Source organism: Amia ocellicauda, chromosome 6 (genome assembly GCF_036373705.1).
Source record: "Amia ocellicauda isolate fAmiCal2 chromosome 6, fAmiCal2.hap1, whole genome shotgun sequence".
Lineage (NCBI taxonomy): Eukaryota > Metazoa > Chordata > Actinopteri > Amiiformes > Amiidae > Amia > Amia ocellicauda.
This window is the reverse complement of record NC_089855.1, coordinates 17,035,980-17,154,881: the sequence shown is the minus strand read 5'-3', so window position 1 is coordinate 17,154,881 and position 118,902 is coordinate 17,035,980. Positions and strand designations below refer to the sequence as shown.

The following is a 118,902-nucleotide window of genomic DNA, read 5'->3' as shown; positions in this document are numbered from 1 at the left end:
GTAGTTTCTGGAAGCAGTTCATATTGGCAATATGGTCTGACTTAACCCATATGTGTAAGCAGCTTCTAGTATCTTCAGTTTATAAAGTTAATTGTTAGCTTTACATGTAGTAACCTTTGGGCGAGAATTTAGTCAACGTCACCAGTTATGTTAGGAATCTGCTGCAGTTGTTAGGCAACAGAAGACAATTGTGCAATTGGGAATACAATCCCATAGAATAGCAAGTTGATTTATAGTTACACACCTCTAGATGGCAACATTGAACCAGCTCTGGCTACACAAAGGCAGTATTTACACACAAAACACTACCTTGCATGTAAATTATTCTCTCTGCAGCAGTGTAGACAGGCTTATTGAAAAACATGTCAGAAAATATTCCGGGATATCTTATTCAATGTATAAAATAGCGGAACTAAAATATTTTGGAATAGTTGTTTGTGTAAAACTATCTGTGTTTTGTGTAGAAGCTGCTTAGTGTTAAATATGAAAAATAATCCAACTTTACACATTTACAGAGTGAGAGGAGAAACTGGAGTAACTAGGTTTTCTACCTGTGTTCTGTGCAATCACTCTTCACAGGGAACATTTCTATTTGTTGTCCTTGGTGATGACAAGAACAATGAACTCAATGACATGAAGAATCAGATCAGTTAATAGCGTGTAATGAGAAAAATGCAATGAGTGAGGATTTATATCCTATACACACACACACACACACACATATATATATATATATATATATATATATATATATATATATATATATATATATTATATGAGAGAGAGTCTACATTTAGACTCTATACCCACTTTTATGGGTTTAGAGTCTATACCCATAAAAAGTCAAACACCTTTTCACACAGTATTTCACCATGAGAAAATGTAGTCACCCGTAGTCATTTGCCTCATTTACTCTGCTGGGATACTGGGATTGTGGGATTGTACTATGGTTGCTTTAAAAATAATGTGGTATTTCTAGAGTGGAAGGACACATTTTGATCTTCCAATTTTCACAAACACAATCCTTATTTGTATAATTTATTGTTAACATGACTGTGAATAAAAGTCATATTTTACAGTTGCTTAAAAAAACTGATATACACATTTGATCATATTTATGGTGCTCATTTAAGTATATTTGGCTTCTTTACTTCTGCATCTTGCAATAACATTATTGCAGATAATCAAAAGCATTGCAGTTACTTCAGTAATACAAATCTTTCTTTATCAGTAACCATTTCTAATAGGCGCTTAGGTGAAATTTGAAATAGGTGACATAATAACTGATCGATTAGAAAACAAATATGGGCTTTCAGTGGTAACAAACTGTGACAGCAGAAGCCATTATCACTTGTATATGCAGATTATACTATACTGGAACTACCGTTACCAGCTGGCAGTGGACACGAAGCATTTAATACCCGATTAAGGGTTTGATGCATTTTATTCACTGTGTCTTATAGAACACTGGCAGCATTTTCATGAGTGTCTACTATAACCTTTTTTATGCATTTAGTTAGTGATTATGATTTCTACAGTTTTGTTGCTTTATTATTATATTTGTATATTACACTATTACCTCACAAAACTAGAAGCCTGGGTGATCTATCCCATTTAGTTCCAAACAAAGTGTAGTTGTGGTCATATACATTACTAAAGACTCTCTCATAGAATACCTCACTGCTTTCATATCATTAAGAAGATTTCAAATATACATATGCATGTCTGTATCGAATATTATGAATTCATATGAAATTTTAAAATTAAAACCTTGCTGTCATGCGTGTAAAATTGGCAAAAAAGGTTGCAAACTCTTATAACATCTATATTTGTATTTTTGTTTAGCTAATTACAAGAGATCATATTAGTCTAACTATATGATAATACAAAATGAACACAAACTTTATTGATGTAGTTCTAAATACATTATCACTCTGCAACAGAGCAATTTAGTTTTAAATGAGTTCCTTATCACATTTAAATGATTGTAAATATTAACTGGTATAGAAAGAGATCAAAGTTGTCATGAGATATGTAACAAATGTGACACAATATGGTCAGAACTGTAGTTCGTGTATACATAAATTCAGTTCACACCAAATCAGCTATTGTAGATATTAGTTGCTTATTAGAGTAAACAGAGCCACAGTCCTGGATTGGCCACCCCCCCTAGGTAAATGGATCTTGCACTTTCACCTCCTTTCAGTGATTGTCTGGTTTGGTCTTTGTGTTCTTACTTTCCCCTATTCCATCGCATTTCAGCTGAGCTGAAACTAAAAGCAGGTTTCAACAAAAGGGTACAGTAAAGAAGTTCATCCAACTACTCACAACTCACTAAATCAGAGCTTTCAAATGAACACCTAACTTCTCTGTTTCTGTTATTGTGCTTTGTTTGGAATGACCCCAATAAAATAAAATAAAAAGTGCCGGGGTCTCTTCACCATCAATGGAAATTATTCTGGGTAACAGAAAATGTCCATTATATTCAAAATAATCCTGAAGGTACCCTATAGCCTAATTCCTTGTCTGAAATAATAGTCATGACAAGATACTATCAGAATGTCTGGAAGTGTTTATAGACAAATGGAAGTCTGCAATAGATTATCTCTCAAGGGTGTTCACATCACATGGGAAACAAGGACAAGTATACACAAAGCAGTTTTTTAGCCCAATTCAGTCTTTAAATATGTACTGTTATATTTAATATAAATTAATTAAATATGGTTTGAAAAATGTTACATCCTGAGTTTGGTCTCTGTCCCATTTTCTTGATTACACACCACCATAGAAAACTAAAACCGATACTGTGTCTAAGTTAACAAACAGTCTGTGTGAATAAGTATACATATAGAAAATGTATTAAAGTCTGGAAAATGTTTTAATAATAATAATAGTAGTAGTAATAATAATAATAAGGGAGAAATTGTGCATTTTCTCATTGTTTATCTCTAAAATGTACAATCAGAACAAAAAAGAACACCTTTGTAATAAGGTCTCAAACCCCAATCAATTAAATTGTGAAATGCTTCCTTTCAATATATTTACATAATCCATAACTGATTGCTGTGGGTTGGACATGTTTGTTAATCCATATCATTCCCCTTTAATCTTAAGAAGAAAATAACTATGTGACTGTTTTAAGGGTTAAGAAGTACATATTGTTTGACTAGGAATTAAAACGTCAATCTGTCAGTCTTGTTGATATAATTAGGATAAGATGAGTATCTGTATCTTAGTTGCATGAAACACAAGGTCATTCCTATCTGCAGCAGTGATAAGAGGAGAATGTATCATTAACATGAACTTTGAGTTGTAAAATGTCATTTTTTGATTTGCCATTTAGTAGATGCTAACAATAGCATTCTGATATGAGGTCTGAGATATTTGCAAATACCATGCTTCCTCCTTCAGATGACTAAAATATTTTCAGAGAACCAGATGTGAGTGAGTGCATGTCCTCTCAAGCCCTATGGAATGCCTGGTTTTCTTTCTTGCACTGCACACTGAGCACTGCACGTATCTGGAACACAGGAAGCAAATCATATCTATTTCTTTTTATGCTATCCAGCTTAAAGCCTCCCACCACAACTAGTTTTTGTTAGCACGTATTCTACATCTGACAGTTTAATTGAATGGTAAACTGCAGGAAGCTGGAATACTCTAACTATGCAACTCAGTGTGCTGATGGGCAGTTTTTGTAGGTGAAAATCAGACTCAGGATGTTAATAGGGAACCTAGATAGTTCAAGGTCTTCGTTCAATATATCTTGTAACATTGCTGGTTTGTTATTGTTTTACAGAAGATTGTGCACTTTGTTCCACTAAGTCAAACGTTTAGTTGCATAGTGTGAGAGGACTTTTTACAGCAGGGTTGTCTGCAAATGTTTACCATGCCCTCCCCCCCCCAATTACTTTAACTGGACACAAACTGAATACAAACTTTGTGGATTGCATACAAATAGACAGTCGAATGCCTGATCGCAATTCCATGGATCTGGGTGAATCTATGAAAAGGTGGACACCCATGCTAACATTTCATTACATTATGTTTCTGAGCACTGCAGAAATGCTCTTTTCAGTCCACAGACTCTCTGATTGGAAGCTGTAATGAAACAAAGTTGTCCTGTGACCGAAACTTGCGACATACCCACTTTTATTTTGCATGAACAAGCAGTTAACATCCTACCACTTGTCTAACGTTATGTGTTAGACAATCTGTAAAGTGGATGGTACTGCAATTCTATTAGTTGAAAACCCTTCTAGTCCCAAACGATGCAATCACACATTTCCCACTACGTCTCAGGGACCCCCCTAATGCTAACCCATCACTGGGTCTTTCACACTATTCAGATCCGTTTGGGAAAGTGAATAATTCGTGTATGAATTCAGTGTGGTAAGAACTGCATCAATAAGAAACCCATTTCTAGTCTTGCGTTTCCATAGATTGAGGAGACACCGCGGCGTGACCAGGCTGTGAAACAGAGGTGTGAAAAACAGCCCCGACCGCACGGCTCACCACACACAGCTGGTTTCCGGACGAGCCCCCGTCGCTGCCCTCTGTGGTGACGTGGAGCCGCAGCTCATTGGCGCGGAGGCCGCGTCTGCCGGCCGACACCCCCTCTGTGTCAAGCGGCGGGAGGCTCCTCCCCCCCGGGCTGCCTTGCGTGTGGGAGCCGGCGCGGACGGAGAGGTAGGCGGCAGGCGTATAAAAGCCACCGGCTGCCCAGCCTTGACCAAGGAGAGAAAGACTTCCATGCGCACCAGGATGGCGGCATCGGATAGGATTATTCTGGGTCCTTTGGTGGCAGCCATAGACCAGGGAACGAGCTCCACACGGTTCTTGGTGAGTGACGAGTTATAGATCTCGGCGGTTTCTGTTTGATTAGGACAGAGGTGATGGTCTTGACGGTTGTCCTTTAAATAACCTAGGAGCACACATTGCTATTTATTCTGGACACGAACGACGTGTTGTGACCTGTAAGTCACCGCTAGTGTGTCCTGTATAGAAGGCTTTAAAACCATTGAAATGTTTTTCCCCCACACCGCGCACAGTCCGCCCTAATGCCGGGATTGTACCCGGTGTAGGGATGACGCAACGGGTGTACGTCAGGAGTGCAGAAGCAGTCTTTGCAAACCACTTTATCAAATGCTGCTTTCTTAATAAGCACGTCCTTGCATTGTGTTTCTAAGAAGGCAAGCCCTTCAATGGCGTTATAAACGTACATGTACTGGATGAATGAACTTCCTTAATTGAGCCTGATCTATATTTGCTGAGTGCACTGTAGCAAATCCTACAGCACTGCACTGCAATGATGCCCATGTGTTTTTTTTTAAGCATGTTTTGTATCTTTCACCTTTCATTTGTGTTGGCATTAAGGATCATATAGGTTTTTGTAACGATAAACTAAAACATTACGGTCTGAAATGCAGCAGTAAACCATTTAAAATCCACACAAATGTAAATCAAGATGACCCTCTAATAAGTTAGTTCAATACATCTATTTTCAATTGGTATTACTAGATTTAACAAAGCCAAAGCATGTAGACCTGCAGTCCTATAGGACGCTCTCTTGGTCCATTCTTGCTTGATTTTAAAAATTGAATTGGATTTTTGTTGTTCTTGGGGAATCCCCCAACTCCCAAGGTGAATTTATAAACCCTACACATGCGCCAAACAACTTCAGTATTGGCTCTCTACTATTTAATATTGATCAGTTTCTACATAATTGCCTTAGCCGAGTGAAAGAGCTCACCCAGTCCATATCCCAGCCATTCATGTGGAATATTGGGATTGCAAATCTGAGCTGTGCAGCTGTACACCATCCATGTTGACACGGAAGGTGTTTGCAGGGATAATTCCTAGAGAGATTGAGATAATGTGATTTAGGAAGGGCAACGAAGAGCCATTTTATTCCAGCCTTCAGCCCAGTTGTTAATCCCAGCCCAAGGATACGACGAGCTGTGACTCAAATGTTTTTTGGGGGGGCGCCACCCAGAAAGCTTGGGAACTGCTGTTTTAGTCGACACATGTTTCATAGGACAGATCCCCATTCCAGTATTGGATGTGTCAGTCAACATGTCTGCGGTAAGTAGTATATGGATATTTTCTTGTATACATTTTAAATTTAACCTCTCATTGTGCCTGTAGTGGAAAACCTTACATTTTTGCATGGACACCCCACCCATACTGGCACAAAAATTTGAAATTGGCTGTAATGGGGGAAAAATAGAAAAACCTAAAGGAGCTGCTGAATATCTTTTGCTAAAATATTACTTGTACTGTAATGGGGCCCATTTAAATGATTTCAGGTAAATGTAGGGTATATTTATTAGATCCGTTGTCATATGGAAATAATGCAAATTTGTAGTTGATGGTTTATTTTTGTTTTCCTCAGGTATTTCTTCTGAAGATAATGCTGGGCATTTGATGCATTTCAACCTTATTTGATTAACCAATGGCTTTTCAACATTAACACTTTACTGCCCTTGGCAAATATTTTGATTTAATCATGTTAAAATGTCTAATGTTATGCTTAAATAAACAAAGGATAAATCTTGTTTTTTCATTTATGCTCTATACCAAAAGTTATACATTTGAAAGAACCTGAAATGTTAGAGACCTTGTAGTAGTATTAGAGGCCTTTCCTATTAGCCTATATTTTTAAAAGGTGTAAGATAAGAAATCCATAATTTACCAGAATCTTTATATACCAAGGCAAATCATTGTTTTCTGGGCAGATTTTAGATGCATTCCTCCTTCACTGATTCTTTGAGAATACTAAATCCATTTGGAAATGATCAAATCCTCATCCATCTTAATTCAGTTCCGGATTAGACCAAGTGCAATGGATACTGACTTTTTTTCTACAGTTATCACCATTACCCTTAAATTCATCCAGAAATGCAAATGTTGATGTTTTGTCTCTCTGACCTTGTCTGCTACATAGCATGCCCTGCATGTTTTTGTAATTGGCTGGCAGCAGTATCTCTTGTTTTGGTCTATAATATAACTTGTGAATAGCATAGCAAGTTATATGGTTTCCTTCAGTGCAACTTTTACAGTACATTTTATAGTGATGGATAAAATGGAATCTTGAGTTTTATCTAAATTTAATCTCTCTCCAGACATAGTTGGGTATATGTTTCTGAACGGTAGTTTTTTGCATTTACAGGTCACATTTCCAAAACATTTAATTGATTCCCTATGTTGAGCAATATTATGCATGTACATTGTAAAGTTTTTTTTTTTTTTTTTTTGTGGGCGTCCACAACAAAGTGGACTTTATTATAGGAATGTTTTGCTACGGAATATATTAATGGATAACTTGAGTCTGGTGAATTTGCCAAGTTTGCACATTTAAAAGATTAAATAACTGAATGCTAATATAGTAAGATTTTATTTGAAAGCGCTACATTTAATGCCAGCACCCTTTCAATTAGCATTTTCCACAAGTAAAAATATATAAAAGCATTAATGTAACTGATTTTTACATTCATTTGTTTGTATTTTACGTTATGGTAAGAGTGTCAATTGTCCCAACTGGAACTTATTACAGAGATTGCTAGACAGACTATATGGTACAATTGATAGGCATTTGTTTTTCCTTTTTGCAAAACTGGGACTAATGATTTTTAAATGTAATTTAGCAAAAGCTAACTCAAAGCAGTGCTTTTGGAAACTTACAAGATACTCAATTTATTTAGGAGCTTAGTCTCTGTCTGTATTTTTCCACCTTTTAATAAAACTAACAAAATCACAACTCCTAATTGTCTCTGGTATTTTGTTTAGTAGGAGTGAAATGGAAGTGAAAGTCCAAGGACTGAGAGCTTCCTTAGTTTTTTTTAGTTTTTATGAAGACAAAAAAAAAAAAAAAACTACAAAAATTGCCAGGTTATGGTGTCATCAATCTAATGTGGATTTTGATTTTTAGCAGGGCCATAAGAGGGGACTTTATTCATACCCATTTTTTTCATGTCTGTCTATATTAACTTTGTGAAAGTGGTATTAGTGGTCTAGGGGAAGTGACCCAATTAAGCCCACTTGCTCTTTTATTTTGAAATACAAAAAAAAGACGGGACATTTTAGAAGGATTATCTGTTTCCGAGCAAATGCACAAAGTTGTTACCGTCATGTTACTTTTTATTTGGAGCCAAACACATTTCTTGTTCTTGAGTTATGTATGACTTTGTGCTGCCACTGTGCAGCAGCATTTTTAGAAGTCACCCAAAAGCTTTGCTTTATGAGGGGCCCTCCCAAGAAGCAATTTTCTGGAATTTGGTGACCAAACTTGGTGAATATTGATAAGAATTATAAAAAAGCACTAGTTTGTATTTGAAAATCTAGATTTCATGAGTTTCTGGAGCGCGGGACAGCATGATGGTTACACAGATAGATGCAGTAGAACAACAAAAAATTAGAAACTGTTGATGAAACATTTTAGAAGCTTCTTCAGATAAAATGGTATTTAATGTTCTATCAATTTATAATCTTAAAATGTAATTGTTTTTGTCATATGAGCTTAAAAGTAGCAGTGCCCTTGACAAGCCTATGGCAAATGGCTTTAAAGCAGAATAATTATTCAGTTTGTTCTACCAACAATAATAAACATGGTCTAAAAAATGTATTTTATTATAAAGATATTACATGTTTACATTAACTATCAAATTATTGATGTTAATTTCCCATGGACCATTGTTGTTAATAAGCCCAGAACCCATTGTACCTCATATTAAAAATTTAAATTAATTTAATTTTACTCCGAATACATCCTTTTCATTATGGGGACAAAATGGGTATTCAGAAAAAATTATAGGGACTGCAATAACATGATGGAAACTTGCTGTGAATTTTGAGAAGCTGTTTTTGCCAAAGATCTCTGACATGGGACTGCCAAGAGTTTTAATTTGATGGTCATGCCTCAGATATTTCCCTGGCACTTCTGACCAAGGCCAGAGAAAATGGGGTTGTGTTTCGCTGGGTCCCATCTCACCGCACCCACATCCTCCAGCCACTGGACAAGACAGTGTTGGATGAAGTAAAAAGTAAGGATGCACCAATATGACAATTCTGGGCTGATACCGATATCTGATATTTTCCTATTTATTGACCTATAGAACGAGAGCAGGTCGAGGGGGAACTGCATTGCAATTTGTGTGCGTCATTCATATTTTGTTAAAAGTACATGAGTAGAATAGAACAAATCAGATGCTTAGTTAGATCCAGTAAAAGCTGTACCATCAGACAGAAATATCGGCCGTTTTAAAGCAATCGGCCAATAGCAGATTTTTTTTTTTTTTTTTTTGCCATAACATCCCTAGTCAAAAGGTAACGGAGGAAAGAACTGCACTGCCATTTCGGTGTTAGCAGGGACAACATTTGAAAGGAGCAATTCCCTGTGAATGTTGGATGTGCTTTCCACTGCTCTCAAGCCAGAAAACAACATTGGTGGCTTTGAAAGCACTGGAATATTCTCTGTGAGCCAGAGCCGGTGGACAGACAAGTGTCCACAAATCGTGCTCTTTTTTTATGAATCACCTGTGCAGACTTCCACAGCCCCAACAGCCCCGGCCCCATCAACCTGCACACCAGCAGAGCAATCTGCCTCTACCAGTGCAACAATTCCATGTGATGGAAATTAGTCTCAGATAATATAAAAAATACAATTTTAATTGGTTAGGTTGGTTATTTAAGATTCTATAATCTATAAAATATTAATTGCTTAATCAATACAATTTTAAATATTTACTGTTAAAACTCTTGTGGGTGTATTTGTGAAATGTGGGTTTAAAGAGTACATATGTACCTTATAAGCCCACTCTGGACTTTTGCAATTAAATAAGTTAATATAATTTAGTCAGTTTATGACAAAATCTACCACAGGTGTTTAGGAGAGGTTAATCTTTGATTTAATACCCACTTTATTGGGAATAAATTCATATAAGAACATGTAAAACTTTCAGTGGGCTTAATTGGTCACTTCCCCTAAATGTTTAAACTGTCCTAATCGCATCCTCCGGGCCAGTTTGATGAAATCCCATGACCACAAAGGGAAACTCACAAGACTTTGCAGGGTGCATCATTCTAGCTCATGGCTGTCACAGGGTTCAGATGGAGATTACATTACTTAAACTCTTTCCGTAGATTTCTGTATTACGTCTCCTGTATGCCAGTGTCACAAGTTGCCATCTGGCTGCTGTGACTGAATATGACACTACTGTGACGCACTCTCTGTAGCAGTGGGTGAATTGGAACAGTGCTGTAAAAAGACTCTGTGCTTATGGCTATTAAAAGGATGAGCTTGGATGTTCTCTCTCGCTTGGCAGGATGAGCAGTATGTCCCCTTTTTAGGCAATCTTCAGAAACGCACTCTTTCGCTAGAATGTGATGCTCATGTTTTTTTGTTGTTGCTTCCGTTACCAAGTTGGTGACTGATAAACCCCGGGGAAGCAAGGGTCTAGGTATTGTAGTAAGACCAGACAAAAAATGTCCTTGAAATTGCGTGCTGAAATTTTGCATAGCTCTGCCACTTGTAGAAAGACACGTGCCCGCACACAAACGTCCTTATGGGCTGCTGCTCTAGAAGCATACATTGAGGTAGAAAGGAAATGCAGTAAACAATATACGAATAATATACAGTTTAAACTATGTATAATCATCTAATATCCAATTAATTACTGTGAAAGCAGCCATTCTGGAACTTATGAGCAGGTGAATATCAAATGTTGTCAATTACTTTTTTGCTTTAAAGTTTGAGATTTTCTGTTAAGATTGTGGTTTGTTGCAGCTTAACTCTTAAATTGCAGATCAGAAGGTGAGGTTTTGGACAAGTATAGGTTAATGAATAGGATGCTTTCTTTCGAACTCAGCCAGTTTTCAAAACCCTGTAAAACCTGTATTTGTTCTCTCCATGGATTGTGAACTCGGTTGTGTAGAGCATGTCAAGCACGAGAATATATTCATCTTCATATAATTTTAAAATGTAAGTACAGTGTCAGATATATTCTAATAGAGAGAATTATTTAAGATTGCTAATGTCTGCTTTGGAAAGTTGACTTTACATGTGTCTTTCTGTCATGTTCAGGTTTTCAATGCAAAAACTGCTGAATTACTGAGCCACCACCAAGTTGAGATCAAACAGCAGTTCCCCAAAGAAGGGTAAGTATTGTGTACATTCAAGGCTACCACTGGTTTGAATTTTATGATATTTAGTGGATTGATGGAACCCCATCATTAGCATTCTCCGTCTCTGTTGTCTTTAAATAACTTTGTTTGCTATATATTTATAGATTCCAAAAATGCCTATATTCCTTAATACAGTTTTGCTCTTTAGAAAAATAATAATCAGTTTTCTGGAGAACGGTTTGATTGTGTTTTTTGTACCCTTTCAGATGGATGGAGGAGGACCCCAAGGAGATTTTGCAGTCTGTATATGAATGTATGGAAAGGACATGTGAGAAACTCTCCCAGCTAAATATCGACATCTCCAACATCAAAGGTATTCCCTCATCAGCAGACTTGTTCTGAATATCTAGGGCTGTTATAAGGGAGGAAATAGTTTGCCATGGAATTTGCTGGTACAAAATTCACAATTATCAAATGAAGACCAAGTTAACAGTAATTGCACTATTAAAATGGCTTTGTGAGTGTATAAAATATCAGTATTAATTTAAGAACAAACCAACAGTTCCTAATAATAATACAGGATTTCCTATGTTCAAGCCATTGGAGTCACCAATCAGAGAGAAACCACACTCATCTGGGACAAGGATACAGGAGAACCACTCTACAATGCTATAGGTATGTGAAGCAATTTTAATGTTTTTAAGGGAAAACATCCATCCAGCATGGATTTGCTTGTTGTGAGTCTACCATATACTTCTGGACAAGCATCAGATTCACGATCATAATCAGAGTCCGGGTTAAACCTGGGAAACTGGTGCAAGAGGTCTTCAGAATGTTTTTACAATTTGTGGAGCTTTTCAGAATGATCTCCCTGTCGTTTCTCTGAATATTCTCGACCTCACACTCCATGAAAGGCTTTCATGTTTTGGACCGGACTCCAACAGTACTTGAGTGACCGGACAATGTTTTCATTGTGAAGGATTTCGAGGCTATGCAGTGTAGGGAAAATATTAAGACTCTTCAGACACTTCAGCTTTGGGAACGGAGATGTCTCCATGCCCCTCCATGCTGCTGTTTCTGCAGAGTTGTAAAGTCTTTACGTGCTGTGCTCAGTCTGACCTCTGGCAGTTGCAAAGCAGGCCGTTGAGTTCATATAACAGCTGCTATCTCTAGCACATATGTTTCCATAGGAGAGAACCATTAACCTTCTTAAAAAAATAACGTGATGTGCCTCACATTGTGAAAGCTAAGGATAATGATTAAGCTATTAGGAACTTCACTTTAAAACTTTGCATATTGTGTAATTTGTGTGAATGTTTGTTATGGGAAATTGGTTATTACTTCACTTATTTATTTATGGTTTACCATAGACGACCAAGCAGTGACTCATAATACAGGGAAATTGTGATACTGAATTTGGACACCTATTGGAATAGCTGCAGCCTGTTCAGATAGCAATGCAATACATGAATAATTGCACAGTTCTCAGGTTGTAACAAGCTCCCATTCATACACTGGATATGGTGCTGGAGAATATATGTTAAATTTGGTGGAGCTCTCTGTTCTGTCAGATCATGCATGCAATATTTAATCTTTGTCAGGAAAGTTATTTTGCTGTGTTCAAAACCTGACCATAAAATCTGCTGCTTGCTGACTTGCAGTTTGGCTGGACCTGCGCACACAGTCCACCGTTGAGAGACTGATCAGCAAAACCCCAGGGAGGAACAAGAATCACCTCAAGGTGGGTTCCAGTGCACAGCAGGGCTGTGCTTTTTTTAGTATGAGTCACTTATTTTAGTCTAACCTGTAATAAAGTGTAGCTTGTGAAACTTCTTTCAACATTTGCAGAGATTTACTCCCAAAAAACTAAACCTTTTCTTTGTGTCTCCCTGTCTCCAGCACAAGACAGGCCTTCCTATCAGCACCTACTTCAGTGCGGTGAAGCTGCGCTGGCTGCTGGACAATGTGGAGGAGGTTCGCCAGGCTGTACTGTCCGGACGGGCCATGTTTGGCACCATCGACTCCTGGCTGATCTGGGTACGAATGGGTTGGATCAGATATCTCTAGGGCTATGCAGTTCTGGTTCTTATGTAATCTGTCGGTTGCATTTCTGTGGATCAAATATGTAGTCTTGTTTTTTCCTGAGAGGCTGAAGTGGGTCAACACTGATGTGTTGCTTATATCCTGAATAGGAGTCGGGATCATTTGCATGCTTTAAGAACTCTACTATCCCCAGAGGCGCTCCTGCCTTATTGTGTAGAAACAACTGTCTGGTCTGTGTTATATCTACATTTTCTAACTGTATGCTTTTTTTTTTTTTGTCCTTCCTGTATTCTGGATAACTAGAGCTTGACAGGTGGCAAGGATGGAGGTGTTCACTGCACAGACGTGACTAATGCCAGCAGGACAATGCTGTTTAACATTCACACATTGGATTGGGACCCTGAACTGTGCCAGTAAGCCCTGTGTCTCTGTTTCAAAGATGAGGCATTCTTTTATCATTTGATCTATGTGTGCAGTGTTCATAAGAGGGACGTCCAGAATAGTGTTGATTGGTGATCCCATCAGCGATTGTTGTTAATTATGGAAAATGTTTATTAAGTTTAAAAATATGTTGCTTTAATCATAGCAGTACAATTAGCTAGTCCAATGTTATAAATCTTCCCTGTACTATAATCACATTTTAATATTTTCTGTCCCACACAATTTCCATTCATGCACAATCCTTACTCTATGGAGAAGGAAGTTGTTAATTTGTCCTGCTCTTTCTTCAGAGTGTATTGACAAATAACAGTTTGGAAATCAGGATCTGCACAAATAAAAAGCAATTGCATATATATGGGAAAAGATGTTAAGATTCAGAGTTTGGGCTCAAAAACATTATTTGGAAATGATCTGTAGAACAAAGTATAACATTTCAATGGATCATGACAGAGTAAAGAACAATAATGAATCTTCTTAAATTAACATCTGAGTTAATAGTTTTACTTATTTTATAATTGCCATATATTATATTTTAAAATCTTCACATTTCAAGGGATGTTTACTCTTACTTTATCTAATTTCTCAATCAGGCATTCATATTTCCATATTTCTTTCTATCTAATTCAGTTATTTTGATATTCCAATGGAGATTCTGCCCAAAGTGAGAAGTTCCTCAGAAATCTATGGCTTAATGGTGAGTTTTAACAAATTAAATTAACTCCCCTAAAAGTATGTCATGCCTAAATGAAATGGTTACCCATTTAAAACATATTGCTTATTTACATAGGACCATTGATTTCTGTCTTGTTGCTTGGTGTGAAAAGCTCCCAAAATTCTCTGAATCCAGTTCAACACCCATAGTGCTGTTTGTCATGCCAATAGAGTTCCAAGTTAAAGGCGCGGCAGAGTTTCTAAAAGCTCTGTCAGCAGTGATCGCTTTGCAGACTGAATTCCTTCCTAGTTGCAATAACTGCACTTTGCTTAATAAATTATACAATTTGTAGTATTTTTCAGCTGAATAAAAAAAAATTCTGTAAAAATAACCCATATATGAAATAATAAAAGCAGGCAATGTTGCAAAAAAGAGGTAAACGATTAGTCTGTTTTGAGACTTATCAAGGTAAAAGTACTTTGACCTTAACACTTATGTTTAGTTTTATAGTCCCAGTTAAACTGCACTCTATCTCACACACACACACACACACACACATACACATGCAGACAATTATAAGTTAATGTGTGTCTTAAAATGCAAATATATACTCTACTTTATGATATCATTTTGTCCTGATGTTGAGGTTATGAAAGCTTGGAGAGACAATGAATTTAGCTCTGTGATTATTAAATGTGCACTGTGAACCAGCTGCTCTTCACTAGGTGTCTGCAAATAACACTGGACACTGGAATGACAAGTCAAGAGTTGATGTGACAGGCTTTCGTGTTTGGCATAAGTTTGCATCACAATAATAACTGTTTGCATCCTAGTTTTAAGTTGTAGTCGGGTGGGGGGTGTTGGTTGGAACTGCTTCATGAAGTATTTGCAAACAAGTAAAATTTGCATTATATGTTTTAAAGGGAAAGACTTGGAAGAATATGGTATAGTCAGTTGAATACCATATGGGCTTTCTTGTAATTCCAGTGACTAAACTCCTGATTCCAATGAAGTGTCATGTTGCGTCTGTAGGGTGCCCCTTGTACTTCAAATCCTTTTCTTACCTTCTTTGTGTCTTTGCTCACATACAGTACAGGAATTAATGAATGAATACAATTTGCTGATTTGTTACAAAGTCAATTGCATATAGGAAGCTGTATATTCACTAAGAATCTTGTCGTCATCTTACTGGTTTTTACTCCGTAAATCTATCTGTACAAGAAGGTCCAGGATTTTACATTCAGCTCTTGCTCCAAAGGAAATATCTCAAACATTAAAAGGTTAATTAAGCAATAAACTTGCTATGTACAGCCTTCATCTGCACTTTATCTTGAAGTTCATGTAATTTGTCATTATTTAAAAAACAAAAGCATCATGCTCTTGATGTTCACTCATTACTTGTTTGGAAGGCATTGTTTCTGTGGAGCAAAGCCCTTTTGTAATATACATGGGAAATAAATAAATAAATTAGATTTTCTTATGTGGACCTTCACTCTTTCTTCCTGTCGCCTTATAGAAAATATGCTCTAATCTGGTGAGTAAGAGTTTCTATGAAATGTGCTGCTTGTGGTTTGGTATACGTTCACCTATAGCAAAACAATCAACAGTGCATTTCCAATTGTTAGAAGGCAAGAAATGTAGATGAGGAAGATTTTTCTTTCAATGTCAATACATTTAAACATTTTCCAACTTAAACAAGTTTTATCTAGGATGAACTGACATTTTAATTTGAAAGTGGTTGGCCATGCAGCATTACTACTTTTCATATTTATTCAGTTTATTTGATTTTAGTTTTTTTTTTTTTTAATGAAATGGGAAGGAAAAATATATTTATTTTTTTCAAACACCAGCTACAACTGTGATTTATAGAGGTTTGTCATGTGCTTTTTAAATGCATTCCAGGTGTGTGTTTAAAGTGTAATTTGAGGCAGGGCAGTTGTGTGTTAATTTCTGATGATCACACATCAGTTACAGGCCGAATATCTTCTTGCAGTTGCAGGATGCATAGTGTAATCAGGAAATCTCTTAATATCTCAAGCATATCTAGATTGAATCTCCCTGTGGTTTCCTTTTGCCTCAGTTTGGGGGTTTCGTCACCTGAGAGTAATTGGAAATGTGCTGTATCTGTTTTCTCTTCGTTTGCATGTGTCACTCCAAGCACCAGTGTTGATAAATGTCATGCACTTTTCTCTGGTGTGTGACGGTCTTCACTGTCCCTCCTTGTGATGTGCTGAGAACTGTGAACTTCACATACTGGTTCCTCAAAGCTCTTCACTCCATAGAGTAAACTACGTGCAGGTTAAAGGAGGAGACTTGCCAAAAACACAGCAGAAAAATAGGAAACTGAATCAAACTAAATGCCAGTACATACTGGCATAGGAGTGGTTGAGGTGGATTGTTGGTTGAGGATCTGGACCCATTGTCAGAATCTCATGCATTCAAGTTCTCCATGCAGGTACTACTGGTACTTTACCTTGGTTTCTGCAGAATACCAGCTATATAATTGGGGATGGGTTATGGGAATGAAAATGATCAGCCCAAATACTGAACTCAACACCTGAAATTAAACGTGGCTAGTTATCTTAATGCAAAAGTCAAAGGACATGTCAAGCATTTTTTCCGAATGGGGGTGGGTGGGGGATAATTGTAGCGTTAAATTACATGTTGTAAAAGGTAGGTGTGGACAGCCAAAACATTTGGACCACCAACCTCAATGAATGAAAATCTAAAGAATGTAGTAGAATATTACATATAACGAAATGGAGTGAACAGTTTTGGTAAATATCGGCCTGAGACTCTTCCTATATGCTTCAGCCACACTGGTCATGCTCTATAATTTTGCATTGATCAACAGAATTTTATTTTTTTGTGGGGCGGTGGGGTGGGTGGGTTAGCTTGTTAATATAATAGTCCAAAATACTAGGTTATTTTATACTGCTTCTGTTGGGTTGAATGCACCGGCTAATGTGTGGATATAAACAACCTTGTATAAATATCCTACATAAAGGCAAATGACACTATGTGTAATTGAATGGTTAAGGTCACAGTGCTGCATAGTTTTGTATTGAAGGAAAAACTGTCTGCTTACCAATGTTCTTCAATGGAGTCATATCCTAAAGGAGCCAAATAATATTCTGAATTATGTCTTGCCACAAATCCTTACATTCTCATTGCGTATCATTTGCCAGGATATCAGTCTTCTCTCTATGAATAGATTCCTGCAAGTTTTAAAATGGTGATTACTCACTACTTTTTGGATGGGACCTTCTTAACCATCGTTTGGCGTGCTATTGACCTACATCTTCACTAGAAGTCCTTCCACCATTTTGTTACTGTAGCTGGGAGATTCTCTGCTTGGGAAGAAGGTTTTAAGTGGTCTTTAGCTGGGGCATCAGTGTTGTACATGCTTTGATACAGCAGCTGGGGCCTAGTGTGTGTGTGATGACTAAGCAAACCACAGCACCAGAGAACAAAATGCTTGCAGGACTATCTAGTCAGTAGTCTGTAATGACTTTATAATTAGATTTTGAAACGATACAGGGGAGGTTGATGTTCATGAATCTGAGTGATAAGATATTTTTTGCTGAGAAATGTCCCAAATTCATCTTTGTAAAAAGAGACACACATAGTTTGTCTCAAACTGCTTTGCTGTAGGTAATTTCAGTGTAATTGTTCAGGTAATTGAAACAGTGTTCATAGTGTGCCTCTTTCCGAGTCATCACATTCAGCAAGACTTTCCATGCAGTATAAAATGGCTCTGTTGCTGGCTACTTAATGAAAATATGTATATATTACTGTTTTTGATTGTCTTTCATACACTAATCTTTTTTCCTCTTTCTGAACAGAAATCTGGTTCTCTGACTGGGATCCCCATTTCAGGGGTAAGTTCTGGCATCTGGCTTCATACTGGAAAAAGCACAAATATTAAATCATTTTTTTCAATCTCTTATTTAGTTATCAACAATCCAGTTAGTTACTTCATACAAGCATTAAGCACTATTCAAGCTCAGAACAGAGCTAGTTTCACTGTCGAGCACTTTTGCTAGTTTCCTGTGATTAGATATGTGACATCAGTGTTTTTACACATTACATAATTCATCTCTGAACTGCACTTGCGTTCATATTTGCTGGAAATTGACTGGTGCATGTGGTCCTGTTATCGGAGGGAATGAGATTGCCATGCTTCTGTTTTGCAGTGTTTGGGAGACCAGTCTGCAGCTCTTGTTGGGCAAATGTGCTTCCAAGATGGGCAAGCCAAAAACACGTAAATACATGGCAGCTTATCGTTTTCTAAGTCTATAGAAATGCCCCTTATTTACCCACAGGGAGCTCCAGTTATGCATAAATCTTCCCACCACCATTTATTGTTATTTGGCATTGTAAGTACATCTTATTGTCACCATCCTGCTGTAACCATAAGGGTCTCCGATTATGGCGTGCAGGGAATCAGTAGAAACTCTTTATCAGTATTGTTGTAGTCAGCAGACACAGTTTGAAACAAGGGTCCCTGGTTCAGGAACAGGACATTCACTGTTGCCATCCCTTATCACAGCTGGCCATACCCTAGGAACAGCTAAGTTGCAGTGAAGTGTAGATCAGGATGGCCTTTATTTTGAAAGAAGACTGAATCCTCCTGTTTGACATGCTTCTTATACATCTTTTCAGGTATGGCACTGGTTGCTTTTTGCTGCATAATACGGGTCGAAAGGTAATTGCACATCACATCCTAAAGCACTAGTTAATGGTGTATTCAGATTGATTTAAAAATATATATAATTTCTGAGATCCTCGTTACATTCAGCATGACCCTAGAGGGGATCCTCACACTTTCTTAGCAGCCAGACGGAAACCTCTGGTAGTTTGACTCTTTGTATAGTTGTGAAGTACATTTGTTTAATCCTGAATCTGTGTCTGTATTTGAACATGTAAATATGAATTCCATACTGAAACTGAACTGGGTAGATGCGTGATCTCCTTTTTGTTAATTATATTGATTAATACATGGTGAATACTGACTTATAAGCTACGGTCTCTGTGTACAATTCCTCTAGCCTGTGATGTCGGATCACGGTCTTCTAACAACCATAGCCTACAAGCTTGGCCGTGACAAGCCTGCCTGCTATGCACTAGAGGTAGGAATTCCTGCTTCTGTTACTGTGTTTCTTGAGAAGGAGGCGAGATTAATTTTGAATGAGAATTTGTCACCCTCCCTGAAATGTATCCTAAACCCCACACCATCCTTCTCTTTTGCCAGCTTTATTTGTGCTGCATTCTATGAGAAAATATATATAACTTAATTTTAATTTTAATTTACCCACTTCTGTAGTGACAACAGATCTCAATAGTCACCTTCTACTCAGGCATCGGTCATTAAGAACTTCTTAATGCTGCTGGGTCTTGGGCGATAAATAAATAATGTAGATTGAGAAGTGGCGATTGTGTAGGCTGGCTGCAGAAGGTCAGTTCTGATGGTGGGCTGAGGACTGTTCTGGTTTTATCCTAGGGCTCTGTGGCTATAGCTGGGGCTGTGGTACAGTGGCTGAAGGACAATCTAGGGATCATTGAGTCTGCGGAAGAAATAGGTGAGCCATGACATGGTTGAAAATATATATTTAATATATAGTAATATTTACGGTCTGTTTATCAGAAAGAATTAACTTTGTTGCGCTCAAACCTATTTTTTAGCATTTCTTCTCGAATAGAGTGAGTGTCTGTGTACATACTGTCTTATCACGAATGTGTATTGCCAAAGCTTACATGGTGTGGTGATGTTTAAGTTCTTGGTTGTAATCTGGTTGCTCTGTTTTTCTTCTCTGTGACAGAGAAATTAGCAGCAGTAGTTGGTACATCCTATGGCTGCTACTTTGTCCCAGCTTTCTCTGGGCTGTATGCACCATACTGGGAGCCTAGTGCTAGAGGGTAAGTAGCTGTATTCAGGTTGTCCCGTTTGAGCTGTAGTACAGTACAATCTACCCTGGTAAATATTCGAAAAACATTGCTTCTTTGGGTATGTTGAACATTGTGTATGTTTTTGTTTTTTTTGGTTCTGAACTTAATGAAATACATTTTCAGGCAGCTAAAATGCAGTTTTCAGTCTAGTTCATAATTGAAAAAGTAAATATTATACATTTATATTTGCCATGTTGTCCTGATTTCTGCTTTTCATTGCATTTGAATGGACTTGGCTTCACTTGTGCTCCACAGCATCATCTGTGGTCTTACCCAGTTCACCAACAGGAGTCACCTGGCCTTTGCTGCCCTGGAGGCCGTCTGCTTTCAGACACGAGAGGTGAGCAGACCGCTTTCTGCACTTTCACACTTTTAGTTCTGGTTACACAGTGTGTAGTTTCTCATTATGCACAGTTTTGGGTTCCATATAACAGTGTGTGTTTGGTGTGCATTTTAAAAGAGTAAGTGATTAGTAAATCGACATCGTCTCAATGCAGAGGGTCATCCTGTCAAGGTATCACGACCACAGCCTTTCTAGTGCTCTGATCCTTGCTGAGTCAGCACTTTGTTTTATATGATGAAGGACATATAAGCATAGGAGCATGAGGGTTTGAATGTATTTTCCCACCATTTTAAATAGGTATCATCAGCCTTTATCAATCCACTGCTGGTGTAAGCCTTTGTCTTGTTTCCATGTACACCATTTATTTTCCAGATCACAGCAGCAAAGCTTTTTTGATCTTACCATTTTTAATGTATTGTATTTCTAGATCTTAATCTCTTATTCATGTGTGTGTGTTTTATAATGGATATACAGTTAGGTCCATAAATATGTGGACAGTGACACAATTGTCATAATTTTGGCTCTGTATGCCACCCAATGGATTGGATTTGAAAGAAAACAATCAAGATATCCTTTAAGTGTAGACTTTCATCTTTAATTTGAGGGTAGTTACATCCAAATTGGGTGAACGGTGTAGGAATTACATCAATTTTTATATGTGGTACCCCCAATTTTAGGGGCTCAAATGTATTTAGGCAAACTAACATAATCATGAATTAAATTGTGAGTTTCAGTACTTGGTTGCAAATCCTTTGCAGTCAATGACTGCCTGAAGTCTGGAACCCATAGACATCACCAGATGCTGGGTTTCTTCTCTGGTGATGCTCTGCCAGGCCTGTACTGTTTTGTCCAAATACTTCTGAGCCCCTAAAATTTGGGGGACCACATATGAAAATCAGTGTATTTCCTACACTGTTCACCCAGTGTGGATGTAACTACCCTCAAATTAAAGATTAAAGTCTACACTTAAAACACATCTTGATTGTTTCCTTTCAAATCCATTGTGATATTTATGGACCTAACTGTATAACAGCAATTGTATAATATGTATATATGGATCAGTTAATACATTTTTAGCTTTTCTTCACTTGTTTGGAAATATAAAGATGACTTAATCATTTCCAGTTAATGTTTCTAATGAATGACCTGGTTGCATAATATGGGGAGTTAACCAATGAGTAAGATGACTGTTGCACAATAACCAGAGTGCAAACAAACTCTGGACTCATAACCTGCTCATAGTTTGGACCTAATTCTTAACTTGTTTTAAGTTAACAAACACAAACCTGCATTGATGAAAATAAATGTTTGTATAATATGTTGTGACAGTAGTGACAGTATAAATTAATTGGGTGTTTTGATGTCAGTGTTTGATTCAATGAAGGATAAATTGTCCCTGAGGTTGTTGACAAAATAAGCTACCCGATTAGTGCCATGGCTAGTGTTCAAAATCTTTGTGTCGCTCTGTATCATGACCAGTCAATTTTGTTGCCAAATACGGAATAAAGCAGAAAGCAAAGGTCAGATCATTAAACGTCTTTGTGGGGGGAGTAACAGAAAGCCTTTTAAGTTGGAGGATGGGTGAAAGAAAACCGTGTGGTTTGGGCCGTCTCCAGCTTACACTCGGTCTTGTTGTAGATTCTGGATGCGATGAACCAAGACAGTGGGATTCCTCTCACCCAGCTACAAGTGGATGGAGGCATGACATCCAATAGACTACTGATGCAGCTGCAAGCAGATATTCTATGCATACCTGTGGGTAAGGAGCCCGCTGGATTAATTTGAACTTGTCACGGCACTGCTAGAACAGCCCAGTGCTGCTTGAAGGAGATCCAGCTGCTTATTGCTGTTGTCTCTGTTGTTGCAGTGAAGCCCTCAATGCCCGAGACCACTGCGCTGGGGGCGGCCATGGCAGCAGGGGCGGCAGAGGGGGTCAGCGTGTGGAGTCTGAACCCAGAGGATTTAACTGCCGTCACTTCAGAAAGATTCGAACCGCAGATCAACCCTGAGGGTAAACCTGAGAAATTAAATCCTCTCCGTTTGCGCCCCAGGCTGATTGGGGATTGGAAACATCATGAAAAGGGCAATAATTCAGAGGGACACAAAGTAAACATTTTGAAAATGATTGTAGTTATGAGGAAATGTATTTTAATTGGCTAAAATGAGAGAAAATGACATAACAGGATTAATATTCAACAGATTAACAGTGACAAGCTGCTTAGACAGAAATCCAGACCGGTCTTATTTTCTTTTTCTTTCATAACCAAGATTAAAACAGACACTTTGTGAAAAATGTAACTTCATGGTTTCTTCTGACCTCTTGTGGTGGAACATTTCCCTTAGTTGGAAAACGACATTAACTAATTCAAACTCCTTTTCTCTTCTGGTTTTGGTTGTTTATTCAGTTTGTACTGCTTATGGAACTTTGGGGAATAACATGTATAACTTTTCTTCATCCTCTTGAATTTGAATTGGATAAGAATCCCTTTTATAACTATAAGGCAGAGCTTGGAACCTGTTGACTTTTTCTGGCAATTAGACATACATTTGTTGAAATCCCAAAGTAATATTATAGATTTGTCATATTTGATATTGTTTAAAGTCAATGTCAATAATACTTAAAAACACGCTTGGTCCATCGCAGAGAGTGAGTTCCGGTACGCCCGATGGAAGAAAGCTGTGCAGAAGGCCATGAACTGGGAAAGCACTGAGCCTGTTACAAATGGAAACGGTGAGCACTGCTCGAGTGGCTTTACAGATTTATATGTGCAATATTGAATACAATCAGTATACTTCTGGCAGGGTGTATTCCACAGCAGTATTTTGAGGATGTGACAGATTTGTATTTTCCACTGAAATGTCAGTGCATCCTAGACTGATACAGTCAATTTGTACTTTAAGGGAAGTTACTTAGATAGTTTTTAATACAAGTAAATTTAGTCCCCAATAGGTGAAGCTGTAGTGTAAAATTTGAACTATCTTCTAAACCTCTATTAATCTTTTAAAATTGCTTGTTTTTAATTTTGTGATTTAAATAACACTTGAATTATAATCTCTTTCCATACATTATTTACTGTTAAAATTACATTTAGACACTTTTAGCCTCAGCTAAGCTTGTGTGAAAGTATCAGACTACGCAGGTCAAAGAGCTGTGTAAACCAAATTTACGTCCTCGGCTGTTTATTTTGAGTTGGTGTTTGTGTGAAATTTCTTACAAGTGTCACAGTGAAGAATGCTCTGTAAGATATTTTCTGCCAGTAAACAATGTGATTTGATCTTTCTTAGATCAGTATCACCATGTTTGTGAGCACTGTGCACCTCCGTTCAAAAGGTCTCTGCGTTCATCCTCTGGCTTCTCAGGCACACCTTTCGAAGGTGCTTACATTTGTGCTTTTATTAAATAAGTAAATAAATAGTGTCTGGAAAGAGAGAACTCCTAATCCTTACTGAATGTGAACAATGTTGTACGTATGGAAGTGACAGGTTGTGCAATTCCTTTAACACATTTTTATTTTATTTAAAACTAACTTCTCCGTAAAATCAATTTAATAAATCAATAAAATATTATAAAATTAGAGGACATTCAGGTCAAATTCTATTTGAATTAACTTCCTACCATTGCAATCACTTTTTAGCGGTTCTAGTTTTTCAAAATATGCAAATTCTAAATCAACTAGAGACTGAAAACAGTTTATGCACTTCCTCTTCATACCTTTTTACCCTTGTCTCTGAATGTAATCTCTCTCATTTCTATATCTGGTAGTAACTGCACACAGAACTGAATAACGGGCAGTCTAATCTTTTGAAGTGAGCAATTGTTTCCTTCTCCAGATGTCCAAGATAAGGGGTAATGACAGTCAGTCTGCTCATACCCAAATCACAGTTCAGTTAACATACATTTGAACCAATTTTCAGAGCATATGAATAATACAATTTTTCTAACTACAGAATTTTCATAGACCTCCTTTATAATTAGGGTTATAAGATCCATTTTATTTAGCTCTTTCAGTACTTTGTGGTCCTGTCCTTGCATACACTTGGGAGACTTGCATATAACTGTATTCAATCTGGCATCAATCTTGCACCAAGCACAACAAATCAGATGCTTAAAAATTAAGAACAGCATCCCTCCATCTTTGCAGCAGCTCCTTGGCACCATGTGGGGGGGTTATGATGGCCTTGCCCTCATTGTCAGGCCGTTGGTCCCTCAGCCATGTGGGTTAAGGCCAAATAAACTCCATTACTTAATCACTACTTTCTTCCATCTCTTTCTATAGGGAGTTCTGAACTGCTGATCTTGAACTTAAAACAGACGTCTATTTCTCTGTGAATGTCATTTTAGTTTCATGTTACAGAACGTGATTTTGAAGTGTAAGAAACTGGTTGCTAAGAGGACAATGGGGAAACACTTAATGTACTTTGATACACTTTGATAACTAGTTCTGTGTTTAGAACGGGAAACAAACACTGCCTACCTGACGTTCCTTTGCCTTCTGGTTAAGGTAGCACTCCTGTCACTAGTCCATATTACAATTCTGTTTTCACAAAACATCATGTCTTAATGATTTCTGCTGATAAGCTGTTGTTAATTCTTTAAGAACCCTATTTATTTATTTCCTCCAATGTTCTGTTTTCTCCTTTGTCTTGCTTGAATTGGACCCGTGTACTGGATGGCTGCAGGTGAAACTAGTATCTTCAGTAGTCTACCATTGGGGTTTTATATAATGGGTAGCATGGTAATGTTAATTGGAGCAAAGTTCATATCAGGTTAGTTAACTGTCCGTAATAGTTATTTCTAGTCCTGCACTGTACTTTCTCTCTTTCTCGTGGGCACAGTTTTGTCTGTTCTGCCTTGACATAAAGGCCAGATTTATGAATACATTCTGTGGATCACACATTTTATGGACTGAATGAGAAAATCTGGTTTATTTGGCTACATAATTTTCAATGTCTGTCTGCCTGTCTTTCAGTGTGTGTGTGATTTCGGAGTGTGTAATAAATCTGGTCATGTTTGCATTCTTTGAGTGGGTATGTATTCCCGTGGGGGTTTGTTTGTGTCTGTGTGATGGAGTGGGGGTGTGACCCTTAACAAGTACTGCAGAGATCCTCAATACTATAATTTGAGATTAACGTAAACGTATTTGAAATACAATTTCACATTATAAATAAAGTTGTAAAACTTAAATTAAAATGAATCAATCAGCATTATAATTAAGGTAAATTTACATATGAATATACATAAGAATTTGGGCATTGTACTTACAACTGACCAAAATGGAAACTTCATAACATTTATTAAAGTGGACCTTAATGACATGTTTGCGAAATATGAGATTGTCAACTTTGTCAAGGTTCTCATCTCATATCTTAAATATACTGCAGTATGTTTGTGTCTTTCTCTGTCTGTATGCCACTGTTTAAAACAAATCCACAAGCACTATTTACAAGCATGGCTAATTTGTGTTTTCTATTGGTGTACTTTGGGCATGTACAAAACCTTTGAGATCTTAACTGTCAGTCCATTATTTTACTTAATGATAAATATGATTACTCTGCAACATAATGCGAATCAAACTTTGTATTTGTATTTTATTTTCTGTAGTTAAAGGAAAAATATATGCTAAAGATGTTTAAGACATTTCAGTCTTTTACTAACCAGCCCGTTTCCTTAGTAATGCAAGATGGATAATGTTACACTATTGTTGGATTTGTTCGTAGTTTTTTTTTTGCCTTCCACAGTGGCAATATAAATGCTTTAATCTGTTATTTGTAAGTGTCCTGTTTTCCTGCATTTTGGTAATGTAATGCTGAGCTAGGCACCTCTTTCTCCTTGTCCTTTAACTGCTGGCACTGGCATTTAATTTACAAGCACGTAGTTTAAAGGGGACATTATCACTTACTTGACTTCTGAGCTGGCCTAATTCGAACTTGCTTTTATTCATATTTTAATTTTTCTCCATATATAGGTTGCCACAAGTAAGATCTTGTCCAATGATCCCACCTGTTTGCAAACTGCCTTGCAAACCTCAGAGATCCAGCTCTGCCTGTGCACGACGCCTTTGGAAAACCATTCCATGTTTACAGACCATCGCCAGCTCTCCTTAACAGCACCCGGCCAACTGTGAACATCTCTAGCTCGGTACCACAGCGTGTGACAGGGAAAGGCTGGCAGCCACTATGTGAAGACCCTATCCACATTACACTAAACCTGACACAAGGTTTCAAGATCAAACATCTCGGTTTCCCCCTCACTGATGTTCACATTTTAATTGCACTAAATCATTTTTTACTTGCTTAGCCTTATGTAAGGAGATCTAATGACTCATGCTAGACTTTATTCCACTGTAAATTTATAGTAGGAAACTCAGTAGTCAAGGCCTATGACTGAACTTGGCATTGCCTATTTATGAATTTTGAATACCTTCTGAAAAACATGTTTAATATTATGAATTAAAAAATGAAATGCCATATAGCTCAGAAGATTTCTGTAATTACGGGCCTTTATAGCGCTTTATAATTTATTTCACTAATGAGGGTTGAGTAAATGCAAATGTCGAATGGTAAGGGACCTTTTCATAGTAAGCCAGGTTAATTGTATACTGCCAAATACATTTTATGCTTTGTGGTGCACAAATTTAAAAACATTAAAAAAAAAAAAAAAGCCCTGGCTTCAGGTGACCGAGATTACGTGCTTGAAGAGATCTAGACTCATATCAAACCTGTGATTTTTATTTTTGCAAGTGCACACTGAATAATGTACAAATACAGCAAACATGGCTTTGTGGATCTTCTCCCTCTCATCTGTTGATCTGAATAATGCTGTTTTCAAATGATATGTCCATGGCCCATATTTTCACCTTGAATTGAGGGTTGTAATTATTCTGCTGTTACCATGGTGATGTTTGTACGAGACTCATCATGACATGTCAAGTGCACATCCCTGTAACGGCACCTAAAAAGCGCTCGTTCTTTCGCTCAACAGAGACGGTATTTGAGTAATTGCTGAACAGATGTTTAACAGTAGTACAGTTACTTTGATATGCACTGGAATTTTTGCTGTCACTATAGAAAATAATACAAAACATAAAAGAAACAAAACCTAAATAACACCTGTAAGTGAAATAGCATTGTAAGATGTTTTTTTTAAGTCTTGCTAGAAGCAAGAATCTATGAAATGTTGAATTTCCCTGTATTCTCTAGATCTGATAATGAATTCTGTGAAGATGGTGTACAGCTCTCATGGTACTTACTGTACTGAGGTATAAATTCTGCAACTGATATCTTGGAAAAAATCTTAAATTATATTTAAAAAAACAACTTTCAAGTTTTAAATTCCTTTTACTTGATTTTTGTGTGTTTGTTTTTTAATTATATTTTTTCCAAATATACATTTGAACAAACCTGCAATTCTGTGTCCTTTTTTTCTTACTTGTTTTAGAAGCAAGAATAAGATTCAATAGTTTTCAAATGAGTGGAACTTTAAATCTGACTGTAAAATGTTTACGGATGTGACCTTGCAGTGGACATCAGCAAAAATATCTCCTGAGGGATCACTTTTATTTGATTTACATTGCTCTGTGAATATGTATATTAATCATGTATAATTTTTAAAAACCTTATGTACACTTTGGATATTTGTCAATTTATAAAAGCAAGTATACATGTAATTTTGCAATTGCTGATATTCCAGATGTATTCAATGAAAGTTATACTTGGTCATTAGAAATAAGATACTGATCTTATTCAATAATCATAATATTTGAATATTTTTAATTAAACCTTACAGTCATCAGCTCTTAGTTATGCAACAACAATAACATCTTAGGACATCCAAGAAGCTTTGTCTTGTGTTGCTCTAGCTAAACCTCCAGTAGCTTGTGTGTGGGAGCTGGGCATTGGAGTGTCCGAAAGCTCCTGCCTGGAAGACTGAAAATCACAAAATGCCATTCTTTTTAGACATAAATACTGTTAGATTTTCTGATTTTTTGGGGGTTTGCTTTGGGAAATATTTGTGTTAGTAATATTAGTAATACATTGAATTAGTAATACATTAGTAATACATTGAAACGAGATTAATGTTAAATAGTAAAGATTTTATTGTTGCTCAGTACCTAGTCATGACTCTCTCACTATATATATATTTACAGCTGGGAATAAGATCGGTACTGTATGTGTTCGTAACCTTAGGTCTTTGGAAAGGGCATTCTTTGAATATTAACTTATAAAGCATAACCCATTGCGGTTTCATCTTTCTTCCTGTTGGTAGACCATCCATGGGAACGTTGTTTACATTAGCATTGTAAAGACAACGTCCTTAACACAAACACTGAACACTTCACTTAGCAACTCACAATACAAACCAGACCCCTGAGGCAAAGCAGCAGGGCTGTGTAAAGTGCCATTGAAGACAATAAGCGGGCAGGTCCGAGCACGCATGCTGGCCTGTCCGGTGAGGGGGACTCGGCTTTGTGTCAAGTTGCTATTGGGACAAACAAGGGTCTGAGACTGAGGGCCTTAAAACCACGTCCTCCTCCCCCGGCAATAAAGTAACCAGGTAACCTTGTGTCAACGGTAAGCTCGCCAAAAAAGAAACCTGGGACCATGTATATGCCATTTCAGACTTTAAGGTAAGTGCTGTATTTAATTTATTACAACAATCATCTTTGTTGTTTTCAGTTTAGGTTTCATAAAACATTTATTTCCTAATACTCGGATGATGCAGTGCAATACAATCATTAATGTGATATTTCTTAATGTTGTAAGAATTTGTGCCACTTGTGTTTATTTCCAGAAATAGTTTAAACGTTTATTAGCCTATATTTAGGTTGCATTTGGTATTAACGGCCGTTTATTTACCATGAATACTGAATGAAAACGTCTCCAACAATTGTGGTATGATATGTTTAAAAAAATATATGTATATGTCGACTTTAATGGAATGATTTTAATATATATTATTCTTAACTGATATTTTAATTGAATATGAGGTCAAAATCACAAGAAACTTGGAAATTTGATCTGGTGAAACAATTTCAAAAATATTGAACTGAATGTTTTCTTCAACATGGGAAAAACACAATAGTGATGTTATGGGTTAATTTGAACAGAAAGTATGTTGCCCCTGCTTGAGCACATTATGAAAGAGTTAAATGCTGTGTACTGGCTCTATCTTGTTAATCTCTGCTGTATTGTGTTTTTAATAATGTCATATATTTTTTTCAGTTTACTTGTTTATGTACCTTCAATTAATAAAACCTGCACATCCAGATTCTCACTAATCCTTTCAATCCTAATTTATAGCCTAGAGATTCACCTGCCCTAAATGTAATGGCATCCCCCACACAAAGAGGTTCTCAGAGAATGGACTCAGACACAGCAGCAGAGATGACCAGTGTGCCTTCACCCAGTACGACCTCAGAAGACACTGACCTTTTATTGAAGGGGGTAGAGCACTGCAGTGAGGCCAGCATCTGTCCACCAGATCATCTGGAAGAACCCCATGGCTTGGATACTTGGCTGTCTCGACCGTTACTTCAGAAGGCCTCCAGCCAGGACTCTGTGGTTTTTCTTGACTGGGAGGGTGGTTTGAGAGAGTCTGAACACACACCTTCCCAGGGTAACCACTTCCTGAGGAGTAGGACAGGAACGCCTAGGGGGTGTAGCAGTGTCCTGGGCCGCTCTCAGAGTCTGGGCAGTGTGGTCGCCAGTGGTAGCTCACCCGCAAAGACAGACAAGAGCTCTGGAGATGTTGTGGAGGACTTAATTGGTGATGAGCTGTTCTTCACACCAAAGGTGAATTTGTTAACAGATGCGCCTGGTTTCAAACCGTCTGTGAAAGGAGACGCTCACAACAACAGACCATTGCAGGCTGAGCACGATCTGAGGTCGTCGGGCAGCAGCAGGCCAGCTGCGCTGTTGGACGAGAGGGAAAGCAGCCCTCCTTCTGCGGAGTCCCTGCCCACAGTCAGCCCCAGCACTAACCTGAGGAAGCTGCTGAGCGCCCAGATTGAGAGCGCAGCCTTGCTCCTGTCCAGCTCTCCTGCAGGCTCCCAGACCCAGTCTCTCTCCACACACAGCTCCAGTTCAGACAGCACTGCAGGGTCTGAGGTCTGCTCTCCAGGCCACAGCCAGGTACATTTTCCCCTAGTCAGTATGCGTGTTATTTCATATTATCATCTTAAATAATTTTCAATTCAGAGATTCATTGGAATAATTCTATTCAAAATATATACAATTAGGGAATTGAACAGAAAAACACAAAAAGTAGAATAATACAGCTATACAGTATGTAAACCTATAGAAATTTTAAATATATATTTTTTTTACAAAGAAAAAGTTTATAACAAGTGAGTGTTTTACTGGATCCTGGCTCTGCTTACTCAGCTGCTTTCTGTATGTAGTAAGACTTTTTTTTCAGCTTCAAGTACTTTGTCCTCAGCCTTTGTTTGTGGAAGAATGGAGATTTTTCCTCCGTAAGCTAGGTGGGCAGCTGTGGAGCTGAGCACGGAGCTTTTTTATGAATGCATCTGATTTTGGAAGTTAGTAGAGCTTCTTGTACCATTAGCAATGAGAGGGCTCGGTAATGTGCAATGACTGGTTCATCTGCTAATTATTACTAAGTCGGGAGGAAGGTTGTTGTCAAGGAAAATGACAATGAGAATAGATTAACCTGATTGTGAGATTTACTTATTGCAGTGCTTTAAACAATGAAATGTGGCTTTCTACATATACAATAGCTATTTTATGGGTACAGTACACTTATATTAGTATATTTAAGACTTTGAGTGCCTATATGTGTATAGATTTTCCATTGTCATTTTAGACATTTAGATAGATATCACTAGATAGCTGTATCTTGCTTGTTTGAAGAATTGCAAGGCTTCTTCCTGAAAGTATTCATATAAACAAATGAATATGTTTCTGATGCTTCTATGACTGCTACTGCTTGTGGTTCGACCTCCAAATTTAAAAATAAACAATAAGGATTAAGTAAGTTTTAGTGCAGTCAAAGGGGAGTGAAGACAGGCAGTATGTCAGAGCCAGCAATGAAACAGAGTGCTGAGGGCTGGAGACCCTGTGCCGGGGATTTTAAATGAGATGTATAGGCAGGGTAATCATGCACAAAGCCTCTTTGCCTGCCTGAGAGGGACAAATGAATTGCAAGCCACAAAGCATGTGGCATAATGAAAGGACAGGGCTGCTGCTACCCTACATAGAGGATCAGGGATCAGAGCATCCTAATTCTGAGGCTCTCTTCCTGACAAAACCAGCCACAATTGCACACCAGCGGACAACACAGGCTGGAGAGCTGCCAGAGGGGAGGTAAACAGACCATTCTTCTCATTTTTGGCTTGGCTTGCATACGTCCATGTGGCTCTGGGGTTTATTGATTTATAGATCTATATTTAGCATTTGATGGTTTGTCAGTGAAAGCATAATCTGATCACGCCAGAGATTATTATTTTCTGTGAGTGTACCCGTCACACGGCATACAGGCTTTTGTGTTTCTCTCGAGACTGCCACACAAAGAGGTCTGCAGGGTGGGCTGCTTGATTCCCCTGGAACGGGAGCACACTGACAGAGACATTATCATGAAGCAACTGGTCCTCAGGAAAGCGAGAGAAGAAAGATAAATTTAATTTGCTGCTTTGTCTGTAACAGCGTGTGGCCACTGGTGATTAGGGATATTTGTAGCTTGCTTCTTATCGGCACTGTTTGCTCTACATTTTTCAGGCTTGACCATCTCTTGTACACATATTAAAGCATCTCCAAGCTAAGGCTGTAAGCTCTTCTTTTGTTAGAGTATTGATGATATTTAATGTTGTTGAATTTGTTTTGTTTGGGTGCCATAATTACCAGTGGTGGTCATCTTTGCCTCCTTGTGTTTATTATTCAACAGCATAAGGGCTTTTTGGTGTGTTAGCATTAATTTACTGAAGGACTGGCTGCTGTTTATTTTTTAAAGCCTGTAACTTGCCATACTCTATATTTTAAACACAGAATGCTATCCTTTTTTTAAACAATACAAAAATATTGTCTTGCTATGAAAATGAAATTGATCATAGTACACTGTTCTGTGTTTTATCTCATCTCACCCAATCACAGGCTTTTGTGTGAATCCCTAAATCTGTTGTACCACATTACTATAGCAACGGGCATTTTCTGAAACCAAGATTTTTTGTGTTGTAAAATGCTTGACAGAGGTTACAATATCAGAAAATCTAATTAAGTCTTGATTTGAAGATAGTAATTTTTAAAATGTATCAATAGCGGCATGTGCTGATGATGTGTAGTATAATTGTTGGGATAATAAAAAAAAATGTATTAGTTATTTTACAGAAGTTAACACTGATCTACACGGTGCAAACTCTGTTGATCTTTATAGACGGAGACCTCGTGTCGAGTAAAGTAATGACCCTTCAGCCTTGCATGAAGGAGTAAAGTAATATTAAACTGAGAGGGATTTATTTGCACATGGGATAGTGCCATTGTAGACGCAATGAAAGGGAAGGGGAGTGGTAAAGAGTAACGCTGGCCAGTAGCGGTGTCTGTGGAGGAGCCGGGCTGTGAGGACGTGAGTGAGAGAGCTGTGTGGTTCTGTTCCAGAGCGGGCAGTCGGGGGAGACGCTCAGCGCTGGCCATGACCCTCAGGACACAGAGCAGCTGCTGCAGAACATGCTGGCCCAGCGACAGCAGGACATAACCAGGGCCCAAGAGGTACGTCTCTGTAACATTGCAGCCGAGCACCCAAGCACCACGGCCGTCAAATCTCTGGAGCTAACTGACTGACCATCTTTTTTTCCATCTGAACTCCCTAGGAAAAGAAAACTCTTGAAGGACAAGGAAGGAGCTGGGAGAGGGAAGCAGACAAACTGGCCTTCAACCCTGCCGCTCCATCGGTACTGCAGCGACAGATAAGTACGGAATCCTTATACATTTTTTGAAGACTTTCAGATGGTTGGCACTAGTGACGGTGCATATCTATGCAGCTTTTAGGTTGAATTTCTGCTAAGGGATTAAACATATTGCAGACATATGATTCTGCATCACTTAAATCCTTAATTCAATAACTTACTTTTTTACTAGTTTTTATTTCTTGTCCTTAATAACTTGGTAGCTCACATGGTGCTGAATATGAGAGGTACCTTATTGGAAGAACCAAGTGTCTTCTAAAATAGTTCTGATATTAATAGGTTGCTTGACAAAACACAGGCACAGTAGCTCTTTAAAGGCATTGTTTTTATACTCAGCTTCCAACTCTGTTTTGTTTATTCACCGTATGGGACATAGCTGACCTGAAGAGCCACATTAATGACTTGCAAGAGGCCAATGAGAACTCAGTCCATGAGCTGGCCCGGGCAGATGAGGAGATCTCCCAGCTGAAGAGCGAGATGGCCAAACTGAGACTGCAGTATGAGGACAGGCTTCATGATGCCCTGCACAGGCCTGCCTCATCCCCGGACAAGATAATCAAGGTTTTTCATTCACAGATTTCATTTTTCATGCATCATTCTTGGATTAAGTCCTTTAAACAATTACACCCTTTCAGCTGTAAACTACTTTTCGGTCTCCTGAAGCAGTGTAACACTAAAGAGTTGACCACTTTTTGGCTGATATTTCAGTGGTGTTGCTTTTCATGCTGGCTGTTAGCAACAGTCATTAGAGTTGTGTCATTGGTTTGTCAGTTGGGACTAATTATGTCTGTATCCTGGGGCTAGAGTCAGAATGGTGTCCTACCCACGAGAAGGAGCGAAGGGGCGCCTTTGCATTCCGGCTGTCATGGAACCAGCGTGGATTCCAGCGGGGAGATCTCTCAGTTGCGCAGCGAAGCGCGGAAGCTCCGAGAAGCCAACCACCGGCTGCACGAGGAGAACCACTGGCTGAAGGAGGAACTGTGGGACATGAGGAGGCAGCACGAGCAGCTCCTGAGAACCATACTAGGTGGCAAGACTACACCAAGAGACAAAGGTACAGACCTCAGTGAACACAACACACAAGGAGTTTTAAATTCCCTTACCCTGGCACCTGTTTTCCTTTGCATATGTGAGATTCACGCTAAACACATCAGTGATTTTAAAATGATTTTGATGTAATTTCATCTCTCCAGCACGATGGAAACTTGGACCCAACTTGGAGCTCGGTGGGGGCCTGGGTACTCTAACAACACAGCTAGCTCATTCCACAAGACTGTCTTCTCCAAATCGCAGGTACTGTGCTGTTGATGTTACTTTCAAAAGCTCTTTGCTTAAACAGTCATTCTCAGGTTTGAGCAAAGCTAAACAGAAGTAATCCTTGCATACCACAATCTAATTGCACGTTGACTGGTTGTTTTTTTAGAACCAGGAAGGGAATGCCGAGCTCAGAGTGTGGGACAGGTGAAGGACACCCACACTCTTGGAGAGGTAAGACAGGACACGGCCGTTTATTATTCTTCAAACAATGTGTACAGATGGAATGATGTACAGCCAGGGAACACCACGTATTTTGTATTTGGCAGTGGAAATGAACCTAATTTGAATGATACATATAAAATCATTATAATAACTACAATTCAGTTCTTGACATAACCCATAGAGGGCAGCAGCACAGCAGATATTTCCATCCCACTCCCTCCAACAACAATTTTCTTGGAAAATGGAAAACATGTTGCTTAGGAGAGACTTATCAAGGAATTGGCCCTGAGGTGTAACTAACACTTTTATGTATGAAAAGAGCAATGAATCGATTTACATTGAATTGCTTGGTTATTTAAGGCCTTCATTTATTCCAGTTACAGTGATTTAAGAATCAGGTGCGCACTTGAATGAAGAACTGGCACCTGGTTTCATTTATCCCATTGAAATTGACTGTATAACAAAAGCCTATTTGTAATGCCCACAATAACAAGTCTTCACTTGGTATGTCTAGCCTTTAAAACACAGCTGTTTGTTTTTGAGATGGGGTGTGGAGTAAAGCTCTGCTCTGGGTTGGTCTAGCCTGTCTGTGTCAGTGGGCACAGGACTGACAGGAGGCCGAGCTTGTCAGAGATTGCAGAGTGGCTCCTGGCTGGGCAGGGTTTCTGATGCTCGTGCCGTTTCCTGTTGATTGCAGAGCGAGAGAGGTGGCACTCTGGAGACAGCAGCTCCCCCGAATCCCTGGACAGTGAGAGCACAGACTTCCTGCTAGCCGGCTTCAACAAGAGCCCCCCCGCCTCCAAACAGGTGGCCTTCACAGGTGACTGAACCAGCAACGACATACTGTCACACACGGACCCCGTCTCCCCCTCAATGGAACATAGTACAGCACTAGAAATATGTCTCTTCAACAATATATCACTGTGTACTTAGCTACAGAAAGGAGAAGATAAAGCGGTCTCCTTATGGAAATACTGGGATTTGGATTGGTAGCTTATCAGTAGGAAACCACTTAGTGCTGCACATTAACTGCAGTTATCATTCCCTGTTTACAATACAGCCAGTGACCGGTAGCTTCTGTGTACAATACAGAGCAGTAAGTGCTTACAAGTTGGTTATAGCTGAAAATGACTTTGTGGTTAATTATGATTTTGCTTTCTGAGCCTTGTTTGTGTCTAGATTTCTGTCCTCTGATTTTTCCAGAAGGCACTGTGGATGACTCCGATGAGCTCAGTGACAATGACGGACCCGCCCTTAGGCAGAGCAAAACACAGCTGCGCTCTACTGCAATCTCGAAAGCAGGGCCAGGCACAGCAGTCAGCGACAGAGCGACCCTCGGCAGCCAGAACAAGAGCAGGTAACCCAGAAGGGGAGGAAGTGACAACACTGTTGATCTCCATGCAAGGCCGATACCGATACTCCTCTGCCTCTGCACTGACACTAGCACCTTAGGCAGAAAACTGTTACGCATGTCCTTTAAAAACAGCCCTTTCCTGGCAGGAGGTCTTAGTACAACATAGCACTAGTGCTATTGTGGAATCTTTTGAGTGACAGTTTAGTGTCAGGATCACGCAAAACAGGAATTAGTTCCCAAGGTGACACTGTGCTATCCTTTTATCACCACACAGGGGACATGCTGCTTACATGGGTATTAAATATTGGACTGAGAGAACAATCACAGAGTGAATTGAATTCAGTTTGTAATTTAGACTAAAGTGATACATGGTCAGTTAATTTATGGTAATTTGGAATCACTGCTGTTTTACCATTATTTTACTACCATTTAAAACCTATGCATATTTGAAATTGATCACAGAAGATTAGACAATTCTGCAGTTTTGTTTTTTTAGAAAAACATTTACAGTATGAATATATTCCTGAACTGCTGTGGGATCATTTTGTGTGAATGTGGACTGCAGGAATCAAACATTATTTTCCAATAACCTTTATCTGCAGGGTTCTTATTATATGCATATCTGGCACTGTACCATTCAAGCTGATCTATAGCACCATTATACTGGTATCATTTAATAATTAAAAAATTCCAGAGATTATCCTAACACCTGACAAGAGTGCAAGAGTTGACTGATCTCGCTGTGCCACTGAATGTGAATGCTTCTTCCGCATAGATGGAAGCTCCTGGAACCCAAAACCGTGTCCTTGTAGCTTCTCAGAAAACATTACACTAACCTAATGGCCTCTGTGCTGCAGAGCCCAGCGGGGGGCGGTGGTTCTACCCAGACGTCCGTTTGCTCCGCGCAGCGTGGCAGACCTCAGGGTGGGCCACCTGGTGAAGTTCTCCCGGCCTGGGGGCAAGATCAGCCAGGGCACAGTGAAGTACATGGGCAACCTGCCCGGCCGGCAGGACATCTATCTGGGAGTGGAGCTGGAGGGCAGCGAGGTGGGCAGACACAATGGCACCTTCGAAGGGATCCGCTACTTCCTGTGGTAAGAGACTCGCACTGACTCTGCATGATATTTTGTTTTGTAATGTCTACAGTTGAATACAAAGGTATTATACAGAGAGAATATTTTCCCAAAAGTCTGCCAGTTTGTGTACAGCAGAGACTGAATTATTAAAGCCTATAGTGAAGCCAGTGTTGGCTGGTCTAGGTTGGTTCTGCACCTGTACGGGCTCTGCAGAGCTGGTGTAATACCAGTTAGGATGAATGTGCAGACCTTGGGGCTTTGGTCCATGCTTGGAAAGAAAGGGTCTAAAATGTTTGTTTCCATTACAGCAAACCCAACAAAGGCGTGTTTGTCAGCTTCAGTAAAGTGATCATGGGCTGGGAATGAAGAGAAGAAACTCCTGTGGCTGGACCCCACCCGACAAGAGATTGGGGATACCGAGCGAGAAGATTGTCTGGTTTTGCAGTTTTCTACCTTTTGCTAAAACAAAAAAAATCCAATAGTTTTCCTAACATTTATAGTTTTGTACATCACTTTCAAAAAGTGGATTTTTTTGTAGCTTTCATTCAACCAGCAACTGTGGTTTCTGAGACATGTCTGGGTGTTGCACTGTAGCAGAAGCATATGCTAAACATTCCCTGCATTCAGAAGACAATGTAGATCTCTCAAACAACACAGGGTTCCAAACCTTTAAGCTGCATTTTCACCAATAAATCACACACACTAGTACAGTGACTTTACATTGGTTTTGGATAGCTAACATCCTACCACAGAATTGTGTGTATATATATATTTATTTTTTACATGAAAGGGTCTGAACTATAACCTGTGATACTTCAAGTATGTGTAACCCAAGTGCACTTACTTTTTTCTTTGCTGTAGAAACATCCACAGCACAGACTGTAAACATTTCATGAGATAATAATATACGGTTTTAATTTAATCAAGAAACCACATACCAGTGTTAATAAATTGCATTCAGATAATTAAAACATAGGGTTGAGAAAAAGCTGGAGGCCTTCAAAATAGATTTCAAATCGATCGACCTGGCTGTTCTGTTGCATTAAGTTTTACTTTCATCAACTTAAACACATCTACAGCCCTGGGTTGGAGATCAATGAATCAATTAAAGTATGGTATTCTGGATAAATGTTAAAAAATGATTCAATGCTAAGTTTAAGATCAATAAATAAATACAATTCTATTGAGACTTAACTGTGATGGACTGAAACTGTGGGATATTTACCATTATTTATCTGAAACTCAATATCTTATTTGATTTTGATATATATACTATTTTAATTTTGCACTGGACTATTCTGAAGAAATATAAAACTGATAGTGCTCTCTGATGGTAATGGTCTTGTGTGTGTGAATCTGGGTGACAGATTCATTTAAAGTGATAAAAATGTCACTAAAGTGGAAACGTTCCTATAAAAACAGCAAACTGACAGAAGGTGGGTGAATAGAAGAGATTACACAATACAGTTGGATCTTCCTTCCTAGTTTAGGTGGTGCATCTGTAAATGCACAAACATGAGCCACATTACAACACCACACAAGCTGTAAATGTAAAGTGATGCATAAACAGTAAGGTGCAAAACATTAAAAGAATACAGCAAGCCTTTGTTTTGGGCTTCTAGAACAAATATTGGTTTAAATGCTTAGCTTCAAATGGCAAGTATAGTCTGGTAAGAAGTTGCTAGAAAACAGCTTCTCTTATAAGTCCCATAACATGCATGCATGCATACATAACACTGCACAGTGGAAGTCTGCACTGTTTGTTTTGGAACAAAAACTATACTTATGTATTGCCCACACTATCCTGTATCAGTTAGAACTGCAGAGTGCCATTATAAAGTATAAATATAACCAAGTCACTAATCCAGCACAGCCTGACTGATATAGTCTGCAGAGAAAAGGAGCTCTAAATCAGTCGTTAAAACTGAATTCATTTTTAATAAGAACAAAATAAAGTAAAATATAAAATTGTGACCAATTTAAAAAATAAAAATGTACATTAACATTCATAAACAATAAAAACATATGGACGCATTTGTTATACATTTTATTTTTTTGAATATATTACATTATTTACAATCTTAAATCAGGTTGCAAACCTGAGCTTTTCCATGGAGAGGTGGGTGTATGAACGGTAGCAACAGCAGGACTCTACCAGCCTGCATGGAGAGACCTGACCAGGACAGTCACATGCCTGATGGGTGAATGGAGTCAATTCAAGCTTCGTCTATGCAGCCAAATAAGGGAGCCAAGGTGTAGGTTCATGTCAGACATTTTTTCCAGTGCTGCATTTTACATTGGTTTACACAACGTACAGCTTCAGTCATTTTCTGCTGTCGTACAGTTCTCTCACTTTCACTTCTGAGTGGAAAGGATTATACCCACCCTGCGCGGCGGGTTCTGCCTATTGACAGTAGCACACATGCATTGGCCCTGCTGCCTTTGTACAATTCAGTGCATTATGGTGAGTGGCACAGAGGATCCAGAAAAGTAAAAGAGGGGGCAAAAAACAAAAAGACAAGTGGACATTTACAGTGAAGAGACTCCATAGGCCAGTGTGGCATAAAGCACCTCAGGAAACATGGTTCTGGAAATATATGACAAGTCCTGCTAATAAAGACCAACAATCAGCTGGGCAGCACAACTCCTTGCTTAAATCAGATTTCATATTACTCCCAACAGTGCTCTCCAAAAAGAAACTGGTTTGGTACACCTATCTAGCTGCTGGACACCACAAACACCGGTCAGCCAGGAAAGCCAAGAGGATGGAGCTCCAGATCAAATACACAGCCATCGGCTCAATCACTGTACACTATCTAGTCAGACAGCATGAAGTGTATATGCATTCGTATTACCAGTTTTACAGATCAATAGGCATCTCAATTGAATGAAACCAAACTAGATTTCAGGGTTCCTCTTTCAAACTTGCGGAAGCGCGCTGCACACGGATTGGCGGTAAACCTGCAATCACTGAACAGCAAGTGGTACTGTGCTCTGCAGGAAGTGGCTGCTTTCTAGTCAAAGGTCTTCAGCGTGAATCAATATTTTGTATCAATCCTTACAAAAATAATAAAATAAATAAAACAAAATAAAAAAATCCAACAGTGATCTCTAACATGTCAGTAGTTCATATACAATCTGTCATTGGTAAGAAATCTGTTCAGACTGTAGAGAGAGACACGGTTTTTGACAGTTGAAGTTTAAAGACTAACTACACAGGGAATACATATCCAATGAGTTATGGCTAAACCCCAATAAAACTAACAACTATATACACACTAACACAGATCCATGCTACGATGTGAACTATAGGATAGAAGTGTCATTTTGTTGGGAAGAAATGTGTCAAGGGCACATCTTACATCCCTTCTGTCCCTGAGGAAGAACCAAAAACAAGTCAGAACGCTGCACTCGGAGCTCCAAAAATAATAACCCACTACCTAGCAGCATTTCAGAGAGATTTACAGTAAAGGCTGTTGCACAGTGCCAGTGGTAACAAGGCTTATAATCGATAGTGCACACCGCAGTGATTACCAGCTATGAGACACAAGTGAATCAGCAACACAGACACGGTCAATGAAGAGCTTGGAGAAAATCACCCAAGACGACGGGAGAACCGGTCTATTTTTGTTTTCTACTAACAAAGGACTTCAAGTCTGAAGTTGCAGCAGTGTTTAGGATGAGTAAAATGCAAATCTGCAGTTTTATTTTATTGTTTTAAGACTTTGTGCAAAATATCCACAGGGAAATAGGACTTGTTTACTGTAAATCAAGTTATTTATAAGGTTTAAGATAGTAAGATGAGTAAGGGAAAACTCCATTACTCTAGGGATCGACAGATGAGCAGATTCATCCGATACAGTGAATAAGCTGTAAATAAATCAGATTGTCAGTATCTGCAATGAAGGTATCCTTAAAAATGCAATACACTACTTAATCCAGGAGCTCACCAACAGCAGAGCAAACTAAAAAGACTACCACTTCCCAAGTCTCTTCTGTACCAAACATACACGCACATGTGGAGAGCACAGGGACAGTGTCTAAGTCAACAACCAACTCAAAAAGTAATTTCTATGCTTAGTAACAGCATCATACAGCAAAAAAGGCTGTACAAAATTAAATGTACTATTAATTAAAAAAAAAAAAAAAAAAACATACCGAACACAGAAATCTGAGGTGAAAATGTAAAACGAAAAAAATCTAAATTAAAATGAGTCTGAATTCTACAAAGGCAGTAAGGAGAAGGGCATATCTTCTTAACGAGGACACAAATACACATTCGTACACAGACATTCACACGCACAGTATTCACACATTTTGTGTCGCTCAGACCCCATAATTATTGTACACAGAACGAGTGCTTTATTAATATTACAGCAACCTGAAGCATCCGCACAAGAAAACATCACCTTTAGAATACAATATAGCATAATATGCATAAAGTACCAGAAATATCATATTTATTTGCGAGTCCTTTAGTGTTCTTCATTCAACAGGTGAACACTATTTGTTTCCTTCTTAAAAAATTCACACGCAGTGTACAATCTCATACTTAATTTAGAGATCGGGTTTATCTTTTATGTGCAAATAAACCAATATGGAACCCATGTGTGTCAGCAATGGTAAGTTTGTTGGGCGCTCACTAGGGATGTCTGTGCCATAAAAGTTGCAGTCTTTCTCTCTCTCTCTCTCTCTCTCTCTCTCTCTCTCTCCACAGAATGGAAGCTCGGACAGAACTGTAACAGGAAGCAAACCTCTTTAGCACGCATGGTCTTCGTCATGGCTGCACTATTCTTCCTGAGCAGGGTTTGAGTTCATCAGTTTGGTGCGAGTTTGCTGTGCTGTTACAGAAACTGGTTTTCTTCTTTTTGGAAAGGAAACCTCATTTATTAAAAAAACAAAAACAAAAAAAAACACCCTTTATCTGAGGAAAGGCGAGAGGCTTTTAAAAGCATTTCCGTAGCAGGAGAGAGCGTGCGGCACCGTTCAGGCGTGAACAGAGTGGCCGCTGTGAAGGACGCAGGCCATGGTCTGGGAGAAGCGCTCGGGATTGGTGCGACACCTCAAGCTTGTATACCCTGTACGCATGAGGCATACACCTCTCCTCTCTACAATCCTATGAAACGATTACGATCACCCTGCATTTTTGTGACAACTGTGGTTACCTTCATAGAAGCAGCATTTATGGAGATACCTTAGTCATCAGCCCCCCCACCCCCACCCAACCCCCCTTTAATTCCATAGCAGCTTTGCCAGTGAACTAATCGGCATGGGCCACGGTCAGACTAAAAAAAGTTAAAAAAATAAAATCGAAAGTAAACTTTGTTTCCACATGTACTCCAGCAAGTTTACAACACGTGTGTTTTCGGGTCACCCTGCCCTGTCCTCAACTTCCCATCACCCAACTGCCACGGGCCATAGTGAACGAGACAGCGGTAGGTGGAAAAGCAGCCCAACGTGAAGTATGACGAGCCCAACCGCCCGAGGGGGCCGTTGGCTTTACCGTGTCATCAGCCATATGAAAGCGTGAGCCCCGGCGGCCTCGATGCCCTGCAGGAGGAGCCGAGTCTTCAGTGGTGAACACGGAGGCAGGCCGTCCCGGCCCTATCAGCACTCCTGGGTAATGGTGGGATCGTTTTTTTTTTTTTTTCTTTCGGCCGTGCCCTCTGTCGTCCTCATGCTGGGGCTGATGTTTGCAGGCTGACACTCAGGTGTAGCGGGGCATTTCACACTGCTCACAGCGGTTCAGCGCCGGGTGGTTGAGGAAGGTGCAGCTCTCGCAGTTCCACTGAGCGCCCTCGAACTCCTCCTCCCTCTGCGGCCCTCGAGAGGGGGTCTTGGTGCTGGGGCTGTCTACTGCAGAAAAGACACAAGCTTGGCAAGGGCTAGAGCACAGTCCCGTGCTGATACGGCACAGCGAACTAGCTTATGAAGCTGCATTCTGTAACAAGTCTTAATATCTGAAAAATGTGAGCTATAGGCTACAAGAGAGAATCCAGTTTCTTATGTTTTCAGTTCATTTATTTAAGGTCATTTATGTGTCTTTTAGTAAAGCTACAATATGAAGATTTGATACGAGGCTTCACCTTTTCTTGTGGGCTTGGGAGGTACCACAGGACCAGGCTGTATGTTGTCATAGAAGTTGCTCATGGCTTTTGGATCAAACTTCCCTAAAAGGAAAATAAAATCAAAATAATACCACAATTAAAATTAACAGGCACCACTATTAGTAAGTTTATAGTCACCAAATTATTCTACTACTGCTAAAACATACTGAATATATTTATCTAATATGAGTGAAATAAAAAGAAACCCCTTCAACTCTTATTTAAAAAGACCCACCTCAATGCTGCTTATTTTATATTCATATACGTCAGGCACTTAATGAGATGGACACTAAACCGATTTTTGTTTGATTTAAGTTTATTGAAGACCAAAGAGAACATGATCAGTAAGGGCTCAGAAATGAGTCCAGTGCTATGGCTGAATGATCTTTGGAAATAACTCTTTAATAACAGGTCTGAAGGGGGAAAAGTTGAATGAGAGACTTCACCTGAGGACTGCCAGCACTGGGCAATGCCCGTCATTCAACTACTGCAATTGACATGCTTTGCAGCTCTCTCTTAGGCCTGGGGAAAAGTTTTATATAGCAAGGGGTCACACTCTTCTTTGAGAAGTCATATTTTGACTCTAATCTCTTGGGCCCATCTCTCTCCTCATAATCTCCATGGGAAGAACAACATACTGGTAATACTGGTAAATAAGCCAAAGTCTGAACGAGGAATTCTGTATTATTTATCCTTCCAGTTTGAAGACAATATGAAAATAAGAAAAAATAAGAATGACTGACTATGAAAAACATAAAAATGTTTTCTCCTTTTTTACAGAGAGACGGGTATGAAATAGCATTGCGAACGGAGAGATCTTAAATTCAGAGGGTAACACTGAAGTGTCAGTAGAGTTCTCATACCTCTGGACTGAAGGAGGTCTATTTCTTTCATGGTACAGTCTATGTCGATCTGAAGCTGTCGATTTAGGCTTCTTAGTCTTGTCATTTCCTCTGGCTAAGAACGTGAAAATGGAGATAAGTTAACTTTGTACAACCCCAAGAGCAATAAGAAAAATATGTTTAGGAATTAATGTTAATCTCTTCAGAATCAAATAGTCTTTTACAATTATATACACTGAAGAGTGTTTATGTCTTCTGATCCTGGTGTTTGTGACACATGTGACATTAAAATGACCCACTGGTCCTCTTGTGTAAGCAGTACCTGTAGAGATGTCAGCAATGCCTGTTCATTAGACACAACCTGCAGAGTCCCCTCATGGGATTAAAAAAGGTATATTGTCAAAACTAAGTAGAAAATACTGAAACACTGAACCAGCAGGAGGAGCTGGGTTTGGCTGGCCGGGATGCTGCAGGACTCACCTGTGGGATGAGGGCAGAGGCGTTAACCCTGCGGAAGCGGCGCTGCAGGGCGTCATACTCCATATCGTTGACATCTGCCTTCAGTTTCTCCAGCTTTTGCCGCTCCAGGTGCAGCTCCTTCACCAGCCTCTCCATGCGGGCTCGCTGGTGCAGGAGCAGGGCTGTAACGACATGGCCGACAACACATCAGCTCCCACTGCTCCCACACTGGCATGGGGCAGGGAGGAACACTACCAGTGCTATAAGGGGGAGTGCCATTTATTAGATTTTTTGTTTAGGTTTCAGGTGTCCATATCCACTTGAGAGTTATGAAAGGATAATGGGCCTACAGCATTTCCCGGATGCAATGCTGCGCCTGTGCCTTGCAGCCACTTCCTGTAACCAGCACTTCACTGCATTGTTTCGCCGTCATCATTTACATACCCAAAATGGTCTTTGATTGTGCATGCATTCACTTCCAGCTACAATTTACTCTGCAAGGTAGAATAAGTCCTACAGCTCTAAATCAAGGATAATAATAGTGTAATACCCTAAATGACATTGTGCAGAATAAATGGAGTTGCTTCTGGTTACTGCTACAGCATATAAAGTTCAGAACAGAAGTACACATTCCAGACCCTGGTATTTGATACGAGAAACAAGTTGTTCCTGACAGAACGCCAAGTCCTGCTTAGCAGACGTTATTATGATGGTAAAAACCATCACACTTCAGCAGTTTCATAATCCAAAGAGCAAACCCTCACTGCTACGCAGCACACGGCTGTGATAACAGAGGTGTACACAGTGGGGCAGCAGTGAGCCAAATTGGGAAGGCTAGCCTCGTATGCTTACAGGAACGAGAGAAATGGAATTAAAGGTTTAACAAAATGATTCAGTGGTGCATTTTGATGTTCCCGAGGCAGGTGTAAAGATTTTATGTATTGTAGATCTCCATTAGAGAGAGGCATACAGGAGCATTCATGAATGCAGGGTGTTTCTGTCTGTGAAAGAGGAAGTGAAGGCCCAGAGGAAGGCGACTGCAGTTTGAGACAGAGCCCTGGGACTTTAACAGTGGGCTGATACAGCTTATCTAACATCAGGAGTTTCCTTTAAATCAGAGAAGTGTTTGTACACATTTCATAGGAGAGGCGGTGCACATCCTCGGAATCGAAAACACAGATTTCACTCAGGGTGAACATAACTTATAGTAAAACTACTATTATTCATTACTATTTAATAAAATGCACACAGCTGACAGGAGAATATCTTTCATCAGTCATCTTAAGCCTGCAATGAACAGACATGTAAAAATGCAGTAGTGGCTTAGATTTGCATGATTTCATTGTGAATTTTAATTAGCTTATGGAATATTATGCACCCCCCTAAAACAATACATACATAAATAAACTGCTCCTTTTGGAATAAAATCCTGTTTTTGTGCAAGGCAGTTACGTCAAATTATTCCAAATAAGAGAAACCACAAAAACACTCACCATGAACGTAACTGTTCAAAAGGTTCATCCTCTAGGTTAAAAAGAGCCCCACAGCAGACAGGGTTTCAATACTGTGAAGCAATCTGGTTTCAGGTATGATGCAAAGCTGCCGTTTCACTAGGAACGGGCTGCCATGTGACGCACGGACATCTGCACACAAACCGTGGTAATCTCAGCAAACAGCTGCCGGCTAGAATCAGGATAAACCCAAAAGCACGTCCTCTGGAAATCTCAATGTACTACTTAGCGCTGATCTTCATACGAAACATTCCATTCTTGTTTGTTTATCTAAATGGATTCTCTGCCTTCAAGGCTCCACAAAAATGCACTCCATTTTAGCCTACTGCCCCACCGTGATAAGTTTCACTTTTATTTCTTCACAGGAAGTATTGCCCACTGCAAGAACAAATTTTGCTTTTCAAGCTGAAAATAAGTACAGTTTACCAGAAGTGAATCACTCCCTGGATATTAAGATTACAAGAGTTCAATCGCTTTTCTTTTTCCTGTTGGTCAAGCATGCCGTAACACTAACAGCGGACTGCTGCTGCACAGCCGCATGGAGCCGACCTCTTCCTGACATTCTGGAATGTTGACTCAAAGGTAAAGTAAAGGTTTGAAAAATCAACAAAGGTGGAGCCAAAACTCATTTAGTGACTATTCTGAGTATACTGTGTATTTTCCAGCTAATCACACAAACACACACACATATATCATATACATTATGTACACTAATGTAGGTATTTATCAAACACTTTTTGAATGGCTGTTTTTTATATCTATACATTTATTTTTAGTTTTCTCTGAAATTTACAAACTCCACTTATATTTTCCCCTTTATATGCTCCAAATCTGGCACTCCAACACTTAATACATGACAACTATGGATCCATCTACCATGTCATCCAAAACATGCATCGGCACGCTGCTTCTCCCTCTGCTAGTCACCAATGTCAACAGCTGAGCTGAAGCAGGAGCACCAATGCAGCTCTTGGTGAGCAGGTTGGAAAGACCACCATGATCTCAATTAATTCAATTAAAAATAAAACTAAGAGTATGGCTTCAATATTGATGTTACCAAATGGAGAATAGACATATCTATATGTACAAGGTCCCTTGAGACTCACCTTGAGTGTAGGCGTAGTCATCACAGCCAGAGCTGGACTTCCTGGGGAAGCGGCTGGCAGCTCGGTCTGTGATGGTGCCGGGCAGAGCAGAGATGGGCTGGATGGGCTGGGGGGCGCCGGGGTGCTCTCCCTGCTCCACCAGGTTCAGAAGGCTCTCCGTCTCCACCGTGGGCGACTCTAGGTGCCGTGGCTGGACCTGTCTGCCAGGCGACACTTTGATCTTGAAGGTGTAAGTGGAGTTCCCGGGCTGGGTGACCCGGACCCCACCGCCTACACCAGGCTGGGGAGAGGAAGTGGGCCGGGGGCGAGGGGGGCCCTGGTGGATGTACATGCCAGGATGGTAGGATGCCACCTGGGGCTGGCCCGTCAAGCTCATTTGGCCTCCAGACATGCCCCTTGAGGGAGAACTGGGAGACGGGTTGGTGGAGATGTACAGAGTGTTCTGACCTCGCTGCTGCTGCTGCTGGCTCATAACGGGAGAGGAGCTGCGATTGTGAGGCCGCTGGGGGGCTTCCAGAGTGATCTCGATTTGATTCTTTAGAGAGCCCTTAGAGGACAGGTAGGGGATGTAGGAGACGGGTTGGCCAGGCTGCTGTTGGTAACTCTGCTGCTGCTGCTGCTGTTGCTGCTGCTGCTGCTGCTGATGGTGGTAAGGGTGGGATGTCATTGTTGGGGGGCTGATTGGCATGAAGACATGGGAGGTCTGCTGGATCTGGTGCTGGGGGGAGCTGTATGGTGAGGGGAATTGGGAGGGGGGAGGGGAGCGGTAGGCTGTCTGAGGGACCTGCTTGGAGGAATAAGGGGACTGGTAGGGAGAGGCTTGGTAGACTGGCAGGGCATGAGGAGGCTGCTGGTTGTAGGGCTGCATGTGGCACTGAGCAGTGGGGGAATGCCAGGGGGAGGTCTGGGGGCTTTGGGAGGAGGCAGGGTGGATGTAAACTGCATTGCCGGCAGTGGCATAAAGGGAGCCAGGGATCTGCAATGCACGGGGGGCAGAGGGGATGTTCTGGGACAAGGTGACCGTGATGGGGTTCATGGCATACCGGGGAACAGGGGTGTAGGTGGGTGAGATACCCGGCATGGCTGAAGGAGCAGGTGGTGGCGTGCCAGCTGAGCGGCCCTGGTCGTTCACAAAGAAGGGGTTGTAGCCAGGAGAGGGGGCCACAATGGCAGGAGCAGAGTGCGGCTCCTGGAGCAGGGACAGCATTTGGTGCTGCTTCGTCCCCACGCCTCCTCCACCGCTCCGCTGGGGGTCGATGTGCCCGTCGCTTGAGCTGTGCACCAGCGTCCGCACCCCGCCATTAACCTTGCCCCCTTCCCCGGTGTGGTGGTACCCTGTGGGAGAGTGAATGCCAAGGTTGATGTGCAGCATGTGGTTCCGGCTCATCCTGCTCTCCTCTGGGCTGTGGTATTCCCCATACAGGTACTTGCTGCTCTCCTGCGACAGCACTCGGCAACAGAGCTCCAGATTGTTGTTGTTCTGAAAGGTGCAAGGAAGGAATACATTTTTATTATTTGTTATCATCTTATTTTACAGATGGGACTAGTTGCCAAGGTTATGGTGTAGCAGTTTGTACACCAATCGGGCTTTAAGTTCATTGGTTTAATACCTTTGTCTAAGACAATGTAAAACTACTGTGGCCTCCCCCCTATGGCCTAAGCTGACCTCCTTACAGTTCTGGCAAGCTGCCATGCATATATTCAACATCCACATTTGGATCCCACATCAAGTATACATCTTCAATCATAGATAAAAAGTAAAGGAAATAAGAGATTTTCTGTACGTTGAGAGCTAAACACATAGAATAGCATTTATATATAGGTTATGCGGATTTTGAACAAACATTAAACAGATGGGTATTTAAAAATTGTATTGTATTATATTGCACAAAATTAATTTTGAAAATAATTGGGTGCCTACTGTACAGCTGTGGAAAATGTATGATTATATTATTAATCAAAATGAAAAGCAGTGTTCTTCCCTCAGGCTTAAGAGAACAATTGAGTAGCTGTCAATGTATCTCACAATTTAGGGAAACTTCTTAAATCTACATATTCACATATGTGTTTTGGGGTTTTGGTGTTAATTCTCCTTGCTTAGTTGATGTGGTTTTACTTCTCACTGCCTAGTTGACTGCTACTTAGACAATTGTATAAAATAACTGACACAGAAATCTACAGTTTGAAATGTGTTTATCTCAGTATTACCTCTCACATTGTGTATACGGGATACTGTAAGAGAAAGAGAAACGGGACCAAATGGAAATGGCTTGAAATCATTTTTTTTTTTTTTAAGACAAAAACAAGTCAAAAAATGTGAATGCAAAACTTTAAGCTAACCATCATCTAAAAGGATTTACATTCAATATTCAACACCTTACATGTGTTGGGTTCCATCAGAGAACATACAGTGAGGGGAAAAAAGTATTTGATCCCCTGCTGATTTTGTACGTTTGCCCACTGACAAAGAAATTATCAGTCTATAATTTTAATGGTAGGTGTATTTTATATATATATATATATATATATATATTATGTATAAAAGACACCTGTCCACAGAAGCAATCAATCAATCAGATTCCAAACTCTCCACCATGGCCAAGACCAAAGAGCTGTCCAAGGATGTCAGGGACAAGATTGTAGACCTACACAAGGCTGGAATGGGCTACAAGACCATCGCCAAGCAGCTTGGTGAGAAGGTGACAACAGTTGGTGCGATTATTCGTGAATGGAAGAAACACAAAATAACTGTCAGTCTCCCTGGGTGAAAGTGTTGTGGTCAGATGAGACCAAAATCGAGCTCTTTGGCATCAACTCAACTCGCCGTGTTTGGAGGAGGAGAAATGACCCCAAGAACACCCTCCCCACTGTCAAACATGGAGGTGGAAACATTATGCTTGGGGGGTGTTTTTCTGCTAAGGGGACAGGACAACTGCACCGCATCAAAGGGACGATGGACGGGGCCATGTACCGTCAAATCTTGGGTGAGAACCTCCTTCCCTCAGCCAGGGCATTGAAAATGGGTCGTGGATGGGTATTCCAGCATGACAATGACCCAAAACACACAGCCAAGGCAACAAAGGAGTGGCTCAAGAAGAAGCACATTAAGGTCCTGGAGTGGCCTAGCCAGTCTCCAGACCTTAATCCCATAGAAAATCTGTGGAGGGAGCTGAAGGTTCGAGTTGCCAAACGTCAGCATCGAAACCTTAATGACTTGGAGAGGATCTGCAAAGAGGAGTGGGACAAAATCCCTCCTGAGATGTGTGCAAACCTGGTGGCCAACTACAAGAAACATCTGACCCCTGTGATTGCCAACAAGGGTTTTGCCACCAAGTCGAAGGGTTCCCTCATTAACACGCAAATCAATTTATAACTTTTTTGAAATGTGTTTTTCTGGATTTGTTTGTTGTTATTCTGTCTCTCACTGTTAAAATACACCTACCATTAAAATTATAGACTGATCATTACTTTGTCAGTGGGCAAACGTACAAAATCAGCAGGGGATCAAATACTTTTTTCCCCTTCACTGTACAGTACTTGTAACCATTTGAACGCAGGTCTTTCAAAACATCAGACCTTATTATTATTGTATGAATTTATTATTGTACTCTTCTTTTGCTGGTCTGCATTGGCTCAAGTTTTACGCCAGTAACAAATTTATTTCAGATATTAAATATTTTTATATTTCATAAGAGTCATCATAACAGTTAGGCTCTTTAAATCCTACTGCATTAAATATGAAGTTGCCATTAATCTACGTGAGTTTCTCACTTGGGTTACAATGCTAAAGCCCTGACACTTAAGATTTCAGAAGCTATTTTCAGAAATTCTTCTAAAAAAATCTGTAGGGAAGTATAATAAACTTGCCAGCAGCAACTGACTGCCTTGACTTCTACTTCAATCTAGAACATTGTAACTTCCTTGGATTAATTAAATGAAGTATGAACTTTGTCACTTATTAGACAGTTTTAAAAATTAGTGAAATTTAGAGTCAGGTTTTGATTATGTACAATGTCAGATGCCTTTTTTTTTCTTTTCAAATAATGTACAGCACTCAAAGAACAAAAAATCTTTGTATTTCAGTACAGATAATAGCACACTTCTTCAACAATATTAGCTGTTTTATACACAGCTGCAGCTCTCCATTTGCACCGGAGGACTGCAAAGCTGGCATGACACTGAAACAAGACTTCTTCTGAGGGAGAGAAACTGTTTAATACATCAGACTAAACCCTAATAATCCTGTAATTCATACACGTTTTTCTTTTCCTCTCTTCAATGTAACAAAATGTTACTTAAACCAAGATTTTAAACAACCCACCATGAGAAACTGTGATACTACATTTGGATGTGGATCCCAATAAAACATGTAGAGCAAACTAATGTATTTTGTCACTTTTTGCCTTTGTTAATTTAGTCAAAAAGGATAAATTAGGGTAGCACAGTTTTATAGGCGACTTCTTTGGGGAATAATACAATCTGCCAGCTGCATTCTGAAGACAGGTAAGAGAAGAAGCAGGAAGATGTCACTGAAATTTAATAGGGGATGCAATTAAGCTCTGACTGACAGATACAGCCTTCAGCTCATATTCTCCTCACAATGATGCAGCAGCCTGATACAGGACTTCGGTGCTGAACAGAAACAGCCCTGTGACCATTAGATAGGGTTATTAATCTGTGACATACAGAACCCAAATGAAAATGACACTTGTGATTATAGCCTTCTTCAGTATGAGTACCTTTGTCCAGCATTAACAAACAAATATTAGAAAACGAAAGCCAGGTAGAGGACTCAAACCAGCAATAACAGTTCAGCCCTTCTTAAAGTTGAATTTAACAGCTCCTCTGCATTCTGAAGTCTGTCGTTACATTTTTTAAAGCTTTTTTTGTTTTGTTTTTTTTACACCATAGATAATTGGTGGAGGGAGGGGGAATCGCTTTCAAACTGCAGATTTTGGATTTCTGGAAGCCAGGCCGATGTCATTTAATACAGTCTAGCTGGGTAGAATTCAGTTTAGGTGCTGTGGGGGTAAACATTTTCTTCTTCTTTTGGAGGGAGTTTCTTATGCAACACATGCATGGTGGACAAAATACAACTACTTCTACTATTAGTGGTAGATCTAACCATTTGCTGAGCGTGTTGCGTGTCTCCTGGGCTGACCTAAATCACTACCACAGTTGCCCGCCTTCCCCTGACCCCCGTCGCCATGACAAAAGAGACCACACACAAACACACACTTCCCTGCTCTATCCATCCTAAAGCCAAGAGGACAACCAGATGTTGTGATCCAGCCTTTTAATCCCAGTGCAGTAAAAGGGATCAGTACTGTGACTCAGTTCAGGCTGAGGAAAGGCTCAAAACATCTGAAATTTGAGTAACCCTCCTGAACACAGCTCTGGTAAACCCACTGCACACTGTGTCATTTCTGCACACTTTTCAGCGAGCTGAAAGAGCCTGATTAATCTGATTATAGAGGGCCTTTGCCAAGTGAGTATTTGTTGTGTAAACACATTGGTTAGTTTTATGATGATAAAAAGATCCCTATGGGTGCAATTGAAAATGTCTATGTATTCCACAGAGCATTAACATCAGGGTCTGCATTTCCTCCTGCCCCTCCCTGTCTAAAGCTGCTCCCTAGGCCAATCACACACAGTGGACAGACTGTAAACTGCATACTAAGTTAGAATTAATTCAAGAAGGAATAACAAGATATATGTTCAAGTGACTTTTTTTTTCTCTTAGTGTTCCCTATACCCTGAAAATATATGATTGATACATATCTGGGCTTGGCAATGGGCTGCTCGTTCATTCAAACAGGGGACATTAAAAAGTACAGAACTGTGTTAGAATTGGGTATCAGAAATTCACAAGTCAGGGCATTCTGGGAGAGAAATTGCAAGATCATAGAAAACAATTAATCTTTGAGAAACTGGTAGGATGGGAAGAGTGGCATCACAAAAAAGCATTAATCTCAGACAAGGTAACCACCGAATTAACAGATATGAACAGATGAGACCAGGTCTGAACTGTGCATCCCTGGGAGGAAATGAACAGTGAGAAAGTACCTGCAGCATGCACTGAGACACCACTCCCTCGGGGATCTCGGGGAAGCGCTGTTTCAGGTCATGCAGGATCTGATAGTCCACCTGCTGGCTGCCCTGCGCCATCCCAGGACTGCTGGCTCTTCACTGGGAATGGGAGTCAATGGGCCCGCCAATGGCTACAGTCCTCCGACCCTTCTTTCATCTTCTGAAACAAAGAGCAGGAGGGAGGATTAGGGGCAGCATCTGCAGTAATCCCATTTTTCAGACTAGAGTCTCGGTGCAGCCAGTATTTCAACAGATCTGACTTCTATCTGGATTTAAAACAAATGCCTTATGATCTTGTTCACAGGCTGTGATTCACACACACTCAATCAACAGTGCCATTAATCTGATGCAGGCATTATATGTTGCTCAAATGAAAAGGGGGAGGGGAAAAGTGGTGCTGAAGGATGGCACTCAGTGGCATCTCCTCTTCCACTGTGAGAGGGTTGGCAGGATACCAGGAGTGCCAACTTGGCAAGTACTATAAACATGAGAAGCTGCTGCCTTGACTGGAAAATTCATCCATGTTCCCACTGCTTAAATACATACAATACTGAAGATAAACTTTTTAGTACTGTCTGCTAGTGATTTTAGAAATTTAGATACAGTACAAGACCCTGCTGATGCACACAGATGTGGTTCCCTTTTAATACTTGAGTCTTGCTAGAGTGAGCAGAATACAAAATAGACTGCATATAGCTTTATGAAGAAATAGTAAGCAGTGCATTTTTGGGCACTGCCTCTGATTACAGCCTAGCAGTGATCTTATTGGCCTTGAAGTGAAAGCCATCTCACTGAACCTGTTCTGTAGTCGTACATTCCTGGCACACATGATCCCCCACACTGTGGAGAAAGGCTTCATTTAATTATAGTACAGGCAGCCGTTCACAGCATAGACAACGTGGAACCTTCCACACCATTCCAGAATCTCCGAAACCCAATGCATCAATTAGAAAGATTACAGATTCTCTCAGAACAGTGGTGTGTGTGTGTGTCGGTGGACCGAGAAGAAAAGATCGAGCTGAATGAATCAGTGTAGCACTGGGCTCTTGTACATGTCACAGATGCAGGGAGCCCTGGGGGACAATCTTATCACAGTTTTCAATAGGCTTTGTGTTATTTGGCATCTACAAAGTTTTATCTGTAGGTTATTATAGAGTTATTTAGCAGATGCCTTCATTCAAAAGGTCTTACTTAAAAAAAAACACTAACATACAACATACTAGACACAGACTGTACTTTCTTCAAAACATGAATGATAAAGTTTCAGAAAACTTCATGGTTTAAATCCAAAATCAATGTTCAGGATTAACCGACTATTCCATGCAATAGTTCAATGACATGCACAGAAGCAGAGAACTGAACTGCCCTGATTCACTGGCATATACCCCAAGTGTGTAAAGGAAAATAAAGTAAACTGTTGGCATAGTTAGACTACACATTTATTATTTTATTTTTAACACTAATGATAATAGAACTCCAACACTCTTCACTTAGAAAACATTAAAGCAATTAAGGTGTAATATAAACAATTTAAACAACAACAACAAAACAATTTAAGCCTTTTAGCTGTATTCATACAAGCATTTTGGAGTACCTTTCATTATTAACCGTTCTCACTGTCTGTGATGAACTGGCACTGTATAGTGCATTGACCAAGTACTGTAAAAGAACAGTCTTCTCTAGGAAAACAGCTTGGCTTTATGCTGCTGAACAATGGGACACACATCCACACAGAAATGAGTTTCACACCAGACAAAGTAATATTATAATTTGGGTCTTCACAGAATCAAGTCAACTCTTTTACTCGCAACGTTTCAACTTTTTGCAAGAACGCATTTATTTATTTATTGTGATCAGCAGCACCCAGGGTTACCCTTCTTGTAAAGGTCAAAGTGCTCCAATGACGCGGCTGGCTGGAGTGGCGCCTCTTAACGCGTTTATAATGGCAGTTTTCTCAAGGCGTGGGATTACGCATCAGCACAGTACTACTACAGGCTATTACTGGAGCTCTGTTGCTAAGGACTTTGATCCCTGCTATTTATACAATATACAAAGGCAGCCATTAGTGCAAGTGCTAGTACATAAAGCTGCATTAATTTCAGTCTTCAGAATAACAGTTTAATTCTTGTACTCTGACTAATGTGTTTAGGCTATATATAATTAGAGATTAATATCATACTCTGTGTTTAACATATCTTTAGAATCATGCATGGTAAAACCATCAAGACATGTTTTTTTTATTGTTACAGATGAACAATGCAAGTTGTAAAAAAAAAAAAAAAAAAAAAAAAAAAAAAAATCCAGGTGTCCAATATCCAATATTAAACACTTTCATAATAGTAATACATAGTAGAACCAACAACTGATGGTATACTGCAGTTTAACTGCACACACTTTGAGACATTTAAAAAATGCCAATTAAGTTGTCAAAAGCAGATTAAAATTCAACAGCACATTGGCAATTTCAAGAGTTTAGAAAACGAGAGACAAGGTCTATTTTAGTTAAACTAGTTAATAGTCAGTGAAGAAGCTTGGGCTCAGGACTGTAACTTGAATGCATTGAATGGTAGAGTACACAGTCAAAACAAACCCATTAAAACACATGGCATGCCATCTCTGATTAATGGTGAACCAACTCTGTACAGATCTCACGTAAGCATCAAGTCTTCATCTCCGATCAGAGGGACCTGCACTGATATTCACTGAGACCATTAACTTTGGTTAATATATAATAATGATCTGACTATTTACATTTATTACAAAAAATAAAGTGGCCCCAAAGTACCGCATTGCCATGACAGCGTGTGCTGCACTAGGCTGAACACAGGCCCGTCGATGCAGAGAGAGAAAAGGTGTAGAGAAACAAAGAGAGGAGGGTAAGTGGCCGTGGAGAGGCAGCAGACCCTGTCTTCACGGCAACTAATCCTTCCCCCAGGCAGGTGTCTGAGATGCAGCTGGAGCCCTGAGGGGGGAGGAGGCCGATAAACATGAAAGGAATCCCAAACCACCCCATCAGGCGGCAGGAAAAGAGGCTCCTGCAAGGATTACAGAAAGGCCACTCTTACTCGTACAGAGAAAGCTTTTATAATCGCCTCGCAGAAAGTTTTAGGAGCATGGAAAAACTGAAAGGTGATAAACGTTTCAGTTATTCACATATCCTAAACCGTCAAGAAGCCATAACAAAATAAACCTGCATGAGTTATAATGCAACATTATTGGTTCGTTTGCATCAATTATTTGTGTTTGCAGTGGTTTCAGTTTTGAGTACTGTAAACCCTTTCCTGTCAGAAATTCAAAAATAAAGCTCACATCATCCAAAACAGCAATCAAATTGCACTAAGCTATACAAAAAATGTATAGCTAAAATAAAGAGAACATAAAGCAAATTAAGATTCAAATTTTATTGAGCCATAAACCTGGTTGTTCATGATAAAGAATTTCATCCTGAATATTAAAATGTTCATGACACCTTAACTGTAGGGCTAACAAGATTCAAATTTCCACAATATGAAAACTGATCTCAGTAGGACAATACCGTATGGTTCATAACCATAACCAAAGATGTACAATACATTTGTATTGCTGTGAGATATCTAGAGAAAACCATTTTTTTGTATTCTAGTTTCTGACAGGCATTACCATTAATGTAGATGCAAGATGCGTCACACAAATTCAGCACAGCTGTTATGCAAGAAAGCTCAGGGTTGCCGTTTTATCTGCTTCAGCCATCTCTATCTAAAGCCTTTCCATCATCCATCAGACCTGCTCCTACTGGCTAAATTTAGATCTCGAGGAGAAAGCAGCCTTTTTCAAAAGCTGAAATCACAGAAACATAAAACAAAGCCAATGTAAAAGAGGGGGCCTTGCCAGGATTGTGACCAGCGATTCTGGAAATGATAAATAAAGGTATTTACAGTTGCTATCCCAGCTGTGCTAAAATGACAGAACAACAAAAGGGAGCTGTTAGCTGGGCATGCATGGGTATATAATGTTTATGAACACAGGATGCATTTGGTCTGAAACTGACTCTCCCAAGACTGATTAAAAAGGGCTAAAACAGAATGTCAACACCAGAGGTATTAGCATAATAAAGGCTACATTATTTTCTCCAAGGGGGAAGCACATACTTGAGTTTTTACTTTATATTTATCTTTCTAGCATTTAAAGAGCTCCTTAAAGTAAACAACTATCCACTCCACTAGTTTGAGAAAATAAACAGGCCTTGCAGATGCTAGACAAGTGAAAAGCTATATTGGTCCAAGATCTGTGTTGTCATGCAGTCTTCACTATTGCTAGTATTATGATAAAGCAAGGTTTGGGGGGGGGGGGGGGGGGTTCATTGACAATACCATCTATACATACATTTACTGAAGCTCTGAGTTTTTCCAATATTCCCCTGAATAGTTTATCAAAATGATGCTTGCCTAAAAGCACTGGAATTATGGTAATGTATGAAAACACACAGGGTCAGAAATTGCACAGATACATGCATACATTATCACAACTAAAATCCAGTAAAGGAACAAGTATCACTAGGCTCTGACCAAATCAACACATCGACACACCTGCCAGACACCAATTTAAAAAACACAGTACTGGCAGGCAGGTTTGCTTTAGTTAGAAGGAAAAATACTCAGTCAAACAAAAAGCAGTTCTCACGTACCGGAATTGGAATTTGAGACTCGGGCAGGTCCATGTTTTTGGTCCAGGCCTTAGTTTCTCAAAGGAGGAGGGGTCGGTATTGGTCAAATGTAATACATTTTAATGGTGCAATTCCCAGCCAGAAAAAGCTTCCAATTAAACAAGTTTACAGGAGTGCTCTAGCACTCTCCCCACACAGACATCTTCAATAAATCAAAACGTTTGGCCCAGACTAAACAGCTAGCAGAAAATCTTCAAGATCTGCAGGATTATACTGTAAAAGTAAACCCTTAAAAACAACTTAGCTTTGTGCACTGTTATTGCAAAGGATCAGCATTACAGGACAGTAACTACTGACCCATAACACTTACCAAAGGAAGATAAAATAAACAAACCAGAAATCAAGTTATGAATGCCTTTGACTTGATAATGTAAAACGGCAAAAAAAAAGGGAGAACATTAACAATGTAAGCTACAGCTAAAATCAACTGGTTATCTCTCAGAAAATGAAAATGCTTTTATCACAGTTCAGAATAAAGAATCTGAATATTATGCAGGTGTTAGGCTAATTAAATTAAATTCTCTATTAATTAGATTGTGTGTGTTTAGGGCTTAAAACTGAATAGGTATGATATCAATCAACAGTGTATGATGCAGATCTTGAAATTAAAAATAAGTAAATGTATTCTCTAATCTTATAATCTCATGACAATGTAAATCTGGCAAGAACATCAGATTAGATTAGTCCAGAGATCACTGATCTCTGCAGAAGCAAAGCAGAAAGTGCTCCACTTGATCAGTCTCTGTCCTTCTCCATGGACCCCTGCCCTATAGGGATTACTGTGCCACCTGTGCGTACTAAGGCAGGTCCAGATATTATGAATCAGTAGCAGATTTACCCTGATCAAGAACAGTAAAGAGGTAAATAAGGTAACAGTCAAAATGCACAGGTGTCTGGTGTTTTTTTTTTTGTGGTTTTCCTTTTTTCTCAGATGGGGGCCATTGAATAATAATCTGGACCTGCTGATGCAGAGGGTGTCTTATTTCCTGCCCGACAGGAACATCTACCTCTTCTCTTCATCATACCACAGGGAGGCAATAATTACATGGGGGTGCTTATGGAAAAGCAGATTATGGGCCTCATTATTTATTTATAAATCAGCTACAATGTTTAAACCCAAACATAACACTTATAGCTGGACCCATCTCCAAAGCACAGCATCGGAGAGCTGTGTGAGAGACTGCTGGAGTACCCAATCTTTTTCAGGGCAAAGCTTTTTGTTGGCAGCATTGCAGTGAACAGGGCTCTTTAATATGTGCTGCCTCAAGATGGCATACTATTTTCTTCACTTCTAACTCAATGCATGGTCCACAGACACTGACTTTCAAAGCCCTTATGGTGTACTAAGGTGACAGGACCATAATTTACAGTCTACTGAACAGCAACAGAATGAGGTCTGTTCAGGTTGCCAGATGCTTCAATGAATGCAGTTCAGCCCTGGTTTGTGGAACACATTCATTGCAAAGGAAGGTTCAATTTCTCAAAAAACATTTATATCCCCCTTACATCTGTACAAATCTGCCACATAATAATAAGGTTTACATTTTATTTCATCTAAAAAATTGAGACTAATCTGAGAATACTGTAATTTTTCCTTTCATAATAATACATTTGACTACAAATAACTTCTCCAATATCATGACAGAAGAACAATAGATGAATGTCTGCAGAAATAAGAAATAAATTAGTGATCCCGAAATGGTCTCTCCACTGCAGTCCCTACCGGAGCTCACAGGCTGTCAGTTTCAGGAGCCAGGAGACCGATACCAGTATATAACAAACACTATAATACTGCAGCACACAATACTATGCAGATCGAGAGACACGTGGGAAAAAGCCTGCCTTACCTGATATTTTGGCCAAAGCTGTTAATTCAACTAAACAAATACAACTTTTAACATATTGTATTGTATATTATTGATCTGGATATATCAAAAGGATAACATATGAAGTCTTTTCAGAAAATAAAATAACCCATATTTATAACAAATCTTGGGTGTACTATTTTGTGCAAATTATCAACTTCTCAGTTATTCAGCAAACATTTATCTGATTGTTTTAATTTGATTGTTTGTAGATAGCAGATGAAAAGTAAAAAAGTAATTTGACATTTCTTTCATGGTTACTGTAGAACTTACAATATCATATTTTGTTTCTTAAAATTGTAATAAAACAATGGGCAGTTTGAACACAGTTATTTAAGTTGGGAGGCTGAAGGGGGGTGTCGAACTGAATAACATAAGGCCTTCTTCATTAGACATGCCATGGATTTGTTTTTCATTTTCCGTCATTATGAAGATGATCATTGGAATAAATGTAAATCAAAACAAAGTTACCCTGAGAGAAAACTTCACCTGGCACAAATTTGTTCCTTAGGATTCTGAGCTTTTTTTTTTTAATCTTAAACTTATTCACCATCAAAGAAAGTAAATATTCTGAAAACAAAACTGTTTCTCTCACTACATAATCATAGTCAACCCCTTAAATACTTTTCACTGTATGTTATTTAATTACTAGTATGAAAAACAGATGTATTCAGTATTTTCTAAGCACTTGTTGGACTAGCAATATCACGCAGGTTAAAATCATGTACATGTTTGGCTTAATTCTGATTCAGTTTGTTTCTTGAGAAACTAACATCCAAAAAATATTTTCCACTGAGTGGGGCTGTACTGGATGGGAAACAGCTACAATCTCTCATCCAATATGTACAATAGGCCAGGGTCTAGCATGGAAAAAACAATCAGTCATGAGCCTGCTGAAAACTCTCCCAAAGATATTGTTCCCTTAAGGATTGATCACATGTTTACTGTAAACACTAAGGAAAACCATTATGAAAACCATGAAGCCCCAAATGGGATAATGGGTTTGGATATGGAGCTGAGAAGCTTACACGTATCACACAAATTAGATGCAGCCTTCATCTATGTCCCATGCTTCGGGAGATCGCACTGGAAAGCCTACTTTCAGGGTAGAGACAGACTTGGGATTTTTTACCCACTCCTTGAGTATAGCAGACATAAAAAAATGGATGAGCATCAATTTCCAAATGCTCAGAGGGGATCTATATGAAGACCATACTCCCTCAATGCTGGGCTTCAAGGCAGTTTACGTACTGTCTTTTGGTGCAAAACAACCACACCCTGTAGGAGAACAGCATTAATGTTACTCTCAGAAAGCTCAAATTGAACCAAAGAAAAAATGATGCATTAAAGAACTGGTGTTCTGAGTGAATCATTGGGTCTTCCATTTCCATTTATATCTTAAGAGTGAAACATTAATGGAGGTTCTCTCTTAATCCTACCATAACTTCAGGCCAGATTTAAGATGGATTTTTGCACCAAACGGTCATGTGACTAGAGAGAGGAAAAAAGGAAAGAGAATCAAGCCTGTTACAGTCAAATTTCTCAACAATATCAAATGATGGACTTAATGGTGGTAGTCAGAGAGAGAGGGTGATAGTAGAGGACAGTATTCATCAAACTCAGATACCTAAACACTGGAGATAAAAGCATGTGTGTCTGTGAGGCTGGCTCTCTTTTTCGCAAGGAGTAATTTGACATGCTAATTAAGAAACTGACAAGCAAGACATACAAACACAAGTCTTTGAGGTCTTACTGACCAAATGTCCCTTGTGGACACCACAGTACGAAATGCACCAGGCATTGAGTGTGATGCTTGGCCAGCTATATTACCCTTTTCTCAGATCTCGTTACAATGACTTGCATGAAGAACAAGCACAGTCAAGGTGCCCAGAGTATAAGCACAGCTGTTTTTATTGCTCTCCCCTGCAACCTGAAGAACCGACAGGTTTGTAATCGAGCGGTAAGCATCGGCATTGAAATCACATCAGCATAAACCCTGTATCGAAGCACATGATTTCTGCACTGCTAGATTAATTTACAAACACTAGGCAAGAAAGACATCTACTGCGTTGTCCTTTAACAGACCTTTGACACTGGCCTGGAGAGAGAAGTCCCTGGCTTTCATCTGATTAAGAATCTCTCTTCCAGCTGTGGGTAAAGCTGCTGAGCTAAGCAGCACAGCATTTATTTGCTTCAATATCCCTTTCAACTATAAAATGTGGTCTTTCATTGAGTAATTAGAAATACTCAATGCAAGTGAAAAGGATCAGCTTTATTATTTAAAACATTGTAATTTTTCATGGTTCACATATTAAAACATCTATTTTTTGTGGCTGTGTAGGGCTAATGGACTGAGCATTAGCATAATCAGTTTTTGGGAAGCAAAGATCATTCTTTGCTGCTCTGAAGCTGCCCTGACTTACTGCAGAACATGTGTGGGCAGAAGGTTGGTGACACTGGCTTGCTCTGGAATGAGATGAAAATTCTTGGTTGAAAGCGAAAATAGTCAGTGATAGTGAAAGGGAAGAAAGAACCAAAGGCCACACAGTTAACAACCACTCCAGAGCTGCTGCTGGACTGTAGTGTCAAGGCCCAGTAATCCTCTGGTGTATGGAAGGTAAAAGAAGGACAGCAGACATTTGATTTGATGTAAATGCAAACTCACTACTAGTTGAATTTCACCTTTAAGAATCACCCAATTAAGTAACAGGAAGCGTCTCCACGTCTATTTCCTGGACTATGTGTTTCCCATCTCATGCATGACCACGTCCTTGTACTGCATCTCTAGCCTGATGCCATCATGCTTATGATCCTGCCTTATGGACTTCAGAGATGCTTCATTATCACTCCCCAAGATCACGTTCAATCTGACCATACAAGATCCTGAGAGACTGAAGCTGTAATAGGATATACCAATACAAGACCATGGTGAAAAAAAAACAACTCAAAGCACTTCTGGGCAATGATTGTTACACTTGTGAAACTACCACTCAGAAACTCCCGCTGTGACTAACAAACTCTGCTATATTCTCTTACTTCACATTTAAGAGAAACTAGTCAGAAGACTGTACATTCTAATACTTGCTGGCAAAATACTGTGCACACAAACAGTCTATATGAGATTATAGTTGTTGTTGTTATTGATATTTAATAGGCAGCTTTGTTTTTTGAGATAATACATGGACAACAACGGGATGAATGTAGTCATTGTATAGTTACGGTGTGGGGGAACACATATCCCAACTTAGTGGCTTTGGACATGATGATTAACACCAGTTTTACAATTTTGATTCATAACTTGCTGTTACATCCCTATTCACAGATTTTGCAACACTTCCATTCCATGCATTATAATGTACATTATTCACAATGTACAAGATACTCTGAACCTTCTAGTTTACTGTAGTCTGACTCAAACTGTAGTCACTATTGTGAATATGCTTAAAAGGGTGCACATGGCATGGTCTTAACTGTCACTGATCTTGTGTACTGACAAAAGTGTGATCCCCATGGAAAACTGGAGTCATGATGAAAAGGACTGTGTTTGCACAGATAATTGTGCAGGATGTCTGAGAGCAGAAGAAAACGCTGATTGCATAAAGTCTGAATCAGCATCCTTCAAATAGTACACAAGACCGGAACCAGGGGTTGAACAAATACCATGGAAACCCAGAGATCTGGGTTTCAAAAGAGGACAAGGACAACAAACAGCTTCCCACAACAGCAATGTGAGAAGTTGCTAATCAGTTAATTCTAATCAGAAATAGTAAAGAGAAAGGCAGAGCATACTGTACTGTACTGTACTGTACTTTTCAGGTCATCTCCTATGCACATAATCTCTATAATTTCTGTCACTGTTTTGACCCATAACTAAGCCATGTGTCATGGCACTACAAGAAAACTAGACATAAAACTGCAGCATCCAGGGATGGAGCTTTGACTCTTCTTAAATAATTAATAAAGAGGGGCCTGTGGGGCTGATCGTTATCTGCATGGTTAAATACGATGGTCCTACAAGAGGGGGCAATGCCAGCAGCCAATCACAGCCCAGTCCTAAGCATGCCGCTGCGCTACTGCAGCACAGAGCGCCACGGAAACAAAGGAAGAGACCGTGCAGCTGACCCGCAAAAAGCCTGCAGGTTGTCTCCAACACACAGCAAAACACCCTGCAAATACCACCAGCCCAGGCAGGAAATGGACATCCCCCCTCTCCCTCTCTCAACCTAACGGGACACGTCTGGTCTGACACCAACACATACAGAGCAAGTCAATGCATCGCCTGTTTTTTTTTATTTATTTTTGCTTAAGCCATTTTTGGTAATGCCACCATCAGCACGTCCTTGTCTATGAGATTCCTAGCAACAAAGGAAGTCTTGTCCCAATATAGCAGTGTAACTGCGCGTAGGGTATGCCCTGAGCAGAAACACGGGCCTATGCAGTCTATAGGATCAGGCAATACTGCTGTGCACATCACACGCTTCAAACGCACTGAGCAATATCTGCCACAGCCTGCAGTCATGCACAGCGTACGCAAAAGCCACTCGTCGTCGCAAGCTGGATGTGGAAGTTAGTGCATTTGAAATATCGGCACTAGTTAAAAGAGAAAGTTACTATTTTGAAGCAATGTGGAAACACTGACAAGTTGTCCCAAGACACCTGGATGGGGGTTCCACTGTATTGGCCGCCTACAGGGATGGTGCAGCTGTACTGAACCTACGGGGTGTTAACCTGCGGGTCCAGGCGGAGCGTCCCCCCGCTGCCGGTGTCACATCATGCGGATGCGGAGTGGCCAGACAGACAGTGTAGTGCGAGCGGTACGATTACAATAAGGAAACAAGCGGGCAGTCATATCCCTCTACCCGGCACCGACACACTTTTCCGTTGCACTGTAATGACGATGACTGAAAAGGCGGAGATTTGCCCGGTACCCCCCATTACCAGAAGCACTGATGTGTTATTATACATAAGCCTGTCTGCTGACAAAGTGGACTTCTTACCGTCCGCTCACTCCCTCCCACCAGCCATGGCTCGGTCTCATTCGCAGCCTGCGCACACGGTGACTTCTGGGCCCCCTCGGCCAAGGGGATGTTGGGCTCCGTGGTTAAAGCTGTCCGGTTCGACTCCACTATCTATCCCGGGTACTGAATCCCCCCCAGCAGGCCCTGAACCGACATCAACCAGATTTACAATATGGCGATCGGGAAGGGGCGCAGTATCGCGAGATTACGCAGGAAGACCCGGAAGAGAGGAATGAAGCCGCTTGGGGGAGAGAGCAGCAGCGGGGGGAGGGACGTGGCTGTTGAGAGAATGGCAAAGGAGAAGAAGAGCCGGGTTGCTGTTTTGCAAGTGCCTCAAAACACACGCGTGCATGCATGCCACATACCAGTTGTATCTTTTTAATTTCTTTCATTTTCATATTAGAAGAATGGGGATACATTAGGTTGCTTTGCATGCTGAACCATTCCAGCCGTCATCTTATGCATCCAGCACTGTTGAAAGATCATGCAAAATAGCATATACTTTTATGCATGTTTTTTTTTTTTAATGCACATGTCTGTTTGTGTCCACATGTCAGCGATATAAAAATACACACAAGTTTTTTTTTATTCAGGGGGAAGTAAAGTACAGGCTGCCCTAACAGAGAGGCCACATTCCATACATGCAACATTATAATGGTTAGTAAACAGCTTGACTACTGACCTATTCATAGAGGGATTTTATGTTACAATTCCTTATAAAAATCAAACACCTCTGAGAGTTCTTGGAAGTCCAGCGGCTGTTTATATATGAGGGTGATTTTGTGAGGCATTTACTCCAGGTTACATTTTCTGCGTTGTCAGATACGGGACTGGAACCATTACAGACAGTGGGAACAGTAATAATAGTATAATCCCCCAATTCCTGTGCTAGCAAAGCAAATCTCTAACATCCACATCTGATCAGGGTGTGATTTGTATGAAAAAGGTGTCTGACTCCCTAGTGATTGAAGCAGCTGTATTGCCCAACAAAATATAAAATATGTTTTTCTTCCAGATAAATATCCAGAAACATTTCCACTGATTTCTATTCAGACAAGTACGATCAGTCCTAATGGCAATGTGAAATAATTATTCTGTCATTTTCATTATGATGCCATAGAACACTGGCAAAAGACAAAACAAATGCAGTGAACAAAGCATCTAGAATATTGTGTCTTGGCTTTTTGAGTATACTCAATACTATTAATAGCTGCAACAGCAACAGTAGCTAGTGTTTCCTTCTATTTTAGGCTCAGACACAGATTGCTGCTCAAAGCCCAGTTTCTCCAGCCGTGGCTGGAGCTTTGAGCACTGTTTCCTACCTTACCCACAGTACAGTACTATGTCATACAGCACTGCTGAAATGTCACTTTGGTATGAGACTAGCGGCTGAGCACTGACAACAAATTAATAATAATGAGTGAAAAAAGACAAGCATAAAGCTGCTATTTAAAATGGAAACACCAGCATGGTCCAACGGTCAATCACCAACTATGTTACACAATATTGGTATTTGTAACACCTTTAAATAGTTTTCAGTGGTGAAATGCTGCCTTCCCTGTGCCTTAGCTTTAGGCTGAGAGACGTTATCCCTGGCTCAGGGCTCAGATCTGAAGTCTGACATCTTGTGGTGGGAAATAAAAAGACATAGTAGATACTGATGGTGTTCCCTGCATAAATTGTCCATAACATATCTTTACTGCTTGCACAGATACAGAATGATTAGATATAGATGGGTATGAAATTAAACAACAGTGAAAACAATTTAAATGTTGTCGTTTTTACATTTGATTGATAATTTTCCACCAATTACATTATTTGGGAGAATCTAGATTTTATATTTCCAATAGATGTTTTGGTAATTTCACAGAAATGTGCCTATGATTTGATGACGATGGGTCTAGGAGCGTATCATTTTTAGGGAGAGATGCTGGCACATGGTAAGAATAGGAAAATAAATGTACTGTCAAGTGGATTTGTGGCAATACATTTGTTTCCTGTTATTTTGTTCTTCACTTTATGGTTCTCAAGTCATTCATTTTTTACACTTTGATATCAGAAACAGACCCACACCAGAGGTTTATTGATTTAAGGTATTTGTAGATTTTTGCATATACTGCAACATTTTTCATGAATATACTGAAAACAAAACCCCTGGAATACTTTCAGGCTGCTTTACTCTACTGGCAAAGATGGCCTTTACATGCTAGCTAGACATTTTGGTCATGATGTGTTAACTGTGTTAGAGGAGGAACACGAGTCACATTAATTGCCTGATGTATACCACTCACAAGGCAGGATGGAGACAGAGACGTCTGTGTCAGAGTGTTGTCAATGGCAGCTGTCACTGCAAGCATGCTTGTATTTAATTGCGAATCTCAATAGAGTGGCAAGACGCCTACACATGGAACTTCAGGCAGTTTGCTGTTAATAGCATGTGTTATTACATTTTGTGTATCTTTCTCACCCAGGGATTGGCACTGGGAGTGATGTTTAATGACACTGTCTGGTCAATTTAGGTCTACAATTTTGCTTTCGGGTTGCCTTGTCCACTCCCCTCACCCCACAAAATGTTGGTGATGACCACCTTCTGGCCTTCTAACAAGGTGTCAGAGAGGTTCCAGTTTTTTTAGACATAATCAATAATGACACTCTTTATGGTCAGAGACAAAACTGGGTAGTATTGCCACTGGACTCTCGGACAAGCCAGCTGAGAAGTCACTCAAGTCGCCGCAGCTAAGTATCGCTTTCTCTCGCGTTTCCTCGTTTAGTTAAGTTACATTGACTGTTTACGTGGTTTGTGGTTTAGCTATGAATTGTATATCTTGCACCTGTATTGTCGGAAAAGCAGCGACTGTTTGTTAGTTTGTTAGTGAATTCAGCCAGTAACCTAGCGCACTCGACACGCCCTGTCTGCAATCAGAAGCGTTACACTGTGTAGGCTGTGATTATTTAGCATTTGTTTAACATTACTACGAGCTATTGTTCAGTGTAACTGCGTGTATCTGGCACTGTCTTTCTCTGTATTCAGATATTAAGCGGCCAGTAATTGTGCTATTAGCAGTCCTGCGTGGGAGGGAGGGCCATCCTGACCAGCCTTGTGTCATTCAATGCAACACAGGTGTGCTCTGTCCTCATTAGTTACAGGTGACGTATTTAACAGCCCCCCACCCCTCTGCGTCAGTAGTCAGCGCCAGAAGCCTCAGTGCCCCCCTTCTGAAGGGCCCCAATTACAAAGGGCAGGGACTCTAGCTGCGGGGACTCCAGCGAGGAGAAGACTGCGAGGTGACGCCGCACAGCAACAACAGGCAACCATGACGATCTCTCCAATTCCTGTCCTGCTCTCTCCTTCCTCTCGGCGTACAGCTGTGCGCCATTGTTTCCCTAATCCCTCCAACCTCATCTCTCTGCCTCTCCCCTCCTCCTCCCTCTCCTCTATTCCACTCTCTGGAGGCCTGTGGAACTGCCACTCAGCTTCCAACAAGGCCGACTTCATCTCCGCCTTCGCCTCCCACCAGTTTCTGGATTTCCTTGCTCTTACTGAGACATGGATCTCCCCGGACAACTCTACCACCCCTGCTGCCTTATCCTCTCTCTTTCTCCTGTCCCACTACCCTCGTCTTACTGGGTGGGGAGGAGGAACGGGGCTCCTGCTCTCCCCTTCTCTCCTCTTCTCTGTCCCCCCCCTCTCTCCTCTATCTCGACCTACAGCTTTGAATTCAATGCAATGGATATCACCTCTCCCTCTCACCTCTTCCTTCTAGTTCTCTACCGTCCACCTGGTCCACTCACCTCTTTCCTGGATGAACTCGACTTTCTTCTCTCCTCTCTCCCCTCGCTGTCCTTACCTACCATCCTCCTGGGAGACTTCAACATCCACCTCTCCAACCCTTCCCACTGTGCCGGATTTCTTCCTCTCCTTCACTTCTCTCTCTCCCCGTCTCCCCCCACTCACAGGGCTGGCCGCCAGCTAGACCTCATCTTCTCAAGAGGCTGCTCCCCTTTCTCCGTGACACCCATGGACATCTCGGACCACCACTTCATTTCCTTCTTCCTTTCCTTTCCCTGTCTCCCCCTCAACCCTTGCCTCCACTGCCCTCATTCTCTTGCCTTCCATTGATTGTTTTTCAAATCTATCTGTCAACTGTGCTACCTCCTCTTTGTTCTCCTCCCTCACCTCCTCCCTTGACTCTCTCTGTCCTCTCACGTCTCGTCCTGCCCGTCCCTCCCCTCCTCAACCTCGGCTCTCTGCTGTTCTCCGTGCAACCCGAACTAGTCTGTGTGCCGCCGAACAAAAGTGGAAAAGGACCAAACTCCCAGCTGCCCTCGAACTCTACCGCTCTCTACTGTCCACATTCTCGTCCTCTCTCACCTCAGCCAAGAAATCTTACTTCCAATCTCTCTTCGAATCCACTATCAACAACCCTCGCAAACTCTTCTCCACCTTCTCCTCCCTCCTTGCCCCCCCTCCCCCTCCTCCTCCCTCATCTCTCACTGCTGATGATTTTGCCTCCTTCTTCTCCTCCAAGATTGCAGACATCCGCAGGCTCTTCAATACTCCACCCTCATCTCCCATCACACCGAAACCTCCCACCAACCTAGCTTCCATTTCTTCATTCTCACCTCTCTCAGATGCTGAAGTTTCTGCTCTCCTCCTATGTCACAAAGCCACAACATGCGACCTGGACCCTCTCCCTTCTCGTCTCTTCCAAGCAACCGCTCCTGATCTTCTCCCCTTCATCTCCTCCCTCCTCAACTCCTCACTCCTCTCTGGCTGTTTCCCCTCTGCATTTAAACAAGCTGCTCTCATCCCACTGCTCAAGAAACCAACCCTTGATGCCACCTCTCCTCAGAACTACCTGCCTGTCTCCCTACTTCCCTTCCTTTCCAAGACTCTTGAGCGGGCGGTCCACTGTCAGCTCTCTGACTTTCTGTCCCAACACTCACTCCTTGATCCTCTGCAATCCGGCTTCCGCACAGCTCACTCCACTGAAACGGCTCTCCTGGCTGTCACTGACTCCCTCAGCTGTGCTCGGGCGGCCTCCCTCTCCTCATTCCTCATCCTCCTTGACCTCTCTGCAGCATTTGACACCATTGATCACTCCATCCTCCTCTCCTGCCTCGCTGACCTTGGGATCTCTGGGACTGCTCTCACCTGGTTCGCCTCCTACCTCAGCGACTGGTCCTACCAAGTGACATGGCGAGGCTCCTCATCCACCCCCCAACCTCTCCTCACAGGTGTTCCCCAAGGCTCCGTCCTGGGCCCGCTCCTGTTCTCTCTCTACACTCACTCCCTGGGCCCCCTCATCGCTTACCATGGGTTCTCCTACCACTTCTACGCTGATGATGCCCAGATCTTCCTGTCTTTTCCCTCTTCTGCCCCTCTCATCCCCTCACGCATCTCTTCCTGCTTGTCTGCCATTTCCGCCTGGATGCACTCGCACCACCTCAAGCTCAACCTCTCCAAATCAGATCTCCTCTTTTTCCCCCACTCTTCCTCACCTTCTGCTGACCTCCCCATCTCGATCCCCTTGGAATCCACCACACTCTCTCCTTCTTCTTCCGCTAAAAATCTAGGAGTCACCCTCGATCCTGCGCTCTCCTTCTCCCAGAACATCACCACGCTGACGTGCACCTGCAGATTCTTCCTGAGCAACATACGCCGGATCCGTCCCTTCCTCACCGACTACTCAACTCAGCTACTCATCCAGTCACTGGTCCTCTCCTGCCTGGACTACTGCACCTCCCTCCTGGCTGGCCTGCCTGCATCCACTACCCGCCGCTCCAGCTCATCCAGAACTCTGCGGCTCGTCTGATATTCTCCCTGCCACGATTCGCACACGCTACTCCACTGCTCCGCTCCCTCCACTGGCTCCCGATAGCGGCACGCATTCAGTTCAAGACTTTGACCCTCACCTACCGCTGTCTTGACCACACTGCACCAAGCTACCTTCACTCGTCTCTCCATACATCCCCTCCAGACCACTGCGCTCTTCCAGTGCCAGAAGGCTAACGCTGCCTCCTCTCCACTCTCCTTCCTCCAGAGCCTGCTCCTTCTCATCCCTGGCCCCTAAATGGTGGAACGACCTGCTCACCGAAGTCAAAACTGCAGAGTCCTTGACCTCATTCCGTTGCTTACTCAAGACGCATCTCTTCCGACAGCACTTGTAATATTAGTCCTCTATCCCTGCTAGATAGCACTTCAGCTTATTATGCTCCTCGCGTTCTTGATTGTTTCCTCCTTGCTCTCTTTCCCGTAGCCCTCGTCTGTAACCCTACATCTTGACAGCACTTAGCTTTCACCGTCCAGGATGTAGGAAGTCTCTTACTGTACTTGTGTAAATTGTAATTGGAATTTGTAAAATGTATTATTTTGAATTGCTATGTTTTAGCAAAGTTGAATTTGTAATGATTGATGCCTTGTACTTCTCTGTATTTTTGCACTTATGTTGTAAGTCACCCTGGATAAGGGTGTCTGCCAAGAAATAAAAATAATAATAATAATAATAATAGTATTCAATGTTCATTTTATGCAATAAACAGTGAAAGAGCATAATAATGACTTCAACATAATTCTATTAATCTAGAATCTGTCTGCTCCGAGGGTATTTTCGAATAGAATACATAATTCTATGATAGTTTAAATATAAATGTGAAACATCTCACATATCCAACATGAAGGAGTCAGGCCAATGTTTGGTTATCTATTTTATTTTGAAGCCTGCCACCTGGTGGTCAATTGATGTGACTGGAATTCCAAGACAACCTCAAGAAAACATGATCCTGTTGAATTGCTGCAGTTTTGGTTGTTTGATTTTTATGTTTGTGCTGATGTTGTGAATGAGAATCTTTTCTAAACTCAAGGTAAATATAATTCAGTTTAGCTTCAGCACAGACTCATCCGTGGAAAAAAAAATGGACCTGCTTTCTAAGTGCATTCAAGTCTGCAGAAACATCTTCAACAAATCCATTGATAGATAAATAGATTGCAATGCTTTACTAAAATATGAAAAAGCAATGTCATTGTATTTCAGACTTAGAATCCGACCTTTGTCAACTGCAAGTTCTGTTTTTCTCTGACAATATGTTCTAAGTTGTGTTTTACCTAGTGAAGTTTAATTAAGCTCCTTATCTGTGTCAGGAACAGGCTGGTTTACGGAGTCATTTTGATGGAAGCACAGTGGAAAGCAAATAAAAAACTGTGCTGGCATATTAACTTAGCTGGATATACATCAGCCCTGTAATTGTGTTAGGTGTTTCTGGCCCTGTGAGATACCATAGTTTAGTTTTGAATCATTCCTCTGTTTTAACTATAATTTCTAAGAGAAGCAGCCAATTAGATGCAAATGACATTAAATCAATATAATGGTGCATTTTTGTTTCATTCCTTTATTTGTTTTCTGCTGGTTGGTTGTCTGCAGTCCGCTGACTAATCAGTCCAGCTATAATTGAAAACACTGAACAGGTAATTAACCCCAAGGACTGGGTTTGAGAGATGTATCTTGAGCAAATCATAAAGAAGATAATGATATCTTTATGAACGGGCAGCCTGCAAACTTGTTTACCTACATTTATTTTTGTGTCATCAATCACAGCTTGGAGTTAAACAGAAAAAGTACATTAATGAGACCTACAATGCACATAAATTATGACATATCCTTTGAAAGGGTGTGCTCCTCTGGAGTAATAGGACTGTAGCCTGAGCACAACAGATTTAGCTTTAAAAGCACTCACAATCCATATATGGGATTTATACACTTCACATAAAATCCTCTATTATTGCTTAGGGACTCCTAATACCATTGCTCTGTGGTAGAAATATAGTCTACTAAATAAATTAGCACCCCGGAGAGGTTATTATCATTGCAAGGAAGATGTGCGTAATACAATGTGGTGCTTGTTGTACAACAAAGCACTCTTTAACATCATAAAAGAAGACTTAAATGCTTATATGCCACGTGTCCGTGTTCAGTGAAGAGTTTTGTCGGGTAAATCTTATGACATGAATAAACTAATATGCTAAAATACTAGGTGTAAACACCTTTGTTGTAATTGTTTTTATCATAGAATTTTAAGATCAGCTTTGCCAAATATGACCCCTACAGGTACAAACTGGGATGTGTAAGAAAACATGGTCAGCTTGAACTACATTCACACTGTGCAGCTCCCTCACGAGCATTTACGAGTGAAATTCTCCAGAAGTCATGCAAGGAAAATATATTTTAAATGGACTTAAAGATTAACTTACAGGTATGACATTGCCCATTTTTGTCTAAATTACTTTATGCATTATTTGGTAAATTCAGCACAAGACAAAAAATAAGTTATTCACATTGTAAAGTAAAACAAAAAGCTTTAAAAATAAAATAAAAAATCTATTTAACTCTAATTGTGTAACACTGTCCAAGGGGGTACAAGAAGCGAAGGAGGATTCCTTGATTTTTCACATTTTAAAAATCAATAGCATCTCTCTGCATCATTACACAGTACAAATTCACACATTTTGGAGAGAACCATGCTGACTGGGAAGGGAACAGAGAGTGTGACTTTCTTTGAAGTTAGAGCACCATAGTAAATGTAATAAAATGGTAAATTGGGGTAACAGGCCACCCTGAGCTGAATAACACAACTTTTAGAGAATTTCTGAAAACTAGAAAAGGATTTGGAGGGTCATGCTGTTTAATGTAATACATATCTCCCAGTTATCTCAGCCAGCCTCTCTACTTCCCCTGTGGGTTGAATAATTTCAGACCACCAGCCATGTTAATGCAGCATGCTAAATCTTTGAGAGCAGAGTGAAAGAACTGTACTGAGACTATGACCAGTCTGGAGCATCTCCCCAGAAAACAGATGTGGAATTTTGTTTGTTTTTGTCTTCCAGTTTTCAAACTTACAGTAACTTTTACCCAACTCTTTTTGTTTCCGGAGAGGTAAATAATGGCTAATCCCATAGAGGAGATAGATCTAGAGGTGGCCGCAGGCAGTAGGTTGCCACTCGCTGTGATTCAGGAGATATATCACACTAATAAACTGACACCTTCTGGGCAAAAAGCTGGGAACACAAAGGCTCCCAGAGAGATTAACAACAGAGGTATAACAGTTGTATTTATCATTTAGAAATTAAATATTGATTTAATTTCATACTCTGTTAGCTTTTTGCCATGTTATGAAGCCCAGTATTTTAATGATGCTTAGCGTTAAGAGGATGGCCATGAGACAAAACACAACAGGGCGAAAAAGCCCAGCTTGGTCACTACTGCACTACGCGACATGGCAGCAACAGACCAGCTATTGCCCCAAAGCTTCCCATTGTTCTTCAAGCACTAATGAAGCCGTCAGTCTCATACAATATGAGAGAAAACACAGTTCTTGGGTTGCTGCCAGCTCCCACTCCCACAGTCATGAGAAAGTCTTTCAAAAGACACTAGATGGCGCAAAAAATCACAAAAAAATAGATTGTTTCACCAGCAATCAGCAAGTCCATAATAAAATCAGCCAGACTGGTCAAGAAACTGCCAGGAGGCAACCTTAATCACTAGTAAGTCCAGAAAGGCTGGCAGGAGTTTACTTTAGATGTAGCTTTATATATCCATAAAAATACTTCCAAATGAACTCAATATTATTAAGTCTATTCATACTCATATTCATATTCATTGTCTAAAGTAAGTAATCTAAGGCAGTGGTAGTTAAAGGTGCCAAACCAGAGATGAGGGCACTTGACAAAGTGAACATTCAATTATCTGACTAATAATGCCAGTTGTGGAGGGTATTCATGCTACAATGAAGCACAATTAACACTGCTTTATATAATCCTTTGGTAGAAATATGTTTTCAAACCTTTTTCATTCTAGAGCTCACTAAGCTTGAATACACATCCTGGAAGATAGGAAGTATACAATCAGGGGCTAAATGTCATTATGATTACAGTTATTTAATCTTTCTTTGGCTCTATTCTTTGCTCTATTTATTTAGCCGAGTAGCGTATTTGACTTCTCCCTGTATGATCTGGAGTGTTTTGATGCTGCGGTACAGCAGGTGACAGTGTGCTGGATGGATGTGTTCACCATGGGAACCTGGCTCTGTGGTTACCTGCCGTGCAGCGTTACTCGCCTACAACATTTGACATTTCTGCTTTAGAGAAGCCAACACAATACCCCAAGAATGAAATGCGTACACAAATTCCTGTTTATGACGTAAATGTCTGACCATCAATCCATTTTTAGGAACCGCTTCATCCAGTACAGTGTCACTAAACTGGCACTAAACTACCTGGGTCCCTGGAGCTGTGAGACTGCAGTAGTACTAACCATTGTGCCACTTCACAATAATACACCCAGCTTAACCAACCGTCACACAATCCCCCGATACAGACATTGCACTTTCTATGATCATTCAAGTCAAAAAGGGTCAGTTTATCATGCAGCTGAAGGAGTCCAGCAGCTCTTTAAAAACCTTCATAAGTATTCATAAATACATGAAACTGGGAGAGAAATTTTATGACAGTGAGGGAATATAGTAAAAAAATGCTCTGGATCTATATTTCTATAAATTCTGTGAAGACATGAGGATTTATAGATAAGATCCCATCCTGTTTTTGAAGGAGATAGGTACAGCAATGTGAGACAGTCATAATTGCTTTGGGCTGAATTTGACTTGGTAATCTGACCTTTTAAGACATGGCCCTAATGCTGTGTGACCGCCCCAACCAGACATAAATCACTAGTTATTGTGAAGGACTTGTAAATAATGGTAACTGGTTTCCATTGCCCTGCAGTAAATAACACCTCTGCTATTGATCATTGTCTTTCTGGACTGATTTACCACCTCCCATTTTACACCACTGAGATTTAAGAACTGCTTATTTACTTTTTTGAAGTTTAATCAACTTGCTCTTTCAACACAGGCCATTAATCTAAAGTTCTGCTTGCTCATGAATGTAAAATTTGTGTTATTTAAAGCTAACAAAATTACATTCGCCCATAAAAAGGCAAGGATAGTTTATGTCCCTAATGTATATAGATTGGGTCTAATTGGGGTATATTTCATGCTATTAGGCATATTTATTTGCAACTACGAAATGTATGGATGCTTATGAAGTGTACACTGCAGTAGAATTTGACATGTATTGTGATAAATAAATGCATAATTATTTCCTTATATATATTGGCAACAGAATGGGAATGTAACAATACAGCCTGGATAGACTAGATTGAGGTCTTCTAGCTGGCCTGAAACTAAACAAATAAAATACCAAGCATGTTTCATGTTAATGTCAGATTAATTTGAATGCCATTGTTTTTGCTGTGACTGATTTTGCACAGATCACACAATAAGACCCGAGAAGTCCTTTCCCTCCTTCACCACACTTCATCTTTAAACTTGTTTCCACTTTGTTGTGTTATTTTTCTTGGACTCTTAAAGACCTGTGACAATTTTCCACTAGATGGAGCCACAATGTCTCGCAATCAAACAGTCAGTCTTAGCCCGAGCTATTTTAGTCTCAGAAATACAGAAAATAAGAGTATATTATTCAATGGTAATCAAAATGTTGCTGTTTTTAAATTTTCTCTGTAAATATGAGACACTGATGTGACTGAAGTGGAGCCCTTGCTGTACTTCACAAATCCTTCTCTTAGCCTTTAGTTTCAAACTCCTCAAAATGCAGATCAGAAATCAAGAGTTCGAAAACTTCATGGGAAGATTTCTTCAGATTTGTCTAAATAATTTATGTACGGGTAGAAATATGATCCACATATAGCATATTTTTAATCTTACAATTTAGTAATTTTGTGAAATCCACATATAACTGTGGACAAAACTTTCAGATCACAGAGTGATACGGTCTTTCACAATTATGTCTTAATTATGTTAATTCTTGATATATTGTCTTATTTAGATATTTTCTGAATTGCAACACAGTTAATTGACTCACTGAAGCCTTCTCTCTCTCTCTTGCACACACACACAGAACTGTGCAAAAGTTTAAGGCAGGTGTGAAAAAATCCTGTAAAGTAAGAATGCTTTCAAAAATAGACATGTTAATATATTATATTTATCAATTAACTAAATGTAAAGTGAGTGAACAGAAGAAAAATCTACATCAAATCAATATTTGGTGTGACCACCCTTTGCCTTCAAAACAGCTTCAATTCTTCTAGGTACACTTTTTTGAGGGAACTCGGCAGGTAGGTCGGCCCAAACATCTTGGAGAACTAACCACAGTTCTTCTGTGGATTTAGGCAGCCTCAGTTGCTTCTCTCTCTTCATGTAATCCCAGACAGTCTCAATGATGTTGAGATCAGGGCTCTGTGGAGCCATACCATCACTTCCAGGACTCCTTGTTCTTCTTCAGGCTGAAGATAGTTGTTAATGACTGTCACTGTATGTTTGGGGTCGTTGTCATGCTGCAGAATAAATTTGGGGCCGATCAGATGCCTCCCTGTTGGAATTGCATGATGGAAAAGTATCTGCCTGTACTTCTCAGCATTGAGAAGACCATTCATTCTGACCAAATCCCCAACTCCATTTGCAGAAATGCAGCCCCAAACTTGCAAGGAACCTCCACCATGCTTCACTGTTGCCTGCAGACACTCATTCGTGTACCGCTCTCCAGCCCCTCGGCGAACAAACTGCTTTCTGCTACAGCCAGATATTTCAAATTTTGACTCATCAGTCCAGAGCACCTGCTGCCATTTTTCTGCACCCCAGTTCCTGTGTTTTCATGCATAGCTGAGTTGCTTAGCCTTGTTGCCACGTCGGAGGTATGGCTTTTTGGCTGCAAGTCTTCCATGAAGGCCACTTCTGACCAGACTTCTCTGGACAGTAGATGGGTGTACCAGGGTCCCACTGTTTTCTGCCAATTCTGAGCTGATGGCACTGCTGGACATCTTCCTATTGCAAAGGGAAGTAAGCGTGATGTGTCTTTCATCTGCTGCAGTAAGTTTCCTTGGCTGACCACTGTGGCTATGGTCCTCAACGTTGCCCGTTTCTTTGTGCTTCTTCAAAAGAGCTTGGACAGCACATCTGGAAACCCCTGTCTGCCTTGAAATGTCTGCCTGGGAGAGACCTTGCTGATGCAGTATAACTGCCTTGTGTCTTGTTGCTGTGCTCAGTCTTGCCATGGTGTGACTTTTGACAGTAAACTGTCTTCAGCAGCCTCACCTTGTTAGCTGAGTTTGGCTGTTCCTCAGCCAGTTTTATTCCTCTTACACAGCTGTTTCTGTTTCAGTTAATGAGTGTTTTTCAACCTACATATTGAATTGATGATCATTAGCACCTGTTTGGTATAATTTTTTAATCATACACCTGACTATATGCCTACAAAATCCCTAACTTTGTGCAAGTGTACCTAGAAGGCAAAGGGTGGTCACACCAAATACGGATTTGATTTCAATTTTTATTCTGTTCAATCACTTTGCATTTAGTTAATTGATAAATATAATCTATTAACATGTCTATTTTTGAAAGCATTCTTACTTCACAGCATTGTTTCACACCTGCCTAAAACTTTTGCATAGTAGTGTATATATACACATACAGATGCTGGGGAATAATTTAAATACATGGGACAAAAAACAAACAAACCTTTCAATTTCAATTTTTGTCTATCAGGTTCTTTATTTGCTTCATATGTAGGACGCAGTGTATTTCCAGTGTAACCACTATAGCTTGGTTACAGAATAACTCTGCAATAGAAGACATTGATTTTTCTCACATTTTAAAAACACACAAATCTACTTCTATTTGTAAGAAATTGTTGTACACTGGTTAGTGGTGGCTAGAGGCAGTGAAACAGGGGATTAAACAAGTCCAGGCCTCTATTCTAACTCTTATTGTACACCATTTACATGACCAGGGGCCTGGAATCTAAGCAACTAGGCTCTATATATTACATCTTGTCTGAAAGGTTGACATGAATATCAGGACCATAAATTCCAGCTGTAATAAATGTCATCTGAGTCAATAATTAGTTACCTGTGGAGTGGTGTCCTGAATCCACAAAATATTTGTGGAGGCATGGATTTAACCTGTTCAGAGCTGCTTACAATGAATTCGCTGCTCAAATTACTGCTGTCCTTGTGAAATAATTCAGTCTGCCGTCCTGAGGGCAGTCTAGGGTTATGCAGAGGAAATTAAGAAGAGCTCATTTCTGGATATCATTTTTTCCCAGCTGCTTGACTGTCTGAAGGCAAAAGAGATTATGAAATGATAGCACATGGAAAATGTCTCGTCAATGTTACCTGTACTCAAAAGTTGCGGTTTTCTTTCTAAAGCTCATTACTCTGTTGCATAATAGCGAGAGCAGAAAGTGGATATTAGAAGATTATGACAAAGTGCATTGTAAAGCTCTGCAAAATCTATACGTAGACAATAATCTTTATCTTTGTAATTAGAGATTTTAATTGGAATTCAGCAGATGAATTCTAGTTTTTGGAAATTATAACCACTAATATGTGAGAACTTAAATTTGGATGGAGGTGTGCTTATATATTTTACAGTACACACACACATTAGAACTGTCAATATAAATCAATTATACTGTACCATGCAATGTTAACATTACCTGTAGTATATTATACATCTCAGCTTGGATAGAAGTTGCATGCTTAGCTTATAGTATATGATCTGTTAAATATGTATTGCTGTCTGATGTGGTTTAGATTCACAGTGCTGTTTCTGAGTAGATCATATCTGAAGCATTTTTGAAGTGATGTGTAAGCACTGGAACAAGACATTTGGAAGGCTCTGAGAGGGTGTCTATTCTGTGATGGCAAAAACAATGTTAAACAAGGAAGTGGACGGAGTAAACATCTACCAGATATAGAGCTGAGCTTGGTTACTGTGAGAGGTGAACCAATGATGTTTTAAACCAAGGGTTGTGAATTGTTTACTATTGGAAGATCACTTGAAATACTGTAATTACACAGACACCATTTGAATACTAATACAAGTTTAAAAAAAGTTTGGCCAGGAAGATGTGTGTGAATTACCCAGATAAACAAGAATCCCTCTTCAATTGCAAAGAGAAGGAGAGTGTTAACACTGAAAGTAAATTAAAACTAAACTCAAATCAGATTTACAGAGGACACCACTTGCATCCTTATGAAACCCTGTGTAAACAATGTATATACAAGGAAGAAATGAACAAACATTGCAACTATTCTGCATATGAGAAGTTCACAATATTGAGGGGAACAGATGCAGTTTTCACACTACCACTCATCCATAGCTGTGTGTGTGTGTGTGTGTGAAAAAACGACTCTACAATATTCAACCTGAGCACTATGCACCATCACCATCACAAATGCACCTGCCATTCATTCCTTACAAACCGAAACACGATAGTGAGATAATGTTTCATCCTTTGTCTAGAAGCAGAAAGCTTCTATTTTGTTACAAGTGCAGCAAGAGGTGTATCATCTGTGATTGGTAGCCGAGTTTAAGTTTTGAGGTCTACATTACTCCGAGGAAAGGGTTTATCTGGCCTGACATTGGGGCTGCCGAGCCCCCTCAGATAATACCCCTCCCAGCCCCCTGGGAATTCTCCTCTCCTCTCCACATCCATCACTCACTTCTTGTCATCCCTGAAACATGCAGAATGCAGTAGCATTGATCTCTCGTTTCAAACTGCATGTTTTAAATTTATTTTGCACACAGGAAGACTGATATCTACAAGAATGAACAGAAGACAAAAATTAACATAATTGCGTGCTTTATTGATATACACAGTAAAGCAATTTATAATACAATAGTAAGGCATATATTTGGTGGAATTTGATATGTTGTGAAGGAAAAATAAAATGAGTTTGTAAAATTATTAATAGATGACAGAATATTGGGGTTAAAAATAATGCAATATCTGAGTAATTAAAATGATCTAACATGCTGCTATGATTTACGTAAGTGGTCAGATTTACTGGTTATGATTTATATTAAATACTTTGAGGTTACATACATGAATGAAATGTTTCTTTTCCAAAACATACATAAAGCATCAATAAAGCTTTCAAACACTTTTTCCAAAGAAACTCACCCCACAAAAAAAATCCTAAATTCTAGTAGGTTAAACTCAAAAATAGCCGTGTAATATCACAAACTCAGTCTGGTATATGAAACTGAAAAAAAAGATTAAATAAAACAAAACATTTAGTAGTACCATGTCTGTTTGAATACAAAGTCAAATAAATTGGGGCGGCTTGTGTTAATCAGGGCATTTGCAACGAAGTACCCTGGCGATTGTATAGTTCATTATTTTGCTAAACGATTTCAAAAGTAAAAGATGTAAATGTTGATGACAAAAAACAATGTCTGGACGCGGTCATCATGTCATTTTAACAGAGTGTACCATAAAATAAAACTGAGGTAGAAATTGCATGATTATAAAAATGACTGTTGTTTCTGTCAGTAAATAACCAAAACTGCTCCCAAGCATGAAGATAGTCCAACACATTCTAGTGGTTTACTTGTAAAATAATCATGAGAGAATTCTTGGACACAAAAATTCCACTCAACACTCTCTGCTAGGACTGGGACAAAGACAGTTCTGTTCACAATCACAATCTATTAGAATTATTATCTTGTATCTTGTTTCAAAGTTAAAAGGGTAGAATGGTTTCATTGGCATGTCGGCACATGATCTTAGAAATACAATGGTTTCCCTTTCTACCTTTAAAAAAATATTTTGCTGAATCCATGCTTGATAAAAAGCTATTCACAAATGGTTGTGGTTAAAAGACATTACTTTGTAAAGTACCAAAAAACACAATGATTAAAATATTCAATTTGCCTAGTTAATATAACGTTTCAATATATCTCAGCAAAAAGTCAGAAACTTACAGATAGTGTGCTTTGCCAATGAAGAGGAACACTAAATGATTCTGACATTGACCTCAGAAGATGCTCGATTTATGAACTCTCCCAAGACTTAGTGAAATAAAAATAAAAGAATGACTGATGACCTGATGAATAATTTGGTAACAATATAGGCATTTTCTTTCATAAGCAAGAAAAATAACACTGATAATGTGTACATTACTCACACACATACGGAGCTGTAATGTTGCAAAACAAATGCATTGCCTTAATTTTTTTTTTTGCTTTTTTTTGGTTTTTATAAACAATAAAATTTATGTATTTTATAAAGCACCCTTTAGTTTACAATCTTTCTTTATAATTGTTACAAATGTTTTAAACAATCCGAAACGCGTTCCATACAAATGAATGGCAAGTTTTTTTTTAATTTTCTTGTTAACCGACAAGATTTTTTTTTTTTTTACATGTAGTTTTTTATTTTATTTTATTGTACAATTGCATAGAAGTGAAAAACTTGCCATTGTTAACAAAACAATATTAGACTTAGGAAACTACTGAAATCTACAATTTTATTACCACTACCCTTCACAAAAATAGATATTTTTTTTCTCTTTGTAAACGTTTACAGTCCAATTCTTTCGGCATATGAATTATTATAAAAACCATGCTTGATGTTCATAAGTCAGTGTGTTAGGAAAAAAAATCTGCTAGTCCAGAGCCTCGTCATCTGTCATCACAGTCACCAACGACTCCATTGCTTTGCCCAAGTCATCCGCCATGTGGAAGAGGCTTCCTACATTGTGACCTGTACGGGGAGAGAACCAGGAGAATTAAATACTGCAGACCAATACCCTATCATCTGCATGTGGGGATTCATGTCAGCCTTTCTGGAAATGGCCGCTGTCATTGGAAGCATGAGGTCTGCCGATGTTACACACAAAGTAGCTCACACCCACACACCTGTATCACTTTCTTCCAACCGTGCACTGCTGGAAGAACCACACACAATTAAGATGGCAGAAAAAACTAAACTCACATTACTTTAAAAACTGTTTTTGTTACCTCCTCAGCTACTGACAAATCTTGGTGATTAAACATGCACACATGCAGGGGAGGGGAAAAAACAAAACCAAAAAGAAAATCTTTGTGCTGTTACTATTTACCAAAGAGATTAATCAAAGCATTACAAATGACATGCTTGATCACAGAATGCATATTTGGTGGCATTTTTTTCAGAAGATAATTGGTCTGGAGTATATTTAACAGAACCTGAGGAAATCGGACAGATTTCTTTTCTACATGAAGCCTGAACACGATGAACTAGAATCATGTTATGGGAAGTGGGGGGGTAAGCAGGACCCAATAAACATTTTACACAGTTGGGATTTTTCTGGCAATATTTTTTACTTCTACTCTGCTAAACAGGCCCTGGTGCTCTGTGCTTCCTTCATCGGGAGGTACTGCTTAGGCGTATTTCTTATTATTTTCTTTTACGCAGAGGCTTGACAGTATTCATGGGATAGTGAGGAAGTATGGCTTATACCCTGCTGTTCCCAATTGTGCAGCTGTCAGCAGGACACACATCTTCTCTGCATTTTAATTAAAAGTTGCTTATGACTCTTTGCTAAAGATTACGCCGCGCTTCAGCTCCGTGCCCGTAAGTGAAGCCCCCTGCTCTTTGGGTGACGGGCCCCTTGCTGCTCTCTCAATTGAAAGTCATAGTCCATTAGATTAAACTGCATTGGCAGGAATATCTCCTTCACTTACTGTGCCAGAAACCATGAGATGAAGCCATTTCAAACCATTTTACAAGCAGACATTTAAAGGCATAAACAGGTGGGGAAAAAAGTTATAACTTTCGGGCTATAAAACGTACTGGTGTAGGCCGTGCAAAATGAGCTCTCACTTTCTAAATGTGTTCATTTGTGACTAGATGAAATACAGTTTTATCATATGTGGTCATCGCTTTATTTAATATCTGAAGATATAATCCGTTACTCCACGTAACTCAATAATAATCCATGTTCGTGTTGAAAAATACATTTCTTTAGAGCAAACAACATGTTTTTCAATCAATGCTTTTAGGGGGAGTATTTCTTGTATAGCCATACTATACCATAATTGTAACTTTTTAGTGATATAATATATATAATCATAGATTTACGAAGCAATATTGCTAATGAAACACTATGATAAATATAGTCTGGCCTTATAAACTCACTCCAAGTCCACTATTAACCAAGGTCTAATCAAGGTCTGTTAAAGCAGCCGTAAATGGTGCAAAATCTTTAACTTTCAGCTCAGTTGCCCCCCCTGCATTTTAAAACTAATCAGCTTGCTTAGGTAACATTTTATTTGATTTATTATATAAGCAGTTACATTTTTAACATGCCGCCAAACATTAGTAAAATCCTGTAGCTCAAGACCTGTATTGAAACTTTAAAACTGCACATAGCCTACTACACAACCATTTGTAAGCAATTCAGCTCCAAGCATTCACAGCAGCCTGGGACAACTACTGTCACAACATGGCAAATCGGTCATGAAAAGGGGAGGTCGCAGCACCTGAACTAAAGCATGTTTGGTGGTTTAAAGACTTGGCAGATGATTATTAAAAAATCCATGTGTAATAATAGAAAGAGTAATTCAGTCTGTCAACAATAAAGGGTTATAAAAGATTCATACTAAGCACTTTAGGGGTCTCTGCATTCAAGACCAAACTGACGTCTTGTATTTTGTGACACAGAGTGTGTGACACTATCAGTTTAAGGCAATTTCCACCGTGATGTAATGGTCACTTAACTGTGACTCAAGACATGGCTCTTAGACCAGGTACAATTGCAATGTATCATTCTGAAATGCATTAGCACTTGATCTTAGTTAATTACAGGAATATTAAATGATATCTGCTATGGCAGCACAAATGGTCTTCAAACCCACTCAGAAGAAATCTGCAAATGTGTTTTACAAGGGCCTGTAACACAATAAGCCAGACTGGCAGCTTATAAATGTTTGCTTTTCATGAATATCATGTAGTCATGTTGAATACAATGGCCTGGAGTTTATACCATTTCATATTGATTTTAATGCTGAAGTGAATCAAAAAACAGAAAACAAGGCAGGACAACAAAAGGATTGTAATACGTATTCTGTTACATTTTGTTACACTAAAAAACAATCAATTTGTGGTTGGTTAATTGCAGCACTTATTGTACATGAACATTCATATAATATCAGCACTGCAATCTTTTGAAGTCTGATTCTCAGTGGGTTTGTGGCAACGCTGAGCGAACGGCTGACACACAGCACACAGACATGAGCGAGAGGGTGAGGGATACAGCGTTAGAAAGGCAATTTGGTTTAGTCGAGAAATAGACATAACAGAGAGCGAGGAAGGAAACGGATGGAGCACGAAGCCTGGCAGTGAGCTGCGGTCTCACATACCTCTCTCATTGGTTTCCCAGGGGCACTCCTTCCTTTAGAGTGACAGACAGTAGAGAGGACGTGAGAGAAAGAAGGAAAAAAAGATAACAGACAATTCTGTTACATTAGAGGAAAAAAATAAAAGCCATGCAGGAATCACAAGTGGAGTCCCGCTACAATGACAGAAGTGGTTCATTAAGTTTGAATACCTCAAGGCACAGGTGTACAATACAACACTGAGTCTGAACAGTTTTTTCGCCCGTTTCTTGATTTTACTGTGTACCTTACACTATCCTTTTTGAGTTGTATCATGTCTGAGTTCGAAGGCAGGCACCCAGGGGGCGAGTCTTCACACACATGACCCAACTTGGCTGTGTTTTTGGTAACTCATACTTTCAAATAGGGATGATAAATATTGTAAAGAATACATACACCGATCCAAACACTGGTCATGTGTCAAAATCCTGACCAAAGAGGTAGTTACACCAACTTTAACAAAGCCGATGGTACTTTCCACTGTCCTTTCATAATTTCAGGTTTTATGTTTGATTTCACTCATTAAGGAAGAGATAAGAACACTTTGTAACAGCTGATTCAGAGGGACAGATCAGGCTGCGTTACTGACTTCATAGATGATAAGCCGTTTCCTGTATAACAACAGTTCCTTGCTATCCGCTGTGAGATACGCTTTAAGAAGTCCTCCTGCCAAAGAAGAAACCTTAACTGGGAGTTATTCTGAGCGGATACCACTTTGAGCAAGCAAAGACAAAGATCACAAGAAATAAACACACAACTCCACTGAGCTCCAGATGTTTTTTTGTCTTCCTTGCAGAGCACAGATTGAACAAGGGAGGTGAAATCAGGAGAGCTACATCTGAAAACTTTCATAAACATTTTAGGCAGAGAACCCAACCATGGTGGGGAAAAAAAACATGGTTCAATCTTTCAGTGAAAGACTGACTTCAGAAGAGACAGCTTTGTACTCTTTTTTTTGTTTAAACTTTTTTCTTTTTAATAACAGTTACTCTCTGCAGACAAACTGTGCTGTATGTTTGGAGAACTTGACACATTTGACAATCTGGCTGAATTTATAACCCTACCTGCTAAAGAACATACGCGGCCTTGCATAGATGGTTATGCATGAAAAAATAAACAGGGAATTTCGTTTTTTAGAAAGTCACACAGTATGATCTCAATAATGTACTTTCTGAAGTACTTTCCTTGATCAAATGATTAATAGATCAGCACTCTACACAAAAGGATGCATAGGACCTCCATGAGTGTCTGTACTGTATGATTCTGCTTTTTATTTGGACCCTGACAGTTTTGATTCTGTGCAGATACCTTTTTATAAACTACAGCATGCAGTCAGTTCTACTGTCATCAGCCTTACTGTTCGATGGATAAAATATCCAGTGTCATCAATTCCACTCTTATTATTTTTAAGAATACTGCTGCCTGAGTCAATAGTACAAGAAACTGAAAATGTATTAGTGGAAATTTTGAAGATTTGCATTTTTATTCTATGGAGACTCTTCCACAACATTAAACTTAAAAAGGGGCATTGGATTACTAAAAGACAAATTACAATTTATGACACCTGAAACAGTCCTAGCAGAAATAAAACTATTTGAATACCCCTCTGTGTGGCCTGATTGTACTTTTTGGGATGGAAAAAGAACACTCAATCACAGAACTGCTTGTCAAAACCTTTGAACAGTTTGAGGGGCAATGCTTCTCATTTCTTTTTGAAAAAGAAAGAATTTGATGCTACTAGAAACTTTGGAGAAAAACTGCTTCTACCTTGTTCAAAACTGGAAGCAGACCAGGACTCCAGACAATATATTAACTAGACAACCCAAGGGAGCTCTGCGTTTCTACAGCTGTATTGTTCTAACTTATTTTCTCTCTCTCTCTCTCTTATGAGCTGTGAAGCCACAGCCAATTACAAGTGTAAAGTAAGCTCACTGGTGGCTTTTACTTGAACATTTCCTGTGAGTGTCAGACCTTTTGACATTCACATCTGCTTCGAATTAGATCAGCAGCTGGGATCGGCAGCTCAGACAGCTGTGGCTTTCACCCCAAAACCAAGCAAGCCGCTGAGAGTGTACACCTCCCCCCTCCCCTTCCTACGCGGCACGGAGCAGTGTGAGGACTGAGCATTACTGACGAGTCTATTTATATATATATATATATATATATATATATATATATATATATATATATATATACACACACACACGTCAGATTTATTCTCAACTTCAGCCTGAATTTGATATCCCAGAATAAATAATGTTTACTCTAAACAATAATTTTATGTCTGTAAACTAAAAACAATGTGACAATTTCCACTAGTATTTGTACATCTTGCTTTATGACAGAAGAAAACCAAAAAATAAAGAATGGAAGGTTTGGAAGAGGGCGGCCATTCTATTCTGACAGGAGTCTGTTCTTATCCATTAATCATCCATGTGAACCCTTGATCCCCTGTACTGGACTAAAGCTCAGCAGTTTACACAGGACATCATTGTTGTGCATCTTTGGAAGTACTGACGCAACATATGAGGCTGCTGGCCAGACAGCAGGGTTTAAGGACTGTGTCTAAAAGGTTGGGTTCCCCTCTGGAGCCTCTCACCTTGGGTGCTAGGGAACGAGTTGTTGAGCTGCTCCATCACTTCCTCCAGGCCTGTGCTTGCATCCTGTGTTGGACTCAGAAGATCATCGTCTCCTTAAAATAACAGACAAATACGTAATTAATTATGACTTGATAAAATATATCCATTCTTTAACAAAATACTGTGTATCATTTGTACACCATACAGGTAATTTCTCATCAAAATTCATCAATGTTAATCTCCAACACACTGACATTTACTTATAGCTACAGCCACAAGGAAGAATTAATATCCATGATAAAAGAATTTAAATCCTTCTTTAAAAAAATACCACAAATCCTTTGGCTGAAATAACATCCATCACATAATTAAGTGGGAAAAATAAACAAACGCTGCACAGTTGCCTGGTTTCTTGTGTTGTAATGAAAAATCCCTGTCCTGTTATAACCAAGGGTGCTTTATTTTTGTCTGAATGGCTCACAGTCATGGCTATGAATGAATGCGCTTCAAAAATTGGAATAATAGAAAACCCTCAAGACTTTGGAAAAATTATCTAATGGAGTTGAACTGCTCAATTAATAATGCAATCTATTTAAAATAATAAATGCATTTAAAAAAAAACTTGTTGCTTTAGATTTCAGTCTCTCGTCCTGACATTACTTTTCATTACAAATTCTCTCATGGACCAGAGTGTGGGCTCCCGAATGATCTCTCAGTCCTTTGAGGTATAAGCACTGGAGAGCCTCCAGCAAGAGGCCAATTCATAATCCTGACAGCTTCATTGCACTGGGCTATAATTTAAAGGACATTCATAACAAAGAAGGACTGGTGATGGCATTTGCCCTGCGCTGTTCTTGCCTTTAATTTTTTATTTGTTTTCTTAATGCACCTGGCACAGATCCAAGGGAAGGTCCCATGCGAGAAGCATTACACCAGGGTCAGACAGCACCCCTCTCTACTTGACAGAATGACATTTGTCAATCTCCCGATAGTCAAGTTAATCTGGAAAATGGATTGGGTAACACCTGGGAACAAGGATGACGGGTTAGGGAGTCAGACTAGATACGGTTTTGAGTACTGGAGTGATGTCTGCTGAATTCTTAACAGGGTGGCGGTTGGGGGAATGAGAATCCTAATCCAGTTATTTTCTTGACGTTATCTCAAGCCTTTAAAATGCTATCTGTCCTGCAAAAAATCGAATTATGATTTTTCCATATTATCCCCAGTGTTTTGGTCCCATAGGTCTTGTCTCTTGTGTTTGGACTATGCCAGTGATCTGAAACTACTCCAGTGGGATGGTTGTGGCGAACAATCAAACCGGTAGATGTATAAAAATGGCTGCCAGTGAAAAGCCTATATTTTGATACATCAAGAAAATAACTACATGTCAGTTTCTGTAAATTCCTGGATCAATTCACTGAACTCTCTTTTCACTTAACGATTAGCTCATTACAGAGAGAACAATTGACTTTAAAAAGGCTTCCCTTCTGTTCTCCTAAAATCCACATTTGTATTGACAATACATATTCCTTCTTCAAAGTTCAAGGTTTACGGTTAAAAAACCTCAGGCACAAAGTAGTAATTAAAGAGAAAAAAATAGGTCCCCAGATTTCATTTCTTTAGATCACTGAACTAAATCACACTTAATTATAGTTTTGCCTGCTTTTCATTTTCTGTATTAGAGAGGTGACATAATTAGTTACCTTAATCAGAACAGACACAATATATGACCTGTCAACCTCGCTGTGCTTTCAGATAAAAAGGAGAATTGCTCAGCAGTGTTTCTGGTTTGAACAGAAGTGTGCAGTACTGATGCCAGGAATGCGGTTTGAGCAGGTTTCATTTTCTTGCCCTTTCTGTGTCTATCTTCTTTCAATATAATTAAACCCAATGTGCTTCAATATTAATAATTTGTACAAAAAAACCTCTCACATTTTCTCCACCAGTTAAAAACACCAGATCTTACCCTCAGTTAGGCCTACTATAAATAATCTGTTTCTTTAGAAGAGTAGTACATTTTAAAAATATTTCCTTGTTGATATAATAAATCTGCGCTACATTTAGCATAGCAGTCTTTGCAAACCAGAATTCAGAATTAATGAAATCAAGAAAGGCAGCTCACCGCGAAATAGTGAGTGGTCTGTGTTAGAAAATAAGTCTAAAGGTACATGAAGGTGTCCGCACTTACCCATAGTTTCTGTGGTCTGACTGCCCACGACGCGGAGCAGCATGGGCTGGCTGCTGTCGGAGCGCTGTGAGGAGGTAGACGGAGACGACAGGGTGGTGCCATTGACCTTGGCCTCGGCCTGGGGCTGCAAGACAAACAGCTGGTGTCAGAACTGAACTGTACTCTCCCTTCTTCACCTCTTCAGTGGTAGTTCTACTGCTAAGGGATTAAGCTCTGAACACTTAACCTCTATTCTCATCAAAACATTTTCTAATGTTTCAGAATCACTAAAGGACAGTTTACTGCTGTTCACTTCGGCCTCCTCCTGTACCCAATCAGAGGCAATATGCACTAGCCTTCCTTGTGTGGATAATGGTCTAGAACTTGTGACTGCCCATAGAAGTCCTAACAAGCATTTGGAAAAGATCTGCCAGTTATCAACAGAAGGTTTCTGAAATGCATCCAACTATGGATTCTGGCTGAACAGTAGAACATGCCCACACGGCCCAGAGAAGGACCAGTACAGCCAGGTGTGTCAGGCCCATAACCGCACAGCCTCTGAGGAGCATATTAGAGGCAGTTTCAGAAATAATAACTGCCTCTCTCTGTCCTGCCCTGTTGGATGGCCTAGAAGCCCCGGCCAGCTCACCTGTTCCAGCAGCTGTCTCAGTCTGTGGAGCTGCGACTCCAGCTGCTTGTTGTGATCCTCCAGAATCTGCATCCTGGCCTCCAGACGGCCCTTGTGCTGGCGCAGGAGCTTGGCCTCGGCGATGAGCTCAGCGTCTCGGGGGCTCTGAGGGGACACGGGCAGCATCTCGGGGGGCGAGGGCAGTGGGGACAGCCCCTTGTGGTCATGGGCCTGCTTCAGTCGGTCATACTCTGCCTGCAGATTCCTGAGAGACAGAGAGAAAGACACGAAGAGAGAGAGAGAGAGAGAGAGAGAGAGAGGCAAGTGCACAAGAATGGATCACCCACATTGAAAATGATGATGCTATTCAGACCTTTTGAGATTTGTAGATGTCATTTATAATAATGGAATAATGTGTGTATTTGTAATATTTCAGATAACACACAATATATATTTCAAAGTTTTCAGTCTTCTAATACATCCTTATTTGACACCACAAACTAAATCCCAGCAGAAATGCCGATATATTATTTCAAAGCTGTGCAGCAAAGTATGGCACAGAAAAGGTAAGAGAAGGAGAAAAAAAAGTCAAGCAGATTAACATAGCCTGGTTATGAAAACATTATGTTAAATCATACATTGGCAAATGCGCAAACTATCGTGCTTGAAACATTATCCAGCCCTGTTCTGTGAGTGTTAACAGTGTCCATGTTGACGATAATCCAGGCTGGCAGATAGCACTGGCTTCCTAATTCAAGACATTTGGAAGATGATGGAAAAAAAAAAAGAAGAACGTATTCTTTAACACAGGGTTCTTCAAGTTCTTTATTACCATTTATGATCTGATATCCAAAGATCAGCGAAAGAGTAGAAAAGTCCGGTTGTGATAAAGGGATGATGGAAGAGAAAAGGTCTCATGCATTTCAAAATGTTCTTAACCAATTTAAGTATTTAAATACTTTTGGCATGGTGCCTTATTTCTGTCAATTAATTGTTCAATATAGTTTTTCTTTAACAACTGAATGAACAGTACAGCAGCAGAACCATTAGAAAGAAAAGGCATTGCAGCAATTCATGTAAAAAGTCTCAAATTAATTTCTGAAAAATTCCTCTGCTCTTAGTTTATGAGTCAGACAATGTCTTTAAGCACTGTCTTGGATGAACAGTCTTTAAAAATCCATTTGAATTTCATTTCACATCTTTAAATGCTCGCATACAACATTAAAATCAGTGTTGTGGATTCTTAGTCCCACAATGACCCTTTCTTAAGCAGAACGGCTGCCAGAAACTGGTCTTATGTATTGCTACTCAGATAGTAATCTGCATCATTTCCTGAGACAACCGGGGATATTTGTCTTATTACAGTACCTAAAAAGCCTTCTGATATTGGAGGCTCTCATGTTTTGTAGAGAAGGGAGTTTTCTTTTTTTGTCAAAGCACTATGGTGATTTCCTGACCTGTTCTCCTTCTCTAGGTCATTGAGGACCCTCTCCAGCTCCCCTCTCTCCTCGTTCTCCAGGGAGATCAGGATCTGTGCGGGGCTGCGGGGCTGGCTTAGCGGAGACTCTTGGTTCAAGCTTTGGCAGTAATGCTGGATAAGCAAGTGTTCGTCATCGCTGCAATGACAGGAGAGGGGAGCAGACCATAAACACACCGATTAAAAGTATTCATATATCCCCCTCAGGAGAGGCACTGTTGATAATGAGGCTAACAACAGAATGAAACAGACTTTTTTGAGAGCTCACCTTGAGACTACAGTAATACTAGACTTTATATTGAGGGCTTTGTAATTTCAGCAGCAGGATTATATTTTTTACAATTTGAAGGAAAAACAAACAAACAAAATCTCTTCATTATTTCAATCAATCTGGCATACAGCAGTGCTCTACATCAGTTTTATTTTCAAACAGTGAAAAGTGTAATTATATGATATCTGAGCTATAGTACTAATGTGCACCAATACACAAAATGTGTTTAGACAGCTCACTTCTGCATCGTGCAGACAGAAAAAGCATTTCAAAGAGTAGCACTAACCTAACCTGCATTTTTATAAGATAAAACTCATTCAGTTTTACTTATAATATACTGTATTGGCCCGATTATAAAATTTATTTTTTTACAACTATAACTCATCCTATATTCGTGGACTGTGCCTCTGAGTCAAGTTAAGGCTGTTGGTAAATTATGAAATTGTGTATTCTGTTAAACGAGTGACTGAACAGCCCTACTTCTGAAAATTGATGAACCTGCCTGCAGCGATTATGAGGAAAAGAGTGGATCGAAAAATGGTCTAACATCAAAGGGATTAAGACAAAGTTATGATTCAAATCTTAAAATCATGGTTGTCAGAGAAGCTGAAGCATTCAATAATTGGTGTGCTGCTAAAAACGTTGGTGTCACCAAAGAAATGTTAGATGACGGCGTGGGAAAAAAAACTGCTGCCTTTGAACGCACAGTCTCAGGAAATCCTTTCATGGCACTAGCGGTTCTTTGGTCATGAATTCCCATATCAGAATACAAACCTGTATTTTTGGATTACGAACAACTTTCAGAGCTTTACTGGATCAAAAAATGGTATCACTCACACCCCCTAATGGTTAGTACAGAAACGTTATTTTCCCCAATGATTGCTGAAGTTATCTTAGCTGTTTGATGCCTTTGTTGAAAAGTAAGGTTGTCTTAAATTCAAGACAATATGGTACTTTACACTCTATGCAGAGAAGAAAGATCAAACTATAATAAAATAAAATAATGTATTAACATTTTGACTATATTTTAAGCGTAAACAACTTAAAAAATTCCCTGGTCACTAATTGTTACACTTGGCCTGGCATATCTCTCACATCCATGTCACTTTGCAACAACCTTTCTATTTATACTTGAATTTCTTCCCTTTAAAAGGTCCAGGAGGTAAAGGGTTACATTTGCAGTCTGAGTTCAGCACACCTGCAGCAGTGTAGATGGGAGACAGCAGGGAGTGCCTTTGTTACAGAGAGGCCTGCGCTGCTGCCTTCACAATGCTGCTTACTGCTGGGGGATTTATTGAACCTCAAGCCCGTGTTTGCTGCTGATTGGTATGCTTATTTCATAAGACAAACGACATGCTCAGCTCTTAGCAGGGTATTTACTGCACTCAGATCTTGTATAATATTTCATTTGCCAAGTTTCTTGAAAAACGAACTGGGAGTGAACTGAAAACATTTATCATTTATCTTCTGAAGCTTCTTTTTTCATAAATGTCTGTGTGCGGTCGTATAATGGATGATAACATAAAGCAAAGTCATCTGGCTTTCCAGGTGGACAAAGGTGGTCAGTGTTGTGTAAACTAGAGCATCAGGACCTACATGCTTTCGTTCGGCGAGATGCTGTCATTGAGATAAGATCCATTCCGGTTCTCCATTTCTGCTAGCCTGTTCACATCAAAAACAAAATGAGAAATTATTACAGGTAGTCCAGACCAAACTACAAAATGAAATGAAAATATTGTGAAAATCAGTCTCGGATTGATATTCTAAAGTGAAGGATTCATTAGGCATGTGTCAAAAGTACATAGAAAACCCTGGGAACACTATTTTCTTCTGACAACTTCAGGTCTGACCCTTTTTGAAAAGCATATTACACATTTCACCACAAACTGAAACCTTATTTTGTGTGTGTGTATTATTATAGGTGGGATGCTGAGTGGTAAGCTAGCAAGACTTTAAAGGGCAGTAACTGTTCTTTCTCATGCACTTTTACTGGTTCTGAGAGCTTTTCAATTAGTATCTAATGGAGAGCTCACCGTTTTAAACAGCTGAGCCAAAATAAGCTCATTTAAATTCAGATCAGATGATCTGCAAAGCCGCAGTGGACGAGTTGATACTTTACTTGGGAGGACTAGCAGAAAAATTCTGTTTTGGGATTATTTTCTTTTCCCTCTTATTTTCACTAAAGAATCTTTATCCGGCAATGATGACTAAGTGCAAATCCACAACCAGTATAAGTCTGTGTATGTTTACCAGGCATCTTCAATGACACTGCACTACAAACTTCCTCACACGTACTCTCCCTGTATTAATGTATGTTTGCTCTTGGCGGTTTATGGCTAGACAGTCTTGAAAAGAATCAGCTTCCAACTGCCAGGTATTTATTCCTGGCTTTGTATCCTAAATAAATGAATAGAAAGAAAATAGAAAAAAGTATGCCAGCTAATGAGTTAGAGCTATGAATTCATAATGGACAGAATGAGTCATCCGAAGTTAAGAACGCCAGATATCAAGCAGTCTTTGATCTCGGCATCAGATTGCTGACAAAGCACAATGATTTCATGTCTTTTACTGAAAGCCTGGGATAAACTGTCCTTGTAAAATACATTGTCTCAGAATCTGTTTGCTGTGGCATATGACGAGAGTAAAATATTAACACAGAAGAGCAAATGGATTTTTATAGAAAACTGTATCGCGTATAATTAGAAGTATAATTTTTCCAGTCCTTGTAAATTTTCAATACAAATCTTTTCCTTTTCTTTTTTGCCAATATGTGGGTATAATTTAAGTCTTCTGCCGAATATCTGAGCAGTGCAGCATTAGTGTTGACTGGTACAGAGGGAAAAGTATGCTTTGTTTGTATTCCAGAAAGTATTTTGAACACCCTGTCAATAAATCAGATATTTTACAAATGCTATTGTGAAAACAAAATCTATGTGAAGTTATGTGAAAGTTATGTGAAGTTTAATCAGTGCTGACACCATATTGACTCAGCAGTTCTGAAAAATGCATGGTATTTAGAGTACAGAACAGAGTAAGCAATACAGCAGCAGATACATTCTGAGAAGTAGGTGGCATTTTCAAGAAAGCCATCTTGTAAATTTAAATTAAATACAAAATAGGGTTTCTGTAGGAAGTCTGAGTGTTACAGTTGCAAGCAGAATAAAAATGCAAATAGCAAGCTTCTAAATAAACAAACAAATCAATAAATGTACTCCTATCTTCAATAAGTCAATACACAAGATCATGCAAGGATTGGCCTTAATATTTAAAGAATTATCTCCTGGTTTGTTGTTCTTATAACACATCAGGGGACTTCAATACAGAACACAACACCACTCTATAGTCAACAAAATAACAAAATACATTTTTATTTTAGATTATGTTATTGGTTTCATCTTCAATTTCATATATTGCAGTCCTCCCTTCCTTAAAAACAACAGCAAATGCAAGCGCATTTCTCTGGGACGCAGTCTTCTTGCCTGCACAGGTACAGCCTTGGGCGGCAGTATTGCTATCCTGCCCTCAGTATATCAACAGGATAATTGGATCCACCGAGAGGGTGAAAAGAATAATCTACCTCATGCAGCACAGCAATTTTCTAAAGGGTTTCCAGGCAAATCTTTCATTCTTTCTTACTCGGTCTACGTAGAAATAATAGCACAACACAAATGACCTACAAACTGCTCAAAAGGGAAATAAAACGAGGTCAAGATAACTGCTGCTATTGCAATGCACTGACCAACTAAAACATCAGAATGGTTTAACATTGTAAGAAATGTAGATTCAAAACCAGTTTGCTTTCTGAAAAGTGTCACCAGTCTATATTTCTTCCCCAAAGCAAAGCTCACACGAATCACCTCAGTGTCAGATGCAATAATTTACTCTGTACTTCGGGACGATTGTTATTCCTTGCTGATGTGTCACATCATGACAAACTATGGCAAAGTTATGTCAAAAAAGAGGAATGTGAGATGGAATGATTTTCTTTTAAATTAGTTTTTTTAGTAGGTATTTTGCCCACTAAGATTAATCACAATTATTTACTTATAGTATTTTTGTGCATTAAACATGCCTTACCTGCTAGCGTAATGCTCAATTCTTGAATGTGTATCATCATGTGACAGCTGAGGGGAGGATGCAGGTCTGCACACAGAACAAAAAGAAAAAAGGAACTCTGTAATGACAAGCTGTGAAAAGACAGCAACATCTACATCTAACAGCAAAGGTTATGACACTTTAAGATCTTATGGTTACTAGCACCTCTAAAGAGTGACATATCAAAAGTTTTTATCAATAGTTGATTTGTTTTCATATCCCCATGGCATATGTTTTGTAAAGCTTGGTTTTCAAGAGCTGACATACACCAACAAATATTTTGAACTGGCCAAGATCAGTTTGACCTCTTTCTGCACTTCCACTATGAGAAGAGAATACACCCCAGAGGGACAGGATGAAGGCTAAGCCGAACTGAGCATCTTTGTACAAAATTTGCTGGTTCAAAATGCAGCACTTGACACAAACTTTTTTAATATTTATAAATCAAATAAAATGGAGCTGTAAAGCACAAAAAATGCAATGGAGAGGTAAGTAAAGAAACATTTTATTTTGTTAACCATGAGACCTAATAGATCACCTAATGACACTAGAGAAATAAAAAAATATATATTATATAAGTTTTCTTCTTTGGAGTTCCACTCAGAGAAAAAAAAAATCTACTTTGGATACTCAACCACACCTGTGTCACTGGTTAATTAAAAAATAATCAAATCATGAATAAGTAAGATGGTTGCGGTAATCCCCCAAATAAAGGAAGGACAAAGACAAGCAACAAAAAATATAAAATCAATCTTCACATATTCCAGTGTTCCACTTAGAGCTGGCACCTATATAGGAATTGTTCAGGAATTAAGTCCTCCTCAACACAATCTTCTGGGCAGGTTCACCATGTGAGAAGAGGATCTGGGTTAGAATATACGCGGTGAATACACCTCAGCATTTATTTTTCAATCTTTGCATGTGGATTCCAGAGACAAAATCACCCATCTTTACAAAACTTGAGTCAGTGTGGAAAAAAACAGAACAAACAAATAGAGTAGGGGCTGGGAAACAGTTCCTACTTAAACATTTTAACGTTTTATAAAACTAGACTCTGCAGTTCGGATCTCAAATTAAAAGTACTGTGAGATCGAATATATTAATATCCGTTTGTGCTTCGTCTCCTCGATCATTTCCTCTTTGCGAGTATCTCTCAATTCTGACTGAACAGATTTAAAACATGTCTCTCTGTGGTTTACTGTCGGTTAATAAAATGGCAGTGGAGGCAATTACATAAAGCTTTTTAAAACCCAACAGGTCTCACACCAGCAGCACGACAATCAATATAAACTCCCTATTTACTTTAGAGATAAACAAGCAGTCCACTTTAATTTTACAAATTCAGATAAGGCTTCTTCAGTCTTTATGGGAGGTTTCATGACTACAATAAATAACACTCAATTCAGACCAACGAAGGGGACATCACCTAGCCACCAGAATTTAATAAATACTCATTGAAAATTATGAATTTTCAAATCACCTAACCACCCTAAAATCTAGGTTTATTTTTTTTTTATTTTTTTTGTCATGTTGTTCGCTATATATATATTTAACTCTAAATGGCAAAGGGTGTATAGTTTTAGGTTTGGCTGACCCATTTAAGACAGTCGGACTTAGTCTCTGCCATTGTTCTGCCTTCAATGGGCTCATAATAACCTATTCCTGCGGCTTGTGTTGCTATGGCAATGAAATAATGATGAAAGGGCTCCTGTCCACGCAGCTTCCAATGGCATATTCACACAAGAACCCTGTTAAGATTCTGGAAATACACCACTCCCATAACCACACTCTGTTGCTCTAAGTTCTGTTGCTAGGTTGGCTTGTTGGCCCAGTTTAACAGTTGCAGTCCAGGCACAGCCCTGCTTTGGGTTAATATACGCCCAATTCGAATATGAGCTTGATTCAGAGGTACTGTAATTTGAAATGTAGGCCTTGAGAAATTGTAAAGTATGTAAAGTGAAAAAAATACTAAATTGTGAACATTCCAGATAGATGTATTATACATCATCTACCTTGGTAAGGTTTAAAAAAGGGCTTCCAGTTAAGACAATTTGACATTGGACTTCAATAGACCATATTAAATGTAATTTTCAATGCAATATTTCCATACTTTGAATTATAATAAAAAATGCAGCATGCAGTCACAGCACTTCATATGTATTTGCAGGGACTTAATAATAGATTCTTCTTAACACAGTAATAGGAATTACATAAGGTCTATTAAGAGGAAAAAAATAAGGGATTATCATAGAAACAAGACAGAGGCTAAATTAAAACTATTTAAGCCTCAAATCAAAACAATAAAGATGTACTAAGAAGCTTGGATTTGCGTGTGGTTTGTTAATTTAAATCAGAGGTCTGTAACCCTAATACTGGACAGCTGCATGCCTCTAGTCTTCAGAGATAATTTCAGATTGTCAGTAAGTAGAGAACTGAAACATGTTCATTTGCACCAATTCAACAAATCATTGATCTAGTTAGGATTTCAGATCTTGGCTGGAGGAGAAGCCCCCGTGGCTCTGAAGGAGCAGGGCTGCAGACCTCTCGGTGGATGACGTCTTTGTCTGAATCAACAGCACAGTCCACTGTCAGAAAGGTCAGGGAGCCATTACGTTTTATTTGTACATGTGTGTGATTGTGTGCCCTCCTTTAGGTAAGTTTTGATTGTGTTGTATTCTTAAGCGTAGGTTGTCCCCCCCACCCTGCCTTCTGAAACTAAAGTTACGCCACTGTTTATATTACAGTAAGCACAGTAATAGGGTTAAACTGTTCCTCATGTCAGGCCGAACTCATAAAATGCTGGCCCTGATGACCAAGCTGAGCACAACATTGATGGTTTAGGATTTTCCTCGCTACAACATGATTACCAAATGATATTGTAATCAGTGAACTGTGCACAAAATCTATTCTATCAAATTGAAACTATAAAAGGAAATCCACTTTCTTCATAATGACCTAAAATCAGGAATAACTTAGTAGTTACAATAAGAGAAAGAGCACAACTAATTTCATCCTTTAAGATTATTATATATTGTGTTTTACAAATGTAGCATAGGAAATAGACATACACACAAATTGTATACATATATAAAAAAAATAAAAAATAAAAAATAAATGTCTGATTTAGTAAATACAATATGCCTTACTTTGTTATAAAAGGGCAAAACATTGAGTTGTATTACAGAGGAAGACAAATGACAGATTGAAACCTATACTTAATCTCCAGCCCAATCTGGCATTTTCAAACCTTCCCGTTTCAACTATGACTCTCAGATTACATATCAACTCAAAACTGTGACGCATAGAAAAGAAGCAGTGGTGAATTAGGAAAAAAAAATTAAGTGCAAAAAAACACGTGTTGGGTAAAGCAGCTGCACAGGTCAGCAGAAGGAGGTACTCACGCATAATCTACAGGCCAGAAGTTGATCAGTGTAACAGGACTGCAAGACAAAAAATGTGGAGATGAAGACAAAGGCAGCAGAGACCCAGCAGAAAACTATTTCAAAGAGGATCAAAATCAAAGAACAAAATGTGAATGGTCATGATCTGCAGCCAAAGGGAAGGGAGGATAAAGATAGACAAGCTAAATTTCAATTGCCCATGTGGGGGTTAATTTGAAGCCATCAAATACTACATTATCCTTTGGATATAACTATGTAAAGCATTAGATTTGTTCGACAAACAAAGTTGATGCTACGTTCTGACATATTAGTACACAACTTAATGCAAGCAGCACCTTGAATATGTATAACTCAATGCAGCAAGGACTGTTTCAGTAACCAGTTCTGTAACCCACACCCATGATGAAGACATGATGGACAGTGGGAGTCAGGGCAGGACTTGACCTTTGAGCAGTTTGAATAATGACACTGTACCGTTCTGTTCTTTGACCAGGAAAGTGAGATTTCAAGGGACGAGTCTGATTCCACTGATTTCCAAGGAAGAAAGGCGGTGTTGAGATTTGTTCTTGGTTCTGAAAACCACTGAAAGTATGCTCTCTTTATATTAGAGGCTAGGAACTAGGGGAAGTGGACCATTTTACTTTGTACTTGAAAATATGTAAAAATTAAAAAAAAAAAAAAAAAAAGATTTATTCATTCCCTTCAACTGAAAATCAGAATCAAATTGCCGGCCTACTGTTCTTCATTTGCTTTGTGTCACAATATTTTTAATGCTACTTAACTTGTTTTGTCCTTATAAAAACAAAAAGGAGAGAGATTGCGAAAATCTAAATAAAGACATGTACAAATGTGGATGACCAAGAAAATAGTTGAATTGAGAGGAAAATGTAAAAGGTAATCATTACTTTCAGTGGAAGTGACAATGGCAGTAACAGTGACAGATTCTGCGGTTTCAGAAAGTACAGAGGGAAAATTGGGACAGTGACATAAGCACTCTGGGTGCTCATCCTTTGGTAGGAAAGAGTCTTAATAGTCTAAGAATTTTTTTCCTCCGTTTGATTTATAGCTTATTCCCACAGCTTGCAAACCAGCACGATGCAGAAACTGATAGAATGATTATATTATATTTTCAATGGAAATAAATTTCACTAGTGCTTTATGGGGGAAAGAAAAATACAATCCAGTTGAGAGGGTGCTATGCCGGGAATGGACATGGCAATGCACAGGAAAATGGGAGCCAATGCCATACTCACTTCTGCTACTTTAACTGGACAGTACAGTAATGAATTCACTGTGGCTCTCAAAACTGGCAATTATCTATGACAGTCCTTAGTCAAAAGAGTATTTTAGAATTAATTTATAATAGCAGATCATGTTTCACAATTATATTGAAAATGTTGGACTGAAAGCTCATTGAAATCATTTATTTCTCTTAACAAGGGGCTGATTATCTATTGGGTAATACCAAGACATTTAATGAGCGAGCGGATTTATCTGCCAAAATATTCTCTTTCTCCATTTGCACATCTTTGCTGGAAAAAGAACGTAGCGGTACCATTACACACGTGAGTGACTCTCATTAATGTCTTTTACATAATCTTTAAGAGGACAGTGATCTATTTCCAAATCTTCACTGGTGAGGTGTCTGAATGAGGAAAAAGGGCAGTACAATCCTCACTCCAAATGCTTTTAGTTATACTCTACAGATGCGTTGTAGGGTGGAGAGACAGTACTTAACTGAACACAGATTTTAAATACTGTAGATACTTTATATATTTTTGGTTACATGTGACAAAACAATATAGTTAGCATTTTCTTATAATTTACAGCAGATATCATCTGGGTTATAAAGTGGTTTTGTATTAATAATTAATTGTTTGGCACAGGATGTTACATTTCCAATTTATTAGCAATATTTTAATTAAATCAAAGTCTACACAAGTTCTCATGTTTTCAGAGGAAACTAATTTGACATAAATTATATTGTGTAATTACAGATGTCATGCTTGTTTGTTTTTACATTTTTGTTTATTTGTTTCCAGGGGCTGTTCAAAGTAAATTCTCACTTATTTGTAACAAAATGAAACTAAAAACAACAGGAACTATATTGGCAATTGGATATTAGCTTGCATCTCCTCTGAGCAGAAGCAAAAAAGGAGGGCAGAAGGAAACTGATCGGTCTGGAAGCTAAAATAAAAATAAGTAATTTTAAAAATAAATAAATCTATGCATTTTGTCTTGATTTGAGGGACACGAGAGGCCATTGTGTTCTGTAGCTACTCACGTTTCCATGTTGTCTCCTTCCAACACTGTCTGGACGGGCAAGTATCCCATTCGGGGGTGCTTTGCAAAATATCTCTTTGTTCTGAACTTGTTTTTCAACACCTTGGCAAAATCACGTACATCCTCTCCTGAAGTGGTCTGAAAAGCAAAGTTTCAACAATCAGCCCCTTGTGTTTCTATCAAATACTAACACTGAGTGTAGAGTAAACCATGTGCTTAAAACTATTTTTTCAGTTCTCCTTTGTCTGCGGTTGTTGATAAAGCAGTAAAATAGCCCAGTCTCTTGAAAGAGCAGGAGCTGCCAAGGTTCCCAAGAGAAAATGTTTACAACATAAGTGTTCCAGAATATTATTTTCTTGCAGGGTAGGGTTCTGACTAGATATTACTTTTCTTTTTGAACAAGTTGGGTAAAAACAAATAAACAAACAGCTCTTCCCACACTGAACACACATGGTAATCTGCTACAGTCTAAACCTGTATCTGTTTTGATCCCAGAAACCTTCACCAATGTTTGACTTTTGGGGTAATACCGGGGTCAGACACAGCACAGTTTAGAGATCATTTTCACCAATGAAATTACACATTTAAAAAAAACGGATTAACATTAACACTCAAAAGTAAAATACTTTTCAAGAGTCATGGCATTTGATGTTTGTTTTGGGACATACACAATGTTTATTTAAATTAACAATTTATTAGGCACTTTCTGAATTCTGTCACAATTCAGTTTTATTACATAACAGAGCTTGCTTGCAAACACAATGTGCTTGAATAAATATCTTGAACAAGGAATGCAAAATAAACTTTAAACTTTCATCTAAAACACAGACCCTTCCGCCTGCACAACGGAAACCGCTTTAGTGCTTTCCACGTACTATGTTCAACATGACATGGTTACTATAAACGTACAAATCAGGCTCACAAACTGCCAGTTTACCTTCTGTCAAATGATCTCTATAACCTATAAATGTCTGCATATTGTTGTACACCGAGACCAGCTTTGAGTATAACAGAACATTAACTTAACACATTTTTAACTACAATTATATTTACACTCAGATTATAGCATTTACACATGCTTACATGACTCGCATAACTAATCTTTTGGGATTACTGCGTGTGCGCCACTGACACGAAGCCTGCCGCAGAATAAAGCACATTTGTACACCTGCATAAATACCCAGAACTGGGATTACGAGCACACAAACATTTCCCAGGAAATTTAAGATAATCCCATATTACGTTTTACACCATTACCAGCAAATTAAACCTACAATCTGGAATTGTATTTCTGAGAGTGAGAATGCACAATTCTGTATTTTCAGCCTGTATTATGGGACCACGATAAGGGTATAACGTGTGTTCAAAAATATCACCAGGGAACAGTGCATTATAATGAATAGAGAACAAACAAAAAGAACAATGCTGTTTATTGATCTGAAAATAAATGCCATATGTTTTTTTAACTCTCCCCTAGCATGTCTGTGCTTTTTTGATGTGCTAACCTGCATATTTAATGTCTTCTCAAGCATTCACTATACAAAGCTGACAGCATATTCTGCTGACACAAAGTATTCCTGCTCTGCATTCTTTGTTCAGAGCTACCAATTTCATTTTTTTAGCTATATTTAAAACAAACATTAAATGCAAAATTATATTTAATAGCAGTACTCTATGGTGATTGAACACAGTGCTATAAAAGTCATAATCTTACCGGTGTGCAGTACTCCACCATTGGGTACTGCATTTTATGACCTTTTGCAACACGTCCAGAGAAGAAACAGCTTTGGCAGATATCATAGTTAAAGTGCTTTAGGCTTCGGTACCTAAACAAGAGGGAAACAATGGTTAAGTCATTGGTCAGCATGTTGTAATAAAGCCCAGGGGCTGGCACATTCATGGGATTTTATTAATTCCTATGTTCTACCATAATAATTAGCCTGTGAAGTGTCTCTGTGTGAAGTGGTATCAGGGATGGGATGTTGGAAGGGAAAATACAAGTTTGTTGAAAAAGACAACCCCTCAAAAACAAACAATAACAACTAGGCTGCAATAGAAGTGATAAGGCTGTGAATTCTCTCTCCTTCCTTATATTTTATGTTTTCAATGCATTTCTTTCTCGTTTCCAATGTACAGGTGCTGAAAATCACCAATGTTGCACATCAGGTGTGGTTTACATCAGTCATCCTTCAAAAACTTTGCTGGAAGCCTTTGTTTGAAAGGCTCTGCACCGAGCTACAGATACACTTAACGACCCTATTACACTCCCGTAGAAACTGCAGTTGAGGATTTGAAGCTCATTACAAAGACAATATGAAGCAGCCAAGAGCTCTCCTCCCCTGAAATGTAAATTCTACACTGCCCCTTTCACACTCAAAAATACCTTGCCAGGAGAACGATTTATCAGTCAAGGCACTTGCAATTTATTTGCTACAATGTACTGCCTAATGCATAGTGCGAATACTTGGCACGCGTTACCTTAAATTGTAGGAGGTTTGAAAAATCTTAAAAACAGATCTTTTGACCACAGTGGTTCATCCATTAAAAACCTCCCCCAAGAGTATTGGAATGCTTAACAGTCTGGAAATTCAGCTTCTGGGTCATACACTGACTGTTACCTGTGCTGCAGTGGCCAAGTAATGCCTGGGTTGTGAGGGGGCGTTGCGACGGGGGATTGCACAGCTGGCCACAAAAGACTGAACTCTGTTTGTGGCTAGATGGTAGTAAGACCAACATGTCCTCCAGTTTATTCTGATTGACAATCGAAATGATTATTAATGCAACATGTCTAAAAGAAAAAGTGTATCTGGATGTCCTTGATCATGGTCAGGTTATAATGGCAAAGCAGGATAAAGAGCAATTAGTGATTAGAAATCAGGAAATTACTGACTTATTAAAATCAATTTCAAGGAATAAATTGGTAATAGTAATTAGTTATTGCATGACTTCCCTCATTTTAATATTGCTTACATTCTTCTAATGGGGAAAAGACTGAGACTTGGAATTACAAGATCAAAAGATCTAACTGTGGAAGACGTGTTTATTCTGTGAGGTGTTGAATTCTGGCATACCTGAATCCAATAATAGGACACTCCTTGCAAATGTTACACTTGGCCTGGTGTTTGGCAGTCTCCGCAGCTGCCACTCTATGCAGAACAGGCAACCATACCATGGACTGGGGCTCCAGGCGCATCCAGTCCAGGAACACAGCTGCCTCTAGCTCTGGCTTGTTGTTGGCCTGGTAGAGAAGAAAGGAACATGGTGGCTATGTGAACAAAATGCACAAGACTAGAAGCAAGAGAGGAAAGCAACAAAGAGAACATCCTTTCCAAGACCAGAAGAAATTGCTACCAATTTAAATTCCACAACAATCTTCATATCTGAAGAACAAGTATAGAGATGTCATGCAACAAAACAGATGCTCTGCTGCATTCTCTTTGAGGTGGCTAATACATCTCCCTCAACATTCAACACACTACTCTGATTTCCAGGAAGATATCTAGGTGACCCCCCTCACTGGGACCGCCAGTGTGTATGTGTATAAACACAGTTGAAACTATGCGGAGTAATCGCTGAGCTCATCTAAAACCTGTGAGAACTTGAAAACACTGTGATCGCAAGAAAGTGGGACCTGAGAATCTGAACCACTCGAGGTAGTTCAAGTACAGGGTTCAGTTTTGCAATGCCAAAGCTTTCCAACAAAATGGATTAAATGCCCAATTATGTCAGAGGAAGAAAAGTACTGTTTCACACTTTCTGGCAAGGCTACCATTGAAAGATTCATCCTGGCACTTCCAAGAAACTACTGCTGTGACAAAGTGAGTGTGGGGGGGGGGTTAGCACATTCACTATTGATATGCTAAAGATTATTCAAGCTTACACAACACAAACCTCAATCACTTCTTTCAATGTTAAGGATACAAACATTGAAAAGAGCTGTATTAGTTAAAATGATTTGCAAATGAAAATTTGCAAGTGTTTTTTAAATGTAAGTATTTTCTTAAGTTTAAAAAAAAATCAAAGTCCTAGAAACACAATACAACATTCTACTTAATTCTACATTATAGATCTAAAAACAAATAAAAAATACCCTATATCCTATACAATAAAACAATGCATCCTATTATGTTCCATATGCAATAGAGATTTGAAATCCACGTTTCTAAAAATTTTCAATTTGAATTCCAACTCTTTGTAATGAATGAGCTATGTAGTTAATCTGTTTGTGCTATGAACATGGATTAGATCACAAGATATAATGTGGGCCCTTATAAGCCAAACCTCACTCAGCACACAAATGCTCAACAAAAAAACAACAAAAATAAACTTACACAGCATTTTTATACCATGAGAGAGGTTGTGTGTGTGTGTTTCTTTTTCAGTGCCTTATAGTCCCCTCCAGACGCAGTTTAAGTTTCCAAGCATGTAGATAGATCATGTCTTGAAACATGCTATTCTTTATTCTTAGTGAAACATCCTTCACCTTCACTAATACAGTATCTGTCTACTCCATATTTACATTTTGATTACTGTAACTTTTCCAGTGTAATATATCAGAGAGTGTAACCCCCCCCTCACACACACACACCTCAATCCCTCCCCCTCACAGACACTGTACAGAAGTCTCAAAAATCTGCTCAATCAGGGATTCCTGCCACGCTTTGGTGCTATCGATTTTGATAAGTAAGCCCCCCAGATGCAAAGAATTTAAAATTCTAATATGTAAAGTCTCCACAAAAGGGAATACCATTTGATTCCTTTACATATATCTTTACAAATTTCAATGATAACAAAAAACTAAGTCGGTAGGATAAGCAGGGATAAATTCCCTGTAGCAGCGCTTTAATCCCTTTGAATGGAAATCTTGATGGAATTGTGTCGAGGCACAGGCTGAAACGGCAAAGACACAGAGTCTGCCCTCAGGCCAGCTGGTGCTGTCAATAACACATCTGGAACTCTCGTTTCCTTTATCGTTTTCACATCTTCACTTACAAAGATGCCTTTAAACAAGGTCATTAAACACTTTATACTTATTTTCGTAAAGTTATTTTCGTAATATTATCGCCATTCCAAGACTGCTCTGAACTATCTGTCCAGTTTGAAGGATAGTACTGTGGATTTGGGAGGATAGGGAATATGCCACACACTTAAAAAACTTGGAATAATAAGCTTAAAGGACTTTCAATATTCGGAAATACGTTTAAAAACAAAATGCAGAAGCGCAGGAACTTCAACAGTAAATGGCAGTTGTAAAGTAAATGTTGCTAACAATAAACAAAACGGCAGTAAGGTTACAAAAGGGAATACATTTAGAGTTAAAATCAATGCCATTCCCAATTTACTTTTATAGGAAGAACTACATTCTACCTTGAATGATCATTTACCTGTGCGCCTTGAGTTGGCATGTTACAAATTATCTCAGAGATGCAGAAACATTAAGTTCAATTAACTAATGCCTAAAGGTTGGAATTGGTTTCTATCACAACAAGTTACATATGGAGGGATAGTGAGAAAGACAGGAACACATGCTTCACAGCAATCTGAACGGAGCATTCCTACAGGATATTGTAGGGGTCCCTTGTGGTTCGCCTGCCTTAAAAAGTGTTTGGAAATTGGGAATGCAAAAAAAAATTAAAAATATAAAATGTATGCAGTTATTTTATTTCTTGAATATAAAGTATGTGCCTGCTTTAGGTTCCGACATTATATTAATCCAAAGCTTTTGAAACTGAACAAAGTGCTGCAGAGGGGACAGAGGGGTTTGATGGCTGATTCAGTTCTATAGCTTAAGGCCCAGACTGACATTCACAATAAAGAGTTTGCTGTGCTTCTGTGTGTCAGGCATCTGTGTACTTTCAGGAGCAAGTTGTGAGAGCCTCGGGGCTTTAGGTATTATTCAGTAAACCTTTAAGGGCAAACTCCTTGGTAAGGTTATACATCAGACTGAAATTTAAAATTTACAACTGAACACAGAAAACAGGCCCACACAATCATAGAGTATATTTTTTAGACTGCACTGATGGGAACAAAAGAAAGGTCACTCAGCTTGCAATGCAACACTGACATTAGTATTTCAGTGAAGAAAAAATAACGTTTTCTTCATTGTAAACTGAACAATTACATAAAATTAACAATAATTAGCAGTTTTCACTGTCAGTACTACAATTTGGATACACATATAAAAGAATGAGATTTCAACAGAAAATGATTAAAAATAGACTGCTATAATCTACACAGAATACATGCTTTATGAAATGCATTAAGGGCATATCCATACATACCATATCTATTTTTGCAAGTTCCTATTTTTTCCTAGATTTAGACATCTTCAATTTCAGGGAATATAAAAGGCAAAACCCTGTTATTTTTCTCACAATTTCCATTTTAGAAGTCTAAACACCCTGTTATTATTAATCTGTCACTCCCCGAGATCTGTCATTTGTACTCATTTTGATTGTGAACTGCAATTGTTATTTGTTGCAAAAACAGATGTCACAATAAGTACAATAACCTTTATTTTAGTGTAAAATATTACTATTTTGCAAGCTAAATGATGCACTTAGTTATGCAGTTATGGACAACTAAGAGTATGTATACACACATACAGTATACACACACATACACACACCATTCTTTACATTTGCAAAATTAAAGGCTTGGCAGAAATGTACGGATAATTTTATTTATATATAGAATATATACACAATAGTTTGTAATACTATGAATGGAATCAAGGATCATTTATGGCTTAGGATCTTTGTATTTGTTTATCAAGGTATTTGCACCAATAGCATACACCAGCATAGCACCAGAGCACACAGAATGACTGGATGCCACAGTAGATTCAAATCAGGGCATCTGGCTTCTTGAACACTCCCACTGTTCCATCCCCTCATTCATACCTATGGTGCCTTTTGAAAGGACTATGTTGCAGGGGGTCTATTGCATGGGTCTATTAATGGCTTCAGGTATTTGTGGAGATACTGTGGTGAACTTCCCCCGACACAATGAACAATGCTGGAGTTTCTGTGAAAAATCATGTGGCATCTGTCAGCTGGTGCAGCATCCATTCCTGCTAGTACCCTTTCTCCTGTCCTCACGCTTTCCTCAAAGTTATTATGGAAGTGTAAATATTATAATAAATTATTGAGCACAAATTTTGCCGATTCAACACTTACTGCTGTTCATCCCTTAGATAAGGCCATGGTCATTTGTCTAAGCACAGCACTGATGACAGTCACAGATGGCAATTGAAATGTATGCAGTCTTTGTATTTAGTATATGGTGCAAGAGCCAATATAAAAGCCTGTTACGCACACGTTTTATCCTAGAAGATGATCAGGGCTTGGAAGCTCTCAAAAGATAATGGCTTGATTAACAGCCTCACATAATTAAATGGAAATGTAAATAACCTCTCTTTTATTTACTCAACTTACAAAAATATAAATCTGCTATAAATTTGTTATGGAGAGATGCATTCAAAAGTTCTTGAAACATCCTTGCCAGTTTATACTAAAAGTGGACACAATAAAAAACTCTACATTATTTTCCCAGGTTTGCAGACATTTACAGATCATTGCATCACAGAGAACACTTAAATGATGCCAAGATGGGTTTATTTAAAATGTTTTATATCAAGTTCTTGCCAAAAGTCCCTAGATATAGAAAACTCTCAGAGTGTGAGTACGTTTTGTACAGTCAGAGCAAAGTAAAATTTGACCCAATATGCAGGTGGAATCATAAACTTAAATTCGAATTAGCCTGGCAGTACTGTGACAGGCTGCAGCTCACTGGAGGCTGAAGTCAGACCACTTAAATCCTTTTTCTTTTAAATGAAGATAGATTGCACAGCACCACTAAAGCAATGGAAAGCTACTGAGCTTTAAAACAGTGACAAGTCCCTGAAACTGGAAAGAATCGAAACACTCCACCCAACATTCTTTCCTGACACTTTAAAACAACAACAACAAATAATTCTAGGAAGAATTTAAGCATGATTTTCTAATAATCCCCATGATAATCTTTTCTAGAAGGATTAAAAAAAGGATGGGATGGGGTAGGAGATTCTGACCTGCCCACTCACTCCTGCGTCATAAATCAGTCTCATTTACTTTATAAACAATCTTCCCAACTCCTTCCCTTTGCCACCTTAACCCACCAGCCCACGCACAGAGAGAAGACACCTCACAGGTTAAAATGAATCCCCCAGTGAAATGCCACAGAAACCAGCAGCGTTTTAGCTGACATTTCCAACATAGCCGCCACAAGGGCTTATTACCTCATCTGGGTCATCGAGAGTCAAGAGAAACAAAGTGCTTGTGAACAAATAGGAGCACGGAAAACGAACCCCTGTGCCACGGGAGAATTCGATTACCGCTCGAAGGATGCTCCCCTGCAGCAGCAGTGACAGGCCACAGCATCGTGCACCAGTCTTCTCATCAGGAATGCAAATAAAACAGGCCCATCAATTTCCCATACTTTACTTGAGTTATGCTTACATCCAATGGACTGCATCTTTGAGTGCATCTGGTGGCCAAATAATCTTACAATGTCAGTTTCCTCCATGATGACATCCTTCCATTGACTCCATGCAAAACAACCGACTAAGTGCCCCATTTTCTACTCAGACTAAGGTGTTAATTTTGTTGTGACACCTGGGATCCAATCACCTTGGTGTGAGGCAGGCAATCTTACAGCACAGGAGTAACCCATGGTAATTTACTCTACTTTACAATAAGCTCTAATACATGTTTGATACAATCTCAGGGAGATTTCCCAGTGCCATAAAATGTTATAAATGTTGCTTCCCAACAGGGCAAACACTGATCAAATAGACCCCTCTTTCACATTTTGATGACAGAGTGCCATCAGTTCTGAGCAGTTTGATCTCAGCCCCTGACCAGAAATCTACACAAGGTAACATTTCACCCTCAGATATATGGATGCACTCAAGCCCAAAAAGATTATCCAGTCCCACAGATATATAATCTGCAAGGTGCATCTCCCAGAGCACCACTTCACAAAGCAGATGGCGCCCAAACCATTGTGGCTAGCCATCTAGACAGGGCAAGCAGTTACTAATTATGAACCTATGACTATCACACTTGACTCAACTAGAAACCTTTGTGCAACTAGAAAACAATTCTAAAAAAGTGGTATAGAAAGTAAAATTCCCATTGCACTGTAATGCCTCTTGAAAAAACAAATAGTGTCCCTGTAGTCGATGTGGGTTGGAGCTCCCCGCCCGGGATTCGAACCACGCACCATCGGCACCCCTCAGAGCGCTCCGCACCGCAGCGGCTCCAGTGCAGTACAGTGTTAAGCCCTCTACGCTAAAAGGCTGGGCCTCCTACCACGGGAGGCTCAACACTGTACTAGTTTTACTGAGGGGTTATGTCACTTTCTAACGGGCTCATTATGACACGAATGAGCCCTGTTACACCCCAATATTTGCAAGGTCAGTAACAAAATAGAAAACCATTTGAATGGCTTCAGTCACTGCCAGGGCAGTCAAGCAGACCCATAGTAAGTGCTTACTGTGACATATGCACTGTTCGCTCCTGATGTTAAACAAATCCCAGGACTAAACCAGACCATCAGGTCGACAGATGCTTCACAACCATCTAAACAGTAAATGCCTGATGGTGATCAACCTCCGATTCCAGATTACTTCTACAACCTGGGGTATGTTTAGAGAGCTAGGAAACTATTGTGATTGTTGAATCCCTTCAGTCCACATTTCCCATCACTGAAAGGCTACATGACACACATAAATATTTGGATCAGTCCTGGGAATTGAATGAATGGTATCCCATCCTCCATGGTCCTAATTAGAGCTTTACAAACACCCAGTTTGTTGCTGTTTGTAACACATAATATCATGGACTTGGCTAAGATTTTAGTAAGAAGTCCTAAAGTATCCTAGAGATAATATCCATAGCTGATTGTGGAATTTATATACGCTATCCCAAGATGGATTCTGTTAAAGCACTTCTGGGTGTTAGCTTAGTTCAGTCGGTTTTAGTTGGTAGACTATTTTTTTGAAAGTCTGAAAAACATTAGGAATTCAAGTCTAATCTAAGGTCTCACAGAAGTTCATGTGCAATTGTATTTTTGTAGCTTTTTTCCCAGTGCTAAAAGCGGCATGTCACAGTGAGCTGTGAAGAAATGCCCTGTGGCAATGACATCCCTTTGCACGTTTCTGTTTCACCCCCACCCCCCTCCTTTTTTAGCAATCCACACTGCTTCTCTCATCATCACAGCTGTTGCTAAGGGGAAGTGGAGGAGTAGGAGGGGAGGGGGAGGTAAGTTCCCAGGATGCATTTTGCCAAGAAATGTGATTAATGGATTAATAAGAAATTCCATTCAGCCCACTGCCGTGACAGGCAGACCTCTTTTGCACTCTGCCAGAAGCCAAGCGTACAGAACCTGGGAACACACTCAGGGCTCTCAGGGCTTCCTGTTACCCAGAAGGTCGGCCGCGGTAGCAGTAGTGGAAGGACTTACGAATTGAAAACAACTCCGCACGCTGGGCTCAATGTTGCTGCCGCCAAATGAGGCCACCTCGCCCAGCTGCCGGGGAATCTGGATGGAGTCATGCAGGAGGAGCCCCAGTCTTCGCTGGTCACAGAAACCCGTAGGGCTGGCCACCTGCTTGAACAAATCTGCAAATAAACAACCAAGATGGCAAGTCAGGGACCACACAGAGACAGGACAGCTCAACCGTCCTCCCCAATCAAACCCTGTACATCTGCAAACAGCAACGTGAGCAGTGTCTGTGCACGTCAGGACCCTTCTGTTTGTTAAATGTAAAAAAACTTAACTAAGAAAAGCTTCCCTTGCACATAACGGAGTCATTTATATCTGACTAGACAGAAAATTTGAGTTTTAGAAGCTGGGTCTCATTTTTCCTTTCTACAGAACACCACACACACAAAAAAAAGTGTTGATATGCTTGAAAGTCAATGCACTCAGGACAGTACAGTCAAGTACATGACAGATGAACATCAGACTGACACCTGCTGTGGGTCAGCATCAATGAATTTCCACAGCATGCACCATTAAATACACGTCATTAAATTTAATGCTCAATCAATTACTATTTTCAAACTTGAGGATCAGTGTGATACCTGTTAAGCCTCCAACTGGGCTATTCTCCAATTTTATATATAAAAACAACAACTTTATTCTAATAATTTTATGGAATTTGCAAATGTTTCAGAAAAAGCAGTATATCATCACATATTCGTTTAGGCCTTGTTTAGTTCAAACCAATGAACTATTGTCGTGGTGAGTATCGTGTATGGTTGCTTATGAAGCGTCTCCAGAGAACAATGACAGCTATCCCCTCACCAGAAGAGAAAGCATATGAGTTGAACACGGCACACATTCTTAATGATCAGTGCAGCTCAGCAGTTATTGATTCTCTTTGCATAACTGCTTCCCATCCCCTAGGGAGGGGAGGAGGTCCTGTACAACAGGCGTGACAAAAACTGCACGTCACCATTCATCACTGGGCGCGCTGGTGGTTCATGCTACATCTCCAATGGTTTGATGGGGTTTACTCTCTCAAACCCCAAGATAACCAGATGTGGAGAGTATGTGTATTGCAAAGGCTAAAAAGATGCAATAGATTTCACTGCAAGCACTGCAATACAGTATGGGGTGTAGATGGATAGTTGAACCCCTTGGCCCTCTATAGGTTTCTGCCGCTGAACCAGGCTATGATTTTGTTACCAATATGCTCTGATGGAGTGTAAGAAAAACAATGCTGTTTCAAAGGTGCTCTCCTGAGATACATGGGTGAAGGGTTTACTGACTTATTGCAGTCTGTTCCCTATGCTATGAACGTAACTTTATTAATAAAGGCCACTTTTCTTCTGGTAATTTGATCTGATTTGATCCAAAATGCCCAGGGAATATTTTGATGAAAAATGTAATGCAGTCAGCAAATGCAGATAGATACTAATACATACACTTCAATTCTAACGCTAACTAGAAGTAGCTTGCTGCAAGACATGGCAGTACTTACAAACAACAATTAATTCTCAAAGGCTGCTTTTTTCATTACAAGAATAATAACACAATTTTCTCCAAAACTTCTGCCCTTTAGGTCTTTTCTTTTCCCTTTCTTTTTGCTGCACAGAATTTGAAGATATTTGTAAAATTAGGGTATTCAGTTCAGAAAGTGTTTAATTAAAATGGCACAAAGTCCATAGCAGATAAGCACAGATTCAAATTCCCACTGGTGCTTTGTGTATTAGCAAAACTGCAACTGTTATTGAAAAGGCTTTACACTTCATAATCAGTAAAGTTTATAGGTTAACAGCTTGCAATGAGGCCACGGGCTCTTACATATTTTTTATTATTATTTATCATGAGGAAACTAATTAAACTAGAGAAACAAGTAACTAACTCTTTGATTATTATTATTTTTAATTCGAACATGTACATGTTTCATATGGCACAGTAAATGCTATATCATAATGGCACATTGCAGTAATATCCCAGAATATGCACATCGGAAAATTACAAACACTCTCTTGCATTGAATATATGCAAGAAAACACCAACTGGGGTAATGGGACCAATTTGATGTGTTCAGGGTGAAAAGGCCAGGTGAAGTTCTTTAATTTTTGCTAAACCTCTCATCTGTGCCAGGTTTTTCCATTTGATGGGAACATCCTTAATTTGTACAGAGTTAGTGGTGTCGGTGATGGAGTAGCAGTAAGGAGATCCTACACATTGTTCTTCAAGGCAGCATATGAACGTCAGAGTGATTTGGAACACGATTTTAACACTACCCACATACTCAAAACACAATTGGTTTCACTCAACTGAGTGGAAAGTTTCACATGACAAGTTCAGAGCAGAAATGTTTGCTGGAGTGTAATCTAGACATGTTAAATAGTCATTGGATCTACACAAGCAAACCTGTACAAATGACTACATTCAAACAGGTTAAGACCTGCAGTTACACTGTAACAATATAATATATATTTAAAGGAACAAGGGAAATAAAACTGTTTCTATTGTCATACACAAAGACACACACACAAAACATGGAAAGTAACTTACATCTGTACTTGTCCTCCAAATGTGCTTTACAGAGTGAAACAATGCCGGTTTTGAAGGACAGAGCTCGGATCTTCCCTGTCCTGCCCCTGTGAAGAGAACACAAGGTAAGGGTCTGCTCACTCTTCTGTGATGAGAGACTGACAATACAAAAACAGCCAAATAACCAGACTAAAACAGTTTAAAGACCAGGACCAAGGAGATGTGTTTATATCTAAAAAAACAAACACACACACAAAACAAAACAATCAAGATATCAAGTTGGACACTTCAGCGTTAATGCTGCCACTTTCTGCTTAATTGTATGGTATTGCAAATCAATTTAGAGCCTCTAGGAAATCAGGAGGCATAATTAATTCTGTTTTTTAGTCCCCCACAAGTAACTTAACCTTTTAAAGCTGAGTGGGATGAAAATTAAATAAATCATCAGTAAATTAGGTTCAGTTTTAGGTAAAAATTGGCCCTTGACTGTATAGCTAACTGCAAGACATGCCAAGCTTGAGGCACAGTTTTAACAGGGAATAACTTGACACATCTGAAAAAGTAGCTTGATAAAGGCAGCGACACCGCACCATTTCACCCTGTAGTACCTTTCCAATGCAAAGCTAAATTGCATATATAGTTAATGGATGCAGATATTTTAATGGTTAATAAAAAAAGAAGGCAGTGAATGCTGGTCTTCATTCTTAACAATTCCACTTTCCTAGGAGGGTCTACAGTAATAAGCAGATATTGGTTTTCAAATTGTTCTGTCTGGTTTGCAAATTTCCATGTAGGACACAAAATTGCGGTAATATATATTTTAACTTTTCATGGTTATAAAATAATTGTACTCGGTGTTACCATGAAATGGTTTGCTTTTTTGAAACTGGATTTTAAATCAGAATGAGTTCATCTGTACACAATACAAAGCTGTTGTCTTATTCCCTTAAAATCTGATCAAACTAATCAAATGGGTTAATCCGCCATGCCGTCTATTGTGTGGGCTGTAAAATGTCCCGAGTGTAAGGACAAACAAAGGGGAATATTTCAGCGGTGGCAGTCGGAGAACTGACAAAGTAGTGAGCAGTCAGAGTCGGAGTTAAACAGCAGAGTCAGAGGGGCCATGTGAGACCACTTCTGAAGGATGTTTTATTTTTTTAAGAGTGTGGATACGAGTGGCTCAAAGCAAACGTCTACATTAAGAGGGGGATTCGGAGTAAGTGCTCTGTATGTACATTTACTGAAAGAAGTCTTTAAAAGCATAAACCGCTGAGCATGATAGCTCTTCTTGTAAAGCCACCACCGAGGTGCACTTTCAAAACGGTTTATTTTACAATCATCAACCATTATGCTCAAGGGAGGCGAGGAAGGGGGGCTAGGATAAAGAAGGATGCAAACCGAACTGATAACTCTGTCTATTCCTCTAAAACCACTACAGTACTGTAAACATCTAAACAACAACTAAAAACTAAATAACAGTTCTCTCTATATGTTTCAATACTGCGATGATAATGATAAAAGGTCATGAAACAAAACTATTCTTGCTGGCGATCAGTTATAACTGAAGTCAGGATGCCTACACAAAGTATTGAATTCTTACTTTCAACTAATTGTTTATTGATAAATACAACCCCCCCTTCTCTCACCCCTTAGGTGACCTGACAATTCATCCTGTGTATTTGTACAACACAACACAAACATTAATTGAGCTGTAGATCTTCTGGCATCCCTGTAGTCCCAAAGCCAGTGACATGCCAGTGACAGATATTTCCATCAACAGCTACCTTCTGCAATGTCTTTTTATTTCGCCAACATGATTATGTTTGTAAATTCCCAGAGAAACCATTCTTTCCTGGAGGAACAACTCCCTAATTGAGTTTGATTCCAAAACATCAAAAGATGAAAATGCTGAATCGGCTGTATATCTCTCTCCAAATATTTCCAATGGGAGAGCGTAGTCACTTTAGAATTCCAGGCATGCTTTGTCATCTTGTTTGGAATCCAATTGTTCTTCAGATTGATACTAATATGATTATCTTCCCCTCCTAATTTAAGCTAATTTAGTTGAGAAAAAATTAATATGATATATTATGTACTTGTAACCACTGTGCAAGAGAGCCTCATTCTTAATTTCCCTAACTAAAACCATTGATGACAAATATATTAGCTTTGCAACTACATAAAGTGGAATATTTTATTCCACCATGCATAGGAGAGGTTTGTACTTATACACACACATATATAAATCAATAAACTAATTCAATAAAAAACAGAAAGGAGAAGATAATGATTAATAGCCCATTACTTCTGAGAAATCGTCACATCATTACAGCTGGAGACTGCGGAAAATACTATTCACCCTGAGAATGACCCTCTTTTCTCTCTGAGCACTAAAATTCACAAAGAGACGGCACGAGTCGGGACAAGACGTACGTGTCATAGACGTTGAGGAGCCAGTTGAGGCACATGTCCACGCAGAGAGGCACGTTGACCAGGGCGTTGTGCTCCTGCTCCAGGCGGTCATAGATGGCGGTCAGACAGTTGATGATCTGCAGGATGTCCATGAGCTGCTCGTTCTGCTTGAGGTTGTGCTGGTCAAAGGCATCGCACGCTGCCGACAGGCCCAGGAGATCCACTGCAGCGACAGTCGGGAGAAACTGTCAACTACCGGATTAGTAATACGTCTCTTTTTAATTTCCTTTTGTTACCTGGTGCTTTCAGCCTTGCCATGAAACACTGAATGTGCCCTGTAATATCTCTATTTTGACCCCCACCCTCACATTCCATTGTTATATATGATATTATTAAAATGAATAAAAAGGGTTAATAACAATAAGGAGTTTAACATGAACAGTGGGTAATTGTTCATGAGCATCTGCTCAGAAGAAATACCTTTAATACTCAAACACAGATGTGAGAATTTCGTGCTGCATATTTCATTTGTTTGCTTTACAAAGAGAAGGATCTGTAGGCAGCAAATGAAAAATACATGGTTAAAAATAAGAGACTGAAGAAGCCTACTTGTAAAACTTTAATCTGTAAGAATAGCTCTTGAATATGTTTAGAAGGAACATTTTTCTGTTTGCATTTTGATTTCGATGCTTTACTGAAGGCACAACAAATGATAGTATATTTTCATTCTTTCTGGGGAGCTTCAGTCTTCTCCTTAACACCTTAAAACAATGATACGTGTATGGCAACCTTGAGGCCTTCCTTATTAATGTATTCAGAACTCCTTTTTATGCAACATGCAAGTTTAACAATATTCAGGAAACATCTACAGAAAGATACAAGATAGGTTCAAAAGAAGACAATGTACTCCCATTCAGCATGACAGCACAAATTACAATGTTTTCTAATGCACCCTCAGCAATTCCATCAATTCCTCTTTTTTTTTTTTTTAAGGATGTAAGCAAAAAGAAGTGGTCCTAGAAACAATAAAGAAAAAAATCTCACTTAATTTTTTGCCTAAGCCAGGGAAAATCCAAGATGAGATTTTTCTTGTCTCCAGAAAATTGAAAAGCACATCCTTATTTTTGCCATGTGCGCGCCTCTGGAGGCTGAATTATCTGCAGCATGTAAATCAACTTAAGCACCCGACA

At 39.4% G+C, this 118,902-nt stretch overlaps 4 protein-coding genes across 20 annotated transcripts in view; 2 read left to right on the top strand and 2 right to left on the bottom strand.

The window, feature by feature from the left end:
* The first annotated feature begins 4,653 nt into the window (after positions 1–4,653).
* On the top strand, positions 4,654–27,213 carry LOC136751089 (glycerol kinase). 4 transcript variants are annotated; one of them, XM_066706384.1, is made up of 21 exons: positions 4,654–4,842; positions 11,081–11,154; positions 11,388–11,494; positions 11,719–11,796; positions 12,783–12,862; positions 13,021–13,158; positions 13,468–13,577; positions 14,233–14,299; positions 15,774–15,791; positions 18,103–18,138; positions 18,454–18,521; positions 18,923–18,965; positions 19,309–19,389; positions 19,761–19,839; positions 20,080–20,176; positions 20,462–20,546; positions 22,188–22,308; positions 22,417–22,560; positions 23,194–23,280; positions 25,520–25,577; positions 26,516–27,213. In XM_066706384.1, the coding sequence occupies exons 1-20, from the start codon at positions 4,753–4,755 to the stop codon at positions 25,528–25,530; spliced, it is 1,614 nt and encodes a 537-aa protein (XP_066562481.1). In that variant the 5' UTR covers positions 4,654–4,752; the 3' UTR covers positions 25,531–25,577; positions 26,516–27,213. The 4 variants fall into 4 exon arrangements, with proteins under 4 accessions (XP_066562481.1, XP_066562478.1, XP_066562479.1 ...); XM_066706381.1 differs by lacking the exon at positions 25,520–25,577 and adding an exon at positions 25,230–25,316; XM_066706382.1 differs by lacking the exons at positions 15,774–15,791; positions 25,520–25,577 and adding an exon at positions 25,230–25,316 and having other exon boundaries at positions 4,655–4,842.
* A 1,753-nt stretch (positions 27,214–28,966) lies between these two features.
* Positions 28,967–39,417, top strand: LOC136751087 (serine-rich adhesin for platelets-like). 2 transcript variants are annotated; one of them, XM_066706376.1, is made up of 12 exons: positions 28,967–29,176; positions 29,850–30,680; positions 33,156–33,266; positions 33,368–33,467; positions 33,840–34,024; positions 34,268–34,517; positions 34,657–34,756; positions 34,887–34,951; positions 35,640–35,762; positions 36,149–36,299; positions 37,154–37,390; positions 37,681–39,417. In XM_066706376.1, the coding sequence occupies exons 2-12, from the start codon at positions 29,877–29,879 to the stop codon at positions 37,736–37,738; spliced, it is 2,184 nt and encodes a 727-aa protein (XP_066562473.1). In that variant the 5' UTR covers positions 28,967–29,176; positions 29,850–29,876; the 3' UTR covers positions 37,739–39,417. The 2 variants fall into 2 exon arrangements, with proteins under 2 accessions (XP_066562473.1, XP_066562472.1); XM_066706375.1 differs by having other exon boundaries at positions 28,970–29,176; positions 36,146–36,299.
* Positions 39,401–65,258, bottom strand: tab3 (TGF-beta activated kinase 1 (MAP3K7) binding protein 3). 3 transcript variants are annotated; one of them, XM_066706377.1, is made up of 7 exons: positions 65,052–65,258; positions 53,464–53,647; positions 47,398–48,877; positions 44,802–44,962; positions 44,343–44,436; positions 43,459–43,542; positions 39,401–43,228 (listed from the first exon to the last, which is right to left on the bottom strand). In XM_066706377.1, exons 2-7 carry the CDS (start codon positions 53,563–53,565, stop codon positions 43,080–43,082), a joined length of 2,070 nt encoding a protein of 689 aa, XP_066562474.1. In that variant the 5' UTR covers positions 53,566–53,647; positions 65,052–65,258; the 3' UTR covers positions 39,401–43,079. The 3 variants fall into 3 exon arrangements, with proteins under 3 accessions (XP_066562474.1, XP_066562477.1, XP_066562475.1); XM_066706380.1 differs by having other exon boundaries at positions 39,401–43,225; XM_066706378.1 differs by having other exon boundaries at positions 53,464–53,644.
* A 15,509-nt stretch (positions 65,259–80,767) lies between these two features.
* dmd (dystrophin) overlaps positions 80,768–118,902 on the bottom strand; it is a 631,463-nt gene continuing 593,328 nt past the window's right edge. For 8 of the 11 annotated variants that reach the window (XM_066706366.1, XM_066706363.1, XM_066706364.1 and 5 more), the window contains 14 exons: positions 117,734–117,935; positions 115,322–115,407; positions 112,751–112,908; positions 105,316–105,482; positions 103,959–104,070; positions 102,246–102,382; positions 99,962–100,000; positions 96,543–96,608; positions 94,062–94,127; positions 92,175–92,333; positions 90,739–90,982; positions 90,111–90,234; positions 87,943–88,035; positions 80,768–82,689 (listed from right to left, as the gene is read on the bottom strand). In XM_066706366.1, coding sequence (XP_066562463.1) covers positions 82,592–82,689; positions 87,943–88,035; positions 90,111–90,234; positions 90,739–90,982; positions 92,175–92,333; positions 94,062–94,127; positions 96,543–96,608; positions 99,962–100,000; positions 102,246–102,382; positions 103,959–104,070; positions 105,316–105,482; positions 112,751–112,908; positions 115,322–115,407; positions 117,734–117,935 — 1,751 coding nt within the window. In that variant the 3' untranslated portion in view covers positions 80,768–82,591. Of the gene's footprint in view, positions 82,690–85,328; positions 85,361–87,942; positions 88,036–90,110; positions 90,235–90,738; positions 90,983–92,174; positions 92,334–94,061; positions 94,128–96,542; positions 96,609–99,961; positions 100,001–102,245; positions 102,383–103,958; positions 104,071–105,315; positions 105,483–112,750; positions 112,909–115,321; positions 115,408–117,733; positions 117,936–118,902 lie in introns of all 11 variants that reach the window. The other 3 variants (XM_066706368.1, XM_066706373.1, XM_066706374.1) reach the window with 1 other exon arrangement.

Bases quoted from the DNA above. Each gene is read 5' to 3' on its own strand.
- LOC136751089 (XM_066706381.1), top strand. From the start codon at position 4,753: ATGCGCACCAGGATGGCGGCATCGGATAGGATTATTCTGGGTCCTTTG. The intron at 4,843-11,080 runs GTGAGTGACGAG...TGTCATGTTCAG, and splicing joins CGAGCTCCACACGGTTCTTG to GTTTTCAATGCAAAAACTGC. The intron at 20,547-22,187 runs GTGAGCAGACCG...GTCTTGTTGTAG, and splicing joins TCTGCTTTCAGACACGAGAG to ATTCTGGATGCGATGAACCA.
- LOC136751087 (XM_066706375.1), top strand. From the start codon at position 29,877: ATGGCATCCCCCACACAAAGAGGTTCTCAGAGAATGGACTCAGACACA. The intron at 33,267-33,367 runs GTACGTCTCTGT...TGAACTCCCTAG, and splicing joins ACATAACCAGGGCCCAAGAG to GAAAAGAAAACTCTTGAAGG. The intron at 33,468-33,839 runs GTACGGAATCCT...TATGGGACATAG, and splicing joins GGTACTGCAGCGACAGATAA to CTGACCTGAAGAGCCACATT.
- tab3 (XM_066706377.1), bottom strand. From the start codon at position 53,565: ATGGCGCAGGGCAGCCAGCAGGTGGACTATCAGATCCTGCATGACCTG. The intron at 48,878-53,463 runs GTACTTTCTCAC...TGCACCTTTCAG, and splicing joins TGTCTCAGTGCATGCTGCAG to AACAACAACAATCTGGAGCT. The intron at 43,543-44,342 runs GTATGAGAACTC...TTTTCCTTTTAG, and splicing joins AGACCTCCTTCAGTCCAGAG to GGAAGTTTGATCCAAAAGCC.